The sequence below is a fragment of the Ochotona curzoniae genome, unplaced genomic scaffold (assembly GCF_017591425.1).
Source record: "Ochotona curzoniae isolate NIBS_2020 unplaced genomic scaffold, NIBS_Ocur_1.0 scaffold_2587, whole genome shotgun sequence".
Taxonomy (NCBI): Eukaryota; Metazoa; Chordata; class Mammalia; order Lagomorpha; family Ochotonidae; genus Ochotona; species Ochotona curzoniae.
In genome coordinates this window covers 2,985,681-3,093,820 of record NW_024467096.1, presented here as the reverse complement: position 1 = coordinate 3,093,820, position 108,140 = coordinate 2,985,681, and the positions used below count along the sequence as shown (strand labels likewise).

General features: G+C 45.0%; 1 protein-coding gene and 1 pseudogene across 1 annotated transcript; one reads left to right on the top strand and one right to left on the bottom strand.

The window, feature by feature from the left end:
- Nucleotides 1-13,219: 13,219 nt before the first annotated feature.
- LOC121171404 lies at nucleotides 13,220-13,392 on the bottom strand (annotated as a pseudogene).
- A 9,872-nt stretch (nucleotides 13,393-23,264) lies between these two features.
- Nucleotides 23,265-105,887, top strand: HACD2 (3-hydroxyacyl-CoA dehydratase 2). Its single transcript, XM_041002669.1, has 7 exons — nucleotides 23,265-23,463; nucleotides 25,848-25,965; nucleotides 39,558-39,576; nucleotides 77,808-77,896; nucleotides 98,735-98,856; nucleotides 100,562-100,740; nucleotides 105,690-105,887. The coding sequence occupies exons 1-7, from the start codon at nucleotides 23,309-23,311 to the stop codon at nucleotides 105,770-105,772; spliced, it is 765 nt and encodes a 254-aa protein (XP_040858603.1). The 5' UTR covers nucleotides 23,265-23,308; the 3' UTR covers nucleotides 105,773-105,887.
- Nucleotides 105,888-108,140: the final 2,253 nt, after the last annotated feature.

Here is a 108,140-nt window from a genome sequence, read left to right as displayed (position 1 = left end):
CATTTCTTAGCAAGCCATCGTGGAACCAGTTCTGCAAGTGCCCTGAGGCCCCAGGGCTTTACTCTGACAGCATTTTCCTCACTCACTAAACAGGCAAAGGCTCTCCTTCATCTGGTTTATCAGGCAACCACAGTCATTTTCTCTTGGAACTAACGTGTCTGACTTACCTACAGTTTTCAGTCCCTCTATAAAACAAAGGACAAGCTCTAACCGGAGTAGCCCAGATGTGCCTCAGTTTCCTTATCAATAAAACTAGAGTAGTAACAGTTCCTCCCTCACAGGTTCCTGTGGGGGCAGGCCTTTGGCCTAGCAGTTAAGCTGTGCGAGGATCCCTATAGAGGAGTGCTGGGATTTGAGCTGGCTCTGCTCTCCATTCCAGCTTCCTGCTAATGCACACCCTGGGAGTTGGCCAGAGATGGCTGAAGATTCTGGGGCCCAGCCACCCACCTGAGACCATGGTTAAGTTCCCAGCTCCTAGCTTCTGCCTAGCTGATCATTGTGGATATCTGGAGAGTGACACAGGATGGGAGCTTGTGAGTGCTCGCTCTCTCTATATATATATACATATATATATGTATGTAGATGGTAGATAGATAGATAGATATAGGTGATAGAAATGTCTCTGTGTCTCCTTGATGCTTAGATTGTAAGAATTAAAGTTTATATAAAAAGATTAAATGTTCTCATATATTCCTCCTGACTCTCATGAGAAGCCCCTACACTGTCCCTCAGAAATGTTATGTCAAAAATCTCTAGCCTTGTGGCCCTCTCCATGGTAGAGCAAGTTAAGCTTCTGCCCGTGGCATCAGCATCCTATACGGATGCCGGTTCAAGTCCTGGCTGCTCCACCTCTAACCCAGCTCCCCACTAATGTACTGGGAAAGCAGCTGAAAAAGACCCAAAGTCTTGGACCCCCATATGCTAATGTGGGAGACAGAGAAGAAGGTCCTGGCTTTGGATCAGCTCAGCTCTGGCCATTGCAGCTATTTAGGGAGTGAACCAGTAGATGGAAGAGTGAGCTCCTCTTTCTTCTTGCCTCCCCTTCTCTCTCTGTCATTGTGACTTTCAAATAAAAATAGATAAATCTTTTTGTATTAATGTCTAGGAAAAATTTTTCTAGCCCTGAAGCTGGCATTGTAGAATAGCAGATAAGCTGCCTGCTGCACCAGCATCCCACATAGGCACTGGTTTGAGTCCCAGTTGTTCTCATCTCTGATCCAGTTCTCTGCTAATGGCCTAAGAAAGGATGCAGAAGATGACCCCAAATATTAGGGCCCCTGCCACCCATGTAGGAGGCCCTGATGAAATTCCTGCCTGCTCACTTATCCTGACCCATTGCTGGCCGTTGCAGCCATCAGGGAAGTAGACCAGTAGATGGAACTCTATCTCTCCAGTCTCTAGTAACTATACTTTCAAAATAAGTAAATATTTTTTAAAAACTCTCTAGGGGACAATTGGTTCTAGACTCCTAGATTCGGCCTGACCCAGCCCGGGATGTTGCTGCTACTCCATCTTTTAAATAAAGAGGTAAATCTTTTTTAAAAGATTTATTTATTTTTATTGGTAAGTAAATCCTCTGCCTGAAGCACTGCCATCTCACATGGATTCTGCTTTGAGTCCCAACTGCTCCACTTCCCATCCAGCTCCCTGCTTTAAGGGCTGAGAAAGCAGTAGAGGACAGTGCAAGTTCTTAACCTGCATGGGAGACCCTGAAAAAATTCCTGGCTTCTAGCTTTGAATTTGCTCAGCTTTGGCCATTGTAGCCATTTGGGGTTGCAACAGATGCAAGATCTCTCTTTCTCTTTCTCTCTCCCCTTTTCTGTGTAAACATACCTTTCAAATAAAAATAAATAAATCTGTAAAAATACTGACAATAAAATACAAAGTCTATAACCTCAAAGAACTAATTACACTTCAGGAACAAAACTAATACACAAAGAAGTTATACACTAATGACAGAAGGATTAAAGTTTTACTTATTTCCCCAAAATCTTTGAAAGTGAGAGAGCCTGTTGCAATTGTATAAAAAATAATTGCTGTGAATTTAGATGATACCTGCTATCCTAAGGAACAGTTTCAATTTCTAGGCCCCAAACTCTTCCTTCTTCATAATTGAAGGAATAAGTTCATTTGATTTTATAAATCTTATTCCCATCGATAGCACATTTTTGTTTTACTTTAATCATTCTTGACCCTTATCCCAAAAAAAGTTCTCTGACTTTCATGGATATTTACAAAAGATATTTCACAGTGATTTGTTTCTGCGTTCATATTAACCACAGAACAAACAGGCTGTGCTAGGCAGTTTTAGGAAAAGGCTGAGTAGGTATCTTTTTCCAATGGTCTGGAATGCTTAAATCTGAGGCTCCAAAGTCCTGAGAAATCAGGAGATTAAGCATCAAAGAAAATACAAAGCTAACGTGGTAGAGAGAAGGCCAACAACAAACTACTGGGGATAAGCAGGAATTTTCTATTCTTAGGACTTTAGTTGATAGCAAGGGATATGACCTTTTTTTTTTTTTTTTTCAAAATTATAAAGCCTGGGTCTGGTGTTGTGGCATAGCATGTAAAGAGGTCACCTGTGATGCCAGCATTCTATATGGGTACTACTTTGTTTTCCAGCTATTCCGCTTCTGGTCCAACTCCTTGCTAATGGCTTGAGAAAAGCAGTGGAAGACAGCCTAAGTATTTGGGCCCCTGCATCCATGTGGGAGTACCAGGTGAAGCTCCTGGCTCCTGCCTTTGCCTTAGCTCAGCCTTGACCATTTGGCCATCTGAGGAGTACAGCAGCAGATAAATGAGTCTCTGTTTTCTCTCAGTGACTCTGCCCTTCAAAGAAAAAAAAATCCTTAAATATTTTTAAAAAGAAATTATAAATCTACCCAAAATGAAGACAAATTCTCATATTCAAGATAATCAAAGAAACCTGAATTTTTAACATTTTTTAAAAGATTCGTTTTTGTTGGAATGGCAGATTTACAGAGAGAATGAAAAGCAGATAGGTCTTCTATCTGTTGGTTCACTCCCCAATGCCCACTACAGCTAGAGTTGAGTTGAGCCAAAGCCAGGAGCCAGGAATTTCTTCTGGGTCTCCCGGGCGGGTGCAAGATCCCAAAGCTTTGACCATCCTCCACTGCTCTGCCAGGCTACAAGCAAGGAGCTGGATGGGAAGAGCAGCATCTGGGACATGAATCAGTTCCCATATGGGATGCCAGTGCTTGCAGGTGGAGGATTAGCATGATGAACCATTGCTCTGCCCCACAAAACCAGAATTTTGAAAGCTGGAAACAAAGAATGAGTGACTGAACAGGCAGAGGAGCTGGAATGAACTTCCAGCAGAGAAAGAAGTTATCAGGAACCTGAGTTGGTTTGCTCTGAATTCCACACAGGCCACAGGTTGGAGGAACAACCTGTGGAAATACTGGTTGGAGTCTCTGCTTCGCTAAGCTTTTTTTTTTTTTTTTTTTAAGATTTACTTCTTCTTATTATTATGATGATGATAAGGCAGAATTACAGAGAGCAGTAGAGACACAGAGAGATCTTGTATCTGTTGGTTCACTCCTCAAATGGCCACAATGGCTGGAGTTGAGCTGCTCCACAGCCAGGAACCAGGAGCTTCTTCCCAGTCTCCCATAAGGATGTTGGAGCCCAAGAACTTGGGCTATCTTCTGCTGTTCCAGGGAGTTGAATAGCTAGAACTTCAACAGACATCCACCTGGGGTGCCAATGCTTCAGGCAAGAGGCTTAACCTACTATGCCATGAAGCCAGCCCCCGATAATGCACCCGCAAGGCAGCAAAAGATGACGCAAGCACTTGAGTTCTTGCCCTCCCTGAGGAAGACTCAGCTAGAGTTCTAGACACCTAGATTCAGCCTGACCCAGCCCTGGATGTTGCTGCTACTCCATCTTTTAAATAAAGAGATAAATCTTTTTTAAAAGATGTATTTATTTTTATTGGTAAGTCAGATTGACAAGAGAAAGATCTTGCATTTGATGGTTCACTCCCCAAGTGGCCACAATGGTCAAACTTGAGCAGATCTGAAGCCAGGAGCCAGGAGCTTCTTCCAGATCTCCCACAGCGGTACAGGGTCCCAAAACTTTGGGCCACCCCTCACTGCTTTTCCAGGCCACAAACAGGGAAATGGAGTAGCCAGGACACAAACTGGCACCCATATGGGATCCCAGTGCACGCAAGGTGAGGATTTTAGCCACTAGGCTACTGCACCAGGCCCTCAAATTAAGAAATAAATCTCTAAAAGATAAAATAGAGACAGAATGAATGAAAAGAAAGGAAAGGAAAAGCAAAGCAAATTAAAAGATCCAGGTGGACAGAGGAATCGATCAGCAGGAATTAGAATAGGCAGGTCCCAGAATCCAGGCCCATGTGCATATATCAGCTGTATCCATGTCACAGTTGGACGGCCATTTGCTTGCTAAAAACCTTTGAAAGACACACTAGCATTTTTAACACAAACTTGATTGTCCAAGATGCCAAATCAGTCAGGCTTTCAAAACTGCATCCTCCTACATTTGTTTATGTGAAGTAGAAGTCCGGTTAACTAATTGCCTGGGTTTTACCAGAATTTTCATTCTCTTTGTAAGATAAACCAACTGATGCCTACATGTCTATTTCTACTGAGTTTCATGTTTATCAAGAGAATGAGTTGTTATTAAGTTTATGTATGCCTCTTGTCACTTAAAATACATAATATACTGGTAATACGTGGTACATTTATAATTATTACCCAAAGCAACAAAAACTGAGGGCATAAGAAAGCAGTTAGTTGTTGGTGTGAGCTTGAGCTTGAGACTGCTGGACAGATACGGCGGTTGAATCCCTGCAGTATTTCCCATTTCCCCTAAACCTCACAAAAAAAAAAAAAAAAAAGAGAAAAAAAAGAAGGTAAGGGGACAAAAGACCAAAACTCACGGGGCATAGCATGAGAGGAGATGGCGGAGGCCTGGCCTGCGGACTCCACTCCTGCACTCACCAGAATTGGAATCACTCCTACTGAAACAGCCGCCTCACCACGGTTGTTCATGTGTCTTTCCCGGGGTTTGAGAGACAACGCCTGCGGTTCTGTCTGCCACAGGCCAGTTCCAAAGGGCATGCTAGTGAACTCTCTGCCTTGATCCTTATAGACCAGAGCAACCTGGAGTGCCCTGGTATCAATCAGCTGTTTTCCCTTTGTGGTGCCTCCCTGTGCTTCCTTACAAGACAAACAGCTTCGAAATGACCAGGCGGCTGGGCTTTTTTGTTTGTTTGCTTTTGCTTTTTATTTCTGTTTTCTTTAGCCCTTTCCTTGTCTGTGAAACCAACATCCTCTGCTTGGCCGATTGGATACTTGCTCTGTTTTGCGAATGAAGTGTTCTGGAGTTGAAAATAAGGTCAAATGAAGAGCTTTAAACGGAAGGTTGTGATTTCATCTTTTGACACAGCAGACATGAGGTGTCTTGGTATGGCTTAACCGGTAATTAATATTAACTTCCCACTTTTTTTCACTCTGCAAGTGTCTGTAAGGGAGAAAATCTCAAAACTACAAAGTCATTCCTATCACAGATTTAGTGAAAGTAGAGGAAGAGGACACCCTGACACCACCATCACTCCCTCATCCTTTGGCTCACATGGCCAGCTGACGATCCCTCCCCATGTCTTGGCAGTAAAAGAGACTTGTATTGACCTGGACTGCCGGGCAACAGGCACAGCTGAAGGTGGGAGAGAAGCAGCTCAGAAAACCCAGGCATCATGGAAAGGCTGCATCTTGGACCTGCCATTGCCAGTCCTCTCCTGCTGCTTGGTTGCGAGATGGCTGATACTAAGCAAGACTGGCTGTAAAATTTGCAGGGCCCAGCACAAAATTGAAAAGATGGGGCCATTTATGGCACAGCACTGGGAAGTTATTCAAGACAGCAGCAATAGAGCATGAAGCCAAGGGAGAGATCCAGCTGCCTGTGGGGCTCTGAGTTGACTGCCCAGGCCGCATGCCCAAGGAGCCAGTCCTGCTGCAGGAGATCCCCACACCCATAAGGCAGGGGAGAGGTCTTCTCAGGAAATGGAGCAATCCAGATAAATGCACTCTTGGAGAGGATTTAGGATTTCCCTAAAAACAGTCCTCATCAGATTGTCAATATGTGTGTTTTGTGCATTTGAAGGAAATTTTTATGCCCCAAATAAAAATTATTCAGAGATAATTCTGACTTTTAAAATTAAATCTTACCTATTGCAAGTTTAGTCAATTTATTTTTTTAACCTTTTAAATTAAATCCCCAGACCTGCTTTTTTAGCTTTGTAAACCCACCAAAATTTAGTGCTTTCATAAGGAGACTTTTAGCAGCTAATGAGATCCCTTAACATTTGAACACTGCTTTCAGAAATATACTTTTCATTGTATTTTAAATTTTTCATTGTCTTATAATAAAACTTACAAGAAAAGTACTTAACAATTACCTGCCAAAGTATTAATATATTAATAGATGTAACTCATAAATGAACATATAAAGAGTAACACTTCATTTCTACCAAACAGTCCAATGCTATAAGAATTTAGTAAGTTGGCGAAACAAATCTACACCAACGACATAATTAACAGCTGGAGCTGGGATCATGGGCTAAACCGTGCCTCTTAATACCTAAACTTCTTAAACATTTGAAACTGCTAAAAGTAACACTTGAGCTAACATTTAATGTCATAGGTTTGACACACTTCATTGCTAAGTTCTAAATTTCATCAAGTTATAAAGTTGTTGTGGTGACTATCAACTTAGCAACTAAGACATGTATGGTCCAGAACCTGGCCCAGTAGCTTAGCAGCTAAAGTCCTTGCCTTGCCTGCTGCCAGGATCCCATATGGGCATCAATTTGTGTCCCAGCTACTCCACTTCCCATCCAGCTCCCTGCTTGTGGCCTGGGAAAACAGTGGAGGATGGCCAAAAGCCTTGGGACCCTGCACCCTCGTGAGAGACCCAGAGGAGGCTCCTGACTCCTGGCTTCGGATTGGCTCAGCTCCAACCATTGCGACCACTTGGGGAGTGAACCATCAGATGGAAGATCTTCCTCTCTGTCTCTCCTCCTCTCTGTATATCTGACTTTACAATAAAAATAAATCTTTTTAAAAAAAAATGACCTGTGTGGTCCACTTCCTGGCAGTGGCGAGCCTGGGAGACAGTGGTGATGGTTCAAACAACTGGGTTCCTGCCGCCCGCATGGGAGATGGGCTGTATTCCCAGCTCTTGGCTTTGGTTGGCAAAGAGGGATGTTGCAGGTGTTTGGGGCAGTGAATCGGCAGATGGATACTCTCTTTTTTTAAAATGTGTTTACTTGAGGGAGCATTAGCTGTGCACATCGGGCACCAGTGCCTTCTCAGGGGGCTGAGTCTTACGCTTTAACAGGAGGCTGTAAGAGCGTGAGACTTGGAGCTGGAGAACACCCTCACCATATTCCTTGGGATTTATTGTGAAATTCCTTTCTAGAATCATGATTTAGACTCTAAAAAGATAGGCCTTAGGTTCAAGTACTAAGTGTTCCTTTTTCCCTGGAAGCCGATAACCCCAAATAAGTTGGGGTTTTACTATTTTTTTTAAGTTCTCTTGAAATATGTTTCCCTTCCACCTCTAGAGATACTTGTGAACATTCCATTGGATCTTTGGGATTTTTATGTAAGTCTGTTGAAATCTATTTGGCTTTGTTATATAACCCCTAAATGCTTTCATATCCCTTTTTTTCTGGTAAGGCCACACCCCCATGGATGCCAATCTGCCCTCCTCCTGCACGTGAGGAGTTTGTCTGAGAATATCAAGATCACCGCATGACCCTGTGTGTCCTGCAGCGAGGCCCCAGGTCCCTCCTGCACACAGCTGCCCTTCTCAGTGACTCATTCTTCTTCTTTTAAAAAAGATTTATTTTTATTGGAAAGTCAGATTTACAGAGAGGAGAGAGAGAGAAAGATAAAGATCTTTCAATCACTGGTTCACGCTCCAAGTGGCCACGACGGTCAGGGCTGAACCGATTCAAAGCCAGGAGCCAGGAATTTCTTCTGGGTCTCCCACATGGGTGCAGGGTCCCAAGGTTTTGGGCTGTCCTCGACTGCTTTCCCAGACTAAAAGCAGAGAGCTGGAAGGGAAGTGGGGCAGCCGGGAATACAAATTGATGCCCATATGGGATCCTGCTGGATGCAAGATGAGGATTTCAGCTGCAAGGCTACTATGCCAGGCCCTCTTCTTTTTAAAAAAATTATTTATTTTGCTTAAAAGAGTTACAAAGGGAGAGACAGAGATGGAAAGAGACAAAGAGGAAGAAACAGATCTTCCATCTACTGGTTCACTCCCCAAATGGCCACAAGGGCTAGAGCTGAACAGACCTGAAGTCAAGAGCTTTTTCTGCATATAAGTGCAGGGTCCCAAGGCTTTGGACCATCCTCTACTGCTTTCCCAGGCCACAAACAGGGAGATGGATGGGAAGCGGAGCAGCTGGGACTCGAACCGGGATCTATTTGGAATGCCAGATCTTGCAGGTAGAGGATTAGCCAGATGAGCTGTTGTTTTTGCTGTGAATTATGAACAGCTTTTGTTCCAGACAGAAACTTCATTTCATATGCTAGTACTTCTAAAAGTTGGTGGAGAAAATGAAATGGGAAAATATGTTGATTTGGGGGATGCAAACCTCTTAAATTTGGTGATAGGGATGGAATGTGTTAGTCACCTTGAGACTCACTCTGCGGCTATTGCTGCTGGTCCTGAACAGGCAGAACCCCTGGGCATATTACATGAGTCATAATACACATTTCCCATATGTGCATACCACCCATATGTGTATGAGAGATCTTCAAACAAGTCACAAAAAATGCACAGTATGATAAAAACTATGCATGGATTTCAAAATGTTTTGCAGGCAAATAAAATTTTATCTGCATTTTTTCATGAACTTTTCGAAGTTCCTTGTATGGTGAGCTAAATGCCTGCAAGTTGAAAAAAAATCAGATGCTTCGTGGTTTCTGACATCACAGATCCCCATTTGCTCACAGTTTCTCCCCCATTCTAGAGCTCTCCATCACACACACACACACACACACACACACACACACACACACACACACACACACACACACACACACATTTTTGCTGAATTATTTTAGAGCTTGAAGCCAGGTTTAAGATTTCAAAATTATGTTTCTTTTAAAATCTATTTGGAAAGCAGAGAGAAACAAATTCCATTCTCTGGTTCACTCCCCAAATGCCCACAACAGCTTGGGGCCCGGAACTCCAACAAGGTGTCCCACATGAGGGGCAGGCTCCCAATCTGAGCCATCCCCTGCTGCCTCTCGTCTTGTGCATTTGCAGGAAGCTGGACCAGAAGTGGGGGAGCCACCAACCAGGTACTGTCACAGAGAGTGGTCCCAAATGGCAGCTCTCCCCGCTTCACGAAGTGATAGTTTCTTCCCTGCAAAAACCACTTTGCATGCCTGGATAAACCCTTTTACGACTCTATCATGATCAAGCCAGACCATTCTCTCTGACATTCAGCTTGTTTTCCACCAGTGGGAAACTGTAGGCCTGCAGAAACATTTCTCTTACAAATAACCTTGTGATGAGCTTTTTATAACTCAATCTTTTTCATCCTAAATTCTGTAAGATCACAGCTCAAAGATAGCTGTTGGGTCTGAAGGACAATACATGGTGTTAACCTTGTGGTATGCATTGCCAAGCTGCCAACTAAAACATCTATCAACCCCTGCTTTCAGTAGCAAAAGCTTAAAAATACTCGGGTGCCTACCCTGCCAACAGATACCCAGCCAACTATCATTTTTATCTTTTGCATTTTAGATCAGAATAAAGGAATGAGGCATCAGTGTTGTGGTTTTAATCAGCGTTTGAGCAGGGAGGTGACTGAGTCATGTTGGTGTTTCCATTAACCATCTTTCGGGCAGCTAAGACCTGAAGTTGAGAGCGCAGTCCTCAAGTTCAAAGGCAGCTGTCTCAGCCATGTGTCAAGTGTCTCTCGTCTCTTCATATTGATTTCCACAGGTTCAGACTCTCAGAAGAATCTGATGGTGTTTTCCATCTGAGGTCATGTTGCTGGCCAGTCTCAGGAATGTCATAGTTGACTTTCAGTTCGTACAACAGAATGCCTGAGACTGGGGTATGTGTAAGGAAAAGGAGCATGGGCGGCGTGGCCTAGCAGCTAAAGTCCTTGCCTTGAACGTGCCAGTATTCCATATGGGCGCCGGTTCTAATCCCAGCAGCTCCACTTCCCATCCAGCTCCCTGCTTGTGGCCTGGGAAAGCAGTGGAGGACAGCTCTAAGCCTTGGGATCCTGCACCCATGTGGGAAACCTGGAAGAAGTTCCTGGATGCTGGCTTTGGATTGGCGCAGTACCGGCCGTTGTGCTCATTTGGGGAGTGAATCATCGGATGGAAGATCTTCCTCTCTGTCTCTCCTCCTCTCTGTATATCTGACTTTGTAATAAAAATAAATAAATCTTAAAAAAAAAAAAAAGGGAAAAGGAGTGTGCCTAGCTCACGGTTCTGGAGCAGACAGCACTGGCAGCTGCTGGAGTGCCAGTGAGGGGAAGGCTTCTTGTTGCCTCGTCAGACGGCAGAGAAAGGGGGAAAAAAGAGTGTGTGTCTCCAAGAGAAAGCAAGAGGGGCTGGACTGGCTTGACAACAACCAACTCCCTTTAGAAACATACTCACTCCTCTTAACCTAGTCACCCCTTCTAGGCACCACTTCCCAATTCCACCACATTGCCAATCAAATTTCAATGAGAGTTTTAGAGGAAACAAATCGTTCTTGACCTCAGCAAAAGGGTCAGTTAACCACAGGATTAGGGTGGCATCCATTACCTGCATCTCATCACCCAACCTGGGTTTTTACAAGATGATAAAATTAGGTCATTGGCCAGACGGGACTCCCAATGATAACTGTCACCCTGTTTGATCAGCTCCTGAAAACATTCCCTTAAAGGCTCCATGACGACAGCCAGGTGGGTAGAGTCAGGGCAGGTCATGCCCCGCATACTCCACATCCACCTTCCTGAACCGCTGCTAGCTATGTGACCCACAGCACAGGGCTGGTTGGCATTCTACACGACTCACAATCTCAGTCACAGAGAAGCCAGAAGAGCACATTAGCCTGGGCTGCCTTTCAGGCCAGTAACTCTGCACTGTCTTATCTCCAAAGAAAACCACGGCCAGTGATGCTCACAGATCTTAACTAATCATGTAACTTTTTCCCCTTTCCCATGCCTAGCAGGGCCAGACACATTTATTTCTTAAATTCCTTGTGACAGATATTTTTCAGGTTTAGCATCTCTGTATCTAAACACTTTATTTGGAAAGAATGCCCTGGTGTGGTCCAATGGCCCCTTTCCCAGCTCCCTCATCTCTGGAACTTGGGCATGGAATTTTTAATCAGATGTTCCTATCCAAGACTTAACCTTGGAGGTAACGCGGAGAAGCAAGGGGCCCCTGAGAAGCCTTCTGGGGTGGCAGAGGAAGCAGTAAGTGCGGATGAGGTAGATGTGCCAATGACGGAGGCTCTTGGATGCCAGCCAGATGCTTTCCTGGGGATTCATTTAGGCTCTATATCTGACAGCCTAATTTCTTATGACATTTATGATCCAAATCTCGTTCTTCATTTTTTCCATCAATTTTGTGAGCCACCCAATGTTCTTCCAATAAATCTCTTCTCTCTCTGACCAGTTAGTCCTCAATGTTTAGGCACCTGGAAATCTGGGATTAGTATATATATCTTTTGTGCAGAAATTGCTTTTTCCATAGAGACAAAAAATGAGGAAGAGGAGTGCCCACTTCAAGTCCAAAAATATCCACCATCCCAACTTTTGTGATAAACAGCTCATGGTTTTATTTAGTCTTAGCATCTAAAAACTTCCAAAAGTTCATGGGAAATGAACCAGCAGATAGAATATTTCTTATCGTCTCTCTATCTCTCTCTAACTCTACCTTTCAAATAAATAAAATAAATCTTTTGTAAACAAAATAACAGTATAATTTCATTTAGCCTAATTTTCAGTTTTAGGCAAATGGATCATAGTGTTTATTTATTTATTTTTGCTTCAACTTTCATCATTCAATATTGTTGAGTAGAACTGAAATTTGCATTGCTGTAAAATATCCCATAGTAGAAATACACCATGATTGATGAACTGTAGACAAACATATTGCCTCCAGTGTGGGACAGGGATGAACACGGCTGCTTTGAAGATCCTAGGAGAGCTTTAAGCACATCTGCCTGGTAGCAGAAAACAGCCCCAATCTTTAACTTTCCCAGACGATGCCACACTGTCTTCCAAAGCAAACGCACCGATTCCCCAGCAGCCTGCACCTCTTCCTCTATTACTCTTTCATTGCGGCCAGAGTGGAGGGTGGTGAATGGCATCTCCCTGTGGCCGTCATTTGATTGATAAGGTGGAGCCTATCTGCATACATTTCTTGGTCATTTCTCTAGTTTTCTTTGATACAGTCCCAGTCCAAATAGTCTGCCTTCTTTTTCAATGAAATTGTCTCAGGGATTTCAAGGAGTTTTCATATGTTCTGGAGGCTAATCTTTTAAATTGCATAGTGTCACAAATATCTTCTGCTCTGTACATCACTTATTTCCTTGTTTAATGCTTTCTATGGAAAAAAAGTTTTCTTGCTTTAGTATAGTCAGATGTATCAGTCTTCTGATCTATGGTTGGGAATTTTGGTATTGAACCTTCGCATTGGACCCCCACACATTAAAAAATACATATTTGTTGATGAGCCCAATGCAGTAGCCTAGTGCTTAAAGTCCTTGCTTTGCATGCACTGGGATCCCAAATGGATGTCGATTCATGTCCCAACTGCTCTACTTCCCATCCAGCTCCCTGCTTGTGGCTTGGGAAAGTAGTAGAAAATAGCCCAAAGCCTTAGGACCCTGCGCCCATGTGGGAGACCCAGAAGAAGCTCCTGGCCCCTGGCTTCAGATCAGCTTAGCTCCAGCTGTTAATGGCAGGTTGGGGAGTGAATCATTGGACAGAAGATCCTCTCTGTCTCTCCTCCTCTCCATAAATCTGACTTTCCAATAATAATAAAATTAAATCTTTAAAAATATTTATCTCTGTTCAAGTCAGAGTGACAGAAAGGAAAGGATGCAGAGATGAGACCAAACTCTTCTGGCTGCTGATCCACATCCCTAATGGTCACAACAGAACCTGGAATTCTTCTTCTTCTTCTTCTTTTTTGCAGGGCAGAGGCAAACGCAGTCCCCCCACTACCACAAATTATGTAATTGAGTTTCCCATATTTGGGGAAATTGCAGAATTGCAGCAGTCAGCACATCTGGAGTGCAATGGGTGAGCCTCGCCCTGGGAGAACCACCTTCGTGATCATGGTATCTCCCCTGCCAGGTAAGTATTTAGAACCTGGAATTCCATACAACACATTGCAATATGGGTGCACACACTTGGGCCATCATCCACTGCCTTTTCCAGAGCATCCAACAGGGGAGGAATCAGAAAGTGGAGTCACTGAGACTCAGTCTGACTCTCGGAGATGCCAGCATCCCAGCTAGGAGTTTAACCTACTACTACACAATGTTGACCACCATATGTGAATTAGTCAACTTTAAAAAAATATTTGTTTATTAATTTTGATGGTCAGAGTTACAAAGAGAAAGCAAAAGACTGGGACACACACACACACATGCACAGATCTTTCCTCTGTTCTTCACAAGGCTAAAACAACCAGAGCCTGGCCAGGCTGAGGTGGGGAGCTAGGTACTTCATCCAGGTCTCCTACGTGGTGGTACAGGCCTATGCACTTGAGCCATCTTCTGTTGCTCTTCCCAGACTGTGAGCAGGGAGTTGGGATAGTAGAGGAAATACTAATTAGGCTACAAACCAGCACCCATGGGGATGCCAGCTTTTACAGGTGGCAGCTTTACCTACTATACCACAACACTGGCCCCCTACACGCGTATAATTTTTTTTAAAGATTTGTTTATTTTTATTGGAAAGTCAGATATATAGAGTGAAGGAGAGACAGAAAGATCTTCCATGTGCTGAGCCAAAGCCAGGAGCTTGCTCTGGGTCTCCCACGTGGGTACAGGGTCCCAAGGCTTTGGGCTGTCCTCTACCGCTTTCCTAGGCCACAATCAGGGAGCTGAAAAGGAGTGGAACCAGCATCCATAATGGGATCCCGGCGCATGCAAGGTGAGGATTTTAGCCATTAGGCTACCATGCCGGGCTCCACACGTATAATTTTAACCTACTTGTTAAGCATCACAAAAGAGAGAATAAATGAAAAAAAATTTTTGATTGGGAATCCTTTCAACTTCGAATTAGTTGGAGAGAATGACCATTTTAACCATATTGCACCTTTCAACCTGTGAACTCAGTAACTGTGCATTTCTTTCAGTCTTCTTTGACACTGCACAACAAGGCTTTATTTCTCTCCACAGAACTAGAACATTAACTCTGTGGCTATTCAATTATGCAAGCACATTTAGAAATCACTGGGTGGGACTTTTATCATCACAGGTTTTGCATGTGGCAATGCTTTTCCATGGCTACTGATGCAGACAGAATACTTGTATTCATTCAAACACACCTTTTCTCTCTTACAGCTCTGCAGGCCAAAAATTTGACACAGGTTTCACTGGATGAAAACAAAGAGAATATTCTGGAAGCTCCTTTCTTCCATCTTCAAAGCCAATGACGTTCCCTCACAGTCTGCCTTTCTTCTGTAGCCATGAGTCCTCCGGCCGACCCTTTCTTAAAAAAAAAAAAAAGTATTTGTTTATTTGACAGTTACAGGGAGAAGAGGAGACAGAGAGATCTGCCACCTGCTGATTCACTTCCAAAATGCTCACGATGGCCATTGCCAAAGTGAGGACACAGAGAGGCCAGGTCTCCAGTGCAGGTGGCAGGAAGGCAGCTGCTGCAGCCATCTCTGCCGCCTCTCCGGGGAGTTGGGATCACAAGTCAGGGACTCCCACGTGGGAGGCAGGCACCTTAACCATGAGCTCAACCCTTGCTCCTCTTGGCCTCTTTCAGTTATCTAAGGCAACCATGAGCCTCTCTGGGTTAAGTTGATCTAATTGTGCCCACAGTGGGTCTTTCTGTTCTTTTTTCTCCACTCCTTTCTTGCCTCTTGGATTTTATAGCCGACTCCTTATCCGTGGTAATTCCTTGCAAGGCCCCCAATGGATGCTTGAAACAGCAGGCAATTTCAAACCCCATCCACACCATTCTTTTCCGGCACACACATTAGCTATGATGAGGAAACTAATAAATTAGACGTGAAGATTAGCAGCTGATAATAAGGATCATTGCATAACAATATGCTGTAATGAAATTGCCTGCATTATTCTTCTTGTACTTTGGGGCTATAGGTTACTTGGACACACACACTGAGCTATTAAAATCGCAACAATCAGATAACCAAGATGTCTGCTAAGTGACTGGCGAACAGGTAGCATGTACAGTGTGAAAATGCAGGACAAAGGACTAATTTATGCCCTGGGTAGGATGGAGCAGACAGTGTGAGGTTGTTGTGTTTCTCAGGCAGGTGTGCAACTTAAAAACTTACAAATTATTGATTTCTGGAATCATCCATATAATATTTTTGGACTATATAGGGAACAAACTGTGAAAAACAAAGCCATCATCAAGTTAAGACTATTGTGCTTTTTTTAGGATTTATTTTTTATTTCTTTGAAAGTCAGAGCTACAGAGAGAGGAGAGACATCTTCCATCTTCTGGTTCACTCTCCAAATGGTGGCAATGGCGAGGTCCGGTCCAGGACCCAAGGAACAGGGTCTCTCCTGGGTCTTCCACGTGAGTGCAGGAGTCCAAGAACTTGGAACATCTGCTGCTTTCCTAGGTGCTTTAGCAGGAAGCTGGGGCAGAATGGAGTAGCCTGGATTCCAACCAGTGCCCAAGTTAGAGTCTAGCAACACAGGCAGGGGCTTGGCCTGCTATGTTATGATGCAAGCCCCACTATATAACTTTTTAAAGCACTCTCATTCTTAGTCATTTACTCATGTGGAAACTGCTTATTTTATTTCTATTTATCAGTTACTACAGGAATTACAATATGAGTCATTAACTTGCTAAAGTTGAATATAATTTTAAAATATTTATTTACTTACTTATTTGAAAGGCAGAGCTTCAGACAGACGTAGAAAGGAACCTCCATTTGCTGATTCTGAACCAGACCACCCAAGCCTCACCAACTCCCCCATCCCTGGAGCTCAGGAACTCAGCTCCCAGCACGCAAATGGACCCCAGGCCCTGAGCCAAGCTACCCAGCCCTGTTGGGTACCCCATCCCTAGGACTCATGAACCCGCCATCCATTGGGCCCAGCTGGCATGACTTGCCTCACCTCAGCATCCACAATCTTATTGCACAGCCTGATCTAGTCTAGTCTGTCCCCTGATCCAGCTCCTACTGGTAGGTGCTACAGCCTGTCCCAGCCTAGCCCAGCCTAACTGCTGTACCATTCCTAATGTGAACTGGCTGGCACTGCAGCCTGATCTGACTCCTTCTGCCCCCTGCCCTGGTTCTCAGACCTACCAGTGGGTGTTATGTGCTGGCCAGACTGGTCTGTTCCCAGACCTGACCCACATGTATGCCAACAGGTACTATAAGCTGGCATGGTCTGGGCTGCTCCTTGCCTTGCTTCTCACACTCACCTGCAGGGGCTGCATCTCAGTGAAGGAGTTTCCCAAGCTCCTCCATCGAGTCTCCTCCCAGTGGCAGTTCTTCCATATACCAGTGGGTTGTTAGCCCAGGTTGACTTTGTCCACCTCCTGTCCTGACTACATCAGTGGTCTTGCTCAACTGGCCACACCCATTCTGGTTCTTGTTGTTGGGTGTTGCAGCACAGTGCTACCTGGTCAGCACCCAGACACAGCTTTCATGTAGTTCAATGGGAGTCAAGAGCCATCCTTGATTGCTTTCTTAGGCCACAAGCAGGGAGCTAGATGGGAAGCAGGGCCACCGGGATTAGATCTGGAGTTCATATTTGACCCTGGCAAGTGCAAGGCAAGAACTTTAGCTGCTAGGGTATTGCACTGGGCCCCTGTTCACTTTTTAAAGAATGGCCCAAAGCCTTGGGACCCTGAATCTGCGTGGGAGACTCGGAAGAAACTCCTGGCTTTGGATCGGCACAGCTCCAGCTGTTGTGGCCACTTGGTGGGCGGGGGGTGAATCGATGGACGGAAGATCTCTCCTCCTCTGCGTATATCTGGCTTTCCAATTAAAAAAAAAATCTTTGAAAAAATGTTTATTTTTCATCTATTTGAAAGACAGTCTTGGAAAATTCCAAGTGGATGTCTTTCATCTGCTGGTTTACTCTCCAGCTGCCTTCAACAGCCAGGGCTGGGCCAGGCTGATGCCAGAAGCCGGATACTCCATCCTGGTCTCCCACATAGGTGACGGCTATAACCCAGCACCAACCCCAGCTTCTGTTCAACACCCTGAGAGTGTACTTACACAATCTCAGACAGCCTGACATTATCAGACTATACAATCAAGGGACCCCCATGTGTTGATTGAAGTGCTATAGATCACAGCTATAGTTGGAACCACTGGCGTGTAGCCCTTTCCAACTAATTTCTTTCCCTTGGTGACATACATTGAAGATGCCTCCATGTCCTTTCATGGCTTCATAGCCCATTTATCACTGGATAAGTTTCCCTTGTCTGAACATACCACAGTTTACCTATTCACCTACTGCAGGGCATCGTGCTTGCTTTGTGAACAAATTGATCTTACATACACATGCCATTTCATTTCTGTGTCATCTTTTATTGCCTTAAATACTTCACATACGCTTATTTCATATTTCCTGCAATCATGCTGGTATGTGAATGAAGGTCATGGTTGCTGTTGTTTCTGATTAAACCACAGTGGCTCATCTCCCTCTATGCTTGGTCAGATGTGTGTGAGTATGCATGTGTGCTTGCATGCATACATGGGTGTGGTGCTTCATTGAAGTTAATTAAGGAAGGGTCTGAGGGCCTACCCTTGTGATATTTTTCTTCAGAAGGACTTTGTCCTGGTGGCATCTGACCACTTCAGGGTTTCCCCTGGAGGTTCTTAGAGATTTACGGGCTGTTTCTCGGTCCCAGTGTTGGCATTAGCATTTGTCCCCAGAGCAGGTTTTTTTCTGTGAATGTTATCCTAGTTTCAATTTTCAGTTGTCACCACCACCACCCCTGCTCTCTCCCAACTTCCAGTCCCACTTAGGGGCTATTCTTCACTTTCTTGTCAAGTTCAGCAATGATTTTCTTCAAATGCTATTTTTGAAATCGTTGGAGATTTTTTTCCCACCCATGCATGTATTATGTTTTGTGTTGCATTTTGTCATGGAATGTGGTAGGTCCAAACAAGCCGATGCTGCAGTCCGTAGAATGTTACTTATGGCAAAAGGGAAGAGAGCAGAGACTCCTGGCATGGAGGTGGTGGGGTCGGGGGTGGGATACGATCCTGGGTCCATTTGGAGGACTCAATAACATGAAGCTTGTTCTACGAGAGAAGGTGGAGGCCACAATGTCGCAGGAATGCAGACAGCTTCTGGAAGCAAAGAGTGGTGGGACATGGCTGCTTCCTGGGTCCTCCAGATGGAACCAGTCCTGTTGAGCCCTTGCATTTATCCCCATTATGGATCACGGTGTGCTTGTGACTTCCAGGACTTTAAGAGAATAAATTTGTGCTGTTTTTAAATCATTGGCAAATGTATTGGCTCATTGCTGAGTCAACAGGAAATGAATGCTTGGAAGACTTTTCTTCTTTTTTTTTTTTTAAGATTTATTTATTTTTATTGGAAAGGCAGATATACAGAGAGGAGGAAAGACAGTGAGAAAATCTTCTGTCTGATGATTTACTCCCCAAGTGAATGCAACAGCCGATGCTATGCCGAGCCAGGAGCCAGGAACTTCTCCCAGGCCTCCCACACGGGTGCAGGGTCCCAAGGCTTTGGGCCGTCCTCAACTGCTTTCCCAGACCACAAGCAGGGAGCTGGATGGGAAGTAGAGCTGCCAGGATTAGAACCAGCGCCCATATGGGATCCTGGTAAGGACTTTAGCTGCTAGGCCGTGCCGCCGGGCCCTGGAAGACTTTTCTTTTCAGACGAGTAAACACACAGTTATTTAAGAACCTTACAGGGCTTCTTTAGCATGTCTTGGTCTATACTGAAATCCCCCAGCACTCAAGGCTCAACTATTTACATACACTTGCTTCTGTCCTTTGTGTCACGGGCTCTCCCTCGGCCTTCTGCAGATGAACTTCTCAGCTTTCCTGATTACCAGCAGCTTACTCCAGTCCTCCCTGTACGACTCCATTCCATACCTTAAGAGGCCTTTTCCAGCCCTGTCTCCCTCACATTACACACTGCTCTGTGGTCCAGAGAGCTTGGGTCTTGCTCACACATCCCTCAGGAGTTCTCTGCAGTTTATCTGTTCAACTCTTCTCCCAGACCAGGCCTGAGATCCTGGGCTGTAGATGGTACACAGCCAGCATCTCTTTTTACCTGCTGTATTTGCTTTCTGTGGCTATGGTGACAAATGACTGCAAACAAGACACCTCAAAACCAACATGTTCCCCAGCATCAAGGCCTTGGCGGGGTGGGGCCTCACCCTCTCCTGGGGGAGAATCCACCTGCCAGATGGAGGTAGCTGCATCGCCACAGTCTAGGCCTCTATTTTCACTCTGCCTCATCCTCTGTAGATTTTCTTAACCTTCTGTGTATCAATGTTATTGGGATATATGTGATTCCATTTCAGGCCCACCCACATAACCCTATATCATCTTCTCATCACAAATGGCAAACTGAAATTCATCTCAAAGATGCTTTTCCCAAATACCTTCATTGACCCTGGGCACTTGATGTCATTGTCTCTTATGGAGTCACCTTCCTTGCCTGCCAGCACCCATTCCCTTTGACTAGTATCACCCTTTTGTAGTAAGAAGGGAAACCTCACCTCCCCAGACTCTGGGCACACTCCTCCCTTACCATGGGTTTAAGACCTGACCATTCTGGGTATTTTGTCCCCTTTAGCCACAATAATTGACTCAGTGCTGGGCACATGGCTCAAGACAAAATAATGACATTAATTTCTAGGGTTTCTGCTTGAATAGGAAGGAAACATGGGTTTTCTCCTAAGGTTCTTAGATTACACAATTAGATGTATTTACTCACTGTCTGGAAAGTTTACATGGAAGAACTCAAAAAAGTTAAAAAGCAGCAGGTACCAGGATTCAAGGGCTAGAGCCAAAACTCAATGCCCCAAGACATGCCCTCCCCACTCATATCTGTATGGTTTCTTTCCATCAAAAATCTTCCTCAAGACCAGTGTTGTGGTATATCACAATAATCTTCCACCTGCTGCACTAGCATTCCATATGGACACTGGTTCTAGTCCCGGCTGCTCCACTTCTGAGCCAGGTTTCTGCTTGTGGCCTGGGAGAGAGGATAGCCTAAATCCTTGGAACCCTGCATCCATGTGGGAGACCTGAAACAAGCTCCTGGTTTTCTGATCAGCTCGGTTCTAGCCATGGCAGTCATGTGAAGAGCATTTCTCTTTCTCGGTAAGCTTGCCTTTCAAATAAAAATAAAATAAAGCTTTAAAAGAAATCTTTTTTTTTCACGCACCAGTCGTCTTGGGATTGCAGCCCTTCTCCACACAGCTGGCCAACACTCCCCGTTGGCATCTGCCTCTCAATTTCCCTGAACTCTGATGATATCTGCTTGTGCTGTCAGCATCCTAAGATTTGAACGAATCCCTTTCCCTAGGGAAACCACAGATGATCTAGGCTGCATAATGTTGCCAGAGAAGGTGAAGGCCACAAGGAGGAAACGCAGACACGAATCACCGTCAACAAGAAAATGCTTCTGTCTCTTACAAAATTTGTACTTTAATGAGAGAAATCACGCAAACAAACATATGTGAAATTACTGAGGGGCTGACATTGTGGCATAATTGGTTAATTCACCACATGTTCATCTAGTGCTCTTATCCAAAAATAATTGTCTTCATATCTAATACCCTTCCCCTGCCCACCACCTTAAGTTCAATTCTCCATCCAGCTCCCAGTTATTGTGCCTACAAAAGCAGTGGAGCTCATCCAAAGTGGTTGGGCCTCTCTGCACCCATGTGGGAGACCTGAAAGAAGCTTCTAGATCCTCCTGGCTTCAGCTTGTCATAGCCCCGACCATTGTGACCAAGTAGGGATTAAGGAACAGCTGGAAAAGCTCCATCTCTCCTTCTGTGTCTCTGTAACCCTGCCTTTCATATATGAAAAAGAAACAACAACACTGAGGTATGTATCATATTGTACAGGGAGAATGAGTATTCCAGAAATTCAGGGAAACTTCCCTTAAGGGCGCAATGTCAGAACATAGGTTAGGAGGAAAGGAGGAATGGAGATTGTTCTAGGCAGTGGGAACAGCATGTGCAAAGGCCCTGTGGCAGGAGGCCGCACTGCTGCCTAGATGACTGGGGACCCGCACAGCTAGAGAGAGAGGGCAGGGTAGTAATTGACAATGTGAGGGGGGTGGAGATGAGACCGTGCAGACCACTGTAAGCCACAGTAAATACTTTAAGCTTCATCTGCAGTGTCTCTGGATGTTTACTCCTAGTCTTAAGGCAGCGGGCAGGGGAAAGGTGTTAGGAACACAGTCGTATTTGGACAAGAGCATGCTGACTGCGTCAGGGAGAAGGCTGGCGTTGGGCCCAAGCACCACAAGCACATACAGTAAGTTTTAAATTGATTTCCAATGTTCAAGGGTTTTATACATTCCTACTTCCTCCTACTTTCCCATTAAGTAGATTATATTGGGAAAAACACATCCGTTAAATGGAAGAGAAAAGCTTTTAGATGATTGTTTTTGCAAAATGCCTCATTTATTTCTTTTGCAAAAATAATCCCTCTCTCCCTCCTTCCATCAAAGCCTGAACCTGGATCTGCCGAGTTACTCCTGAAGGAAATCAGGAAAAGAAAGCACGGCATTTGTACACAGCCCAGAGCAGTAAAGGATGAACCTGCTTGTGAGTTCCATTCTCCAAGCCTCACCTGGACTCAAAAAATTCTCAAATCTGTAGCCCGCATTTCTCCCCCCCCCCCCAACTTCATCTTATCCACTTAGTAACTAATTCTAGAGGATGAAAAAAAAAAATCCTGGCTTATGCTTTCCTCTAGAACTCAGTTCCCTCTAGTGGCTCACAAACGCTTTTACTCATACCGTCTTTTCTACTAGACCAACAAACCCTATGATATTTGCTTCTAAAATATGTCTAGAAAAATTCCGTTTTCATCACCTCCGTCGCTTCCACTCAGGCCTGATAGCGCTCTGGTTTGCATTACTGTAGAAACTTCCTAATCGGTAGCACTTGTCATCAACGAATACGTATTTATTTTTATCCAGCTCTAATCTCCAGGAGACCAGCGACTTTTCAGTGCCTCGATCCGCAGTACATCCCTGTAGATCCGTCCATAAATACCTAATGGAAAGAATCTATGGCTGTTCTATATCACATACCCAGATATGATTTCGTTTGGCTCTGTGAAAACGGATGGTTAGGGAAGAGCCCTTTTTACAAATAAAGAAGCCCCTAAAGCCAAGAAATGAATGGGAAGTGGGGTCAGCCCGCTCCACAAGTCGCTCCAGTTTCTCCGTTCTCCACTCAGGCCAAAAGTCCTGCATCTTTGGCCACTGCGGGAATAAAGCGGCTTCTTCCCCCTCCGGCCTGCACGGGCGAGCCGACGCCGGGCCCTGGACCACAGAGCTTGGCTACCGAACAGCGCCAGCGACAAAGTCAAAGGGCCAGGAAGAAACTTTCAGCCACTGTAACCTCCGACCTGGTCACCAAGAAAAACAAGTGAGCCCTCCTAAAAGGACTGGTCCCGGGCGGCTCCTGGGATTGATGGGAAGTCGGCGTCATCGCCCTGATCCAAAATGACAGAATATTCGGGATGAAGATAGGACCCACAATGATTGCTTTTGCTGCAACGTTAAGGAGGCAGCTAGGTTAGCTGACAGCTCCTTTGACCTAATCAAAGATGGCGCCAGAGCTTGCTGCTGGCAGCGCGCAGGAAGCTGGGATTACCCTGATCCAAGATGGCGACGCCGGCAGAGGTGAGCCGAGCGGTGGAAGGGCCGGGAGCGCCTGTGCCCTCAGTCAAGATGGCGGCCGCCGTGGGCGCTGTCCCCGGCTCCGCCCCGCGGCCCCCGCCCCGCCTCTGCCTCGTCCCTCTCTCCGCCCCCTCGCCTCGCCGAGTCCGGCCTGAGGCGCTCGCGCACCGAGAGCGGGCTGCTGGCTGTGGACATGGCGGCGTCGGCGGCCACTGCGGCGACCAAGGGGAATGGGGGAGGCGGCGGTCGGGCCGGGGCCGGCGAAGCTAGCGGCCCTCGAAAGAAGAAAGGCCCAGGGCCTCTGGCCACGGCGTACCTGGTCATCTACAATGTGGTGATGACCGCGGGGTGAGGCTGGGGCTCGGGCTGACGGGGAGCGAGCCCGGCCCGGGGGCTGGGGGAGGCGCGAGCCGCCGCGCGCTGGGTAGCGGTGGCCGGTCGGTGTCCCCGGTGCCCGGGGCGCTGAGGGCGGCCGCGCGCCAGGTCGGCCCCGGTGCCTGCCGGCGGGCTCCCGCCTGCACGGGGCACAGAGCCAAGTTCCTAGGCACCGGGTAAAAGAGGAGATGTGGACGCCGAGAGGCGCTGCCTTGGGAGGACCGGGTGGGCTGGCCGGTTGTGGGTGCTGGTGTGGGGGGCGGTGGCGGGCCACCCGCACTTCGGGTCCCCGCACCGCCGTGCAGGTTGCAGCCGAGGGGAGGGGAGGGGCCGCGACTGCGGAGCTGACCATTCATTCAATCCAGCCTGAGCTTTGGACCAAAAGGGAACGAAAGAGCGTTCAAAGTTTTGAATGAGCGCAGACTTTGCAGGAGGGAGTTAGTTTGGGGTGCCGGGGAGGCGGGAGGGAGTGGACCCTAGCAGCAGGTGTTCCTTCTGGTTCTGACACAGGTTAGGCTAAGTGACTGTGGGGTAGTCTCCCTCTTCCACCAGACGCGCCCTTCGTTTCTTCTTTAAAACTCTGACAGTTGGGCTGGGGATCCCAGGGTCCTCCAGCCCTGTCCCTTCCTGTTTTTTTCTGGTGTGGATCACAGGATCAGGCTGTGGTTATGTGTTTTAAAATTGTATTCCTTTGTTAAATAATAATAATAATATCATCCGCAGCATCTTGTTAGGAAAAACCTCATACAGACAGAAAAGTGGGCTGGAGAACCAGGGTGGCCGTGCAGTAGGTGATGCTCTGGCAGGGCCCTAGGGTGAGACTTTCCTTTCAGAATAAGCCTGTTCCCTGTGTCCCTTCCTTGTACCTGGGTCCCCTCCCTGGAGAGCTGACCTGCGTAGTCCTCAGAGGGCTACAGCATACCCGTGTATACCCTACACTCCCTCTCCTTTTCCTAAACACAAGTGCTAATGTATGTGGACATTTTCATGAAAAAAAAAATAGATATCCTTGAAGGAGTGCAGTCCGATTGCTAGTATTATAAACAGTAGATGTTGAAACCTTTCATCAGAAAAGTTGTGTCTTGCTTAAGGATTGTACAACCTATTAGTAAAAGTTCTGGATCGAGAGTGTTGTAAGTTTCCTTTCACATGAATGTCCATATGGATGGGCTTTAAAAGAACATTCTGTATTCTCTGTGCGTTTATATATAAAACTCTTAGTTTCTTGGAAAGGAGTATTGCATGGAAGAGGGATTTTAGCTACATAAATCTTTATTTGTGGGCCCAGAACCTGGAGATTGGGGTGAAAGGTAAGGAATGGTGCCCTGAAGGAGGCCAGGAAATTGAGGTGAGAAAAGTCAGGTAAGCCTTATATCTGCTAACAGATGAGAGCAGTATTGATTTCTGTTGATGCTGGGCCACTTAATCCAGTAAGGATTTCGTTTCTTTTACAAACTCATGTTGGCCGTCCTTGGGCCATAGTTACCATAAATGTCAGAGCTGGTGTCCCACTGCCCAATTGACATCACACCATGGGGCCTTCTGCCACTGCCTTTTGCAGGGGCATGGAGCTTAATAATAGAGGGCCAGTGGCTTCAGTATGGAAGTTAGCAAAGTCAAGTTCCAGGACCTGATCCTGACTCCTGAGGACAGGGTGGTGCAGAATGTAACAAAGAGCTGTCTGCTGACCAGGCTTCCCTGTTTGGTGTTTTTCTAATCAGTAAGACTGTTGATCTGGTTTGTTTTCTTCTCTGAGATGATTATGGGACAATCTACTAAAAACAAAACAAAACAAAACAAAGAAGCCCTTTATTTATTTAAAAAAAAAGCCAAACCTTTTAGCCGTATTTCATTCAAATAGGATTGATTTTATGGTATGTGTATGAGTATGACTTAACGCTACAGGTGTGTACCAGTGCTACACATCTACGAAGGGTTGCACAACATCTTCACTAGTTATTATTGAAGACCTTTCAACCGTGCAGGCTTTCCACATTTTCCTCAAATAGTCCTTTTCTCTTTTTTAAGACTTTCTGGCACCTGGTTGAATTGCACACAAACTCTTTTAGTTTAGTGTCTTCATTTCTGTCTTGTTCTCAACAGGACAGCTGCCAAAAAGCTAGGCTGCAGAGGGGGTGAAGTGTGCCAGACACCCTGGGCAGAGTAGGGTGCTACTGTGCCGCAGCACCTCCCTGGCTCCCCCACTTGGCGTTCGAGAGCTGAGGTGTATGGGTGGGAAATCCAGGACTCTGAATCTGAGCATCATCTGTAGTACTGTTTATGGCTGCGTCTTTGTATTAACCTTCAGTTCTACTTAGCCTCTCTCCCTCTCTGATCACTTGTTTCTCTTTTATCAGGTGGCTGGTCATAGCGGTCGGGCTGGTCCGAGCATACCTGGCGAAGGGCAGCTATCACAGCCTTTATTATTCCATTGAAAAGCCTTTGAAATTCTTCCAAACTGGAGCCTTACTAGAGGTGGGTCCTGAGATTTACCTGTTGCTGATCGCATACTCCTGTGTCAGGTAGAAGCAGCCTTGTCTCTGAGGAATTGGCTTTAGATTTTGATTTTTGTCTCATGACATATTATGATGGCTATCTTTTTTTTTTTTTTTACTTCCAGTTCAGGCACATCCCATTTGTATTGCTTAGAATGTATATATTTTAAAAGATATGTTTATTTTTATTACAAAGTCAGATATACAGAGAGGAGGAGAGACAGAGAGGAAGATCTTCCATCCGATGATTCACTACCCAAGAGACCACACCGCTGGTGCTGCACCAATCTGAAGCTATGAGCCAGGAACTTCTTCCAGATCTCCCACGTGGGTGCAGGGTCCCAGGGCTTTGGGCTGTCTTTGCTGCCCTCCCAGGCCACAAGCAGGGAGCTGCATGGGAAGTGGTGCTGCCGGGATTAGAACCGGTGCCCATATGGAATCCTGGTGTGTTCAAAGCGAGGACTTGAGCCACTAGGCCATTGTGCCCTGTCGGCAACGCGTACCAAGCTGAGCAGAGGCACTAGGGTTACAAAAAGACAACACACAGTGGGTCATTCTTGTAAAGAGAATGCCATTTATCTGAAGTTAACATCTTTTACAGTCTTCCTAGTTCCTCCCAGTATTATCCCAATGCTCAAGCAACTCCTAAGCTCCCCTGGGTGTGTCTTAAAAAAGGGGAAGCAGGGAAGAGGGAACTTGTGGTGAAGCCAGGGGCTAAATGTATCAGGCCAAGATTGCCCATCCTGTTACCCCTAGAGAAACAAGCTAAGCTGTGGAGTTAACCCTTGGGAGACCAGGGCCTACAGTGCCGGGCTCTAGAATGTATTTTGTATTGAGTTTTTACTAGAAATCAAATGTTACTGGAGATGATTGTACTAGGAGTTTGAAACATCTCTTCTTGGGCTCTGCTTTCTCCATGAGGCAGGAAGCATCTGTATTTCCAGCTACTCTAGGGCAGGGTTGTGGTTGCCCCTGCTTAGAACCACTTTGACTTTAGCCCGTGATACGGGATATTGGATTACCCAGGCCTGGGACACATGTCCTGTCCTTCTGGCCAAGAGACTCTAGGTTTTGTTCGTGAAGCACGGAGGAGGGCAGGGGTTTGGGGTGCCCAGAATCAATGGCTGCCCTGGTGCCTTGTGCAGGTGGCCTTCAGGTCACAGGAGGAGCTGGGTTCAGTTTCACTCCACTTATCCCTCCTTGTCGTGATTGAGCACCAGAACTGTGGAACTTTATCTAGCAAACCATCTGGCTTCATTAGGTAAGCGAAAGCTGTCTTGGGTTTTTGAGTGTTTTTGTTTTGTGTTCCCTTACACTGCAGAGGAATTTCAGGACTGTCCAAGGCCATGAGGTGGGGGTGGCGTTGACCTTGGGCTTGCGGCCCGGAATCCCAGTAGCCATATTTCAAGTTTGCCATTTTTAATCACCAACACTGTGAATCCACCTCAGGTGTTAAAAGTCTCCTCCTGCCATATGAGTTTGAGCCTAAGAAGCGGTAGCCACTAAGATGGGAGCCACTCTTTGCACTCAGGGACTTGCCTTCCTTTGGAGGGGGCTCAGTAGCCTCTGGTAGATCACAGCTCTGGCCAGCCACAAAGGAACAACATGCGGACAAGTGCTGAGAAGCCATACAGTATTTATAATCAGATGACTTAAAGGTGTTTCTCTCTTTATGACTTTGTACTATTGCAAATATGTTTAAAAAAATTTTTTTAAAGATTTATTTATTTTTATTACAAAGTCAGATATACAGAGAGGAGGAGAGACAGAGAGGAAGATCTTCCAACCGATGATTCACTCCCCAAGTGAGCGCAATGGCTGGTACTGCGCTGATCTGAAGCCTGGAACCAGGAACCTCTTCTGGGTATTGCACGAGGGTGCAGGGTCCCAAAGCACTGGGGCATCCTCAGCTGCTTTCCCAGGCCACAGGCAGAGAGTTGGATTGGAAGTGGAGCTACCGGGATTAGAACCAGCGCTCATATGGGAGCCCAGGGTGTTCAAGGTGAGGACTTGAGCTGCTAGGCCACACCGCCGTGCCCATGTTTAAAAATTTTTTCATTTATTTTATTTTTTTTTTATTTTTTAAAGATTTATTTATTTACTGGAAAGTCAGATACACAGAGAGGAGGAGAGACAGAGAGGAAGATCTTCCGTCCGATGATTCACTCCCCAAGTGAGCGCAATAGCCAATGCTATGCTGAACCAAAGCCAGGATCCAGGAACTTCTTCCGGGTATCCCACATGGGTGCAGGGTTCCAAGGCTTTAGGCTGTCCTCAACTGTTTTCCCAGTCCACAAGCAGGGAGTTGGATTGGAAGTGGAGCTGCTGGGATTAGAACCAGTGCCCATATGGGATCCTGGTGCGTTCAAGGCAAGGACTTTAGCCGGTAGGCCATGCTGCTGGGCTCATGTTTAAAAATTTTTTAAATACATCTTAAGGTAGGTAGGGGCGTTGAACATTGCGAATCGAACAAAATCCGTTCAGGAGCCAAGTCTTATACTTTCCTATTGGATTTTCCCTCTATTGGATTTCTCACAGGGATTTCAGAAAGCATTGTTGGATTTTCAGTTTTATCTGTGTTGTTCCTACTTTGAACCAAGGTGGTAACCGATCCTGGATTTAATTCTGGGAGGACATCTGCACGTGGGGAAGCAACAGCCCCCAGAGCCACACAGACGATAGCCATTGCACAGGTCCGTGGAGACTGGGACATGCTGCAAGCTTGCTGGACTGACTTCCTGTGCACCAGGTCAAGGTGTTATCTGGCCTGCCCCCTAGTCTACACCGGGTCATAATTAGATGCCTGCAGTGAGGTTTACACATATCAGCCTTATGGGCATGACTGGTGCTTGACAATCTGTGCTGTTTACAGGAGAAAATGAAACCAAGGGAGCCAGGCCTGCAGTTTACTTAAAAGAAAGGTAGAAGTGACACATTCTCAAACTCCAAGTCTTCTTAGGAAAATTACTCTTTGCTTTATAAAAGTCTCAAGCAAGTGCAGAAGTGTGAGTGGCAATATAAAACAAAAAGCAGCCTACAGTGTAAAAAAGCTGGATGAGTTGTTGTTGCAAGATGAATAGGCTACAAGGATATATTGAGTTGGTGGTAAGATCATGCAGCTTTTTCAAAAATGAACATAATTTTTTTCTCTGTGTCTTTATTCAGTAATGTCTTGATGTTTTTGATAGATAATTTTCAAGATTACCACACAGGTAATACTTGAAATAAGCAAAACTGGCTTTCAGTTTTCTCTCACCAGACAAGCTTACAAGTTTAGTTTTTTTCTTTTTTTAGTTCTGTTTTTCCATAAATTGTCTGGGAAATGATGGTTGCCGTGCTGGTTGAGCTGGTACTCATAAGGACTGTGAGATTGCCTTGGCTGGGTAATGACATCAGAACTGTTGTCTGGAAGTCACAGAAGCCTCAGCTAGCTTAACCATTGAGAAGGGGTGAAGTCTACACATATGGGACATCCCCAGGAAGGAGTCCAGGGGATGGCCTTGAACCACGCTGGAGGACCGTAGGGAGTCTAGAGTTCTGGCTCCCTCTCTCATCTCTGCTCTCCTCTTAGTCTGCATCTCTGCTCCATCCTTCTGCTCCAAACTCGTTCTCTCAGTTTCTTAGTCTACATGGCAAGTAATGTTAACAGTCAGAAGTCCCAACTCGCTCTTGGAATCAAGAGAGCAATAGTTGGAAAGAAAATCGTACCCCCTATTCTGTATTTCCAGAAAAGAGCCTAGCTGGCCCAGTTTGAGCCAGGGGCTCCTTCCTGGCTGGGTTCCCAGGAATACTCATTCCTGGATCAGTTTCCTGCAGACAGGAACAAGGCCATAGTAACCACATAATGGAATTGGAGAGAAGGGGCAATTCTAGAAAAAGAGGGAGTGGATGGAACACCCAAAAAGTATTTTCTGAAATACTCACAAGATACAATAGAATGGGGATTGTGGCATGTGAGGTGATTTATAAACTGACAATCTAGTAAAATGTTGATGGACAGTGTTGTGAATTAGTAGCCCAGTGAGTGACTAATGTGTGGTGTTGAATCTTGTGTAATCTTGAAAGCGCCATTCGTGGTTGAATACTAGGTGATAGGTCACATCAGGCAAGAATGAATGAATTACTGAGATGTGTTCTGCCTGGATGAACCTTGAAAACACGCCAAGTAGGAGGAGGCAGACCCAGGAAGTGACAAGTAGACTGGTTGCATATATATGCGATATCAAGAATGGGCAAGCCCATGGAGACAGAACAAGTAGACTGGTTGCCAGGGACTAGGAAGTAGTTATGGCACATGAATACTAATGGTCAACCATTGCTTTTTAAGGCGATGAAAATGAGGTCTGGCACAATAGCCTAGTGGCTAAATCCTTGCCTTGCATGTGTTCGTATTCCAACTGCTCCACCTCCCCTCCGGTGGATCTATCTTTCCTTCTCTCTGTAAATGTGCCTTTCCAATAAAAAGAAAAGTAAATCTAAGGCAAGGAAAATGTTTGTCAGCCCCTAAACACCCCTGAGTGGTAGATTTTAAAAGGATGAATTTTGTGATTGATGAGTTACCTGTTTTCTTTAAAGTGCTCTTCATCTTAATGGAGTTATGGATACAGTTTTTCACTTTCCATTGATTTGGGAGGGACCCACGATATGATAGTCATTGATAAAGCAGACCATCTTTCCAGCATGGTTGAATCAAGCTTTAAAATTAGGGGGTTATATGCTGTTAGCTGCTGGTTTAAATTCTTTCCTGAGAGAATTTGAATTTTGAAACTGTCTTCAGCTAACGTAAGACTGTAAATATAGCAAAAGCACTTTGCTTTGGATTTGCCCCTGTGACTGACAGAATCTGAATGGGTTGAGGATTGTTTAGCAAAGATGTTGGCTGCTGAGATGGCACAGACCATCTGCAGCCTATGTATGTTACTGGACGTCTCTCACCTGCCCCTAGCCTTCTGGAAATGCGTAAGGAACCACAGGAGCTCCTATTCTCTACAAAATCCTTCCACTGCTTCCACTGTGCCCTTCTTGTAAGACTGAAACAGCCAGGTCTTTTCTGATTTTGCCTAGAATTGATGCATGGCTGTCTCTAAGATGATGACACTGGCTTTGGAGACTGGTAAAAGAGCAGACTGCATTTGCCATAGCTTCTTCTTTTTTTCCTCCAATTTTTTTTTTTTTTAATTTTGACAATCTTTACTATAGCTTCTTACCTCACCACTTTCTCAGCCCATCTGTATTCTCGTCTATCCTATCTGTCTCTGTCTTTTAAAAAGATTTATTTGGGGCCTGGTGTGGTGGCCTAGTTGCTAAAGTCCTCACCTTGCACATGCCAAAATCCCATATGGGTGCTGGCTCATATCCTGGTGGCCCTGCTTCCCATCCAGCTCCCTGCTTGTGGCCTGGGAAAATAGTTGAGTACAGCCCAAAGCATTGGGACCCTGCATCCTCGTGAGAGACCTGGAGGAGGCTCCTGGCTCCTGGCTTCGGGTTGGTTCAGCTCTGGTCATTGTGGTCACTTGGGGAGTGAATCATCAGGTGAAAGATCTTCCTCTCTGTCTCTCCTCCTCTCTGTATATCTTACTTTACAATAAAAATACATAAATCTTAAAAAATAAATTAAAAAATAAAAAGATTTATTTGAAAGGCAGAATGACAGTCAAAAAGGAAGAGATGGGGAGAAACATATTGTCCTTTGGCTGGTTCAGTGCCCAAATGCCTGCACAGACAGGGGTAGGCCAGATGGAAGACTGGGACTTGGAACTTCTGGGTCTCCCATATGGGTGGCAGTGGCCCAATCACTGGAGCCATTTTCCATTGCTTTCCCAGGCATATTATCAGGGAGTTGGATTGGAGCTAGATGGAAAGAAGAGCAGCTGGAACTTGAACCCAAGCCTCTTTGTGGAATGTCTGCCTTACAGGCATCTGCTTAATGCACCATGCCACAACTCCTGTCCCTCTAGTCTGATTCTTCCTGCCTCACCTTCTAATTCTCTGTCTTTTGATATAATATCAGGAGCCTGATTTGGGGTATTTCTTTGAAAACAGTAAGAACCTTAAAAAATTGGAGTGTTTGGGCCCAGCGCGGTGGCGCAAGTGGTTAAGGTCCTCACCTTGCACGCCCCGGGATCCCATATGGGCGCTGGTTCTGTCCCGGCAGCCCCGCTTCCCTTCCGGCTCCCTGCCTGTGGCCCGGGAAAGCAGTCGAGGACGGCCCAAAGCTTTGGGACCCTGCACCCACGTGGGGGACCCGGAGGAGGCTCCTGGCTTCGGATCGGCGTAGTATCGGCCGTTGTGCTCACTTGGGGAATGAATCATCGGATGGAAGATCTTCCTCTCTGTCTCTCCTCTTTGTATATCTGCCTTTCCAGTAAAAAAAAAAATAAAAAAATAAATCTTTAAAAAAAAAATTGGAGTGTTTTTAAGACGAGGACCCTGTTTTTTCTCCCTGCCAGTTTTTCTGTTGTGGCACAAACACTGGAGTGGGGTGAGGTGCCATGGCAACACTGGGTGGGCAGGCTCTGTGCTGTCATTGCCAACAGCACATCCTAGGTTTGCTTCTATGAACTGATTTGAGCAGGTGTGCGTTGTAATGTTTCTTCTTTGGGTGGAAAAATACTGATTACCCAGTAATATTTAGACTTAAAAAAAAAAGTTAGAGAAGCAAATTGTATGTAGATTTTATCCCGCCTTTATTCTGGAAATTCATTTTAGGAAAATCAATCTCTAGAAGAGATCTCTGACAAGCTAGCAGAACAAGTCACAGTGCAGAGATACCTAACACAAACTAGAATGACAAGAAATCCCAGAAAAGCCAGTTTCAAAAGCAATGTAGAAACAAGAGGGGGAAAATGAACGTGGGTATAATTAAGCAATGTCACAACATTGAAAGGAAGGGAGTGTGCAGGAAACAGGAAGCCACCCACGCAGGCATCACTGCCTGAGAACTCCAAGCAAATCTGAGCAGGTAAGAGACCTCGTGACTATGGACAGGGATGTGCTGGAATTTAGAGAAAGAACTAAAAATATAGAAGGCAGCAGTGTGGAACAGAAAGAAGGCCACTGTGCAGACAGAGATGAACCTGAAGATTGAAGAAAGACAGAGCTGTCCGTCCTGGTCTCTGATAAAGCGGTTTGTGGGACAGAAGCCATTGGAAGGTTTTCAAAGTTCATCCTTTTGAGATGTAAAACAACATTCGAAACTATAGGACACTGAGCATCAGTGTAATACGTTGTTAGACTAAGAGATGCATGGTAATCTAAGCAGACTCAAGGAGTGTATGGAAGGAATGCATGTACCTCCCTGACAGTTACTGCAGCAGTAGGACCAGCCTACCTAGAAATCCTGCCAAACCGATACAGGCTTTCCAGGAGTAAGGCTCCTAGAGGAACCGGAGAAGGTTGGGGCAGACTTTCCCAAACTGAAAACCTGCCTCCATGTCGTTGTTGGGAGAGTGTGGAGTTCCACAGAGCAGCTACTTGCCAAGAACAAATTACCTACCTTTCCTGGGTACCTCCTTACTAGGATTTTGAACTTCAACAGAGAAGCAGAAAAACGTTTTTTAAAAATCATAGAAAAAGAACAAATTGAGAACCTTAGCCTTTGATGGGAAACAAAATTCATGTGAAGCTAGCAGAAAGCATAGGGTTCCTACAGGCAGCGACATTTTGAAACCTCTTGCAAAAAGTTATGGCACTCTGGGGAGATATTGTGACTCAGGGGATTAAGCGCTTGCTCATGCTGCTAGCATCTCATTGTGGAGTGCCGGTGGAGCTCGTGGCTGCTCTGCTTCTGATCCAGCTCCCTGCTGCTGCACCTGGGAAAGCAGTGGAAGATGGCCTGAGCACTTGATCCTGTGCCACCCACATGAGAGACTTGGGTGGAGTTCCTGGCTCCTGGCTTTGGCCTTACCGAGCCCTGGCCATTGTGGTCATCTGGGACATGAACCAGCATATGGGAGTCTCTTCTCTCTCCTCCCACCCTGGTCACTCTGCATTTCCCATAATCAATTGAATCTTTACCTCTCCCCACACTCCTCCCCTCCACAGTGAATTTTCACAAATTTCTTTCAACTTCCATAACTTCTTTCAAGATATATTTGTGTGAAAGGCAGACATGAAGCCACAGAGACTTAAACCAAGGCAAACTAGCATGGCATGTCAACATTACAAGCAGTTGCTTAACCTGCTGTGTCATAAAATTGTGAAAAGCTATTTAACGGTTACGAGCAAATAAAATGCACTAGCCAATGGAACGTCCATCAGTGGTTAAACTCCCAACTGGTGTTGTGTCACAGAATAGATACCAAGTTATAGGTGGCTGTTGTGTTCTTGAAGTGTAATGGGACTGAGAAACTGAATTTTAAATGCTATTTATGTTTAGTCTTAGTAGGCACATATGCCCACTGTACTGGACAGTGCAACCTTAGAATGTGTTGTAAATTTGCAAGGTCATCAAGGAGTTCTCTAAGATACTTGATGGTTTTCCAGAATAGAATGAAGATGGAGCAAGAATAAACTAAGGAAAACAAACAACAAAGTAAAGTTTATACTACTCTGTGGATATACTCGTCTCAAGTCACAAGGTGAAAACAATGAGAATAATTAATTAAGTATATGAATGTTTTCAGATTAGGAAAACTCAATGGAAAACAGCAAGATCGCAGCTGTTGGCAAAGATGTGTCGCTGTCATTGGTGCTGTCCTGTGTGGGTGAGAGAGCTGGAAGAAACAGATTTTGAAATCCATGTATAGTGTTTTTGTAATGAGTGTTTTCCAATGAGCTTTTTGAAGAACCATCCTACACATGGATTTTAGATTTTTTGTATCCAAATTATTTTTTAATTCCACTGTCCACAGACTTTTGTAAATACCCTTGTTATTGCATCTTTAAATATACATTTATATAAGCATATTCATATATAAAATTCAAGTATATTTTAATATATATTCATGTGATAAAAACAAAAGAGGAATAAGAAAAATAAGAGTTAAAATTTTTTTTAGGAAAAGCAAGAAAATGAGCAACCCAGAGGGTATCTTTTGATTTAAAATAGAAGTGCAGTTTTACATATGCTGTGCAAATCCGGTTGCACAGCAGGAATAACTGATGTGTGAGATTAATAAGTGGATCAGAGGACAGCACAAACACATTGTTGCTACGTTTCTGCAGATGAACTAATTAAATTGATCAAAACTAGACATTGCAATGATGGTTACTGGCTCATAGACAGTAACAGAATCCAGTTGTCTGTGGCCTGTAAGGGACCTGCTCACATTTGACTGAATCAGCCTGCCGTGAGTGAGCAACAGGCAATGGCAATAGAAGAGGAAGTTGATTTTAGAGCAATAGCTTGAGAGAGATACCCAGAGTTCACACTTTGTCATTTGGCAGGTGCGTGGGAGCCATACTGGGATCAGATGGTGAGTGAATCCTTACCTGAACAGAAAAGCAATCTGTTTAAAAAAAAAAACAGCAAAAATACTGTAGAAGTGAAAACAGACTTATACTCAACAGGTGTGATAGCCACATGAAAACACTGGAAATAAGAAATACAGCTACTAAGTCTTAGTTTTACACGAATAAGCCCTGTGGCCTCTCTTGGGCCTTGGTGCATTATCATCAGTACTTGATGTTGGATTACAGGACCGTAAGTGTCCTTTTCAGCTTTAAATTCTGCAAGACTTCAGCATCCCACTATCAGGATATGAAAAAAAAATACAAATAATGCATTAATAAATCATAGAGCTGAATACAGCAAAGAAGACCAAATTAAGTGACAAAGAAAAATAGTAGTAATTAACCAGATTCCTCTTATTTCCTCCTTGCAATGAATGGATGAAGAGAATTTTGGAAACATGTCCTACATTGCTGAAGGAGCTCAGAAGAGAGCCACCTTTCCCTTGCTTGTGTTTTAAATGTTGAGAAATAGCTCAGGGCAGGCATTTGGCACAGTGGGTAAGATGCTGCATGGCACACCTGCACCTCATGCCTCTAGAACACGTGGGATCAGTCACTGTCTCTTTCTGGTCAAGCTTGCTTCCTAATGTGCACCCTGGGAGGCAGCAGGCAAAATCTCAAATACTTGGTTCCTAATCACCCACATGGAGACCCACATTGATTTCTAGGCTTCTAGCTTTTGTCCACGTCAGCCCTAGCTGTTGAAGGTGTTTGGGACTCAATCAGTGGGTGGAAGCTATCTCTGTGGTCTGTATATCACTATCTTTCAAGTAAAAATAAATCAATAAATATTTAAAACAGATTTATGAGACTTACAATAAGAATCCTGAAAATCACCTGTATTGGTGATCAAGACTGAATTGGAGGGGCCTGCTTTAATGTGCCAGCCAAACGGGTTTACTGCCTGGGCTTCACTCACCCTGTATGTCTGTATCTGGAGAATCAGATATACAGAGAGGAGAGACAGAGAGGAAGATCTTCCACCTGATGATTCACTCCCCAAGTGACCACAATGACCAGAGCTGAACCAACCCGAAGCCAGGAGCCAGGAGCCTCCTCCAGGTCTCTTCACGAGGATGCAGGGTCCCCATGCTTTGGGCTGTCCTCAACTACTTTCCCAGGCCACAAGCAGGAAGCTGGATGGGAAGTGCAGCTGCCGGAATTAGAACAGACATCCATATAGGATCCTGGTGCATGCAAGCTGAGGACTTTAGCTATTAGTTTACTGCACTGGGTCAATCAAACTGAACTTGTTTAAAAGTTTTCCCCAAAGGTTTGAAATTTTGTGTGTTGCTTTTTTATTTGAGAAAGAGAGGGGAAAAAATGAGGAAGGGAGAAAGATTTCCCATCCTCTGGTTTACCTTCTAAATACTCAGGACCCACCAGCTGAGTCCAGGCTTCCCAGGTGTGTGTAAGGACCCACCTACCTAAGCCATCATTTGCTGCTTCCTGAGATGAACATTAGCAGGGAGCTGGAGCTGGGGAGTGGATCCCAGACTCCTACCCTTGTGGGGTTTTAATCATTCCAGAAATATACCTTATATTTGGAATTTTGAATTGAAAGGTAGAGATGAGGGAGAATCAAGATGGTGGAATAAGATCAGGACATGTTTAAATAGATGGAGAAATATTAGCCAATGTGAAGCAGAGAGGGCCCATTCCAGGAAATAAAAGAGGACAGAACAACAGCAGAGGGGTACCTGGAGACTGACAGACATAGCAAAGCAGCGGGCACAATAGTGTGGTGTTGTGGGCTAAGGAGTTGATTAGCATTTGTTAAGCTTGGCTCCTGCAGGAAATGGGCTTGGAGGCTAGTGGCACCTGGTCTGTCAGACTCATTAGCATCCGATTGTTCTGCTAGAGGCTTGGGGGAAAGGTATATATGGCTGAATAAAGGGAGGCCAGAGAGACCTCTTCCACCACTACTGGTCTCCTGTCGGTGTCTGATTCCCTGACCCCCGTGTCCATGCTACCGGCTCTGCTGGCCGGAACAGTGTGGTGTTTCAGTGACTGATACCCTAGCGTCATTCAGCAAGCAGTGATCCAAATTGCACCTGCAGTCAAAACTCCACCAGCAACCAGGTGGGAAGGGACTTTCACCGGGAGCTCAGGAGGTGAACCCAAAGAACTGCCTGTCCTGCTGGTCTGTTTGATTTGACCGGGAAAAGAGAGCAGCAGATCCCAGATGGGCAGTGCGGGAACAGGGTGGATTTCACAACCTAGTCCACTCCCTAGAGCTGTATTGGGCACCATTTTGCTTAAGGAGGCAAGGGCTATGGACAGTACTGTGCATGCACTGAGCTGGGAGTGAACTCATTTCTGGCTTAGTGAACTGCAACAATGTGGCAACCTACAGGTTCCACCCAAGGTAGGTTCAAGTAGCCCTCAGACCTGATGGCCAGCAGATCAAGAACTCTAGTAGTGGCACATCAGGCACCATTTTGTATAGTGTGGCAAAGAATTTAAGACGCCAGGGACAACAGAGAGCTTCCCCTACACTGAGCTTGGTAAGAACTCAATGAGCTCATTGCATTGCACATGTCCCACAGAAAAATAATACCAATCGTGGCATTGTACGGGTCAAAATAGGTCTGTGTGGCCCTCAGACCTAATGGCCAACAGGTTCCAGCAAGATCAGCACCACCAACAACCTAGATCTATATAGGATACCTGGTGTCTCCCTAATCCTGGGACCTGCTCCGACTAAAAGTGGGAGAAAGGTTGTACAGACAACGATGCAGCCTCAGCATAGTGGAGACTGGTGAGCCAGGAGCTGGGACTATGGAGACCATGGCAGAAATCTAACATAAGAACCCAGACCTGGGCCCGCCGGCGTGGCCTAGCAGCTAAAAGTTCCTGCCTTGAACGCACCAGGATCCCATATGGGTGCCGGTTCTAATCCCGGCAGCTCCACTTCCCATCTAGCTCCCTGCTTGTGACCTGGCAAGGCAGTTGAGGACGGCCCAAAGCTTTGGGACCCTGCACCCATGTGGGCGACCCAGAGGAGGTTCCTGGCTCCTGGCTTCAAATTGGCACAGCACCAGCCGTTGCGGTCACTTGGGGAGTAAATCATCGGATGGAAGATTTTCCTCTCTGTCTCTCTTCCTCTCTATATATCTGACTTTGTAATAAAAATAAATAAATCTTTAAAAACAAACAAATAAACAAAAGAACCCAGACCTGGAACTCACTGGAGGGAGTGGCAGAAGTGACTACAAAGAACCATGTACCAACTGCAATAGGTAAAATTGAACTATAGACTTGAGGGTGATAGGGTTTAGAAACTGGCCCCAAGGAGAATAGTCTGTTGACCAAAAGTACAATGACCAAGAGCAAAAGGAGAGACAAAGGCACAATGAATATTACTGAAGACTCCCCTGAAAAGGAGCAAAACCCTTTGCCAGCCTCAGAATTCACTGAGGAAATCATCGAGAAAATGGGGGACACAATTTGAAACACTTGTTATAAAACTTCTTATCAATAATGAGAAGCACATAAAACAGGCATTCAGGGAATTTAAGGAATATATCACAATGGAAATGAATCAAATGAAAGCTAATATATCAGAAATGGAGAATACAGTGGAATAAATTCAAAGTATAGTGGAGAGTCCCCAAAACAGAATAAAGAAGGCAGAAGAAAGAATCTCGGAATTGGAAGATATTTACTGTCACCAGGGGAAACAAATAAAAAGCTGGAAGCAGAGCTGTGTTAAGCTAAAAAAAAGTATTCCAAAATTGAAAGACACTATGAAAGGCCAAATATAAGAGTTATGGGAGTCTCAGAATGTGCAGAAAGAGAGGCTGGGCTTACAAATATATTTAGTGAAATAATATGGGAAAATTTCCCTAATCTAGAGAAAGAATTGTGAAACAAGATCCGGGGGGGGGGGGGGGGGGGGGGGGGGGCACAGAACTCCCAATAGGCTGGACCAAAAGTGATCTTACCAAGACACATGATAATCAATCTCTCTTCAATTGGACATTTTGGTCAATAGCTTGGCATGATACTGCTGGCAGATATTGTTCGAAACTGAAAGACTCGTTTGTATGAATAAAACTGTAATGTTACTGAGCCTTATACTAATTCTCTCTTCTCCCCTCTTTTTTCTCCCTTTAGATTTTACATTGTGCTATAGGTAAGTGTGGAATTTTCTCTATAATATGTACAAGTGGGTTCTACTTTTTCTTTTCCTTAAGATGATAGGTTTGAATCTTACTGAATATTTTTAAAAAAACAAAACCATTTAGCCGTGATAAACAACATTGTTTAAATTAGAGTGGCTTTTTGTTTCTAAAGTCGCGGACAGTGTTTACAGTTATCACTGAATATTTTATTAAATGTCACAGCTGTTTTGCCATGTCAGTATGTCCCACCTTAGGAATACAAGGGAAGTAAAGAGTGGTGAATATATTTATAAGAACGTGACCTTCGTCCTGGTGCTGGCGTGTGTTGGGAAAGCTCCTCTGTGATCATTAAAGTGATGCCTGCTCTGTGCTAATCTTCAAAATGAGAGTGCGGCCCGTGTTGCCTGCCTCCCAAATGAAACTTGTTTGTACGTGGGAGGAATAGAAAAGTGTAATGGGTCATCCAAATGTAAGGAATTTCTAAAACAAGCAGATGCAAACATTGTCTTTTGTGAAGTGAGGTGAGTCATCACATTTTGTTCTGAAGCCGCAGGCATAGTGTCTAAGTCTCGGATGGCCAAACCCCACGCATCACGGAAGAATCCATTGTGCAGAGTTGCCTTATCCCAGGGAGCAAGCAGTTAGTCACAAACACTGCTGCGTGTTCTGGCCTTGCCTCTCAGGCTGGACCTCAAGTTGATATTTAGAATTAGAATCCCCAAAGGGCTGAAAACATGAGAACCATAAATCTAAACCACTACAGCCCCAATCATTTCAACTCACAACTAAAGCAGATACTTAAATCATTACAGGAGTTGCAACTCTGCTAACCTCCCCCTTCTTACCTGGGCCTGTAGGTGGCATCTCTCAAATGATCAGCAGTGTTTGGTGCACCTGTTGCTGGGCTCATTTTGGGTAACAGGGACAACTCATAGCTTTCACTAGATTCTTGTTGGAGAAACGTTGTTTCAGAAATCTCTGAATAGATTCTGAAGGATCGAGGACTCGAGGACTCACGTCTTTTGCGGTCTGCCTTCCCAGGGAGACAGTGTGACCTCAGAGAACTTTGTACAGTGTGTAGAGCCAGGGCAGCCAGCTCTCTGAACCTGCCGGGCTGACTTCGTGCCATGATGAATGAGTTCTAGCTCATGTGCAGTTTGGCACATAGGTCTTTTTAGTCCTGTGTCTATAGTATTTTATAGATTTGAACAGCGTTACCCCTTCTTAAATGGTGAAATAAGTGAGGAGTGTCTGATGGGGCAATGTCTGAACTGCTTCAGGGTTTTGAACCCTGAACTCTGTTTTCCTTTGCTCTCCTAAACTCAGCTGCCTCTTGTAGAAAAGCTCTTGGCTGCATATCTTCTATTTCTTTCACTCTGAACTGCTGTGACGGCCCACAGAACTTAGCGCTCATTCTACTTGCAATTTTTCTGGACAAAATGTGGACGTTCAGTAAAAAGCTATACTTCCAGTTTTGATTGCTTTCCGCAGGCTGGCATCCTGTGGTATCCCTGTGGCTACACTGCGCAGAGCAATAGCCATGACTCCTGGTCAGCCCTCGATCAAGAGGGGAAGCCATGAGACCCTGCAGGGCATGGTGCTGCTGAGCTGAGCCCTCTTGTCAGTACTTCACCTTGTCAGGATAGCTTCACCTTACAGTTGCTTGTTGCGATGTGATTTCATCAAAAATCAAGGAGCACCTATACTATAAGCTGAGTGGCTCAGAAACTACGGATGTTTGTTTTCCAGTTTGGGGGCTGGAAAAACCATGCTGCACCAGTAGGGTCAGGGGCCTCCCTCCCAGACAGTGCCTTCCCATTGTATCCTCCCATGGTGAAAGGGCTGACAAGTTCCTTGGGACCTCTCTCCTGGGGGGGACCGGTCATGTTTGTGGGGGCCCTGGTGACTTGATCATCTCTCCTAAGGACCCCAGTGCTCGATTCCACTGTGTTGGGGGTGGGTTTCATCCTAGGACGTTTGTGGGAACACACACACATTCACATTGCAGCACTGAGTGATTACTGTTCTTGTGACTATCCATTTGTATTTTCATGGCCCAGATCCCTTTGCCTGTTTAAGAATATGCTCCTAAATCCCTTTATAAAATAGAGGTTTCATCCTGGAAACAAGGTTCCTGGCAAGTGCATTTTGTTTCTCCATGCCAGAAATAGTCCAACACCCAGCAGTCAGGGATGCTGTGTGTAGCATTGGGCAGCAGGAACAGAGAGGTGATGGGGACCCAGTATGGGCTCAGAAGACATAGTGAACAGGGCACCCCTCTGAGGCTCTCTGGCATAAAGCACTCAGGGCTGGTGTCTTGGCAGGCTCTGCTGGGAATGGGGGTGGCTGTCAACAGATTTGCTTCCCCCTCAGATGGTTCCTCAACTGCTCTCCTTTGCATCCCAGGACCTGACATATACAGGTGGCACTTGGACCATTCTCATTTCCTCCGGAGCCTTGCCCTGTCCATGCCTCTTCCTGCCCCAGATCAGGACACTGCACTCTGCCTTTGTCTTAGCTCACAGAATGCCCAGAATGCCACATCTTTTTTTTTTTTAATTATTTTTTTAATAATCTTACTTAGTTGATTAGGGTACAAAGGGTTAATGGCTACAGGGTGAAAGTGGGTAATACCATTGTTTCCACACTAATATTATCATTTTTCCCTGTATCTGGGGTTAGGGGAGTAACAAAGGGAAAAGCCCCACCCAGCCTCCCACCCATCCCAGATCCCCAATGGAAGGTGCGCTCCGAGGGTCCTGCTCAAACAGTTTTGATAGCATCAGTTCTGGATTGCTGCCAATCTCGCACTTCCAATCACAATGAAACCTATTCAGAGTCCACTGGCTGACAGTCTCTTGATGGTTGGGGTTCTGAGATCAGCAGTTCAGTTGGAGGGATCTCCAAAGAAACTTCATCTGAGATGATCCCAGACCTGATTCTTGCGTGAGTTTGCTAGTACAGACTCCAACACCGTCTGTCACACCAATCAGCTTATGCACATGCTGGTCGTTGCGATTGCTAGGTCAGTTCTGTTTCCAGCCCTGTCTTGCCCGTGAACCAACGGGTGTTGTAGTCCAGGTCGATCCTACCCACTTCATACTCGGTCTTCATGCAAACCAGTTGGAGCTGCAGCCTAGTTGGGGCGACTCCCCATAACCCCCACCAGTTCTTCCCCCCACCCTGGTTCCCATGCTTGCCAGTATGTACCGCAGGCTTGTCCAGTCTGTCCCATATCTCATTTAGTTCTCGCACATGTCAATGGGCATTGAAGCCTAGTTCAACCCAACCAACCTACTATCCAGCCCATACACCTACTGGCATGTGCTGTTTTGTCTAGCCATCCTTGCCCCTGTCCTGGTTTTTGTGCTGTCCAGTGAGAGTGGTAACCCCAAGGGAGATGCCCACTATTTCCCTACTAGGCCACACCCACTCCCAGATTATGCACTCTCCAGGTGGTTCTGGCATTTGACTTGACAGAATTAGCTCCTAGTGCCAGCCTCTGCCAGCTAATGCTGCGGCTAAGCCCAACCAACCCTCACCCACTCTAATTTTTGCTTGTACCAGTCGGAACAGTCAGCCCACCATGGCCCTTCCCTTATCCAGCTCACATGAGGCCCACAGGTGTTATAGGTCTGCCTGGTCTGATCTGCCCCATCCTGACTCGCGCTTTCCAATGGAAGTAGTTGTCCAGCAGGGGAGCCCACATTCCCCTGTCACAGAATGCCACATCTTTAAAAATGTCTAGCCTAACCTTTGGTTCCACATCCCCCTCTTACATCACTTGATTCCCCTCTGTCCTTTCCTTAGACTTGTGGCAGCTTCCTTCTTCCCCATTTCCATTTGCACCTGTCGGAGCACTTGGCTCTCCAGCCTCTTCTGTGCAGATGACCCTGTGGTCCAAACCCAGCAAGTTTGCTGAATGCCAAAAATGCTATTGGAACTTACTAGTCTTCTAGGCTTCCCTGAGCTCCTGCCCCTTTGCTTCCATTGTATTGATCCTCCCACCCCTGGTTTTTCTTGCCATCTGTGGCTCTTTCCTTTCTTCTGTGGGGGCCCCTCTCTCCTCTGACCTCTAACCACGGGTGTCCCCAGGGTTGTGTCCTATTCTATGGTTCTTCTGATTGAACTCATCTGCTGTAGCTGGTGTGTTCTATCCTCAAGAAACGAGGTGTTCACAATATCCTCACCTTTAATTCCAGGCTGCACCTGTACCCAGACCCCAGATATCTGTGCTAGGAGACATATGGACAGAAAGCTCCATCCCTACACCGGCTCTGCCTCCTGTCCTTGCTCTGTCAGGTGTGCCGTTAGCTACCAGTCACAGCCATTGAGCCTGTGTCCCTTACCTGCAGCCCAGTGGTCATCAGGCATTCCTCAGGCTGTCACGTTTGCCCATCCCTGTTGAAGTGCTCAGTGAATGCAGTGCTCACCTCCCATTCCAGTTAACAAGTTTGAGGCTTGGGAGGCGTCCAGTCTCAGTTCTCATCACAGGCAAACATTAAATAGTTGGTGTATTCATCAGCTTGAACATTCTTCAGTGGCTACACATTTTGGAATATCATGTTGAATGCCGTAAAGATAGATTATTATATATCCGTTTTAAAAAAATAAAAGTAATTGTCATGTCCTGCCAGGGTCCACACAGCCAGAAAGACCTAGAGCCCAAGTTGAAGCCAGGGCTGTGGGGTTCTTGTCCCATGTTCCACACTGCTCCTGAAGGCTTCTGGGAGGTGGTGATTCAGAGCAGTCACCTCCTGCACGCAGCCCTGGCTGGTTTACCCAGGACCTGGATCCTGGCCACTTGTGCAGTCTTACCTGTGCTCCCCACACCCTAGCAGCTCGCACTTTGTTGTGAGGTGGCCACATTCCCCTTTGCCCTACCAGCCTCTGGGGCTGCCCAGGCTCTGCTTCCGGCCTGCAAGGCCTAGCCCATCTGCTTGGCTGCTGCTTCCCACTCAGACCTCCTCGCTGGCCACCCTCTGACTGCCTCCTCTCTCACTGACCCTCCCAGCTTGCTCCGTTCCATGCTGACCACATGGCCTTGTGTGGGTGGCTGGCCACCATGGTCTCTGGCTCCCAGCACTGCTCATGGCACACAGCTCCTGGCGGGAGCTTGTGGTCTATCATGATTTTACCACATTCTGGTGGAAATTTCCAAAACTGTCCAGACTGTTTTCAGTTCCTTGAGAGAACTGATTCTGGCGGCAATAAGTAGGCTGTTTCCAACATTAACTTCAAGGCCATGCTTCATGTTTTCACTCTGGTAATTCACGTTTATTTTTGGAACGATGGTTTATTTTCCTATGGCATTCTGCAAGTTTCACTGAAACAGCTTGGTCTCTTGGAAATACATCTGGGAGCCCTGAGATGGCTGTAGTGAATAGATTAAGCCAGTGAGAAATACAGACCTCAAGTAGATGACAAGCATCGTCAGACTTGGTTATACCCGCTGTGGGCCTTCTAATAGGAACACAGCTTTTGTGCGCCTGTATTTCTTCCTAGGGCAAGAATACCTGCTGCATAGGGTTGTTGTGACTATGAAGACGAACAGTGAAAGACAAACACTTTGAGTGATGCCTTAAACGTGCTTGCTCACCTTGAAAATTGCCAGTAAGATGGTAGCTGTTAGCATTAAGTAAAGCAGTTTAAAGTTATACAGTGTTAAAAGTTTTTTCTGCCTCTGATGTAATGTCCAGTGTTATATTTATATATACAGGACTTTCATATTTTTTTTCTTAAATTACAATGTTTTTGTACATAGTCTCTTCAGGGCCAGCTAGTTGTGTATGGGCGGCAGTGTGTCTACAACTTGGCAGAAATGGCCTTGAGAGACAACAAAACTAAAATACCACATACGGGGCTTATTTCTTCGAGGAAGTTGAGCCTTTTGTCCTTTTTAGTGAGTTCCTACCTTCAGCTGTTCCCCTGAGGATTGTTGGTTCTGTTACATTGCGGGCACAGCTGTGGCTGCAGCCCTGACCTGAGATCGACTTGGGCTTTTCATTCTAGAAGTGAGGATTGTTTTTTTAAAGGAGAACACTGGAAATCCACCCTGAGGTCTATCTTCTGCAGGCCTTCCAGGAAGAGTTGTGATTCCTTGATCTTCCCATGGTCCACACTGTGTTGGGGGAAGTGGTGTCTTTTCTCCGGGTTGTGAATGAGTTACAAGGGAGGTGGGGGTTGCCCACCGACACACACACACACCCCTGGTGGGGGGACCGAGGGACTGGGTTGCTGTTGGGATGAACATCGTACCTTTGGCGGAACTTTCCAGTGGAAGTTACATTGTCAGTTTAAATAACTTTGGAACCTTTGCTTTGATTGAAAGCTATGGAACAGATGTCGAATAGGAGCTCGGTCATAGCCCAGAGGGGAATTCTGTCTCAAACTGAGAATTAGAGTTCTGATTTCATTGGCAGACACTTGGATGTACTGTGGTTTCAGATATTGGCTGTGTTTGCCAGCTTTGCACCCCTTTCGCACTCGAACTGTTAATACCTTTTATTAATATATTTTGAGGCTTTTTAGATTATTACCTTTCTTGATACAGTTTTGTAGGTATAAGCATTCCTCCCTTTTACTCCCCTTCTTCCCTCTCCATTTTCCTGTCCCACCATCCCTTCCACCCCCATTATCACAGTGATATTGTCCTTAAAGTCAATTTTGTTGAAGCTCCTGGCCACTCCAGTTTGGTTCTGGGTCACAGTGAACAACCCCAGGTTTGTTCTGTTACAGTAAATGGTGCCTGGTGGACAGGAGGGGGAACAGCTGCTGCTGAGTCCCCTTCTGGTGGCCAGTGTCTTCCCTCTCCCTGTGGGAGTCAGCTAAATCCACTCCCATGGCGTCAGGCATTCCTTAGCCATCCGCCTGCAGTGTTAGGAAGAACCACACTGCACCCCTTGTTCTGGAAAGCAGCCACTGGGCCCTCCAGGTTCTGGAGGGCAGAAGAGCATCCTCCAAGAGGACAGGAATAATTCCTCCTCCAGGTCTCTCTCACCTGGAACACCTGCACCCAGCCTTTGGGGTAGGGTGGGGGATATGTTGGGACACACGAACCACATTGCTTTCTTGATTTTCACGAAGCTTAGGTGACAGTTGAAAGGTGAGCTTTACCAAATTGTAAAGGAAAGAAAAGGGGAGGGGATCACAACCTAAAACAGTCCGTGTGACACTTGTCACATTCCCAAGGGATAAACTGTTGCTTCTAAAGTCCCAGTTCCTTTTCATTGCTGAAAGTTGGCACAGTGTCTCACACAGGCCTTGGTGATCCTCTGTAAGCCTCTTACTGGGATCCACCCCCTGCCTCCCCCTTTTTTTTTTTAACAGTTCTTTTAATTGTTTGAAAGAATAAAGGAGATAGGGGAAGACAGACTTTCACTGGTTCACTCTCCAGATTACTGAAATGGTCAGGATTAGGCCAGATTAAAGCCAGGAACCGGAAGCTCCAGCTGGGTCTCCCTCATGGGTGCTGGGGCCCCAGCACTTGGCCATCTGCTGCTGCTTTCCTAGGTACATCAGCAGGGAGCTGGATGGACCGAAGAGCAGGAGCCTGTGTCTCCAGCATCCCATATAAGCGTGTGTTTGAGTCCTGGCCTCTCCTCTTCTGGTCCAGCTCCCTGCTTATGCTCCCAGAAAGCAGTACAAGCTGGCCCAAGTGCTTAGGGCCGTGCCACACATGTGGGAGACCCACATGGCATTCTGGGCTCCTGGACTGAGCCTAACCCTGCCCTGACTATTGTGGCCATTATCTGGAATGAGCCAGTGAATGGAAGATCTTCTCTCTGAGTCAACTCTGCCTCTCAAATAAGAAACAGATCTTAAAGCAAAACAAAAATGGAGCAGTCGGGACTCGAACCATTACTCTCGTGGGTGCTGACAATATAGGAGTTTAAGCCATGGCACCACAATGCTGTGCCCACCCCATTCCTCTAGCCCCTTCATAAATGTGAATACATGACATTTTTTTTTGCTCTGCTTCACCCTTTGCTTTGGGCTGGGGCTGTGTTTAGTGGCAGTGATGGTTAGGAGGTGGGGGGACGTGAGCATGACTACCCTACAGGTTAGCCTTGAGGAGCTGCCTCCATGCTGAGGCCTGGGGGAGGATGTTGCCATAGCAACCCTTGCCTCCTTTGCAGTGATTCCAGCAGTATTGTTTTCCTTGTCATTGATCTCCCCAGAGCTCTGTATCATATTCCTGCCTTCATCTGTCCCAGGTCAGCTAAGCACTTCTCTCCAGCCTGCCCTGCCTGGGCTCTAGCTGGCTCGCTTGCCTCCTGATCCAGTCTCCCCTCCTGCCCTGCTGATGGAGATAGAAGGCAGAGGGAGGACAGATGACGTTGTCTGTTTTCGATGCACAAGGCTTTGGCGCCTGTTCTCTGAATAAACTTTGTGTTTCACACCTCTGTGATTCTGTACATACCGTCTCCTTTGCTGGAACACCCAGCTCAGTTCCTTGTTCTGCTCAGCATGAGTGTCCTGAGATGAAAGAGAGGAAGAGAGGCAGAGCACACTCACTAGCAGTCACAGTGCCTGGGGCCCTTGGCGCCACCTGCACCTAGCAGGCACTTGGTCAGCAGGAGCCAAGTCCTGGGCAAAGCACTTCCTTGGTATTGGCGAGTGCCTGGGTGGAGCCCCGAAGGGAAAGTCCTGAAGAGAAGCTCAGCTCAGCCTTAGAGGAACAAACATGAATGTAGTAGGAATGGGAACCCGTAGCTGAGGTATTAGCTTGCTGCCCAGTCTGTCCAAAGCCAAGCCAGGGCAGGTCTCTGCAGTTATTACGGATTGTGTAATGACAATTCAGGCACTTCTGTCGAGCTTAGTCTTTGCATCTGAAAAACTGGACAGTGTTGGACTTCAGATCTTTGTTGATCACAAACATTCCTGATGGCCAAATATCCTGAAATCCCAAGGAGCTGTGATCATGTGGTTTTGGAAGTGATAGAAGTGTGAGGAGTGGTATAAAAAGGTATGCTAGGTGTTCGGATGTGTCTGCCTAGTTGTTGTATTGGAAGGCTCACATCAGAAAGCAGAGCCGGGATAGGAGACAGGCATTTCCTGTAACGCACACATACCGTCATTACCACTAGAGGGCACTCTTGCATCAGGAAGTTGGTTTTCTTTTAGAAGTTTCCTAAGACAGGTGGACTTTGAATGAAAACTGATAATAATGAATCAAGAGCTTGAGCAAGTTAACAGAAGAGACACTCATATTTTTCTGTCCCTGTCTTCTGGATTAATATTTAAGATAAACAATATCTAGAACTTTCTACATTGTTCTAAAGCTATCTAATATTTCTTAGCAATAAGATGTGACATTTCTATAAAATTTAGCTCAGTTTTCTTGATAAAAAAGAGTGTTGTATTTCAGAATTTCTCTGCCTATATGTTTCGTGTCAGTGTGAAATTAATAAACCTTCTTCTTATTCTGCTTGTATTTTAAATTTCACTTATTTATTTGAGAAAAAGAGGGAGAGCAAGAGCGAAGTGCCATCTGTGGACTGACTTCTAAATACCCACAATGACTGGGACTGGGCTAAGCAGAAACCAGGAGCTAGGAGTTCCAGCTGGGCTTCCCATGTGGGTAGCTGGGCCCTGGTACTTTAGCCACCATCTACTGCCTCCCAGAGTGGACACTCAGGAACCAGGTGTTGAACTCAGCCACTCCAATATGAGGAATGTATTAGCTGCGAGGCTCAACACCTGCCCCAGACCTTCCTCTTTATTCTTAACCTCAAAATCAAGGTTAAACCAACAAAGTTGGAAACGCCATCCAGTGAACAAATTGAGTAAATTCCGTTCAACCAAATTGAAAGCTTGAGTCGTCATTGAACCAAAGAATGATTTGATTTACGATTCTTCAGCAGAAGTTGAATAGTTAAATAATGTGCTTTAAAGTGAACAAGAAAGCTTGGGACTGTTTGCATGGTGCTGATGCCTTGCTTAACCCTTTTGTACCGCTTTTCTGGGAAAGGATTCTTTTTATTTCTTCACAAGCCATATTTAATGCCTTTCCATAGTTTCTTTAAAAACAGATTTGATGAGAGCAGTTTTAGGTTCACAGCAAAGGGATCTACAGAGATACTCCACATATCCCCTGCCCCTACACACACTTGCACTTCCTCTTACCAACGGGTGAACCTACAGTGGTGTGTCATTCACGCCAGAGTCCACAGTTCCCTTAGGGTGCAGTCTTGGTGTTGGATGAGCGTGTAAGGATGCGTCCCCGCCAACCATTATGGGGTCATGCGGAGTAGTTCACTGTGCGTGCCGTCCCACAGCCCCTGCGTACTGTGCCCATCACTCAGACTCGAAGGCCTGCATGGCTGGCCGGCACTGCAGGGTGTCCTAGTGTCAGATGTGCCCCACACTGCCCACACCCTCCTGGAGGACTTCTCTCTTGCTTCCACGTTTTGGCGGCTATGGATAAAGCTGCTGTGAACTTTTGTATGCAGACGTTTTCAATTCTTTTTGAACAAATACCCAGGAGCTTACTTGGTAAGAATATATGTAGTTGTGTAGGAAGCCGCCAGTGTCGCCAAGCGTCCGCACCCTTTGGCTTTCCCGTCCAGCAATGAATGCGAGTTTCTGCCATTCCTCACGTTCACCAGCACTTGCTGTTGTCTGTTGTCAGTGGGTCTTCTTCAGCAAGGTGTCTGAACAAACAGCTTTTAAAACTTTTTATTTTTATTTACTTATTTTTAACCTGAGCTAGAGAGAGAGCACAGGCCCATCTGCTGATTGGCTCCACAGGGCCTGCAATGGTCCTGGCCAAAGCCAGGGCGAGGGATTCAGTCCCTGTGTGTAGATCTTTTGGGGAGGGGTTGCTTCTTTGAGCAGTGACAGTTTTACATTACCCTTCCCCTCTCTATTTATACCTTTTGTTTCTTCCATCTTACCTAACTGAACCAGCTAGACGTCTAATGTGACATTCACCGTGTTCTTTACTCAATCAGATGAATGCTTTTGCTGGCTGTTTTTCTTACTAGCCAGTTTTGAGGGAATATGTGCTCTCTACTTCATTTTTGCTCTCAGGATTTACAAGTTAGTACTTATTCCTTTGTAAGAATGTCTTCCAGATCCTTATTTACTTTGGTCAGTGTGACCTGTCTAAAGCTGAGGCTAGTAGTAAGTCTCCACATTTTAACGCGCTTCAAATTTGCATCTTCTGTAGTGCTGCTTTAACAAAAGCGAGTAAATCTCCATTATAAAATGTGACTTTCAGCATTAAAGATTAATGTCTGTGTTTTTTTTTTTTGTTTGAATTCTGTTTTAGCATCTGACTATAAAACTTTTATTTACACTTGCTGGTACATCTTTTTTCATTCTTATTCCTCTTGAATAACTTTGGTCTTGGCATTGAGTTGTGAGTTGTGTGTTGTTTTGTCAGCCAGTCTACACACTCTATATTTTACTGTGTTAAACACATTCAGTTATTGATCTGAAAAGTGTATTTGGCCTTATTGTATGACACTTATTTGTGTGTGTGTGTGTGTGTGTGTATATATACATATATATATTTGCACATGTATCTGTTTTTTTGTTTTGGTGTTTAGAAGGTATTTTGGTTACATCATCCAAACAATTACCCTTGAACTTACACACTTTTTAATTCCCTTAGTCCTCTGTTTTCTAGGTTGCCAATTTTTTTTTTAAGATTTATTTATTTATTTATTGGAAAGTCAGATATACAGAGAGAAGGAGAGACAGAGAGGAAGATCTTCTGTCTGTTGATTCACTCCCCAAGCGGCTGCAATGGCCGATGCTATGCCAAACCGAAGCCAGGATCCAGGAACTTCTTCCGGGTATCCCACATGGGTGCAGGGTCCCAAGGCTTTGGGCCGTCATCGAGTACTTTCCCAGTCCACAAGCAGGGAGCTGGATGGGAAGTGAAGCTGTTGGGATTAGAGCCGGCGTTCATATGGGATCCCGGCGCGTTCAAGGTGAGCACTTTAACCGCTAGGCCACGCTGCTGGGCCCAGGTTGCCGATTTTTAAATGTGTCTTTTTGGCTGTCAGCTATTGTCTAGACAAAAATCACTGGACTTACTCTTTTTTTTAAAAAAGATTTATTTTATTTTACTTGCAAAGTCAGATATACAGAGAGGATCTTCCATCCGATGACTCACCCCCCAAGTGACCACAATGGCCAGTGCTGAGTCGATCCAAAGCCAGGAGCCAGGAGCTTATTCTGGGTCTTCCACGCAGGTGCAGGGTCCCAAGATTTTGGGCTGTCCTCAACTGCATTCCCAGGCCACAAGTAGGGAGCTGGATGGGAAGCGGGGCTGCCGGGATTAGGACTGGCGCTCATATGGGATCCCGGCGTGTTTGACGCAAGGACTTTAGACACTAGGCCACCAAGCTGGGCCCTGGACTTAACCTTATACCTTGTCCTCTGTTCTGTCCCAATCTTCCTGTCAGTCCTAAGCCCACACTTCAGTGTGCTAAATGTTCATCCTCAGTCCTTTTGCATGAATTTCCCGTCCCCTTTTAGTTGGATGTAGCCCATGCTCTGCTGGGTCAGAAGCTGCGAAAGGCCTAAGGTTTTGCTCTGCTTGCAGGCTGATGAGTTAGCTAGCTACTGGACGCTGGTAGAAGGTATAGGCCTCTTGGATCAGAGACAGACGACTTTGTACTAATGGCCGAAGCAGTAGCCACATTCCTGTGCTTTGCTGTCACCCCCAAAGATTTATTATTTTTATTTATGAGAAAAGGCAGAGTTTCAGAGAGAGAGGAGAGACACAGATCATCCACGTACTGGTTCACTCCTCAGATGGCCATGAAAGTGAGGGCTGTGCTATGGCCGGAGAGCTTCATGAATGGCAGGGGCCCAGGCGCTCAGGCCATCGTCTGCTGCCTTCCCAGCCCTTAGCAGGAGCAGCCGGGACTGACCTGGGGTCTGCCTGGGATGCAGGCGTCACAGGTGTCTGTCACACCACAGTGCTGGCCCTACGCTGTGTTTCTTAGCTCCCCATGTCCCACATGCCCCATGGTTTCAACACTAGTCTAGACGGATGTCTGTGCACGTGGTAGATTGTGTTTTGAGATAATGCAAAATTGAGAGAATGTTGCTTTTATATTAAGTGTGAGTTTTTGGGGGGCAGATGCTACTTTAGCCCTGCAGGTTCTTCTGTGAAAATGTAACGTAACCTTCAGGAAAGACCTGAGTGAAGCCTCGTCAGGCCCTTGCCTTTCTGGCACGCCTAGTGGGACTGCAGGCGACGCACAGGGTGGTGGCAAAGCACCCCTCCCGGAAAGTGGGCTTCCCGGACCGAGGTCGTGCTCCTGCAGCTCATACATCTCTAAGACCTCCTGGAGCTTGATGCGCTAGGCAGAATAAATCCAGTGCACTCTTTCTTCTCTGGAAATTCTTGAAAGTGCTGTTCTGTAATTGCCTTGCTTTTATGTTTCTCTTGAGAAGTCTGATTCCAGCCTAATTATCTTGCCCTTTTGAGGTATTTGGCCTTTATGTCAGAAAGTTCTGAGAGGGTTGTTTTTTTTTTTTTTGTAATATTTGATGTCTAATAGCTTTATTAGTCTACGTTTCAGACTTGGCCTGCACAGGGAAGAGACTGTTTCACAAAGTTCAGATTTAGGCCTTGTTTCATTTTTGGAAAGTGCTGTTGAACTATAATTCATTTTTAAGTTTATTTTTGTTTGCTTTTATTTATTTGAAAGGCAGAGCACAGAAGTAAAGAGAGATTTTTCATTCATTGGTTCATTCCAAATGTCCATCACAGCTGGAGCTGAGTGAGGTCAGAACCAGGAGCCCAGAGCACTGTGCAGGTCTCCCGCATGGTGACAGCCACCCAGATGTCTAGAGCCACCTGCTGCTGCTTCCCCAGATGCACATTAGCAGGAAGCTGGATTGGAAGCTGAATGGGAACTTAACAGGGCACCCTGCGTTAAGGTTTCCTTCGTGATTGTTTGTGGAGGGTGTTTTTATTAGCTGAATTTAAAAAAATTCACTTATTTATTTATTTGAAAGACAGAGTGACAGATCGTTTATCTGGCTGACTCTTCAAATGTATGCAACAGCCAGGCTGGCCAGGCGGGAGCCAGCAGCCACGAACTGTGTATAAGGTCTCTTACATGGTTGTCAGAACATAAGGGTTTGGGACATGATCCTTTGCCTCCAAGCACATTAACAGGAAGCTGGAGCGGAAGCAGAGTAGCTGGGACATGAACTGGCATGCTGATGTGGGGTGGCAGGCATCCCAGATAGCAGCTCAACTCACTGTACTACAGTGCGTGCCCCAGCCAAAGTGTTTTGATACTCTTGATTCTGATAATAGTTTTGTGTAGTTGTAAATTGCTTTTCATTTGTTCATTTTGCAGAGTTGGAAGTTTGGGTTGGCTTGCAAGATTGCTAATTCAAAAATGAATTATGAATATGGTAAACTGTCTCCTCTCTGAGTAGTGGCTCTTCCAGGCCAATGGACTGGGGAACTGTGTGGCTCTTGCTTGTGTTGCCAGACTCCCAGTGTCCTCTTCCACCGGCTGCCGCTAGAGGGCACCTCTCCCTTCCTTTTGACTCCATTCCCCAGCTGACGGGCCCCTGAATTGCAGAACACCCAGCAGTGGTCAGATGTTTGCGCAGTAGGCGGGGGCTCACGACTTTTGAGGCTTGTCTCTCCTTCCAGTGCTGTCGCTGTCTGGACTTGAGCCCCTGCCTTCCCTGTTGCCCCCTGCGCAGTCACTCGTACACGCTCTGCACGCCTTTCCTGGGGACCTAGTAGCTCCAGCTTGCTCACTTCTGGATCACATGCTGCCCCTGAGTGTCAGAGCTGCACACTTGAACCTGCCGCTTGGTTCCTCGCAGAAGTCAGCAACTCCCCTCAGCGTCTCAGTGGCATTTTGCCCCCAGACCTTCTCTGTCATCAGGAGCTGCCAGTGGCTCCACCAGTCTGGACCAAGTCCCTTACTAGGAACCACTGGGCTGCCTCTGCCTTCTCCCCCATCTCGCTCTGCTTTCTCTGCCCCTTTGCTTTCAGAGTGTGATGACTCTGCCTTTCATCCTTTAGAAAGATTGTGTTTCAGTTCCTGTTCTATCTTAAAATCCTTCTACCTCTTTCTCTTCTTTATGTCTTTTCTTTCTTCTGGTTTTTTTTCCTCTTGTTTTTCCTCATGTTCTCCATTTCTCTTTCTCTTCTTGCTTCCATATTGTTTCCTCCTCATCCCCTGACCCTTCACTCTCTGATTCAAGACTCTGCCTGGTCCTCAGTGCCCAGGGTCCAGTCAAGAAGCCCCTGGACTTTTCCTTTAGTGCATCTGAGTCCAGCTGAAGCAACTCAAGGTTGTCCGTTTTTCCACAGCTTGGGACGGTGGAGGATCAAATACTTCCCTATCAGAAATTAACTGCTTCCTCCCTTCCCCTCCTGCTGCAGAGGGAGGCCAGATACGACCTCAGAACACACCCAAGTTCCCACACATCAGCTCTGGGCACCTGAGAGCAGCTACGACTTGGGGCAGCAGCCACCTCCCAGAAGCCTTGCAGCCTGGTGACTGGCTCCTGAATGGTCAGTGGTATCGGGCGGCGAGCAGCAGCCCACCATGGGGTTTTGAATGGCTTCACGCCCTCCACAGACGTGCTGCATCTCTGGCTCTTAGCACAGTTGTAGCCTGCAGAGCGTGACTCATAATTCCAGCAGGCAGCGGAGTTGCAGAAAGTGTTTTGAATTCCAAAGTTGTTCTCTTAATGACAGCTGCTCCGAAAGGAATCAAGGGTCTATAAATAATGGCAGATTAGCACCTTGAGCAGACTGTCAGGAGTCTAATAGACAGCTTGTTCTTAAAGATTTCTGAAGGTAGACATGGTTGTTTCATTATTGACTTACAAGAAAAGAACAAAAATAAAAAGCAAAGGGTAGGTGATAATTTAGGCTAAAGTCATCTGTCAGCATTTATATATTTCTTGTTTAATCTTTGGCAAAGTAATTAAGGGTAGAACTGCAGGAGTGAAATAGTCCAGTTCATTATGCATGAAAGGACACTCTTCTGCTGTAAGCAGGATGATCACCATTCCCAGGGAATGGACAAATAGCCCAAATCATGAAATAATAAGTACATGATTTACAGCCCACCTAAATATGACCTGAGACTTGGAGATAAGATTCTGTAGTCATTCATTCTTAGGGGGGAGGGAATGGTAATAGAAGTTGTTACCTATTTACTATATAAAAATTGCCCACAACCATGTGACCTGAAGCCTTCACACAACAGAGGTCTAGCATTGTGGATGAGGGGCTCCTTGGCAGCCAAGGTGGACAGTCCCACCTCAGTGTCTCAGGCAGTGGCTGAGTGTTGACTGGGGCTGCAGCCTGCTAAAGACTGGACTGGAATTGGAAGGTGACTTGCTCAGCAACTGGGCCTTTGCACGCAAGGCTGCCAACATGCCCTTCTGGTGTGGCACTGGTTTTCTCCAGAGTGGGGATGAGGAAGAGCTGCTGTGTGCTTTCTGGTCTTGTCTCTCGAGTCTCTGTCCCTTCACTTAGAGAAGTTTCCTCTTTTCTCAGAAGTAAGTTCTTAATACACACCACTCTGCCTCCAGATTAGCAGGCAGGAATTTGTGTGCATATGTGCGTGGCACCTTGGGCTTGCCCGATGGCTTCCCTCCTCTGGTTGGCCTGGGATTTGGAGCTAGATGGCCAGGGTTTCATTCTGCTTCCACCACTCACTGTGAGCGAGCTCCTTGCCTTCCCCGGACCTCTGTTCGATGAGGAAAAGAATGGTGCCTGCCCCCATGGGATGGTGTGAGATGTCAGTTAACAGCAACAGAGGATGCAGAGCTGGGTCTGGTGCTCAGAGCTCCCTTCACACACGGTAGCTCTTAGCATGTGTGCTGTGTTTTGAGCCACAATGGAGCCAACTGTTTTCTACCTTTTTCTCTGTGTGAGTCAAACATTGCTCGGGCTGATTCAGCTCCTGATCATCTTGGGATGTCCTTGAGGTGGTGCTGGTCAGACCTGTCAAGGAGTGATGAGAGTCCACCTCTCACACAGTGCCATCAGGGGGGTGGGTAGGGGGCTTTTGACCTTGAGTTCCCCAGGAAAGGGCTTTCTTCTGAACCTCGCGAGAACCTGCTCTGGGACCTGAGGCCTGTGCTCAACATTCATAAATATCAACATACTCAGTTTGTTAAGTCCCCATTAAACTTTTTGGAGGGTTCAAAGCCAAGGGGATTCGTTTCAGTCTTTGGCCTACTGTAAAGGAATCCATGTGTTCCCGGCTCTCTGGAGCTTGGCTCCTTCCATTCAGCATTGTCCTCTCAGCTATGTGGCTTCTTAGCTTAGATGCCTGGAGTATACTGCTATAGGAGGAACGTCTTTCCTTCAAGTCATCTGTGTGGAGAAATGGAGAAGCACGAGGCCAAAACTTTTCAAAGGAAAATGACTTATTAAAGGACAGTGGCTATTTATAGTAAATACTTTCACTAAATATTATGTTTATTTGTGGTAGATCTTGACCTGGCATTGAGTTGCCACATTCTTGGCTCCAAAAATATGTTTTTAAAAGATGCTCACGAATCCCACATGTCCAAATTGCAAAAGAAAATGGATTTCTAAAATTTTTTGGACATATTTTTTAGGATATGAACTGTATTTTATAGATGATACACCAAAAGAAATTACTGTACCAGGCCAGGCCTGGTACAACGGCTCAACTGGCTAATCCTCCCCTTGCAAGCTCTGGGATCCCATGTGAGCCCCAGTTCGTGTCCCACATGCCCCACTTCCCATCCAGCTCCCTGCCTGTGGCCTGGCAAAGCAGTCAAGGATGGCTCAAAGCCTTGGGACCCTGTACCTGCATGGGAGACCTGGAAGAAGCTCCTGGCTCTTGGCTTCGGATTAGCTCAGCCCCAGCTGTTGTGGCTATTTGGGGAGTGAACTAGTGGATGGAAGAGCTTTCTCTTTGTCTCTCCTCTCTGTGAATCTGATTTTCCAATAAAAAGAAATAAACAAATCTTTAAAATGATTATATCATATACTCACCCTTTTCCTAATGATGCCATTCATTTTCACGGCTGGAAAATATAATTGGAATAGCTTTTTTAATTTGTTATTTGTTTGTTTATTTGAGAGAGACAGGAGAGCTTGCGTCTGCTGGTGCACTCCTCAGACGCTCACAGTGGCCAGAACCATTAGTCTGGAACCCAGTCAGATCTCCCACTGAGGGAGCTGGCATTTAGTGTGGCAGTGAAGGCACTATTTGGGAAGCCCACATCTTATATTGGAGTGCCCAGTTCGATGCTGACTCTGCTTCCCATCCTATTTTCTACTGGAACACAGAAGATGATGTGTTTGAGATGCTACCACGCATGTGGGAGACTCAGATCAAAGTCTGACCCAGCCCCAGCCATTGCAGGAATTTGGGGAGCAAATGGAAGACTCTATCTTTCTGGCTTTTTTTTTTTCTCTCAATGTCTCTGTTTTTCTGATAAAGTAAAAAATAAAATTAAATTAAATAAACAAAACAGGATGTCCCTGCAGTGTGAATGGCAGGAGTTCAGTTATTTGAGCCATCACTGCTCTCTCCCAGGGTCTACACCAGCAGGAAACTGGAGTCAAGAACCAGAGCCAGGTGCTCCGGTGTGAGCCTTGGGCACATCACCCCTTGTGCTCGTCGCCCGCCATTATCTGCACTCTGATGTGCACTGTTTGATCTCTAAGAACAGGTTTTAGGTTCATTTTCTCAACTGAAAAAAAGATAGCTGGGATTGCATTTGGCTCTACGTGTCAGAAATCTGACAACTGTGTTTTGTTTTGTTTTGTTTTTAAACCAACACGGGCTTTCTTTTGCTGAGGTAAGAAGCAGTCTGCTCTGCCATCCTCGGTGTGTGTCTTGCCTCTGCGTGCTTGTGGCGCCTTGGTTTAAGATGACAGTGCTAACCTGATGTGGTGCTGTGTTCACATTCCAGGCAGGCAATGGCTGCACCACAAAGCTGTCCAAAATCTCAGTTTACTTCTCATTGGGCAGAACTGCGCTCCGTGGCTCCGTGGCACTGCAGGGAATCCCAGGGGAGCTAGTGTCCTACTGGGATCCACGGCTGTCCTAAAGAGATCGGTCTATTGGCTAAGCACCTGACAGTGTCAGCCACAAGGGTTTGAATATTCCTAAGGTCCTGGCTAGTAGAGTAAGCTGTGCCTGCATCCACTTGGCAAGGTGATATAGTGATACTATATTACTTGAAGTGAATAACTAAGCTGCTTTAAAGTTTTTATTATAGTGTTTTTGTTGGCTTGATTGTTTTGTGTTTGTTTTTTGAGAGAGAAAAAAAGACATGGAGAAAAAGAAAGTGCTCCCATTCATTGGCTCTAGATGCTCATAAGAGCCTCGGGCCAAGGACTAAAGCCAGGAGCTAGAAAACCCAATCTAGGTGTCCCACATGGGCAGCAGGAACCACCCCTGCCCATCCGGCAGGTCACTTGAGCTGCCTCCCGGATCTGCATTAGCAGGCAGTTGAAGTGCCAGAAGTAGGCATCAAACCCAGGTCCTCCGATGTGAGGTGTGGAAGATCTTAATTGGCTTCAGAATTGCTAGGCCAAACACCTACCCCTACTTTATATGTTTTTTAAAGTTAGAATTGATAAATCACAACACAGATTGGTTTATCCCTAAGGAATCATCCCAGTACTGATCTTGTACGTGATCTCATTTTCTTCCCAGCAAAATACTTGCCAAATTAACTCTTCCAAATACTCTTTTCAATTTAGATTTTTTTTTACCTCTATGTACCTGCGTTGCTAAAATGACTGTTTATCAGTTGTATTTGGGAAGTTATACATTGTTTTGATGGAAATTGTATTAATTTTTGTTTTGTTTTGAGAGCTTATACACACTTTTAAGGGAAGGTGAAGAGACAGAAGTGTCTCATTTGTTTCCTTCCCCCAGACATCCACAACGGCCAGGGCTGGGCTAGGCCAGAGCTGGCCTGGGGCAATCCAGGTCTCCCACCTGGATGGCAGGGACCCACCCACCTGAGCCATCACCTGCTGTCTTCAAAGGGTGCACAGCAGGAGGCTGGACTTGGGAGCAGAAGTGTTAGAAAGCTTGTCTTCACTTCTGTGCCACTTGCTCTCTCCCACATTTTCATTCACAACATGGTGGTTATTAAGTTGTGTGTGTGTGTGCACATGTGTGTTTGTGAAAATACCTTATTTCTAACATAAAAGTAACACATTGAAAAAAATCAACTGATACTGACATAAAGAGGGTAAAATTCACTCTTGATCCTGTTATCAAGAAGTTATTTTTATTTCCATCCTGAAAGATATCTCTCTAAGAGTTATGTTTTAGAATAATGTGTTTTAGGGACTTGGGAACCATATTTTGACATGACTTACGCATCTAGTTCAGTGTGAATAAGAGAGTGCTTCAGGGCTGGCATGTGGTGCCGTGGGTTAAGCCTCTGCTGATAATACCAGTGTCCCTGATGGAGGTGCTGATTTGAATTTTGGCCATTCCAATTCTGATCCGGTTTCCTACTGATGTTCAGGGAAGAAAGGAGCAGAATTTGGCCAAGTACTTGACACTGCCACCAATGTGGAAGACCAAAGTGGACTACCTGGCTCTTGGTTTCGGCCCAAGCCAGCCCTGATTGTTGTAGGCATTAGGGGAGTGAACTAGCAGGTGGATACCTTCCAAGTAAATAAGACAAAAAAGCACCTCAGTGTGGAAAGTAGGATTACAGAATAAATTTGTTTTGATCCAAAATTTTTGAAATGTACACTTAACTTTTTTAGAATGTATTTTTTCCATGAAGTTTTTGAAGTATCATCATCTATTAGCTGAGAATTAGCTTTACCAAAAAAAAAAAATTGGAAAACTTTGAATAAATTACTCTACTTCTGCCTTGAAAAGTTAAAAAAAAAAAACAAAAACGAATCCTCTGCCTGTAGCATTGGTGTGAGTCCCGGCTGCTCCACTTCCCATCCATCTCCCTGCTTATGGCCTGGGAAAGCAAAGGAGGATGGCTCAAGTGCTTGGGCCCCTGTACCCACATGAGAGACCTGGAGGGTGCTTCTGGCACCCAGCTTTGGATCCGCCCTGCTCTGAATGTTGCAGGCATTTGGGGAGTGAACCAGCAAATGGACTATCTGTCTGTCCTTCTGTCTCTGTAATGCTACCTTTCCAATAAAAAATAAGTATGTCTTGAAGAAAAGTAAAGTTGAGTGAAAGGTCAGGTATGTGGCCCAGCAGTTAAGTCACCACCTGGAATGCCCACATCCCACATTGGAGGACCTGGATTCCTGTCCCATCTCTACTTCTAACTCCAGCTTCCTGGCAGTGCTCGTCCTGGGAGGCGGTGCTGATGGTTGCGGTGCTGATGGCTGGGTGTGCCTTGCCCAAAGCGGCAGACCCAGCTTGAACTCCTGGCCACTGGCTTCATCCATGCCCGAGTCCCAGCTGTTGCAGACATTTGTGGATTGAACTAGTGAGTGGAAGGCTCACATCCTTTCTTCTCTCTTTTGTGTGTGTGTGTGTGTGTGAGAGAGAGAGAGAGAGAGATACTCTCTAGAATACTTGCATATTTTTTAAAAAGCAAGTCAATAGAAGTTAATACTGATTTGCATTAATCATAGCTAAAAAATTATAAAGGAATATTTCTAGAAGAGTTTGATGCTAATAAATTCTTACAGATTTTCATTTGTCTTACAATAAGAAAAACTTTTTCCCTGACCCTGGGCTTTCTTCATTTTCCCCTGTAACCATTTATTTATTTTGCAGGGATTGCGGGGTGGGGTGGGGAGAAGCTCATGGTTGAAATGTTACCAGAATAATAGAGATGAATGATAAGAAGATACACATAAATCTGTATATTACTTCTTTGCATTGACCGTTTAGAATTCTGTGTAGGTTGGGTCTTTTTGTACCTGAACATTGATTTGCCTATCATTTTCAAGCTGCAGATATATTCATTCCACCTTTCCAGTTAAATTTAGCTGAGGAATTGTTAGGTTCGGGTTATAATTGCTCTTTCTCTTCACTTTCCCAGCCTCTGCAGTACTTTGACAAGCTTCACTCCTGCACGCAGTGTTTTCAGCCTGCGTCTTTCCTATGCTGTCGCCAGGGCCTTGCCACAGCCCACTGGCCTCCTACTCAGTGAACGCCACCACCCCCAACACAGGGACACGGGAGAGCCAGGAGAGGCATGTGTGCTGCAACATTCGTGTGGGCGGCACAGGGAAGCCCCTCTCTGACCCTTCTTGCTACGTTCAGGGTCCACTTAGTCCTGAATGGTCCTTCATGCCTGGGCTGTGAGGCCAGGATTCCAGTAGCTGGGCTTCCCCCATCCAAGTCTGGACCATAGAAAGCAGTGTATTCTCCATTTCAGTGCCACTCTAGCAATAACATTATCAATATAACAGTGGAATTTATTTAATAGAATGAAAAAGGTGTATCTACTGCATTCTACTTTCTGGTCAATAATTTTTTTTTTCTGTTTCCTTGCAGACCTAGACTCTATACATACACAGCATTACACATGCATAAATGTCAATCATTTGAATTCTGAGGGTTTTTTTTTCATTAATACAATATATTTTTGCATTTTGTTATAATTTTTAGTTGATACTTAAGGGTTTTTTATTTCATTTATTTGAGAGGGAGAGAGAAAGGAGAGTGTGAGAGCAGAAGAGAGAGTGAACACACTCATGCTGGTTTACTCCCCAAATTCCTGCAGTAGCTGGCAGCCAGGGCCAGTGCTAGGAGCCAGGAGCGTTTTCCAGCTCTCTCAAATTGCTGGTAGGAACTCAGTTTTTTGAGCCATCACTGCTACCTCTGCTTTAGCAAGAAGCCAGAATCAAGACCAAGAGCTGGCTATTGAACCTAGGTACTCAATATGAAATGCTGGCCACGTAATTGGCATCTTAGCTTCTAGGCTAATGCCAGGCCCTGTGGTTTATTTCTTCGGTAGATAATTCTTTCTAGGTCCCTTTCCTCGGGGCTGATGCTTTGCTGTTTCCTGGGACAGAACAATATTCTTCTCTTTTTAAAGATTTATTTATTTGTATGTGAAAGGCAGATTTTTGCAGAGAGAAGGACAGAGAAAGATCATCCATTCAGTGGGTCACTCCGTCAGTGTCCACAGTGGCCGGAGCTGGGCCTATCAGAAGCTAGGAGGCAGAAGCTTCCTAACAGTCTCTCACACGAGTGCAGGAGCCCAAGCACTTGAGCCATCTTCTGCTGCTTCCCATGTCACAAGCAGGGAGCTGGATCAGAAGTGGACCAGCCAGCAGCAACACATCTCATCAGTCTGACATCTCTCTCATCAAGTTAGACTGTAGCCTTTCTTCATTTAATTCAAAGCAAAAGAATGATTTCAGTTTTTGAGAAAAAGAAATTGAGAGAATAATTAACATTAGTTTGTAGTTTGGAACAAAATGAAGGCTAGTGTTTCACTTTGCTTTATATATCCTTCTCATATAAAACCAGGAATATAATTTTTCTATCTCTGGCAGACAGTGATACTAAAGGGTACCCCCCCACACACACACCTATATCACATCCACAGCATACACAACACCCATCATACACGCACTCACACACCACATGTACATACCTTACATACAACCATATCCCTAACACACACACTTCCCAAAAAGCAAAACCCAGAGCATGTCAAATGGAGAAGTTTTGTTTTTATTTTATCGCTATGGACTCATGAATCTGCGTATCTGATGTGATTTGGTTCAGTCTAAGAATGATTCTTCCTGCTCAGCCTGGGTCCCTCTTGGTTCAGGTGGTCTGCGATCCTTCCTGAGACCCCAGTGGCCTCCAGCTGCTTTCTGCTTTCTCGTCTGACAAGCTGTGTCAGGCTCATTTATGTGTGTGACACTTTTCAGTTACCACAGAAAGTCCTCCTCAGTGAGCCCTACTGTGTGTCTGCCCTTGTGCAGGATGTCTAGGTTGTTATTCTTTGTCAGTAATCTCTTAGCCTATAACCTACCCCATTTATATATAAATTCATACTTCTTGGACTTTGGTTTATGCTGTTAGCATCCTTGTTTATATGCTTTTTACTCTTTGTCTTACACTTTTAACATAAAGGTTCACATGCAATTACCGATTCAAAGTATGTGAATTTTTTTTTTAAAGATTTATTTTTATTATTTTTTCATTGGAAAGGCGGATATACAGAGAGGAGAGACAGAGAGGAAGATCTTCCATCCGATGATTCACTCCCCAAGTGAGCGCAACGGGCCGATACTATGCCGATCCGAAGCCAGGAGCCTCTTCAGGGTCTCCCACGTGGGTGCAGGTTCCCAATGCTTTGGGCCGTCCTCGACTGCTGTCCCAGGCCACAGGCAGGGAGCTGGAAGGGAAGCGGGGCTGCCGGGATTAGAACCGGCGCCCATATGGGATCCCGGGTGTGCAAGGCGAGGACCTTTAACCACTTGCGCCACCGCGCCAGGCCCAAAGTATGTGAATTTTTAAAATGTTGCCCAATTAAGTTGTCAGAGAATTGTGTCCATCTGCCAAATGTGAGTGCACTAATGGCTTCAATATAATGCCCATGTTTGGGTGACTGTTCTCAATGTTCACTGAGTTAATCATACAGTTATTTGACTCTTATTTTTTATGTGCTTATTATAAAATTGAATACAGTTCTATTTCTTGCATATTAGTTGTGTCCATGCTTTACTAAGTTGTCTATTTTGCTCCTTTGTCTATTAAGGTCTTGATTTTTAAGATTTATTTATTTTTATTGGAAAGGCAGATGTGCAGAGAGGAGGAGAGACAAAGAGGAAGATCTTTTGTCCATTGATTCATTCCCCAAGCGGCCACAATGGTTGGAGCTGAGCCAATCTGAAGCCAGGAGCACAGATACTCTTCTGGGTCTTCTATGTAGGTGCAGGGTCCCAAGGCCTTGGGCTGTCCTCGACTGCTTTCCCAGGCCGTAAGCAGGGAGCTGGATGGGAAGCGGGGCCGCCAGAATTAGAACCGGTGCCAATATGGGATCCCAGCACGTACAAGGTGAGGACTTTAGCTGCTAGGCTACTGCTCCAGGCCCATCAATTTGTATTCTTGATATTCCATGTTAACTTGTTACCATATTGGCTACAAACACTTGAAATACTGTTTGTAACCAATTTAATTCTGTTCTGGCTGTGTAGAAACCAATACTTAATTGTCTTAGAGAGTGACCACTAAATCTTTGACAGATGTTAATTTGTTGCAGTCTGTTTTCTGTGTCAGCTTGACAAATTACTTTACCTTGTCCAGACCTCACATCTAGCAAGTGTCGGACTGAACTTGATTTCTTAGATCTTTCCGGCTCCTGACGGCCAAGATTTTCCTAGTGAAAAAATAATCCTTATAGTTCCTTGCTCTCCTAAACAGATCCTTCCTTGCCCACAGATACCTTCCTTCGCAATCTTGTAGTAAAGATGAACTTGCTCAGGCCCAGGTGGTTTGTTGAACTGTGAAGAAGGAGTATTGCCAGCAGGAGTGTGTTTCTTAGTTTGCTGAGATGAAATCCTATGGTTGTTGGCTTTTCCACATAAAATGAGTGTGATTCTTGTCTCTCAACCTTGTCATGTCGTAGAGCCTGTGCTTTTGATCAGGTTCAAAGTTTTAATAAAAGAAGGTTGAGAAGCTTATTGTTATGAAGTTCTAAAATAGACACTAATAAATTCAATTTTCAACCCATATCCAAGATGTTGATGGGTTGTTAATATAGTTTAGCAAAAATTAATTATGGAGTAACTGTTTAATAGAGATTCTCTTATCCAGATGTGAAGATACAATACAGTATGCATCTCTATTTCCAAATCAAAGATGAACTCCCAATGAATCTGTTCAATATATCTTGACAATCAGATGCGGACCCTCTGCCATTGTTTGTACCCGCAATGTCAGGATACACTTAAGTAGCAGAATGATGGACTTATGACTGCTTATACTATTGTAATAATATAAGGGAAATCAGTGTATGGGAGGGAATAAGAGAAATCCCAGAGCCTATGAAATTGTGTCATAAAATAGTAAATAAATTTAATATTTAAAATTAACTAGAGATAATAGTTCTATGACCATTTTTGTTTGGCTCTGACAACTTAATTTTTTTTTTTAAAGAAATACAGTGTGGTCATGCGGTATGAACTGTTCTTATTTCAACATTGTTCTTAGCAATCTGGTCTAAAGCACCTGTGTCCACACATCACTATAGCGATCATGGGAATGTGCTGCTGGAGTGTGTGAACTGTACTACCAAGACCTGAGTGCGTTTCCACAACTTAGACTGGTTCATGTGTCCTCTTAGACAATGACAGCTAGTATTTTGACATTTTCATCTCAAGATGTGGTACCTTTTTATATTATCTTCAGAAAGGCGGGAAATACGTGTTACTTGCTTCAGGTCTGTGTTTTTGCGTTCATTAGGAGTTAACCTTTGAGAGGGCAGACCCCCACAAGTAAACAGGAGAGTGGAAAGTGAGCATTTGATGAAAATCGAAAAGCTGCTTGCGGTCGGAGGCCTCTGGATGCCCTGCCTAGCGTTTCACATCCGAGGGTCTGCATCGGGCAGAGCAGTCAGCTCCTGGGGTCAGACTTTGACAGCTGGCCATTTGGATTAGGCAGGAAACAGTTGAAAAACAAGACTGTGTAAAAACTGTACAGCTTTATAGAAACTTTAGCTGCTGTCAGAGCTATGTGACACATGGGGACATTGCTCGACACACGAGCCCCTGGGTTTCTTTGCTTCACTGACACTGACTTATGTAACTGGATTCTTTCCTCTCATTGTGTGGGTTGTAAAGCAGCTCAGCTCCAGCTGTGCACTCAGAGCCCAGACAGATGTGCAGGTCTCTGGTATCCAAGAAGATGTAAACTTCTCTCCTGCTTCCAAGATACCCTTCCAACCCTTACCTTCCTTAAACCCAACTTCCTACCCTAAACGGTTACTGAATATTAGAGTGCTTTTCCAGTGTTCTTTCCCATGTCTCCACAATAGCAATGAGGAAACTAGACTTACCCAGAAGGCTGGCAAGTAAAGGCAACAGGGCTGTTGTAAACATGTAACCCTTTTAGCTATCCTAATATGAACAGTGGAGTTCTCCTGCCCGCAAATCCATGAAGATGTGCTGTGTCTATCCTGTGATTGAATCTCTTCAAGATCGCTCGTGTCAGGGTTGAAATTCACATACGCATCCTTAGGTTGTTCAGACGCCACAGTACAGCTTGTGTTCAACTCTTAGAGAGCTCTGCTTACTCACAGCTGCTTTGCCAGGGGTCGTCCCCATCACTTGAATGCCATGCAAGGTTGTGTTGTATGACTTCAAAGACTTCATCTTTGATTAGTAAATCACAGTGGGCCTGGTGACAGGCCAGGAGACCCAAGGCCAACAAGCCAAGGTGCACAGTTGTTTGGTGAGCTGCTGGGTGGAGCTGCCCCTCTTATGTTTGCTTTTCTTTGGGGTAAGTGCATACAGTTGACTTTCAGTAGAGTGACTTTAGTGGAATGTCACTGGATTGGACCCCTGATGTCCATTTCCAGGAGTTTTGCCACTGCAAGGGGGAAAGCTTTAATTCTGACTGTACATGGCCTATCCGTGATGACACCCACAGTAGCACTGTACTTGGTCTCTTGTGTTTTTCTTTTAGTTTCATTTCAATCTTGTGCAGGTTAAGCATGAATGCACTTGATAACACTGTCCTTTTTAACTCAAAGAAGATGCAGTGTTCTTTTACGGTTTGGCACATGTTTTAGACTTGCCAGTCTCCAGTAAGGTCCTAGACCTGTTCATCTAAACATCCTCTACTGTTGATTTCCATCTCTGCCAGATTTCTTTTGTCAGCTTCGTTACATCCGTGTGGTTATGTGAGATCTATTAAACGGCTTTCTGGAGGTGGTCAGAGGCTGCAGCGTCAAGAAGCAGAACCAGTTTTCTGTGTTTCAGGAAGAAGAAAAGAGAATTACCTTTGTCAGTTCTTTGGAAAAAGCCAGGCAGTTTGTTGAACGCGGGTGGTGTGAGACGCCACCTTCGCTCCTGCCTTTCGCCCCCTTCCTTCTCTTCCTTTGGGCTAGAAATACTTTCTGCTTTCCTGAGATTGGCTGATACTCTGAGTAAGAAAATGGTTTTTAAGATTGGAATTGGTTCAATTTCAGAATTATCTTTATGTTAGTGTTAAATGTTTAACTTCTTGTTAGGAGCCATGATATTTTTTTAAATTTTGAAAACTGAACTCTTGTTCTTTATCAGTAGTTCAAGCAATGTGGAAAAGTACAGAGAATAAAGCTTGAAATTGTTCTGAGCTTCCCACACAGGTGACCCTCATTAATCATGGGTAATGCCAATCTGTGGGGCATCCATATTCTGCGTTGGTGTGTGAATAATAAGAAAGTGTAGATGGGGCCTGGAGCAGTAGCAAAGTGGTTACATCCTCACTTTGCATGCACTGAGATCCTACTTGGGGGCTGGATTGTGTCCCGGCTGCTCCACTTCCTATCCAGCTCCCTGCTTGTGGCCTGGGAAAGCAGTCAAGGACGGCCCAAAGCCTTGGGACCCTGCACCTGCATGGGAGACTCTAAAGAAGCTCCTGGCTTTGGATCGGCTTAGCTCCGGCTGTTGTGGCCACGTGGGGAATAAATCAGTGGATGGAAGATCTTTCTCTCTGTAAATCTGACTTTTCAATAAGAATAAATAAATCTTTTTTAAAAAAGGAAAAAGAAGAATAAAATGTAGACAGATGAGGGGGGGTCAACAAAGTGTATACTGTCATGAAAATTGCATTTTTTTCCTCATTAAAATAATTGTGTTTGTCAAATATAAAGAAGAGCATAACAAAAGAATTTACCACAACAGATATTAGAAGATTCTTTTGAGAAAGAGACATGAAAATTATTAATGAACATTATATTCAGCTGTATTTTGGTTTTCAGCAATATAGTTAGTTCTGTTAAGGGTATTTCAACTATAACTCTCAATTCTATTAAGGAAATTTAGTAATGGCACACTTCCTTCCGTGTTTCTTCCCCTGACTGTCATTTTTTAGTCATTATTAATTTATTATTGTAACTCATAGCCATTTATATTACATATGACCATAATTACTTTAATTGTTTAGTTTCTTGTGTCATATTTGAATGAATTCAGCGCCTTTTGTAGGTTTTCTCCCTTTTTTTTTTTAACCATGCCTTCTCCATTTCCTAGTTATTTATTTATTTTATTTGAAAGACAGTTGGAGAAAAAGTCAGCTAGATTTGGTTCACTCCATCCATTGGTTCACTCCCCAGATGCCTGCAGCAGCTGGGGCTGGGTCAGGATGTGAAGCCAGGAGTCAGGAGTTCAGTTCAGGTCCCTCAGGAGAGGTCAGGGACCTGTGTGCTTGACCCATCACATGCTACCTCCCAGGTGAGTGTCAGCAAGCATCCTGGAATTGAGAACCAAGTTGGTATGCAAACCGAGCCCTGTGATATGGATTGTGGATCCCCAAGCAGTATCTTAACTGCTGTGCCAAATGTCTGCTCCCTGAGTTTTTTATTTTGATTTATCTGCCATTGTTTTTCTTACATCATGTGTTTTTCCATCTGGGTCTTCCACAGGGATAACAGGGGCCCATGTACTTGGGCCTTCTTATGCTGCTTTCCCAAGTGCAGTATAGCAGGGAGCTGGATGGGAAGTGGAGTAGCCAGCATCTCAGCTGGCAGGCTGCAGTTTAAGCCGCAGTACCACAACGCTGACCCCAGCACGTGATTGGCAGGAACGCTCACACATCCTCTGCAGTGACGCCTGCCAGACCTTGGCCTGGTTACACGGGCTTCACGTCTGGGGTGGGTGTGATGTTCTCGGGCACACGTTCCCCCTCAGAGCTCTGGCATGTTACCTCATTGTCTTCTTGTGTTGCCTGTTGCTCTGCAGAAGCCTCAGGCCTGGCTGACCATCTTCTCACTTTGTAGGTAGCTTCATTGCTGTGTGTGGATCCTGAAGTAATATTTTGGTAACCAGGATTTTTCTTCGTTTCAGCCGTTCTTTTTGAGTTGTCTGGAGCACAGTGTGTTCCCTCAATACAGATTTCCTTGTTTCACTTGAGGGAAGCTTCTTGGATTCCGCTCGGATATTTCTTCCGTTTCATGTCTTGGGTTCGGTGTTCTGGGGATAACAGTCTATCCTGTACTGAGCTGTCTTTGTCTTCTATAATTGAGATCTTTGTCGTTACCTCAAACTACCCCCCTCCCAGGTGCCATGCATGCCTCATTTGTATTGCACTTGCTGTTAGGACCCTGTAGCTCAAGGGTTAGAGCACTGCTCTTGTAAACCAGGGGTCGTGAGTTCAAATCACACCTGGGCCTGCAGCTTGCTTCTTTGTCGAAGTTCAGTAATGCCACACTTGCTTAGCAACAAGTAAGGCTGATTCTATTTGAGGATGTATTGCTTTTGCTTTCCTTGTGTTATGTTTGTTTTAGTGCCATGCCTTTTCATCCTCCTGAAGTGTTAGAGCGGCAGGAGGTAACTGATCGGCTTTGGCTCTAACACAGGTGTCACAGGCTCCTGCTTGAGTGCATCTCTGCCATGTGGAAAATTTCAGTGTTGTCCTTCCTGAGCCACAGTTTAAAGATGGAGTCATCCCGTTCTACACATTTTTGTACTCTCTGATGAGGTGGAGGTGGGTCTTAGAGGATATTAAACATCAGGAAGCCTTAGTAATTAAAATTTATGTACTGATAAAAGGAACATCTTCATATAGATTTTTAGGGGAGACAAACGAGGCGTAGAACAGCAGATGTAAAACAACCTGGAGGAAAGAGTGTGTAAATACCTCAGCATCCACTGGTCTCCATGGTTGCTTTGTAGGCCTGCTATCACCTGGAATTACAGAGAAGTCAAGTGGTATTGTTGCCCATAGGAAAAGGGCTTGGGAGGTGGCAAGATGAGATAGGAGGGGCACGCGCCTTTGTGCAGTTTCTACTCTATGAATTTTAAACTGCATGAGTAAGTCAGGCTCCTATCTCATTCTGAGGTTTTCCAATTGCCCTGGTCAAGGCATGCTCCACCCTGGGGAAAGAGATCTGTCCCATTGCTCAAGGTGGCATTTATCAGTGTTCCTTCCCTAACCACCTCTCAAGATGTACCTGCAGGCTCAGGCTGTGGTGTAGTGGCTCCCAATGAGCTGCACAGCCCACTTCCCCATCACGACACAGCCTCCGTTCCTGTCACACTGCTCAGAGAATTGTGTGTTTCTCTCCCAGCCTTGGCCTGTGGGTGAGTCTCCTGATGGTCATGTGGATGTTGAAGCATGAACAGGGTGGGCATTGTACCATGCCCCCTTTTTCTCTTGGCTAAGCGCTTTTTAATTAATATATGGCTCAAAGTTGTACTCCTTCTTTTGGTTGCTGCCGGCTGTTTTTGCTTTTTTGTGTAATGCTATTACTTTGCATCCAGTATGTATGGTGTTTGACTAGGGAGACTCTGTGTTCTGATCTTGTTTTCCAAAGACTGATTGATTGATTGATTTTTCTGGAAAGGCAGATATACAGAGAAGAGAGACAGAAAGATGTTCCATCTTTTGGTTCACTCCCCAAATGGTTGCTATGGTCAGAGCTGAAACAGTCCAAAGCCAGGAGCCAGTAACTTCTGGCATCCAGGTGAGTGCAGGGTCTGAAGGCTTTGAGCTATTTTCTGCTGCTATCTCAGGCCCTAAGTAGGGAGCTGGATGGGAAGTGGGGCAGCAGTCAGGACACAAGCTGGCACCCATAGCGGATCCTGGCACTTAAAGGAGAAGGATTCTGTTGAGCCATTGTGGTGGGCCCCTGATTTCACTTGTTAATGCCAAGTTTAATTTCTGGCATTGATGGTGCCTTCCTCCATTCCTTGATCTGTTCTCAGTTACCTGTATGTTTCTTGATGGTTGGCTTCTCTCCGGGACATGGCTACCTGCTCAGCACCATCCTACTGTGCCTCAACCATGTCTTTGCCTTTATGTTCTTAATTTTGTTGCTCAACCCCACCAACATAGCCCAGCACTGGACTGTACTAGACAAGAAGGGTTTCCAGTGGTGCCCAACCTTCCATGGGCTGGGTCATCAGGAGTCCCTAGTTCTCGACAACCGCACAGTTCAATGCTGGATCCCCTTTCTACAGCTCGCTTTCTCTCTCTCTCTCTCTCTCTCTCTCTCTCTCTCTCTCTCTCTCTCTCTCTCTCTCACACACACACACACACACACTGTGCTTTCTTATCTACCAATATATTGCTTCAAAAGCTCATTGCCCCTTTAACATGGCTTTTTCATAATTATTTCTCAAATTACAACTGCCTTGCCAGAGATTTGTATTACTGAAAGAGGCAGCTGTTGGAACTCAAGATGCAGTCATGCCATTTTCCTCTTTACCCAAGATGCATATCCTCTCATCACCTTCTGGAGAAAGCCCAAAAATAAGAGCTGTCCCAAAGCAAGTTAAATACAACCCAAGCCTGTGCGCTCCTGGGGCACACCATCTTGTCTGCTGTGTACCCCAGTGTGCAGAGAGTGGTCCTTAACACACAGTAGGTTCTCCAAGATTATTTGTTAAGTCAAACAACAAATAATAGATTGTAGAAAAAAAGAATTTTTTTTTAAGTTGGAAAGTCATATACAGAGAGGAAGAGAGAAAGAGAGGAAGATCTTCCATCCATTGATTCACTCCTCAAGTGGCTGCAATAGCTGGAGCTGCGCTAATCTGAAGCCAGGATCCCAGAGCCTTCTCCAGGTCTCAAATGTGGATACAGGGTCCCAAGGCTTTGGGCCATCCTTGACTACTTTTCCAGGCCATGAGCATGGAAGGGAGCTGGATAAGAAGCAGGACTGCTGAGATTAGAACCCGCAACCACATGGGATCCTGGCATGTGCAAGGCAAGAATCCCAGCCACTAGGCCACCACGCTGGGCCTGCAAAATGTTTTCTAATGAAGTTTGATAGAGTGAGAGTTTACTGCTAAGGACCCTGCACCTGTGTAGGAGACCCAGAAGAAACACCTAGCTCTTGGCTTCAGATTGGCTCAGCTCTGGTTGTTGCAGCCACTTAGGGAGTGAATCAGCAGACAGAAGATCTTCCTTTCTTCTCTGTGTATATCTGACTTTCCAATAAAAAATAAATCTTTGTTTTAAAGGGGCAACTGAATTATATAATGCATATAATTGGGAAGGAGACAGCATATCTTTCTAAAATACATTCATGGAAGGTACACTGAGTTGACAGGGTACGTATTTTATACTGTATGCCATCTCTACCACAATGTGGTCTAATTTTTTTGACAGTTTCTTACAAAATCTATCTGATAACAATGAGGTCTTTGTTAATAATATCAGCTGTATTCAAAGCTAAGATACTGTGTTGCATCTGTGTGGCCTGTAGTTTCAAGAAGGATAGACCTAAAGCTGCTGTCCCTCAGGTGGTATTCCTCATAAAAGAGCCCCTTCCTTTTACTGGTACTTAGAATAAGTCAGTGGGGTGAGCATTTTAAGACTCTATTAATGGTTAGGCTTAAATGTTGCTTTGGGGTGACTGGTGGAGGTGCATGCATATGCTGTAGAAAGCAAGAATTGGGATGAATTAGATCACTGGAGGAAATGCAGGTGCCCACATAAGCAGATTCCTGGGTGGGACTGTAGGAGCATCTGCAAGCAGGGAGCTGGATGGGAAGTGGAGCTGTTGGGATTCTCAGCGCGTTCAAGGCGAGGACTTTAGCTGCTAGGCCACGCTGCCGGGCCCAAGGCCAGTCACTCTTGTACAAGTTTATTGCTGGTGGGGGTATGAGCTGGTAACAGACTTTTTAGAAAACCGTTTGGCAATGTATTTTCAGAACTTTAAAGACATTCATACCACTTGACCCAGTATTACTTCTACTTCTGGGAAACTGTTCCATGGAAATACTCAGAATCCTTTAAAGAAAACAAAAAGGTCTAAGCCTCAAAAATGTTAAGTGGTATTTGTAGCACTTCATATCTTCATTATTCTATCAAGAAATTAAATGCAATCTTAATGTCTCACAGAAGGGAAACAGGTAAACACATCCACTCAAGGGAATATTATGACTCAAGTTAAAATGTTTTCAAGAGTTATAAGACACAAAATTCTTAAAATGCTGGATTTCTCATAAAAATACAAAGAGAATAAACAATAGAAATCAACCTGGGCTTTAAAAATACACTTAAAAGTAAGGACTAATGAGGAATAAGCCAAGAGCTTTGCTTTTGGATACTAAAATTTGTTTTTAAGAAAGTAGTTTGATTTCTGTTTAGCATTTTTGAAAAGAATGACATATAAATATTCATATTCGCTAGAAGAGGATGCTTTATGACAGAGAAGGGATCATCAAGAAGCTTTTACTCAACTAAGTTGGAGCATTCTTTCTGCAGACCTTCCAGATCCCTCTGTGTTTGTTATTAAGGATTTGTTTAGCTTATCTGAAAGGCATGGTGACAGGGAGAGAGAGGGGAGAGACAGAAGGAGGAAGATCTTCCTTCTGTTGGCTCATTCCTCAAATATTTGCAACAGTTGGGGCTGGGTCAGGCCAAAACCAGGAACCCGAGCACTCCATGTTCGCATGGTGGCAGGAGCCCCCGCACTTGAGCCCTCACCTGCTGCCTCCCAGGGTGGATCAGCAGGAAGTTAGACTGGAGGTAGGTGCTCCAGTGTGGGATGCAGGCATCTGAAACAACGGCTTAACATACTGCAGTGCCACGCCTGGCCCTTCAAGCACCCTGGTTAAAGTCACACTGACTGACCAATCTGATTTGGAGTACCTCCAAGTGAGGATCTTCAAATCTCCTGTCTTCAAATCTCAAATCTTCAAATTTAGTGATTAGAAAGCGTAGTCATTTTGCTTTATTACATAGTTTTCTGTGGTCATCTAGAGCCCAATTTTTGCTAGAAGATTTTTGTGAACTTGGAAATCTGAAATCCAAATTCTGAATTTCATGTTGTGCTCTTGGGATATAGCCACAGCCCCAGAGCATTGCCGGAAGCAAGTACTTTAGTGGATAACAAAGAAAGAAAAAATTAAATAAATGAAAAGGAAAAACCACATTTTTTTAATGTGATAAACTGGCCTTTAAACTTATAAAACAGCAAGTAGAAAGCGTTGTAGTTTTTCTTTTAGCATTAAATACTTAATAACTCATTTAAGAAATCTTTTCATACACAGTCTTCTTTCTTTTGTTTTTAACGTTTTCTGAAGTAAGATCTGGTTAAGTACATTCTCTAACTGACTCACTAATTAGCTTCTTTAGCTGTATTACATAATTATATAACCAGGCTTTGTGCTTCACTCAAACATTTATTTTTTTAATAATAACCTTATTCAGATATAATCCACATGCCATGTAATTCACCCACTTAGAGTGTATAATGAGTTGTGCAACCATTACCAAATCAATTTTAGAGCATTTTCCCCAACCCACCCTAAAAAGAAATTTTACAGCCATTAACAGTTACTCCCTATTTCCCCCAGACTTCCCAGGCCTTGGAATTCACTTTCTGTCTTTAAAGATGCGCCTATCTGGCTGTCTCATATAAGTTGAATCATGAAATGTGTTTTGTTGTTGTTGTTAATTACTTCTTTTATTTAGCATAATGTTCTCAGGACTTATTAGTATTGTAGCATAGATAGATACTTCATTTCTTTCTGCGTTTTCTATTCTATTTTATTCTGATTTTCCATTTTGTGGCTACACCACATTTTATTCATCTATTCTTCTGTGAATGGGCACTCGAATTTCACTTTTTGGATTAACATAAATATCTTTAGCTATGACTATGCTTGTGCAAGTTTTTATGAGGGCATATATCTTCGTTTCTTATGCGTGTTGTCTACATGCATGCTGATGTGTACTTAGGAGTGGAATTGCTGAGTCACATGGTGATTCTGGACTTAATCTTTGGTGGCACCAGCAGACTGAGTAGTTGCGCTGTTTTACAACCCATCAGCAATATTTGAAGGTTCCCATTTTTCCACATTCTTGCTGACACTTGTTCTTGTGTTGTTACCATCCTAGTAGGTACAAAGTCTATCTCATTTTGGTGAGTTACATTTCCTGGTGACTTATGATCCTGGGTATCATTTCTTGTGCTTTTGGGGTGTTTGTATATTTCAGTAGAGAATTAGCTATTCAGATTAGTTGCCAACTTTTAAAAATTGTGTTTTCATGATTGAATTTAAGGGGTTACCATATATTTTGGGTAAAAGCCTGTTGCCATGTATGTTTGCAATTACTTTATCTGTGGTTGTCTTTCCACTTGCTTGATGGTTTCCTTTGATGCACAGTTTATAATTTTGGTGAAGTCTAATTTATTCATTTTTCTTTTGCATTTTGTGTCATATTATATTATTGCTAATAAACCATTGCCCAATCCAAGATCACAACATTTATTGCTGTGTTTTCTTCCAAGAGTTTTGTGGCTTTAGCTCTTAACATTTAGATCTTTGATCCATTTTAAATTAATTTTTGTGTATGGTGAGGCTTACCCCAACAACTCCTTTCTTGTTTTGCATGTGGCTTTCCTATTGATTGTCCCGAGCCATTTGATGAAAAGACTGTTGTTTTCTCTTTAACTGTCTTGGCACTCTTCTTGAAAACTGAGCGACTGTAATAGTGGGGGTTCACTTCTGGTCTTTCAATTCTGTTGCATTGAATTCTGTGAAGATTTATTGGGTACCCCTATGTGCAATTATGCTTAATATATCTATGCTACTTGCGTTTTGAACTAAACCATTCCCTCTTCAAAGCCTAGATGGTCTTTAAATAATTCATTCTTTTAGGATATAACCTCTCCTTAGGAAGATTTAGTGACTTTTCTTGATCTTATTTGTAGTGACAACTGTAGATGGGTCTGATTTATACATGGTCTTTTGGCAAGTTGCGGTCTGAGCAGCAAGTCTTAATGTCAGAAGAATGAGTATTGTTGGAGGGCTCGGGTATGGGAGCATTGCTCTAGAGTAGGCCAGTGATTGCTGAAGATGAGACTTTAAAGTGGAAGAAGACTGTGACCATGATGAGGGCTTCCTGGCAGCTCAGAGTTGTCCATGTGCAGCTTGAGAGGCCCAGGAAGTTGAAAAGTCCACTTGGTAACAACCACAAGGACATAGAGAAATGGAGGGAACTTTCAGATTGAATAGCCATGATTCTGCTTCCAAATTTTAATTTTAGTAGCAGTTCCTTGCCAGTATAAAGTTATAAAGGGGAAATTATGTTTACAAATAATGACTTATTGCTAATTTTAAGATGAGTTAAAGGAGCCAAGAATTGTATACAATGGTGCTGGCTCAGTTTTAGGTAAGGATTGTGGTTTTTAGAAGCTGAAGGGATAGAAGTAAATACAAACTTGGCAGAATTTGGTGATTATCTGAAAATCATTAAAGATGATCCCAGTGTTCCAGCTTGGGGACATTGGGAGGATAATTGTACCGTACTTGTGTTATGCAAGAGCAGAGGAGACCATTATAAAGAATACTAAATTTTAATTTTTCTATGCTGTTTAGCAAAAAATATTTAAGTAGTTATTAAAATATATCCAACATAATCACTAGGGATAATAAACATATCAGGACTTTTATCCAGGAGCTCTCAACATTCATTAGGCACAAATAAGGCAATTTTCCCATGTATAAGTATTCTTATGTATTTTAAAGCTTGATTGATTTGTTTGAAAAATAGAGACAAAAAGAAATCTTCACCCACTAGTTCACTCACCAAATGGCCACAAGCAGAGTTGGGCCAGACAATGGGTAGGAGTCAGGAACTGTGTCATCCCACATACATGACAGGGACCCAAGCCTGTCGGCCACTTTCCTCTGCTTTCCCAGGCACATTAGCAGGAAGCTGGACTGGAGGCAAAATAGCCAGGACTCAAATCAGTGCTGCAATATAGGATGCCAGTTTCACAGATGGTGGCTTACCACACTGTTGGTTGCCCATTTGAAACCTGCAGTGTAAAGTGAATTTTCAATGTCTAATATTAAGTTGGGTAGTATTTCTGTGTATGATGAACATAAATATTATGGTTCTTAGTGATTTTTAAAAGATGTAAGAAAGATATCTAGATTGTACTGCTTGGTAATGTCATGAAAATGTACCTGTTTTGAGGGAGAAAGGAAAGAGGTTGTTGCTAGTGGTCACATTGAAAACTTACATTTAGCAGCATAGGTGTTTCAGTTGCTCAAGATGGTTTGGGCTGTAAACACTGCAGCCTGAGTGTTTGAAAATATTTATTATATGTCAAAACTTAATAAAGCAGATTTGTTTACCCATCTTAACATTTCTTTCAGGGATTGTCCCGTCTTCTGTTGTCCTGACTTCTTTCCAGGTGATGTCAAGAGTTTTTCTCATCTGGGCAGTAACACACAGTGTGAAAGAGGTAAGCATTTGTGTAGACTGAAGTAGTGTCAGCACTGACGTACATAGTCACCTTTCCCTTCTCACATGTTTGTGATCACTGCAGATGGGACGCAGGTCCTAACAGCCTGATTGAAAGGAAGTTCGCAGTGAACTGTAGAAATGAAGTCAGTGGTGGCAGACATACTCAGCTATGCAGTGTCGGTCAAGAGAAGACTGGTTACTTGTTGCGTCCTGTGATCCCAAGGTGGTTTAGTTTGGTGTGGGCGTGGTCTGCATGGACATTCCATGTTTCTGGTCTCTTACTTGTATCCCACCTACTAACTCCCGGGGCATCTGCATCCTCCCAGTCAAGAATGGGCGAAGTTTGACCTTTATGGTACCAGGAGAAACATACTTCTTTCCACCAGGACTTATGGATTTGCAGGATGGGCCAAGACTGTAGGGGACCTAGCAGGGCAAAAATCTGAACACATTCAGGGATTCTCACTACAAGAAATTGGGAGAGGCTGTCCTTACTCCAGGTGGGAACCCAGAGCTAAGCTTTCATGTGGAGTAGGAGGGGGTGGTTTCCGGCCCCTTCAGTCACCTCTTGCTTGCCAGGGTCATCTTGAGGCAGAGTCCCAGCAGCTTCCAGGAGGATTTCTGTTTCCATGTTTTGGTCTCAGCTGCCCATGCCTCACCCCCTGGCTTCTCCGGAGCTCATGAAAGTGTTCATCTACTCACATTGTTCCTGGATTCTTTGTCTCCTGTTCTTCTGAAATCCCTGTCAAAGCATTTTGTTTTTCGGGATTTATTTTGACAGTTTCATTTGTATTCTAGCAGAAGAGGCTTTCTTTTACCCTTTTTATGGGTCTGGGATACACATACAGCAAAATGTGCGCAGCTTGGCAGGGCTTTAGCCAGACTGGAACCAGCAGTGGTTACCAAGCTGGCATTGTACATTCCTGTGGAACTTACAGGCTCAGGGGCTTGGTGCTTCTTCTCTCCTCTTGAAGACACATGAGCTTCCCATGCAGGAAGAGCATAGAGTATTTGCATATTTATTTATTTATTTTTATGTGAGCATATTTCTTTTCTAAACAGCTAAGAAAACCAGGTAAATCAGTTTGAATTTAGCATGCAGCCCTTGGTGTTCAAGTTAAGGAAATTGCTGTACTTGTATCATGTCATCTTTTCATTTATTTCTAAGTCTTCTCTATAAGCCATTCTTAACCTATATTTCTTCTGCCATACTTTTAGTTATATACCATTTCTTTCTCATTTTAACCAGCAGTTCATAATTGTATCTTCCAGAGGTCTTAAGTGACCTAAAATTTCATCCCAGTAATAAACTCATTTATATCCTTAAATAAATCATGATGTGCTTGCAATAATTAAATACTAGGTACATGGAGCCAAAGAATCGTGCACTGTAGAGTGTTCCATTACTTTGCCAATTAAGTCTGAGATTAATTGTCCAGGTGTTAATGTCCCAGTTCCTGCTGCCACATTTGGCCTCTCCTAGTGTTTGTCCCCACGGCAGTATCTTTGTCTCCTTGTTACATGGAGACAAGTTTGGACTTTTCAAAGTGAAGTTCAGTAAGCAATGCCACATATGTCTCTCTCCCTGGTGCTTCTTGAGAAGCAGGCAAGCCCAGAGGGCAGCTATTCCTCCTTATCCCAAAGTGGCTATGGGTAGTTCCGGATTCCCAGACCCAGAGCCACGGTCCTCTTGGCTTCTTGGCTGCTCTCTAAGGAAGCCAGTCTAAGCCTTTTGTGAGCTCTGATGTTGGAGCACCAAGCTCATGAAGCAGAAATCCCAGTCCTCCATGAAGGACTGCTAAGCCCAGTGCTGTGGAGAGACCCCTGAGTAGCAGTGATTTGCATAAATGAAACTGCACTGAGCACTCAGTAGGAGCCTTGAACCCTCTCCTCCTCACCCTTTGTCACTATTGGAGAAAGGAATGTTTTCCCACATGCTTCTGGAATGTTCTGTGACTTCTGCTAATGTTACCAGTCAGCTGTTTCCGCTTCTTGCTGGCGTGTTCCTGGGCTGGTCTCCCATCCTTGCCAGCTTTTCAACAAGAAGCTTACAATAATCTTGTAATCGGTGCTTGACTACATTAGTCACCTCCAGTTTTTTAGGTTCACCCTGGGTTTTGTTTTGTTTGATGTGTTACCATTTGCAGAGAACTTTATTATATTATGGTTACCTGGCCTTGACAGTCATTTATTGGGAGAACGTTGTGGCCCCCACTGAGCATTTGGAAATGAGAGAGGCAGTGACTCAGCCATCCGCTTGGGAGTGCCCTTCCAAATCCAGGGTCTTCCTGGTGTGCTGGAGCAATCCTATTTACAAACACTACCTAAACACCTGCTTGTGGTTGTGGTGCTGACTTTCTCACTCCCTGTGGCTCCGACCAGAGTCTGTTTCCTGCGCCTCCATGCCAGCTCGTGCTTCTCCTGTCCCAGCATCCACACCTCAGCCGTGTGTGCCAGCTGTGGGTCTTTGGTGCTGATCTGCTGTTGCCTTACATCTCCTTTTTGGTAGCTCACATGGCTGAGATGAATCCACCTCAACTTTCTCCTTGAAAGTTTCAGGACTTTTTATAGTTGGGGTTTATGAACTCTTTGGACTGGAGTTACCCAGAGAGTCCATTAAAAACACACGTTTCTGGTCCTACTCCACACTTGATACCAGCTACCTGGCAGCAGGGCTGGGGTCTTGGCATTATTCAGGAGTCCCTGTGAATTCTGAGGTCTGAGATCCCTGTATGCTATGCTGAAATTTCTGCTTAGTCTTTTCTTTTAAGATTTATTTCTTTTCATTGGAAAGGCAGATTTATAGAAAAAAGGAGATACACAGAGAAAGATCCACCATTTGCTGGTTCACTTTCCATGGGCTGCAATATCCAGAGATGAGCCAATCCGAAGCCAGGAGCCAAGAGTTTCTTCTGAGTCTCTCACACAGGTGCAGGGTCCCAAGGATTTGGACCATGCTATACTGCTTTCCCAGGCCACAGGGCTGGATGGGAAGTAGAGCAGCCAGGATGTGAACTGTTGCCTATGTGGGATCCAGGCACATGCTAGGTGAGGACTTAGGCCACTAGGCTACACCACTGGGCCCTCTCGCTCTCTCTTTTTTAAATTTTAGTTCACATTTCTGTATAATCCACTTGATCCCTAACCAGATCCAAGTCCCAGAGCCATTATTTCATTATTTAAGAGTGAAAGCCTTAGGGTTTCCTTACACTGCTGAGGAAGGTTGTGAGGGGAGGGGAGTTGCTTTGCTGATGACCCAGCAGGAGGACAATTAAGGAGCTGCCTTAAAGGCAGAGATACCATCACACTCAGGGACCCACTTCTGTTTGCCTGCCAAAGCCAGAGGAAGAGGAAAGGGGGTAGGAACACTACTGCTCCTGCTGGGAGTTCTTAAGAGGTCTCATGCACCCTGGGTGGTTCTGTTATCTTCTAGGTGCTCAGGATTCAGTTCCCTCACATACAGTAGCTCAGCACTCGGCACCTATGCGAGTTGTTGCATGTCCCATGCAACACAAGACAAACCACCACAACCTCCTGGGCCTTGTCCTGATCTGTGAAACGATAGTATTCAGCTCTGCGCTGCTCGTGACATCAGAGAGCACTGGGAAGAGTCCTGGACAGGAGCCCTCAACAGATGATCGGCCAGTAGCCCAGGCTCCGACACAGCTGGGAGAGTCCCTCCTTGGGATGCCACTTCCTTTCACCCACATACCACTTCCCTTTCCGGCCACTCCCCTCTTTGTCTGACCTTTGTGGAAGCCCAACACTAGAGAAATACCCATTGGCATGTTGCTTGCTTGCTTGGCTCTGTTGGCTCCCATGGCCTGAGGCTGCTTTTTCTGGATTTCTTGTGGCTGCACACTCCGCTTGCTGACCCTTGTGACCACACTGAGCTTTCCAGCGCGTAGTATCCTTGACTGTGATGTTGAGCAATGGCAGAAAGGGAAGCTTTTTCTCTGAGCCGTTCAGGTGAGGAGATGGGATGCTGTCCCACGCATTGCTGTCACCTTCCATCTCATCCTGTGTGGGGACCACAGCACCCTACCACTGACTTCTAGGGCCTGTGCCCTTTCCACAGCGACAGGCCCTCCCTGTTGGCAGGGTGCCTTTAGAAACTGAATGTCAAAAATCCTCCTTCCTACTTCATCTCTTGCCTTCTTTGCTATTTTCAATCCTCCTGGAGGTGGATTTCCATCACCTTAGCTTTCAGAATTAGCACTGCTCCTAAAGGTAGAAAAATTTGATATCTGATTGCAAATCAGCCCTGTCAGGCTCTAGACAACCAGAGTTGAGTGAGACAGCATGGAGGGCTTTCTTTCCCGCTGCCACTAAGGGACACTTCACAGCAGCCACTCTAAGTGTTTAGCTGGCTAACCCTGGGCACCATGACCTGGAATTAACACAGGCAATTGTGCCAAATCTGAGTGTCTGCCTTTCATGCTTTTCTGCCTGTCTTTTCCATCGGGTTCTTGAACTGTGTTGAAACACATTTCGAAATACTGAAAAAGTCTTAGACCTAACTTTAGGTTCCTTATTACTTCTGCCATCTCCTGCTGTATCTTTTCCCCTGGGCCTTAATTCCTGTTTAGCCCTTGGAAAACTCCCCCTTGAACTTGCTGAATGGTGAAGGGGTAACGTTCTCCATGATAGTCAGGTGTGAAAACAGACCTTCTTAAATGTCACAAACCTGCACTGGCACTGCTTTGTTCACAATAGAGCCCCACTTTGCCATCCCATCTCTATGCTCAACAAATCAGCCTCTTTTGGTAATAGAGTTACAGAGAAAGGAAAGAGAAAGATCTTCCATCTGCTGGTTTATTGTTCACTCCCCAAATGTTTGCAATAGCCAGAACTGGGTCAAATCAAAGCCAGGAGCCTCGTTCAGCTCTCTCATGTGGGAGTAGGGGGCCTAAGCTCTTGAACTATCCTCCCTTGGGTGCATTACCAGAAAGCTGGACCAGAAGTGGAGCAGGTGGGACACAAACTGGTGCCCAGTTGGGAGGCTAGCACTGTAGGCGGGGCTTCACCCGCTATGCCACAATGCCAGTCCCAAATCAATCTATTATTAACTTTGACTTTTACCTGCTTTAGGCTGTCATCCACAGCACCACCTGTGCCAACACTTGGAAGTTTCTTAGGGCCTTTCCTTCTTCTCACCTGCCTCTGATGTGTACCTTGCCCCCAGCTGTCCATTCCATCCTGAGAGAGGCTCCCCAGAAGGTAACAGGGCTGCCTTCATTTAGGGAGATCTCACTCAGTAGAGGCCAAGCCAGAGCCTGATTGCCAGCACCGAAGGAATATGTCCGACTGTCACAGGGTTCCTCTGGGACAAACTGAACCTGCCTCAGCTCCACACTGTCCTGCCAGATGTGAGCTCTGACCGGTGTCTTCCTTTCACTTCACTCTAGGACTTAGAGGATTTTAGGATTTTTTATGCATTTGCATTTTAGCTTTTTAAAATGTTGTATTAACAACCTTCTCATCTAATTGATATTTGGGAAGTGTCAGTGGACTTTCCCACATGGCTCCAGGTTTCATTTTTGGAATTTATTTTATCTACTTGAATTTCATAGTGATAGGGAGAGATAGAGAGAGAGATCTTCCACCTACCATTTGGCCTCCCAGATGATTACAGTGACTGGGACTGGGCCAGGCTGAAGCAAAGAGCCAGAAATTGTATCTGGGTCTCTCATATGTGTGGCAGGGTTCCAAGCACTTGGGTTGCCTTCCACTGCTTTCCCAGGTACATTAGCAAGGTGCTGGTACATTAGCAAGAAGCAGAACAGCCAGGGCTCAAACCCATCCTCAAATGTGAGATACTGATTTTACAGCAGCAGGCTGCTTAACCCAGTGCACCCTGATGCTGGCTTCTCCAGCTGTTTCTGATAATGAAATTTTTGACAAAGCAGCTTATTGATAGAATGCATCCTCTCAGGCAAATGACATGTCAATATCATGGTCATGTCTTAATATATGTATCACAGTCCTGCAAATAACAAAGATGCTTGACTTTTGGCATCTGGAAACTCGTGGGAAAGAAATGAAAGTAAAGAAAGAAAGAAACACTGTCTTGGACTTAAAATACCGGTTTCCCAAATTAGCACCGAGACGCGCAGGCTGGGAGCCTGAGTGGTTTCAGCTGTAGGGACATGTCAACCACTGGAATTGAGGAACAAGTCAGGGAACCATGCTCTGTGGCATTGACTAGGCCACAAGCTGAATTACAAGGAGGAGAGTCACCAGGAAGTAAAGTCTGACATGCAAACCAGCTTTCAAGCATAAAATGAATAGAGTTGCTGATTTAGCGTATTTATTTCAAGCCTAGCACTGTAATATTGGAGGACTGTAGATTGATGAAAGATGTTGGTCGCTGACACTCCTCTTGAGAATTTCTTTTGGGTATTTCTTGCATCCCAGCGCTGCCCAATGGGAGGCTCTGTGCAACAACAATGGAGACCTCTGGTCAGCACTGTTCACTGTGGGCAGCGGGGCTAGGGAGCTACATTGTAGTTTAAATAGCCACCTGCTACTGCATGTTTTCAGGTTGGATAGAGTGGCTCTGGCTATGGTGTGTGACATTATTTACTGTTTTTTGCTCTTGAGTTCCTTCAGTTGGGGTTTCCCATATTTTTCAAATGTGTGTGTATGAATAACTATGGGTTTTTTCCCAAAAAAGCTTCCAAAGGAAACATCAAGTATGCTTGACGTGCTGTGTTCTTTAGTTAAGGGGCTGTTACACAAACCACTGGCAGGTATGAGAAGTGGTTGGCAGCGTCGCCCTTGTCCATCGTGGAGGCTGTGGTTGACTCCACAGTGTGGGGGATGGTGTTCCCCTTTCAAGGGCCTCTCCTGTGACCTCAGCATAGCAGGTTCCACATTTATCCACTGAAGGCTTTTCACACGTATTTTCTCTCCCAGTTGAATTAATGATGTCTTGAGAATGATGCTGTCAGTATCAGCCCCATGGACTAGAGCCTCATGCTGCACAGAGGTGATGATCAGTAAGTGCCATGGGCATTGCCAAAATGCACCAGCAGCACCAAGGAACATTAAATATTGTGATCTATAAATTGCTTTTCACAGATGTATTCTACAGTACAATGAGTAGCACTTTTAAAGCACGGGTTAATATTCATTTTAAAAGTTTTAATACGCGGGGCGGGGGGGGGGAACTACCTTTTATGACTTGATTCTTTGCCAAAGTAGTCTTTGATATCTTGAAGCTTTTTCAAAAATAAATTTATTTAGTTAAAAATGCATAAACTTGACAAGAATACTGGGACATTCAGCTCCTACATGGTGAAGGCACTTGGGCAACTGATCTCATTAAGGATCTTTTAATGTTTATTGATGTTTAACAATATATTTAACTGAAAGGCAGAGCAGTAGAGAGAGAGGGGGAGAAGTCTCCCATGCTCTGTTCCACTCCCTAAATTCCCACATAGGTAACAGGGACCCAAGCACTTGAACCATCATCTGCTACCTGCCGGGATGCATTAGCCGGAAGTTGGAGCAGGAGTGGGATACCTGAGACCAGATTGTGCAGCTTAACCCACCGCCTCACAGCTCCCTGACCTCATGGAGAATCTGAAAGATCACAAGAGAACCTGAAGACATCATTCTTACCTTCCTGTTCCTATGAAATACAGAAAGCGTATTTCCATTTCTTGGCTCAGTAGCCTTTTTTTTCACTTACCTGTATTAAGAAGTCCTGTAGTCAGAAACTTCAATACAAGCAATGATGTATCAGAGAAAAACTAAAGTATATTACTAAGTTATCTGCATTTTCCAGAGCAAGGACCCTTTTCAAGTCTGGAGTCAGACCCTGGTACACTTCTGGACTCTGTAAGACATGACTTTGGATCAGTGTGTGTGCATGCAGAGGGCCTGCTTTGCGTTTTAGAGGGAGATAAAAACTAATTGTTAGTCTTGAAATGTTACAGAAGTTTAGCTTTTGTTTCTCTTCAGATTGCCACCATAGCATTTGTTTTTAAAGGACAGATTTTGTCCTCTTCTGCCTCTTACCTCATGTTGCTCTGGCTGACTACCAGAATAACCCAGACTTGTAAGTTCTGCATCTCTTTTGCCATCTGCATTGGTGCTGTCTTGTTGGATCAGGTTTAAAAAAATATGTTCAGAGCCTCAGGAGTAAAAACTAATCCAAAAGTTTAGTAGCACTTTATCATTGTTAAAACTTGTGAGTTTTTCCAATAAGGTCACATTACATGTGCGTGCTACCTGTGGCACAGGGCTGTCAGTGGGCAACAGATGTCTGTCCCACACCTTAGTGTTAAAAGAAAGTTCCAGAAAAGCATGACGAATGGAGGACGTACAGCATCTCACAAGAGCAGGAGATTGTCAGTGAGATCTAGTATTTCATAGTCTGAATTTTTTAAGCCAAGGCAGAAAATCAGCTTTTTAAGGAGAGAGAACTGGTTCAACTACCTTTAAAGCAGCATACAAGGCCAAGTGGAACATCTGCCCACCGGTCAGTGTTTTTTCCACTCCAGGAGTTGATATTTCTAGTTTTTAGTTTTATTTGGTGTGTATGTATGTTTTTCAGTGTTTTTGCAGTTATCATTCTATCAATCACAGGAAAAAAGTAAAAACGCCAGGACATTGTCCATGTCATGTTCTCTCTGGAGTGTTGGGTAGGCACAGTGGACGATGCGTGGGCAGAAAGGGGCACAACCTGGAGGGCGATGTGCCCCGGTGTTCCCTGAGGCTCCTGAACCTATTGCTGGGAATGTTGGTCTCTGGGCTGTCACTGTAGTAAAGGACTACTACTTTATAGGGTTTTTACACCAGACTAGGTATATGAGCATGCCGCAGAAAGTTTGTGCATTAGAATATAAACCTATTTTTGTGCTAAAAACAATTGAAATTCCTGCTGCTTGTCATAATTTGCATTTTACATGAGTTTTTTGAGAACCCCCTCACCAAGATGAATTTAATCTTTTAATTCCATTTTCCATGAAGATTTGGAAATCATTTTGTATTTGATCAAGATTGAAACAAAACATAACATCTTCTGATGGAATGGAACTTTGATGAGTAGGGTTGAACATCATAGTTGCATGAAAACTTTGCGTTTAATAATATGCTCTTTGGAAGTGAGAGAATGAATCAGGACTAATGAAGAGTACTGAGAAAGGCCGTTTACATCCTTAGACATCCCAGCACTGGCAGACAGACATTAATCATCAAGGAGAGGGAGAGGTGGCATTGAACAGTGCTTACGTGACAAAAGGCAAACCTTCAGCACAAAGCGTTTTCTTGGTAGTTAAGCCCAAGAGGCACACACTAGGTTATATTGAGTTACAGCAGTGACTAGCATAGCTGTGGAAACTCAATTAGTGTATGTTGAATTAAGTTTTTCCCCTTAGAGGAGAAGTACAGTAACTGCGATTTATTAAATTCAAGCACTTTGCTTAAGCACTGTTTTTCTAATCTTATTGTGCACAGGCAGCTACCTCCAAGTTCACATTTGAGGAAGTAAAGGCTCAGAGAAAAGGGTAACTAACTCTCTCCAGGATATGCAACCAGGAAGTCTGGAGGTCTGTTTGATTGTCAAGTTATACTTGGTTAAAGAAGAGGCCAGAGTGTCTTGCTGGGCTGGGATCTGCCTTTTATCCTTTGAAGATGCCTTCCAGAAAACTGGCTGAACACATAGTAGGCATTAAAATTGAGCTACTGAGAACAGTTTAGCAGTCAAATCTGCATGTGTAGCTTTGCATATATGCAGACTTCATGCATTGTGTGTTGACTGCATGCTCATACATTTTTTTATTGCATGTTCCAAAAAGTTTGTGTCAATGACCCGTTGTTGTTTGTGTAGTCTAAAACACTCATTAAGCCTTAATGATTGTGTTGTACTGCTAAGTTTTTTCAGCAGTTTTCTTTGTCAACGGTAGGTATAAAAAAAATCTATGTAGGTAGTTGTGTAACTTTATCTCCTTTAAAGGGAATGAATTTTTTTATAACACTTTCCATTGAAAATGAATAATACTTTCAAGTTTGTTTGCCATGTATTCGATTATGTTTTTTAAAAATATTTATTGTTTTTATTGAAAAGGCAAATTTGTAGAGAGAAGGAGAAACAGAAAGATCTTTCATCATCTGGTTCACTCCCCAAATGGCTGCAATGGCCAGAGCTGAGCCAATCTGAAACCAGGAGCCAGGAGCTTCTTCTAGGTCTCCCATGTGGGTGCAGGGTTCCAAGGCTTTGTAACATCCTCTGCTGATTTCCTAGACCCCAAGCAGGGAGCTGGATGGGAAGTAGAGCAGCTGGGACATGAATCAGCACCCCTATGGGAGCCTTGTACTTGCAGTGAGAAGATTAGCCAAATGAGCCATCAGACTGACCCTCTATTGCTGCAGCAATATTTATTAACTTTCAAATATCTTTATCATCAAGAATGAAATTCCTTTTACGTAGATAGCTAAATGAGTTACATGTCAGTTTGAAAAGCCTTAAGTTAGAGCAAGGAACAAGATTGTTGTCAGAGCTGTGTTGTTCTCTGGCCCAAACCCTTGGCTAACTGCATCCACCAGCCTCAGCACCATGGCCCATCCCTCTCATTAGGGGGCTATTCTTCCCACCCAAGGCTCTTCCATCCATGTGGGAGAGCAGGCAGGCACTGCCCACCAAGGGGTAATCATCTGGTGATTCTTCAGCATCTTCTGAGCACACGGATACAAGAGTGGAGAGACAAGAGTGCTGCCCTCACAGAATGGCAAGCCCTTGCAAGTCAGGCAGAACTGAGAAGGCAGCAGAAGCCACATATGGGGGCCTGAGAAGGCAGAGGGAAGACAGGTGTGATGCCCACGTATCATGCCACAGTCCCAAGTTGAAGGGCTTTCCCAGGCCTGCTCCAGTTCCGAAGGAGTTGTGCCAGTCTCCCCAGCCCACTCACTAGTTGCGCTCTCAGATGGTGTGGTGGGTTCTATGAGTTAACACATGCCAGGCTCTTTCAGAAGCACCTGGTGCTTAAAAATTCCTCAATACATGTTGGCCATATATTAGTATTAACATATCTTAGTGTTTTAAAAGAATTTTAGTGACAAATTTCTGTACTACTGCTTTGCATTCTTCGCTATATCCTGAAGTTTACAACAGAAATATAGTTGACTTTTCAAATAGAAATGAATATGTTCTTTATACTTACTAAAATAGTTTCACAGTGGCTGGTGAAAATGTATGCATAATTACTTTTATCTTACACGAGGAATAATTAGCCCTGCTAATGGGAATTACCATTAAGTTAATCATCATTATTATCCTAATCTAAAGCATTTATTAGAAACTTAATGTTGCAGATTAATTAAGTTAGCCCTTCCTCAGAATAAATCTGTGCACATGCCATGGGGGGGGGGGCGTATTTATAGTCAAGGAAAATAACACTGGGGGTGCAAGTGGAGGCTCAGCGTTCTGCCCGCTGCCTTTTCTGCAGGTGCCTCCTGGGAGTGTGCCCTTAGTGGTGTGTTGCAGTGGGTGCTCCTGTATCAGTGTTAGCATTACGGTAGCCTGCCTCTTTCAGCAGATTCTGAGGCTTCAGGTCCAGAATCATTGGACTACAAGCCCAATGATAGCTGTGCCTGCTTCTAATTCTATCTTCTGATGCAGATGCTTAATATTTAGGTGATTTTAAAAATCATCTGTTTTGAAATAATTTCAATTGTACAAAAAAGCCTCCCAAACAAAGAACTCCATACTACTTTCATGCAGGTGCTTCACTGGTTTGTCCCTCTGCCTACCATCTGTTTACAACACCCTGTCCTCCCTGTTTTATCTTTTGCCTTTTTCTTGAGGGCAAGCCTGTACCTAGTGCCTTGTCACCCTGCCTGCCCATTGAATATGTATATATTTCAGACACTCTTGTGTCACCTGCGTACAACTCTCCCAAGTGGGAAGTCAGCCCTGCTACAATACTGCTGTCCAACCATGTGTACCATTCATGTCTCACTGGTCCAGGCAGAGCCTGTCTGGTTTTCCTTTCTGGGATGACAGGCCTTTCTTTGCTGTCTCCTGGGCTGCGGGCTTGGGCTAAGCACAATGCACAAGAAGGAAAGACACAGTGTCCCTGCCACTTAGTGTTACATTTCATGGCCAAGTCTTCTGATTCCTACCTTCTGGAAAAACTCCTCGGTCTTGCCCCACCCCTTATGTCCTTGATAGTTGTAATGACCTTCAACCTCAACCATCCAGGGTTTCCTCAGATTCAAGCCTGGTGTTGTGGGCAAGGATTTCTGCCCCGGCCCTGGTGACGGTGGTCACCATCACCTGCTCCTGTTGATGTCACCCAGGTGTTTCCACCTTCACTTTACCATTCCCTTTATTTTATTGATGAGTTTTTGCAAGATGGGCTGCTGCCTGTTATCAGCCACCTCTATGATGGTCCCTCAGTGATGAATGTTTCTGTTTTTTTATGCCTATTATTTGACATTCTAAAGAACTCTCCCTTTATTCTGTTGACTTTTTTGTGTCCATTTGAAAGCATGATTTCCTATAAAATTAAATGGATTATCATATCATTTAATTTGATACAAACATTGTCTGTGATTTGGCCAGTAAAAGCCCTGTATCCTGGTCCTTTTGACTTTCCTCCATCATTCATTGACAATTTTCTTAACTTCTGGTGCAAAAAGATATCTAGAGTTACCTTGTACTTTAGCCCAGCTCTGGAATCAGCCATCTTGTCAAGGAGCCCTCATTTCTTTCAGTGGAGGATGATATTTAGGAACCAAAATCTGACTTGTTAGGGAGCTCGTTGTTCCTGCATCATCATGACTTTCAGTAGGGAGAACTTGGGCACACCATCTATATCTGTATATGTGCTTGTATACATGTATATCTGTGTGTATCTAAAATACAGTTATCCATTTGAAGGTGTTTATATGGCTATGTTGTATGTATAAGAATGTATATATGGGGCCCAGCGCGGTGGCGCAAGTGGTTAAGGTCCTCGCCTTGCACACCCAGGATCCCATATGGGCGCCGGTTCTATCCCGGCAGCCCCACTTCCCTTCCAGCTCCCTGCCTGTGGCCCGGGAAAGCAGTTGAGGACGGCCCAAGGCTTTGGGACCCTGCACCCACGTGGGAGACCTGGAAGAGGCTCCTGGCTTCAGATTGGCATAGCATCGGCCGTTGCACTCACTTGGGGAGTGAATCATCGGACGGAAGATCTTCCTCTCTGTCTCTCCTCTCTGTATATCTGCCTTTCCAATAAAAAAAAATAATAATAAAGAATGTATATATGTATATACAGAGAATGTAGAGTAATCATGAGTTAATATCAAGTCTCTAATTATAGTCTCATACAATAAATAACTCACTGTTCTTTCTGCCACTCCTCCTTCCATGTTTGTAAAGTCTCTCCTTCAATAGTGAGAAGTTGATTTATCAAAATATATTGGCTTATTTGTTCCTTTTGTTTGCAACATGCGTAGTTCATTTGTAATAAACATTTCCCATGAACTTTTTGAAAAGTCCTTGTATATATGAATTTCAGCATTTTTTTTACACCAAGGTAATCTTACCTCCTAATTCCATTTTTCCATGAACTCTTTGACATGTCCTTTATACAAAAAAAAGAACATTGGACTTGGCACAGTAGCTTAGTAGCTAAAATCCACACCTTGAATGTGCCATGTGGCCACCTATGTGGCCACCGGCTTGTATCCTAGCTGCTCTGCTTCCCATTCAGCTCCCAGCTTGTAGCCTAGGAAGGCAGTTGAGGACAGCCCGGAGCCTTGGGACCCTGTACCTGTGTGGGAAACCTGGAGGTGGCTCCTGGCTCCTGGCTTTAGTCTGGCTCAGCTCTGGCCTCTTGGGGAGTGAACCATCAATGAAAGATTTTTGTCTCTGTCTCTCCTTTTCTCTGTAAATCTGACTTTCAAAAAAGAAAGAAAGAAAGAAAGAAAGGAAGGAAGGAAGGAAGGAAGGAAGGAAGGAAGAAAGAAAGAAAGAAAGAAAGAAAGAAAGAAAGAAAGAAAGAAAGAAAGAAAGAAAGAAAGAAAGAAAGAAAGAAAGAAAGAAAGAAAGAAAGAAAGAAAGAAGGAAAACACTATTCAGCATTGAAGAAGAAGGAAATCCTGATCTGTGCTGTGATGGGACTGGGCCTTGAAAGTGTGCTGCTAAGTGAAGCAAGGCAAACCCAGAAGTACAAAAGCTGAGTGATTCCACTTACGCAACATGTTTCTGAAAATGGATAGTGATAATGGCAGCACAATGGGTGTCCTTAATGCCACTTAAGAAGGGCTGAAATGGCAGATTTCATTGTATGTGTATTTCAACCCTGCACACCAAGAGATGACTGGGATTTTAAGGAGATACCTCATCAGAGCTCTGTTCTTAGAAAGATGCTTCTGCTTAGTGTCCATAGGTTGTAAAGACTTCTTCCTAATCCCTTTCCTACTTACTGCCTGGCAAAGGGCACTTGGACAGTGGTATTTGTGTGGTAGAGAGGTCACAGTAGGGAAATTTGGGGTAGGAGTCAAGTGCATCTAGGTCATCTAGAGCAAGGTTTGGCCTTGGCCCACATTCAGTCCATAATGTGTGGTAGATTTCCTGTCTTATAAAAGGTGTAAATAGCAACAGTGACTAAAGGACAGAGGTCACATGTGGTGCAGCCAAGTCTAAACTATTGACCATCTAGCCCCTTGTGGGAAAAGTTCACAAATAGGTATAGAACACTGCCTTGGACTGAAGTATATCCCCCAGCCCCACTCACTGCGCCTCAAGTTGAAGTCCTGCTGAGGGGAGACACCTTAGAGATTGATCCCCAAGGCCCGACTTCATATGAGGGCTGGTCAGGAAGGAGGCTGTCTACAGGACAGAAAAGACCTCACCAGAAACCGGCCCTACTGCCACCCTAGTCTTGTACTTCAGACTCCTGAGCCCTGGGAAAGCCCCCGGGCAATTTGTGATACTCTGTTGTGGCAGCCTGAGGAGCCTTGGATAAATTCACTCTTGGATTCTTCCTAGACTCTCTTGCCTTCATGGATGAAAGGGGCTTCAAGAGGAAGAGGGAATGTTTACCATAAGGCACGGTCAGGGAGTTTCTCTGAAACAATCAGAGTGCTAAGCAGTAGACTCCAAAATGCTAAGAACAAATAGTTTCTATAATAGCAACTTTTTAAAAGGATTTATGTATTTTCACTGAAAAGGCAAATTTAGAAAGAGGAGAGACAGAGAAAAACATCTTCCAACTGCTGATTCACTCCCCAAATGGCCTGAATGGATGGAGCTGAGCTGAGCCAAGCCAAGAGCCAAAGCCAGGAAGTAGCCGGGGTTTCTTCTTCATGGGTGCAGGGTCCCAAGGCTTTGGGTTATTCTCTACTGCTTTCTCAGGCCACAAGCAAGGAGCTGGATGGGAACTGGGGCAGCCGGGACATGAACTGGCACCATATGGGATGGTGGCACTTGGGAGTGGAGGACTAGCCCATTGAGCCACTGTGCCAGCCCTTACAATACCAATTTTCTTATGTGTCACCATCTGTTTTTCTTTGAATGCAGTAAAAAAAATGACAGCTTTTCATGTACTGGTGATACTCCTTGTGCTTTTTAAAGTCAAACATATGATGCTATTTGTGTGTAAAGGCTTTTTTTCTCTTGCTCTCATTTGTTTCTCCAGCTTGAATTTCTATGTAAACTCCCCTGGCTAAATTGCACAAGCCACCCACAGCCTACCGCCTCCTCCCTCGCTCTAGAGCAGGAGTGGGAGAACCCAGCGTCTGCAGCATGGAGTATCCAATACACGTAGAGCTGGGCCAGGCAGTAGGAACCTTCTCCAAGGGAAGGGCTGTGTGCCCGTGCCCACACTATTGCCTATGCCCATTGTTGTAGATGAGCCCCCTGGAAGCCTGGCTTTCAGACATTTTGGCATCCTAGCCATAACCTTCCTCATGAGCATTGCCAGGTCCCCATTATGTCCCTTCTCTCCCTTCCCCCATGAAAGGCAATAATATGTATTTAAAGCAAATCTCTTACTCTTCTTTAAGACAACTTCCTGGAGGTAGAGTTTGTAAAATTCACATTCCTTTAATTGCATAGTTCCATGCTTTGTAGTGAGTTAGCCATATTTTGCAGCCATTTATCACCATAACCTAATGTTAACATTTCCATTGCCACGGGCCTGGTGGTGTGGCCTAGTGGCTAACGTCCTCGCCTTGAAAATGCCGGGATCCCACAAGGGTGCCGGTTCTAATCCCGGCAGCTCCACTTCCCATCCAGCTCCCTGCTTGTGGCCTGGGAAAGTACTCGAGGACTGCCCAAAGCTTTGGGACCCTGCACCCATGTGGGATACCCGGAAGAAGTTCCTGGATCCTGGCTTTGGATTGGCATAGCATCGGCCATTGCACTCACTTGGGGAGTGAATCATCGGACTGAAGATCTTCCTCTCTGTCTCTGCTCCTCTCTGTATATCTGACTTTCCAATAAATAAATAAATCTTTAAAAAAAAAAATTTCCATTACCACACTACCCTTCTAGTTGATTCCCACTCCCAGCCCTGAATTATTTTACTCTCTACCTCTAGAATTGCCTTTTCTGGGTGTTTTACATAAATGAAACATAATATGTGGCTGTTTTGCATTGATTTTTTTGACAGCATCATTTTTTTAGGCTCAAGTATGCTTTCATATCAGTATTTTTTTGTGGCTGTGTAGTGTTCCATTCTGTGAGAATACAGCACATTTTATTACTCATTCACCAGTTGATGGGTATGAATATTTGGGTTGATTTTACTTTTCCACTATTGCAAATACTACCACAGACACTTGCATGCATATCTTTGAGGATATTTTAAACTTCTTATTTTCTTTGTTTATTCACTTATTTATTTGAAAGGCAAAGTAATAAATTTTTCCAGCTATCGTTTTACTCAAGTTACCCACAACACCCGGGATTGAGCAAGGCTGAAGCCAGGAGCCAGGAACTGCACATTCTCCCACATAGGTCTCCCACATAGGTGACAGGGACCCAAGTACTTGACCCATCACCTGCTATGTCCCAGAATGCAGTAGTAGTGAGCTGGATTAGAAGCAAAAGAGCCAGGACCCAAACCATGTAGGTGTCCCAAGCTGTGTCTTAAAGCACTAAACCACAATGCCTGCCCCGGGAAATTTCTTTTAAGAAGTGCTATTGAAGTCTTTGCCCATTTTCCCTCCAGTAGTGATGATTTTGAGTCAAGTAAGGAAGTTAGCGATAGCCAGTTTGTGTGTTTCCAGCAGGATGTCATATACACACATCTGTCCATTGCAGAACAGCTGGGAGTCCCTCCTGGTCCCATCCAGCTCTGCCCTTCATCCATTGAAGGGCTACACTGGCAGGCCTAGTGTGGATATTTCCAGGGCCTGTAAGGCAGCAGCAGCTTCCTGAGGAGGCTGAATTGCTTACATAGTTTTCCTTTTTTTTTTTTTTCTTCCAGAATTGGGGTTGGTTTTACCCTTGAGTTTCACTTGCTGTGCCTCTTGCACATGATGCCCTGGAGGATCTTAAAGCACTTCCCTTTCTCCTTTTCCAGGGTAAACCCTTATCCCTGGGTGGAGTTGAGTCCTTTTAGATAGTCAACAGAATGGGACTCTATGGTTAAGGGCTAGGTTTGCACATGTTTTAACAGCTGCCTGCCACCACATTGGTTCCTCTGAGGCATGTGGTGCCCCAGACCTCCAGCTCTTGGTGTTACAAACTGAGTCTGCACCAATACTATGGTTCTTTCATTGTTGCCAAATCGTATGTTACTTTACATGTAACTCTGTTAAATTTTATCTTACCAAGTGTTGTTTTTTATTTTTTAGATTTGTTTTATTCTAGTGAAACATACATAGCATAAAACCATTTTTGTTTGTAGCACAGTGGCAGAGAGAGATATAGACAGAGAGCTCGCCCATCTGCTCACTCACCCTCTAATTGCTGACAATAGACAGGCTGAGCCAAGCTGAAGACAGGAGTCTGGAACTCAGTTTGGGTCTACTAAATGGATGAACCCTAACTGGGCTTTCACCTGTGCCTCCCAGGATATGCTTTAGCAGAAAGCCAGCATCGGAAGGAGAGCTAGGACTTGACCCCAAGTACTGTTGTAAAAGTTGCCAACGTCCCAAGCAACATCTTAGGCAAATGCTAAATGCCTGTCCGATTTTCACCTGTTTTTAAGTGTGCAGTCCAGATGCAGTAAGGACATTCCTGCTCTGCTATAGCGGTCACAACTGTCCATCCTCAGATGATACAAAGTAAATTTCTATGTCAAGAAAACCTAAGTTCTTATTTTACTGCACCCCATCTCCTAGCCACCTTCCATTTCTGAACTTGACTTCTCGAGGTACCTCTCCTAAATGGAATCCTACAGTCCCTATCTTTTTGCTCCTGGCATATTTGACTTAGCATATTACCTGCTAGGTCCATCCCTGTTGTAGCATGTGTCAGAATCTCTTTCCTTTCCGAGGCTGACTAGTATCCCGTGGTATTTATTGTACATCATGAGTTGCTTCCACCTTTTCACTGTTATGGATAAATGCTGATGTGAGCATGAGTGTACAGAGGTGTTGGAGTTTCTTTGATGGTACTGACTATGTAATGCATTCATTATATTTTGCCTTTGTTTTGTGTTATTGGAAATTACCTGAAAATCAGATAATTTTGACTTCTGCTTTTATCCAAGTCCATCTCCTTTTTTAAAGATTTGGTTGTTATTCATTTGTTTATTTTATTTGAAAGGCAGAGTGACAGAGGAAGTTAGAGAGACATATGTACTACAGAGAGAGAGAGAAAGAGAAGGTCTTTATCCTATCTGGCTCACTCTCCATATACCTACCACAGCCAGGACTGGGCCGGGCCAAAGCCAGGACCCTGGACCTCCACTGCCTTCCCGGGGGCCTTAAGAAGAAGCTGGGTCTGAAGCAGAATAGCTGGGACTTGCATTGGTACTCCAGTATGAGATGCAGGAATCCAAGAAGTGGTTTAACGTGCTGCACCACAATATCCATTCTTTCCAAATCAAGTTCATACTTGATTATAGAGTGACATTTCCTATAGATGTAAGTTACCATTTTGGACAAAGCAGTCATTTCTCATATCTCAGCCTAAAAAAGAAAATGTCTCCCCTCATCTTCATGACTGGACTCTGAGAGCCGACTCGGGCTAAGCACTGAAGCTGGCTGCCCCAAGTACAGCTGTGAAGCCCCTTGGCTGCGTTTCACTGGGAGAGAGGAGGGTACACACTGCTTGTTTGCAGCAACATGGCAGAGAAATGACTGTCAGGTACCCAAAGAAAGGGAACTGCGTCCTGCAGCGATCCGATTAGGACTGAATTCTCCTGCTCCCCAAGTGCTTCTTGAGCTCCTCCTTGGTGGAAAGCACAGAGCACTTCTGGGAAAGAAAACAAGACTAAAACACACTCCCTGCTTCCAAGACCATCCTGATGCAGAGCCTTTCAGAACCTGGAGCTCTTGGAGCAAGGTTTTAGCCATCGGTGTAAGGACCTGTCATCTCCTTAAGCGAAGAGGATTACAGGATATGGCCAAGAGCAGAGTGTGCTCTCCATATGGACATACAGGGTGAAGGGAGGATCTCAGGCCGCACTGAACAGATCTCAACCCAAAAGGCTTAAAGCTTTAGCTCTCTCTGCACTTTGGCTAACAGAAAAGCCCCAAGAAAACAAAAAGTACTCTTGCTCTTGACAGTATAAAGTTCTTATTATTATTAGAGAATAGTAACTGTGCATTTATGAAATCCTTTGTCAGAGCAATTTAGTTAATAGCTATGTAAATGACGACTTACTTCATCGTGTAGGTGGATTGCTCTATGTACACTTTCTCGGAAAGAATGTAAGTGCTAAAAAACTGTTAACATCACAAATGGAAAGAAGCAAAAAAAAAAAAAAAGTTAGGACTGGAAGGCCAGCCTCTTGCTCCCTTAGGTGTGTTGGGAGTGAAACAGAAAGTCCCTCTGGTAGTTGGGATTTGTTGGGTTGACAAGTGGTAACCTTTTCTGTTCTGGTCCAGCTCATGGGCTTCTGTGGAAACTGAAGTGGATTGAACGTTGTTTCTCATGGCTGATGAGCAATCACTGAGGGTGGGATGGGGAGAACTGCTGGAAGTTGATGCCACAGCATATATTTCCAGAACATCTCCCTACAAAGCCTCTGAGGGGTTCTTTAAAAAGGTCATTGGGATTTTTTTTTTTTCTTAGTCTAAAAACGGCTTCCAAGGAGGCTGGGAGGCTGGGAACAGCAGGGGCCCCCTGACCCTGTCTGCCTCCCGTGGCCAGCATGGAGGCTTCTGTTGTGGCTGAGGAGCTGAGCCAGGCCTAGCCTGCTACTCTGACCTCACAAGAGTTCATCCAACCCCCAGCCTCATCTTCAGCTGTGCTTTCATCATTGTATTCCCCTTCTTTTGACATCTCTCTGGATCTCCATTTATCATGCAAATCACATTGAAATGCTCCATAGCGGATCCCAAGCCTGTCACCAATTTGCCCTCCCACACACCCTCCCTCCATAACTGCCAGGACTCCCACTCCCATCAGCCCCCATCCCTTGCAACAGGCATCAGAGGAGTGGGCAGGAAGTCAGGCACCACGTCAGTTTCTCCCCGACGGCCTCCAGCGTTTAGGATTCTCCTGTGTGGCCACCTGCCCTCAACAGGCAGCCCACCCAGGCCCTGCCCACTGAATGCCCACAGCTGTTGTCACAGGCGCATGTCCCTGCACTTGGAAGCCCATTTCTGCTGCACATGGCCTCTGAGGGTGCAGACTGCAAGCTCCTGTGCTGCTCTTGCAAGGCCTCCCTGCTTGACTTCTCCTAAATGTTTGCTTCCATCTGCTTCCCTTTTCCTTCAGGTGCAGAGTGAAGACAGCGTCCTCCTGTTTGTTATTGCCTGGACCATCACAGAAATTATCCGCTACTCCTTTTACACATTCAGTCTTTTAAACCATCTGCCTTACCTCATCAAGTGGGCCAGGTAAAACATCTGTGGGACCAAGATTGACCCTTGACATTGTCCTGTTGCTGTGGTGCCCTACAGGGCCTTGTAAACACCACCTCCTAGTTTCTGAAGCTAAAATTGTCAGAGACAAGTTGGGTGGAAAACTGTACGTAGATTTCATCAGGGGAAGAGTCTCTACTGACCTCCAGTAATAAAATCACTTCCGTTTTTTGCATTTTACCCACTTACTGTCATTGGGATCAATAAGGTTAAATTATTCAGCAGAGGTGCTCACTTTGGCAACACATACACTGAAATTATTCAACAGATTTGATGGATAATCCCTTTGTTTTCCATACTAACTTTTACTGTAAGACTCTGCCATAATGATTTTTTTTTTTTGGACTTAATTCAATTCTGATAGTCCCAATTTTACCAAGAGCCTATAACATTTAAATTAATCTTTAGTTAATAACAAACATCCCCATGGCAGTATTGGCTTATTGGTTTTATTTTTATTTTGCTTTTCTTTTTTACCAATGACAGTCCTTATAAGTTAGATAAAAGGCTAACAGTTCATCAGTTACCTTAAAATCCATGATAAAGTTGTAAGCAGTTTTCTAAAATTGAAAAAGACCATGAAGGATGGGAAGTGAAGGCGGAGTGACAAAAGTAGAAGGCTGCAGGTTATCCTTGGGTCAGAATGCCTCCCTTTATAGAAGGAAAACCATGGTTCCCGGGCCATTTATGAGTTTTGATGGTTAAATTTAGGACATAATCCAGTTACTGCTGACATTTCAAGTGTGAGAGCGCCTCTTTATTTTTATTGCTTTTCACCATGAACCTTTTTCTCAGGAAAGGGGAGAAAGGGAAGCAGCAGTTATTAACTGACGTGAACAACCACCTGCTCTGGGTTCCCAGGGGGCTTGTTGACCATGCCCTGATTTCACTGGCCAACTAAGCAACAGCACCTTTTGCCCATTGTTCTTCATTGTCCCACAAAGGATTCCTCCTTCTGCACTCTACTCCTTATCATAGGTAATATAGGCCATGGGGAATGTTGCCCCTTTATTTGTGTAAAGGTCTCAGCAAAATTCCCAGGCCTGGAAGTACAGAGTGCAGTGCTTGTTGTAAGCCACAGACAGCTGAGACCTCTGAGCTGAAGATTCCTGTAGCAGCCGCACCTCTGCCTTGCAACTGCTTCCTGGGGTGCTAACTGCTCCCAGGTGACAGTCAACTGCAGGGTTTTCATAATTGAAAAATCACATAATGACCAAAAGCTATTATGAATTTTAAATTAGTGTGCTCAATTAGAGTCAACTTCATTTTTCACAGGTACTTCTTTTTTCAGTCCACACACCAGGCATCAGGGTGTGTTGTAGGAATTCAAGTACCTTCCACCCCTGCTGGCTCCCACTACCCCCAGGATGATGTAAAGCATGCCTCGGGTTCACCTCTGCCTTACCAGCATGTGCCATCACCTTAGCTGGTTTCCAGGGTTGTGGATTGAGTCAGGCCTCATCCTGTATTTGGTCTTAGAACTTTTGAAAACATATACCTGCTATGAGTCCCTTTCAAAAACCAGCTTGCACAAGTTGAACTTAAACAACAGATAGATGGGAAAAGATAGCAAGGGAGCTTTCTAGAAGGTCAGCACCGACGAGAAGATGGAAGTGTCTTTCCATAAAACTGGCCTTGTGCCTCAGTGCTGAGGGTTTTGTCCCCTCTTGTCTCCTTTCAGATACACACTGTTCATCGTGCTGTACCCGATGGGTGTGTCAGGAGAGCTGCTCACCATCTACGCGGCCCTGCCCTTTGTCAGGCAAGCTGGCCTCTACTCCATCAGTCTTCCTAACAAATACAACTTCTCCTTTGACTACTACGCGTTCCTGATTCTGATCATGATCTCCTACATTCCACGTGAGTAACCATTCCTGCGTGAACTGACTTAGCTGTAAATGTGCCACTGCAGGAACCAGCCCTGATTAGTTGGGTGCCATATCCAAATCAATGGCAGTTTGACTGATCGGGAATGTTAGATGCTGGCCATCGACAGGGATTTTCTCTGGTACCTCCTGACTAAAGAATAAGCCTTCTTGGTATAGCTGCCCAAGATGCAGCCCTTGTCCATAGGTGGGCTGGAAACCCACAAATACCAGGTTAGGTTAGCTACATAGGACAAGGAGCACTGGCTGGAAAGCAGAGAAGTCCCCAACACATTCCCTGTGGATTGGTTTTTCGGTCTCTTAAGAACTACTGCTGAGCAGAGGTAAAAAGCATTGTCCAGAGGTTTTTGTGCTTTGCTTACCATATCACAATAGATAGATTCACCAGTTTCACTTTAAGGAATTGGTCATTAACTGGAAACAAATCCCCAAATAAAAAAAGGCATGTCTTCTCTTTCTCAACTTTCTTGCTGATCACTGAACCCATATGAACAGGGTGGGGTGTTCCCTTCAGGATGGTTTCCGGCCACTTTGTTGCACTGCTGGAGAATGAATGTGTGCAGCATCTGGCGGCCCCAGCATCCTCAGGGACAGAGAGGAGGATGTGGCTGGTGCTCCTGCAGGGCGCCAGTCCTGGGGACCCAGGACAGGAGCCTAAAGCAACCCTCTTCTGGATTCCTGATGTTCTGCTGTAAGCCCTGTGACGGGTGCCCACATTCCAAGGACAGAGTGTGGCTGTGTCTTCTCATTTAGCTGTGTCTGTAGCCATTATAACACTGAATCTTACTGTAGCTGATAAAGGCTGCTATATTCTGCCCCCCACACACACACTCCCCAAGAAACCTCAAGCTAAATCCACACAGCCTGCAGCTTTATCTCTGTGAATCATCAGCACGATCAGAAGTGTCATGTTTGTGTCCCTCTGTGGAAAATTGCATTTCATGCATCGTGAGGGAAAACTACATCCAGATTTCATGTGAACGTTTTTCTTGGAGAAATTCTTGGACACACTTGTGCTTCATGATTCATTTTCCACTCTTTTTTTTCCCATTGTTGGGCCCTCCTCTTTAATGTCAGGAGCATGATGGCTAAACGTCATCTGTCATTAATGAAAAGATAGTTAATTTTCAAACAAAGGTAGGTATAGAAGAGACTGAAATTTTAAGAAAAAGTAACATGCCTTTTTGCCACCTCAGTTTTGTTTCCTTGAGTTTTATTTTCTTGTCTTCAGAGAACAGTTGAAATTCTGCCACATCTGGAGTAATGCCTCTTACCTCCAGGGCACCACTGAATGCAGCACTGCTGGGGAATGATAATCAGGAAACGTACTCGGGGTACCACAAAATCAAGCCCTGAGAAGGGTCTTGTAGGGGCCAGCTCATTGGCATAGTAGGTCAAGCCGCTATTGCAGCACCAGCATCCCATAGAAAACCAGTGTAAGTCCCCAGCTGCTCCACTTTCTATCCAGCTCCCTGCTAATGCACCTAGAAAAAGCAGAGGATCTCCCATGTGGGATATCCAGAGGAAACTCCTACCTTCTGGTTCCAGCCTGGCTCAACCCCAGCCATTGTGGCCAACTGGAGAGTGAACCAGTAGATGGAAGATATCTCTCTCCTCTCTCTCTCTCTGTTCCTGTCTTTCTTTCTCTCTATATAGAACTCTGACTTTCAAATAAATCAACCTTTAATTTAAAAAAGAGAAAAAAGGAAGGTCTCGCTCACGTGCATACTGAGATTTCCCCATCTCAGTGTCCCTGCCGGTCTTTAGGCTGAGACGAGCATAGCCACACCTGTGTGCACCTGCATGGCTTTTTGTGCCCCGGTGGTCAAGCCTGCTGACCTTCTGTGACAGTGGTGGGGCCCTCCTGAGATGACAGGATTCCAGTCCTGTGGGATTTTTCCTCTTTGGCCTAGGCAGAGAGGCAGCAGAGAGCACTGCTGCCCTGAGCCAGCTGTCTTTAAGTGACTGGCAGGACACCCCTTCCGACTGAACTCTGCTTTCTTTACCTACGTTCCATCCTTTTTCTCCCAGTCACAAGCCTCCCTCGCTTGGCTCAAAGCTAATATATTTTCTTATTATTTATTTTAAAGTCAGAGGGAGAGATTTCCTTGTCTGTTCATTTTCCCCAAATGCCATGAGCCAGGCTAAAGCCAGGAGCCCAGAACTCACTTGGATCTCCTATGTGGGTGGCAGGAACCCAGGCACTTGAGCCATCTCCCACTGCCTCTCAGGGTGCACACTAACAGGAAGCTGGACTCAGGAGTGGAGCCAGGATTCCAAACCAGGCATTCCCATATGCAAAAATGTGTCCCAAGTGGGCCCAGCAGCGTGGCCTAGCAGCTAAAGTCCTTGCCTTGAACACGCCGGGATCCCATATGGGCGCTGGTTCTAATCCAAGCAGCTCCACTTCCCATCCAGCTCCCTGCTTGTGACCTGGGAAAGCAGTTGAGGATGGCCCAATGCTTTGGGACCCTGCACCTGTGTGGGATACCCGGAAGAAGTTCCTGGATCCTGGCTTTAGATCGGCATAGCATCAGCCATTGCGCTCACTTGGGGAGTGGATCATCGGATGGAAGATCTTCCTCTCTGTCTCTGCTCCTCTCTGTATATCTGACTTTCCAATAAATAAATAAATCTTTAAAAAAAAATGTGAACCAAGTGGTATCAACCACAATATGACATGCCCAACCCATAGTTTCTTTTTTAAGGCATCCTAACTCTTGTAAACCAAGAGAATGATAGATCTCAAATAAAATTTAACAAGATTCACTGCCAATCCCTTCCCTGACTCCCCTACTTCCACCCTATGCCAAGTATGGCAGCGCCAACCTCTGGTTACAAATCACCATGGTGTGGGCCACACCCTTATGATTCTGGCCTGTTTTGGTCAAGTGCATTTGGTCCTTCAGGTTGTTAATGCTGAGACCAACTTGTACAGCCCGTTCCAGCCCACTGTACTTTCCCAACTCTCCAACACTTTGTATTTATGAGGAAAAACAAGAGAGGCTACCATGGACCTGTGGGATCCTTTACCAAATTTGGTTTCTTTGTGGTTCTTACACTCTTCTTCAATGAGAAGTTGATGGTACATGTTGATTCTATAAAGGAACACCCACTGTGGTCCCAATCACTGTTATCCATAATGCTCAGAGCATGGCTCATGAGCTTTGGGGCGGCAGTTCTTGTATTAGGGTACTTGGGACCCCTGGCAAGGGGTGGCTCTCTGCCTCTCCCTATGGAGTATACAGCATCAACACTATGCAGTATCTGCAGGCGTCTGGAGGCAGCCAGCTCCTTTGTTCCTAGCCTCCTAAATTGGTGAAAACCACTCATGGAAGAGGGGACAGGAAAAGGTTGAGAGATGCAAAGGACCCCATGATGCTGACTCAGTACAAGTTGACAGTTCCCTCATGCCCATCCCCTGGAAGGCAGGGAGCCCAAAGGGACTGGCTGTCTCACTGGAGAAGGGCACAGCCACGCTCAGCACACAGTGACAGCTCCCCGTGCATACACAGCAGCTCCACATTGGAAGAGCAGAAGGATGGATTCTGTGGCGAGCTTAGATTTTCTTAGGTATTATTTTTGCTGATGGGCAGTATAATTAAAAACAGTATGGAAGCTTCTGGAACACTATGAACCATTTCACTGTAGGGATCAACCTGAAAACTTGGGTATTTCAGGGGAAACAACTATTAGCATCCTGGCTTCTCAAAAGTCATGGTCAGATTACAGAAAATTGCCGAGTGCACTCAGTCTAGACCGCCCCACCACTACCACTTTCCTCTCCCCTGGACACTAGGGAACCTCTAAAGCATATAAAGGAATAGAAAGTACCCATTTGTTCCCACTGCTAGCCACTGAGTCTTCAGACAGCTGCCCATGGACGTGAAGTTTTATCTGTCACAACCTGTCTAGCAAATGGCTTGGAAGCCCAGAAGTCCCTAGCATCCTTGGCTCACAGCATGTCCTTTTACCAAAGTCCCTCTAGAGAAATGTCACTGACCCATTTCTAGATGGTGACAATCAGCATTCTCTATGGTTTCATTATATCCTTACACCCAGGGTTTACATTCTAGAGCTCGCTATGTTTCCTGCCTCTCAATAGCAAGAGAGTCCTCTCTCACTGTCAAGTTCACTGTGTCCTCTGGGTTTGTACCACTGAAACTTCCTGCCCAGGCCCAGCAGCTGAGGGAGAACCCAGAAGCCTGGCAATTTGGATGGGTTCTGTCTTTTGCTGTGGGGGACCATGGCACATTGCAGGATGCTCTGAGACCTCAGGTCTCTGTGATCCATGTCAGTGACCTCCCCCCCTCATTTCCAGATATTCCCTAGAAAGGGAGCACCAGCCACTTCAGTAGCAAGCGGGGGCTTTTCTACATAGTCTGTAAGATGACCACAAGAAAAGACTCTCCAGGCTCTGGCTTACTTCCCATAAGGGCCTTTTGTGACACCCATGCCAGGAGTAGTTTGATTCCCTTCAAATGCTGTAGTACTGCTTGCCACCTGGGAACAGCAATGAGGCCAAGGCCAATGGCTCTGACTGCTGTGAACTTGCCCTGAGACCATGGGCCAGCTATTTCACTGCCCCAGCACCTGAGTCTTTCCTCCATTCCTCTGCCAGTGTTTGTGAGGATTTACCAGAACAGTAGGAAGAGAGTATGCAAGAGGATGAGAAGTATCTTTGGCACCTCTACAGCTTCTTGAGCAGCTAACTGTCCATCACCAGGTCCCTCCCGCTCAGCCAGGGCAGGAAAAGATGAGTCTTCCTGTTTGTTGTCTCTTAACCAAGACCCTTGGTTATGTTCTTTGGTTGCTGGGCAAGAAAGCAGAGGGCCAGGAGGGTCTGAAGCCTGTGGGTTTTAAATAGTGCACACAGTGGAAAATCATGTCTTTAAACCATTCTTCCCTTTTCTTTCCTTCCAGTTTTCCCCCAGTTATACTTCCACATGATACACCAGAGAAGAAAGGTCCTTTCTCATACTGAAGAACACAAGAAGTTTGAATAGTTCCTGCTTTCTGCAACTCCTTCCCCACTGCTCCCTGCCCCTAAAAAAAAAAACAACTTTTCAATGATCAAAAAAAAAAAAAATGCTGCAGACTTTTTGAATTCCCAATACGTTTCATAGAAAATAAGTAAGTACTATTTTTAAAATATCAGCAACAAAAGCCCAATGTCACTCGGGACTGAGATTTTATAATAAAAAAAAAAAAAGAAGATTTTACAAAGGCTATTACATCAAACATTCTGGCCAGTGCATCTGCGCATGCTCCTTCCCCACAGAGAGTCCACACTCTCTGGGGTGGCCTAAGAAGGCGATGTGGCATCCCCTAGCCTCCTGTGTGTTCTCCATAGATCCCAGAAATAAAGGCCTGAAGCCTAAGTGCTTGGGAGTTCCAGTCTGAGTCCCGATGTCACCCCCCCAGCTCGTAGCAGGGCCCACGTTTCCATCTGCAGCGTGTTCAGCATCCCCTTTGCAAAGTGCTTTGACTGCATGCTGGAAACTACTTGTATCTTTGAAGCGGCAAACTTTGTTCTCCGGAATGTTCTGAAATTATGGCTGGGACCCTTCTCCCCACCCCGACTCCCACCTTCATCATGTGAATGAATTATAAAATGTATATGCCTGCAAAGCTTCAGGGTAGTGCTCATAATCAAAAACCAATCTGAACCCTTCTGTTTGTTTTCGATTGAGTCATGACTGCCTGCCGCTAAGAACTGTGCTTGAACTTGGTAAGTTATGTGTGCAGTGTAAAGAACCCGCCTTCTCAAGAGCTCCGCTTCAGTCTTCTTTTTACCACATGACAGGCCTGCAAAAGGCAAGCCCAGTAAGTGGTCTGTGTCAGGTACCTTCCCCAGCATACCCCTGAGCAACGTCCACCATCGCTTGCACAGGCCTTAAGCCAATCTGGTCACACCCAAGCAGGGAACCTGTGAGGGAGAACACCCGGAAGGTGCTTGCTCCAGCCGTGGTCTCGGGGGCAGGCCCTGTAGCACGGCTGACAAGACCAGCCACCCACTTGCAATCCAGCTTCTGCAGCTGGCCCTTAAGAGGCAGCAGGTGATGGTAGGGCACAGGTCTCTGCCACTCATGGGAGAAGTCTAGATGGTATCCTGGCTCCTGGCTTCGGCCTGCCCACAAACCTCCCTGCCGTGGGCATTTGGCGAACAAACTGGAGGATGGAGGATCTGTCCCTGTCATTCTGCCTTTCAGATAGGTTTTTAAAAAAGTAAATATTTTTTTTCTTTAATGCTGTCTAGAGAAACACTCGGGAATGCGTCTATACACACCCTTTTTATTTTTTAATTAACATGCACTCTTGTGTTCAGCTGCTTTTCCTGATGATGGTCCTGTGTTCATTTTCACCAAGTGTTGCATTCAGAGACTGTGAACTGTTCCAGATGGGCAGCCAGGAGCTCAAAGCAGCATTGTCTGCGTGTACCAGAGCAGCCAGAAAAACCACCTGGCCATGAGGCCATGGGACTGATGAATGTCTTCAGACCTTTCTGTGGCTGGGCCGGGCATCGGCAGCCCCCTCCAAGGCCTGGGGGAAAATGTGAGGCCAGGCGTAGAGGCCAGCGGATTGTCCACACAGGGTCTGTTCGTGGCGCCCTTAGCCTCCTCCCCAGCCCTCCCGCCTCCCCAGTCTTTTTTTTTTTTTTTTGTCTATGTGGGGGGATGATCATTAAGATCAAAATTGTAGCTTACTGAGTAGTTATCCTTTTAAAAATAATTGTTCCTATCAAGAGTGCTGTAACAGAAAACTCAATTTTTAAATGCTTATTTTCATAGAAGCTTGAAAAACTTATGCAGGCAGGTGTGTAATAATTTATTTTTGAATTGAATATTCAGATTCTTAAGGGCACCACCCTTAAGCTGGGTGTGTGATTAGAATCTATTGTATTTGGTACGCTAAAAAAAAAAAAAGGTATGAAAAAGTATTTTTCATGCTTTCTTCCTTTTTATTCTTCCAAAGTGTATTTCTACTGTAAAATAGAATCAACTTGAGTTATATTAGCCTTATGACTTTATTTGGTTACAGTCTTTTTCAGTTATTTCTGGAATAGTGTAGAAGATGGGGTAGAAAAGCAGAGTGGGGGAAGCAGGAGTGGGAGTGGTCATCCGGCCCCCTGTGATCATTTGTCACTATTTATGAAAAGCATTGTGTGACACACAGTGGCTCTGCATCAAACTGGATTTTGGCAATGAGCACAGCAAGCAACTTCCTTCTGCGAAGGGCTCTTTGCCCGAGTGTATATTTTTTTACATCAACATTTCAACATTCTTGTGGGAGATAAGTGAGCCATGCCAGGCAGGATGTCCTTACAGTAACCTGTCTGGGTAGCCGCTTTGCTGCTCCCTCGGTTAACTCACT

Bases quoted from the DNA above. Each gene is read 5' to 3' on its own strand.
- HACD2 (XM_041002669.1), top strand. From the start codon at position 23,309: ATGGCGGCGTCGGCGGCCACTGCGGCGACCAAGGGGAATGGGGGAGGC. The intron at 23,464-25,847 runs GTGAGGCTGGGG...CTCTTTTATCAG, and splicing joins AATGTGGTGATGACCGCGGG to GTGGCTGGTCATAGCGGTCG. The intron at 98,857-100,561 runs GTAAAACATCTG...GTCTCCTTTCAG, and splicing joins TACCTCATCAAGTGGGCCAG to ATACACACTGTTCATCGTGC.